The 134,712-nt window shown below is 39.4% G+C and overlaps 5 protein-coding genes across 6 annotated transcripts; 2 read left to right on the forward strand and 3 right to left on the reverse strand.

Moving 5' to 3' along the window:
* Positions 1 to 9,121: 9,121 nt before the first annotated feature.
* On the reverse strand, positions 9,122 to 51,556 carry npr3 (natriuretic peptide receptor 3). The gene is made up of 8 exons (XM_053326012.1): positions 50,893 to 51,556; positions 26,075 to 26,197; positions 24,986 to 25,161; positions 17,040 to 17,175; positions 12,602 to 12,696; positions 10,645 to 10,762; positions 10,439 to 10,523; positions 9,122 to 9,233 (listed from the first exon to the last, which is right to left on the reverse strand). Exons 1-8 carry the CDS (start codon positions 51,554 to 51,556, stop codon positions 9,122 to 9,124), a joined length of 1,509 nt encoding a protein of 502 aa, XP_053181987.1.
* Positions 51,557 to 64,300: 12,744 nt separating this feature from the next.
* On the forward strand, positions 64,301 to 67,760 carry sub1b (SUB1 regulator of transcription b). Its single transcript, XM_053326019.1, has 5 exons — positions 64,301 to 64,339; positions 65,892 to 65,961; positions 66,066 to 66,185; positions 66,816 to 66,924; positions 67,609 to 67,760. The coding sequence occupies exons 2-5, from the start codon at positions 65,893 to 65,895 to the stop codon at positions 67,686 to 67,688; spliced, it is 378 nt and encodes a 125-aa protein (XP_053181994.1). The 5' UTR covers positions 64,301 to 64,339; position 65,892; the 3' UTR covers positions 67,689 to 67,760.
* Positions 67,761 to 72,042: 4,282 nt separating this feature from the next.
* On the reverse strand, positions 72,043 to 79,743 carry ube2l3b (ubiquitin-conjugating enzyme E2L 3b). Its single transcript, XM_053326017.1, has 4 exons — positions 79,705 to 79,743; positions 75,110 to 75,205; positions 74,841 to 75,027; positions 72,043 to 73,618 (listed from the first exon to the last, which is right to left on the reverse strand). The coding sequence occupies exons 1-4, from the start codon at positions 79,729 to 79,731 to the stop codon at positions 73,464 to 73,466; spliced, it is 465 nt and encodes a 154-aa protein (XP_053181992.1). The 5' UTR covers positions 79,732 to 79,743; the 3' UTR covers positions 72,043 to 73,463.
* A 12,317-nt stretch (positions 79,744 to 92,060) lies between these two features.
* LOC128365326 (ubiquinol-cytochrome-c reductase complex assembly factor 3) lies at positions 92,061 to 93,377 on the reverse strand. Of its 2 annotated transcripts, XM_053326021.1 has the most exons (3): positions 93,202 to 93,377; positions 92,450 to 92,628; positions 92,061 to 92,234 (listed from the first exon to the last, which is right to left on the reverse strand). In XM_053326021.1, the coding sequence occupies exons 1-2, from the start codon at positions 93,316 to 93,318 to the stop codon at positions 92,497 to 92,499; spliced, it is 249 nt and encodes an 82-aa protein (XP_053181996.1). In that variant the 5' UTR covers positions 93,319 to 93,377; the 3' UTR covers positions 92,061 to 92,234; positions 92,450 to 92,496. The 2 variants fall into 2 exon arrangements, with proteins under 2 accessions (XP_053181996.1, XP_053181995.1); XM_053326020.1 differs by having other exon boundaries at positions 92,061 to 92,628.
* Positions 93,378 to 97,737: 4,360 nt separating this feature from the next.
* On the forward strand, positions 97,738 to 115,305 carry pias2 (protein inhibitor of activated STAT, 2). Its single transcript, XM_053326011.1, has 15 exons — positions 97,738 to 97,778; positions 100,363 to 100,457; positions 104,114 to 104,528; positions 104,986 to 105,073; positions 105,171 to 105,221; positions 105,524 to 105,614; positions 106,143 to 106,277; positions 106,372 to 106,477; positions 107,618 to 107,691; positions 108,060 to 108,220; positions 108,336 to 108,469; positions 108,838 to 109,027; positions 113,595 to 113,734; positions 113,820 to 113,857; positions 114,619 to 115,305. Exons 3-15 carry the CDS (start codon positions 104,417 to 104,419, stop codon positions 114,835 to 114,837), a joined length of 1,539 nt encoding a protein of 512 aa, XP_053181986.1. The 5' UTR covers positions 97,738 to 97,778; positions 100,363 to 100,457; positions 104,114 to 104,416; the 3' UTR covers positions 114,838 to 115,305.
* Positions 115,306 to 134,712: the final 19,407 nt, after the last annotated feature.

The raw sequence follows: 134,712 nt of genomic DNA on the forward strand, positions 1-134,712 counted from the left end.
CTCACTGTATTATTTCTTTAACAATATGATGCTCTGACTCAGATGTCCACACACTGTGATACTGTGTGTTTTTCCAGACCAAGGACAAACTACCACCTGCAGTTACAATTACAGTATTGTTGCTGGGTATTTTTGGAGGTTTGTCAGATAATGAAAAACATAGAGATGTGAGATGTTTTTTGTTTTGTTTTTTAAGTTTGTGTCCATCTGTGTCATTGTGTGAGCCTTTCCAAGAATGGCTCTTTTTGATCATTTTGGGATGGATGTGATGAGAAAAAGCTACTAATCCCCAACGGAAGAAGAAAGGTGGCTTCTTTGGAGAAGTTTGCAGAGTACACATTTTTTACAGTAGAATCAGTGAAAAACCGCAGTGAATCCGCCAGCTCATTACCACACCTGCTACAAAAAGGTGCCAGCGGTGTACCTCCACAAGATATAACATGGCCTGACAAATTTGGGGTTCCATGGGACAAAATTCCCCATTACAAATGTTTGGAGACTGTCTTCCAAATAGGGTGCCAGATGATCCAAGTGCTGATGGATGAAATTAGAAAAACACAACACCAACCCCACTCACTCCCAGTGCTGCACAGTTTGTCAGAGCATTGTTAGGCAGTACCCAAAGAGTTTCACTGATATGACCAAAAAAGGAATCCTCATTTCTGGAGGCTTTACCTCATACCTTCAAAAGGTAAGAATGTGTATTGAGAATATCAACGGGGGGCTGTATTGGTAGCACTTGATGGGATCCCACAGGGGAACCGGGCCGCAGCGTCAATGGACTGATGCCAATGGCTGTACACAATTCTGCTCTTGTACAGTCCCATCTGACCATCCAGGCAACTACCTTTTTTCTGTTTTTGACAAATATTGTGGTCATCAATAATAATAGTCAAGATTGACAATACTTCTGCAACTGGAGACCACCTAATTTCAAACTCTGTATTTAATAGAAATAAATCCTTGAGTTCAAATGGATCCAGCTAGTGGATGATCAGCATTGAGGGGCAAAGCCAACCTGGGTCAGGTCTTGCTGTACTGTTTGTGGTGTTCTACATCTTCAACCTACAGTTGTACAAAAAACAAATATCGTCTTTAATAACAATGTCCTCATATGGGGGACAATGGGTTTATTTTACTGTGTAACACAATTCATTAACCAGTGTATAAAACCATGCTTCCTTACATCTAAATCTTCCCTTTGCATGAAGGATAATAAAGCCCCAATGTCCTCAAACGAGTCTTAAACGAGTAGCAGCATTGTAGCTTGTTGCTAAAATTAGTAAAATGTTTGTAGAATATCAAACTGGTCCGGCCCTGCTGAGGATTAGCATTCTGGATAGGTGACGGTTGTGGTGAGGGGATGTGGTCCAACTCTGGAGGTTGCTCCTCCAGTTGCCACACTGTTAAAGAAATGTATGGACTTTGAGTGGGACTTCCTTTTGGTACGTCAAAAATGTTTTTGCGGAGCGCCCTGGTGGTCGAGTGGTTAGAGAGCATGCAGTGTAATTGCAGCGTCCCCAGTTCAAATCTGGCCAAGGACCTATGCTGCAGGTCATTCCCCTCTCTCTGATTCCTGTCAGCCTCTCTGCCAGTTACTATATAAATAAAAAGGCAAAAACACTCGTCTTTGCTTGTAAAACTAGCAGCCAGCAACACTGTAGCAACCAACCTGATAGTAGTATTTGAAGTTTTTATTCAAATAATTGAAGGTGCTGAAAGCAATTGAAGTAAAAGCTATACTAGTAGTTACAGTGTGTAACATAGTTGAAGTAGTAGTCGAAATATTTTATCTGATTTTACAGCCACTATTACTACTGCTGATAATTTTACTTTAAATACATACTTACATTTTTTTCAATTTATTTAAAATTATTACAGATTCAGCTACTGCCTCATCTAGTACCACTTCAAATACTATACAAATTGTCTTCTGAAAATTCAGTCTTTTGTAGTTTCTGCTTGGCTCCATTCCTCCCTCTAGCCCTATGTAACTTTCCAAAATACCCCTCATGCTACCAACCTACTTAGCCCACTCATGAGGTAACCTCCCTAAAACTGTAATAATAAACTAATCACCCTCTCTCCTTTCGGTCTGTCGCCTCTCTGATCTACCTTCTTTGTACTTTTTTACGGCTTAGCTGACCACATTTTAGGTGGGTCTTGTTAACCTGTGAGGAGTTGGTAAAAGAACAGCAGTTATGAATTTCTGTTACCAGTAGGTAGCACTATGATTATGACTTAGTATTGACCCATACATGTCTGCAGACTGAAACTCTTGTCAAGCATGTGAAATCTGAAGGTAATGATCTGACAATGTGGAGACAAGTTACACTTTGTTTTTTCATGGTGAAACATTAAAATTTGCAGCATTGCCACGGGAAAGTGTTCAATGAGAACCATGTTCACAATATTACATCATTAAAGTCTCTTCTGACCACATTTAAGGTGGATGTGTTCATCATGAAAGTGCAGCACATATAACTTCCTGTTGCCAGTAGGTGGCGCTATGACTATGACTGAATATTGACACAGATGTGTTTAGGATGGGACCCTTATCAAACACGAGACATTTGGGGCTGATTGGATAATATATGTAAAAGCTACAACAACTTCATGTTTCTTGGCAAAACAGTGAAGTTTGTCACACCTTCTCAGCAACAGCATTCAATGAAAAGATTATGATGACAACTTTAGGAAGAGTTTGTTAAAATACAATGTCTGCAAATGGCAAAATCTGCAAAAAATATCACATTAAATTAAAAATAGCTGACTATTGGACTTAGGGTATGGCTCAAGGAGGTTTTTTGTAAATCAGTGATGATTGGGCCCTTGCACATTTGTGCATATCGGGCTCCAGACCTGGACTGGGACAAAAATTTGGGTCTTATTGGTCCAGACCGGCCCACTACAATCCGTGCGCAGAGATTGTGCCAACTCACCCTGTTGATGTACATATAAACACACAAGCCCTAATAATTTAGGTAGAAATGATCAAAAATTGAAAATAGCAGTTCTACATGCTCAAACCACATCACATTGCAACATGTGAGTTGTAAGCTTGCAGATTTGCAATTATGTGGCATCCTTTCATGAAAATAGTGGTTAATAAAAGCAACTAATCAATTCATCAGGATAGTATATGAATATGATTGTTTTCCAATACTTTAGATAACTAGATTTAGGCCTAGTTGTAACACACCACACTATGCAGAGTTTGCTATTTATTCAGTTCATAGACTGAACATTTGGTTCAATGGTGTTTATCCACACCATGCTGGCAGGCTCACACTTGCTTAAGACTGAATCACCATTTCCACATGGTGGAGAGTCTTCCTCAACCTGCTCCTGCACCACCATGGCAGCGGGAGCCTCACTCTGACACACCTGCTGCTGAGAGGAACCACTGCTGCTAGCTCTGGCCACGCTGGCCCCCGCAGCATTTCTGATTTTTTTTTTGCTCTTAGCAGCGTCGGTCGCGAGAGTTTTTCAGCTCCGCCTTTTCATTTTTTACCCATTCTCCATTTTGTAATTCTTTGTTTTTCGTGTGCTGGTGTATTGTTGTTTCTCTCACTCTCTCTCTCATCATGACTGCTTGGTTGTCGTTAAAGGTGATTGGACGAGGGGGGTCTAGAACATGCGTGGGTGGGACTCCTGGGCCTCTGTAGCCTATCATAGGGCCATTGGGCCAGGTATTCTTTAGACAGACAAGCCAATGGGCCTCTGCTGTGTCTGCAGGCTGCAGCGGAGCTCTGTGGGCTGGTGCATGTCTCTGCTCCTGGGCCGGAAGAGTTACCATGGCAAAGCACAGCAAAAAATAAATAAACAAATAAAAAATTATTGATCGGCCCACCGGGGAAAATCCCAGTACTCCCAATGGCCAATCCACCCCTGTCGGGCTCTGGCGCAGTCAAAGAGCTTTTAGTGCAGGCATTTTCAGACTCTGGCTCTTATTGGACATTGCAAGGAGTAATACATCACTTCTTGTGTCCATTATATGCAGTAGCGGTCCCTGATATGAGCGAATTGGGCAAGCGCCCAGGGCGGCATTTTGTCATGACCCATGGGGGGTGGTATTCTGGCTAACGCTAGACCAGTGACGTGTGGTCAGGGGAGGCAGGTGAGGCCGTGCCTCACCTGTTATCATGGAAAAAGACTTAAAAATGAAAAAAATAATAAATGGTTATATTTGTTATTTTCTATCTAACAGTTTCGGATTATTTTTAATTCAAAATCGCTGAATTTTCACATGTACTGATCAAACACTGAAAAAAGACACGCAGTGAGGCAGCAGCGAGACGAGCCTCACCATGGATTGCGCAATGACTCGGTTTACTGCGCTGGCATGCTATGCAGTGAGACAGTACAGCTGTACAGCTGTCTCTCTGTATGTCGCTATTAACATGTTCAAACACTTTTACTATATGAACAAAATTTCCATAGTTTAGCTGATGATATAATGTACAGTGTTTGTAGCGTGTTTCGTGTGCTGAGCAGCATAAAACGGCTGCAAAAAGTCACTAAGTGAGGCACGCAGTTGATCTGATCCCAGTGTGATTCTTATTACGACTCATTAGCTGCAGAATAAGTGACAGTAAGCTACAACTACAATGAGCAACTTCTACAAACAAGTTATCGATGCTTTTGTTCAGAAGGAGCGCCGCATGGACTTAGGTAAGACCATAATAACGTTTTTTAAATTAAATGTGTTTTTTTGTGTGCTACAGTTTGTATGTTTAAAGAAAGCTGATATGAGATTTTAAACATAACCTGTTAACTGCTGCCAATCAAATGGTGAATAAGCTACTCTGTAGGGTTCATATGTTTGTAAATCTGATTGTGATGAAGTCAGTGCCTCACCAGACATGAACCTCACCGCACGTCACTGCGCTAGACCCTACCACAAGTGAGGTAGGGTCTGATGAGGAGTAGTTAATTTTCTCGTATTTGAGGCGGAATCAACGAACGTCGATCAAATGCTTCTGTACACAAACTTACAGCCAATCAAATCAACGATACATGATGATGTATTCAGAGCCTGTAGTGAGCAGCATGAACACTTCCTGTTTATGAAGGAAATGATGTAGCGCAAGTGTTTGTTCTTTTTTCAAAGTGAACTTGCCTTCCAGTTGTTCTACAGTCATCATCGTCTTGAGCCTGCCTCCCCGTTCTGTGATTGGTTCCCTTTCTCAGGCGAAAATGTTGTCTTGGTGGCCATGCTAACTTTCTAAGCGCAGTGGAATGTCGCTTGAATGAGAGCATGGGTTTACCCAGGCTAGGGGGGGTGGCACAGCTCCGCGAAGCGGTTTCCTATTATTTGCACGTCAAGTCAATCTATCACTCTGTTGTGCACACGCCCCCTGCTTGCTGAGATGGTGCTGCACACACAGAATCTGTGAGAGAGGGGGAGGGGGGACAGTTCACCTCTGGGTCTCCCTACTGGAACGGGTAGGAGGGAACGGGGATTCACTTGAAAGAGCAATACTCTAATGGAATTAGTGGGCTAAAGTCAGTCACATCTTGACTTTCTTCCAAATAACGCACATTTCATTCATTTATAAATACAGGCCTATATAGTTCATGTACATTTTTATTTTTCTGGGTTGTGTGAAATGGCTAAAAAATAGGTAAAAAACGAATCTGTGCGCCTCCAAAGTGAATTGTTTTAGTCTTAGTATCAATCACATAATAGGGGAGCAGATTTCATATGATGACATCATTGACGATTTTGCATCAAGGAAGGCCAGAAGGGTCAGGTTTCAGTTGATTTTGTGCCATTTAACAGTGTGTTTGCTGTTCTAAGTGCAATAGTGTAATAATTAGATTCTATTCATTCACATTTTTCACCACTTCTGATGTACGTACACAGTAGTTGTTTGGAAAAAGAAGAAGTACACGAAGAGAAAAGAGAAAAAGTCCTCCAGATACAATAGGGCCTTCACTCCACCAGGTGCTCGGGCCCCAATAATAGTCATTCCTTGAAATTCAGTAGGGACTTGCATTGCATTGCTCATGTGTTTGGATCACAAGTTACTTGGCCCCTAATAATAATAATTGCCTCATATCCAACAGGGCCTTTGCACTACTAGGTGCTCGGGACATAATAAAAATTCCTTTAGTTATAATAGGGCACTCACACCACTATGTGCTCACCCTCACACTGTTCAGTGCTTGGAGCGTAATAAAAATCCTTCAGATGCAATAGAGTCTTAACATTGTTCAGTGCTCGGGCTTTAATAATAATAATAATTTCTTCGGATACAATAATGACAAAAATCATCTCTACAAAAACAATACGTTCCATGCACTTTCTGTGCCAGAGACATTGGGCCCTGGCACTTTCATGCTTTGGTCTTAATAATAAGTCCTCAAAATACAATAGAGCCTGAGCCCCAAATGGGGCAAAGGCGCTAATTGAAGCCGCAAGCAACAATGAACCCTTGCACCCTGAATTTTCAGGATCATCAGATTCACATTGGAAATACATTTGATGAAGTACTGATTTCAGGCTTCACTTCTTGTTGCATAGGCAATATTACATAAGTGAAATATTAATGCATTAATACATTTACCAGAGGGCAACTGACTTAGATTTTCATGAATCTTGGACATTGCATGTAGTAGTTAACTATAACTTCTTGTGGTCACTATGTGGTGATATAATACACCAATTAGTTGCTGTGTATCATGTGTAGACCACGCCATGTACATTTCATGTAAATTGGATGTTGTTTTTCACATATGGCTGACTTCTGTCATCAGTGGGTGGTGCTATGACTATGACTCCATTTTGACATGTACATCTGTTCAGTCACTCCCATGTCTGTCCATTTTTTTCAGATTAAATTTCTCCCATTGGTTCTTATTAAAGCTTTTATTACACTTAACATATCGTAATGTACTTCACTTGGTTCACTATCTCTCCTCTGCTACAATATGTGCAGCCATACAGAGGATCAGCCCTGCCCTGGCTGAACCACAGAGAGCAGAGGAGAGTAGTGCGACTATAAATGACAGCAATTATTTATGTAATTTACCTCATTTATATGCACTTGTTCATTTTCAGGTCAGTGTGAGAATCTCTTCTGTGTTTTCCTGTCATTTATGGTCATACTCAGGGCAGAGCTAGACTCTCAGCACAGAGGGGATGATTCCCAAGGGACGCTTCTGACAGTCATTTCAAAATTCACAGCTGTAAATAGCTGGTATCTCCTATCCTATCCTGTCTATGAACACCATTTTTACTTACTAAGTCAAACAAACCTATGTCTAATAAAGCATACAATGAACACAGTCAGCTTATTCTAAGGAACAAAAAAACAACAGCAAAAAAACTGGTTACTAGTCACGTTCAAATGTTTCAGCAGGAAAGCATGCAGTGCTTTATGCACCATATCTTACTTTCATGGGAATAATAAACATAAAATGGACAACCGTCTACAACACTACAAAGCCTATTCAAATACAATGTAGACAGCCTACAACACCAGACAGACACAGGTGCTGAGATGCAGAAAGCATGATGTTAAACAGATTAATCTAACATTCTGATTTATTTCTCCATTACCAAATAAATACCAATTATGGATATGTCACTCACCAGTTGTCCCTGTTTAGGCAGCTGTAGTCTATTTATGTATTTCACCATCCTCCATAGAACAAATAATCTGCACAGGTTAGCAAACTTTGAACATATCACAGTTCATTTTTAAAACTTCAGTCTCCTCCCCTTCATGGTGGCAGACTTTGTCTTTGTCAGTGTCCCACTCAACACAGCAGAGTGAAGTTGGATAGTCTGGTCTCATCCACACATGAATGCAAGCATGGCTTAATGAGCCTCAGACAGTCTTGCACATTTCATTCACCACAAACATAAATGGACATTAATCAATCTAATGTTTTGGCTAACGTTTTCAGACATATACTCTGAAATGCCTCTTCAGTCTTCACTACTCGCTGAGTCAACGAGCAGAAATACAAACACAGACACTCTGACATTGCAACCCACATTGTGGTTGGATGGGGAATGACTAATCTGTAGTGATAAAAACTACTATTGAGAATGAATAGAAAAAGAGTTAAGCTCTACTATTCCTGCTGTGCCTAGTTGGATTGTGCAATACATCCCAAGCAGGGCCCCTACTCAGCGTGGACCCTGGGGTTTTCCCCCCATCTGACCCTGTAGTTGCTCCAATATGGTCACAACACTCTCCTCTGCTGTCTGTGGCTCAGAGCACACCACAGCAGAGAGAACAACTACTCTTACAAGTACAATTACTGTACATACAGTACTATAAAGCAGACAAGAAGAGTCATGTGTTAATGTAATCTGTGCAAAAAGATGGACAGACTCCAAATGATGAAAAATAGCATGATTTGTGACACAAGAAAATAAATGATAAACCATAATATGAAATGATAGAAAACACCTATGGTCACATGATATATCTTGTCACCATCGCACAACATTATCACCAGGTTGTAAAAATTTTAAAAAAGTCATCAGTTCTACTGGTTATGAAACGACTTTAAGTGATTGCTAGTAAGTGCAAGTAAACATGGCAGTTTTGCTAAAACTAATTCTAAAACTGTTGTTCTTATTTTTGGCTAACTACTGATGTACAAAGCATTAGTGGATAAGTCATTAACCATTAGTAAAGCATTGTTTGTAAGGTATGCCTTTATTAGTAGTACCACAATTTCTTATGCAGGCAATTTGATTTGTATGAAGACTGCTGGATCTTAGCATGATTATGTTGAAGTGAAAACCCAATATCAGTAGCTTAATATCAGTAGGTTATAGCCTATATATATACAATTAGCTCCAGCTTCATTCCTTGAGGTTTTGCTCTGCCAATATTGTTTATCACCCCTAAACACAAGACCTCTATTTGTCTTGGCAATATATAAATCCATAAAATCCTTTAATTTTGTATGGATGGACATCCAAGTAAGTAGTGCTTTATGAATGTTACAATTGTCCTGAGTTATAATAAGTGAAAACATTTAAGGATACAAACATAAAAAGTCTCATTTTTAACACATGGCTCCACTGGCAACAATTGCAAAGTCTTTGGTCACATTCAGATGTGTGATCCTGTGAAAGGACTGCTGCCACTGATTATGCTGCTGAGAAGTTCGATCTGATGGAGTCCTCTCGTAACTGGCGGTGCTTCCCAGTGTCGCACTCTTCACTGTGTGTGCGTCGCTCAATGGTAATCCTGTAGTTTTTTCTGCAGAGGAATGAATCTCATTAAAGGAGAAATTTGATTTCCTTTCCTTTCCTTTATCCCAAAACATTACTCATCAAAATAACAAGGAATAAGAATGCAGCAGCTAGAAAAGAGTTTATTATTTGTTAGGAAACACTCGAAAACGATAATCTAATCTGTGTTGTAAATGTATTGTTAAATCTTCGAAGGTGACCTGCATGTGCTGTACATCCAGAACATGAAGTAAGCAAACAGTTTTTCTTTTATACTCGTACAATTATATGTAACAGACATTTTAAATGACAACAGTCAACAGTCACTATGAGGGACCTAAATGGTAAAACATAATTTTTCTGTTTCTGCAGCCAAAACTCATGTTTAAATAAATGAAATAAAACATGAGGCTGAGCCAGTAAGCTAGTTTCTGTTAGTCTTGGTGCTGAACTATAAGAAACACCCCACTTAGCATACAATTGGTCCGATGATGTTTGTTGGTAGGTTTTCAGGGGTTTCAATGTGTTGCAGCTGAGTAGTTTAGCTTTCTATTTTGAAAACTGTTCCTAGCAGAGCCCCTTTCCCTGGTGGATGCATGTTTGCAGCTTGTTTAACAAGCAGACTTTCCAGTATTCATTAATAAAGCCATATTAATGGAAAACATAACATAGTAGAGTTCTTTAACACCCTATAAAATTTGTAAACATAAATCTGTGTAAAGTAAGAATAAATATGTGTTCTGAGTTTGACATACCACAGAAACCACCCTGCCAAATTTGAATGATTAAAAAAATCGCCAAATAGGCCTATATGAAATTAAGCTTCAAACCCGTCGAGTCTGCTGAAACCCCGCCCCCTACGAAGTGTCACCTGTCAATCAAAGTCACCACTTCTACCAGAAACATGGACGCTATGTCTGAGAGCTTTCTGCTGCTAACTCAGCTGCTAGCTCGGCGGCTAATTCAGCTAACTGTAGACCGTAGTAGTAGTGTGTGCTGAATGTATTTAAACCTCTACAGCAGCAGGGGAGGGTTTATACTAATCAGACCCGCCCACTAAATCCTGAACACAGAAATCTTGAAACACAGTTTGTGAAGCCTAGCTCCACAATACAAATCTAAATGCTTTTTACACCTTTTTTATAAATATACTTATGATCTATTTAATGTGTTTAAAAGAAAATGTCTGAATTCACTTTACACAGTCTTTAAACATCACAACACTATTGTTACCTAAAAAAGTAGAATGCTATAAGCATGACAGTTCCCAGAACAGCTCCCACTATGACTCCAGTCAAAGCTGATGCTCCTAGTCCACCTGTTTGGAAGAGCAGTTATCAATAAAGACACATATTCCATCATATATCATACATACTGAATTAACAAAAAAAATCTGAGTCAAATTCCACAAGTTTCAGGTAGCGGTATTGTTTGTTTACATGATTTGTCTGGTATCTTTGTGGGCACTCTTCCTCTCAGTGAGGAAGTGAAATGGCCAGTGTTGAAGGCAGGCAGCAGCTGAAAAGTTCCATTTACACCAAAGTAGTTGGCCACCACCTGAAAGTTAGTATATAATCCAGTTTATTATAATCCAGTTGAATTTCCACATGCATATTTACCATCTTAAGTCTGTCAGGGCAGATGGGGCTTACACATGACGATGTTTGTATTTTGCTTCGTAAAATAAAAGGAAAGGCTGTTTTGCACACTGAAATTTGCAAGCAGCCAAATATTGCAGCATATGTTGATATGAATATGAAGATGAATAACGTAAAACTAGAAAATTCCAGGGAAATTTTGAGTGCCACGGGGCTGCTGCCAGGACGAGTACATGATTTATTTCCAGTGTTCAAAAGTCATATTCTGGTTTTGAGAAATTTCTTGTTATGAAATATCAATATTAAATAATACTAATATTAAAAACATTATATAACGTTAATCATATTTAAGCATAATATGTATTTATACTAATTAAGTAAAGTCTACTTCATTTTTTTACAGACAGGATAATCACTTATGAAATTATTAAGTAAACCTTATCATTAAGAGAGTAGATTTTATTATACTTTTTTAATTTTAAATTACTTAGTTGTATGAAATTATATTACTCATTATAATTATGTATATCTTGTTCTATTGATAAATGTTGAATCTTCTTATACACCACAAATCATACAATACAATACAATATAATAAAACTAGGCTATTTGTTTTGTCCACAGTAAACATGAATTAATCACTCCATTCAAATGAATTAGCTCGGTTAACTGGCAAAACAGACAGACAGGAATTAGACAATCACAAAAAAGTAGCTCAGTGACAGGTTGGTAGAGGCAGCGAAGGCCCTGCGGTTGCTACGGCGATTTGAGAATCTGCTTGGAAAAAATTCTCAAAATTCTGAAGAATTTGGCTTCTGACAAGGTCCCGAACAATTGCAAACTATGAGAAAACCGTAACTCCTGTCCAAAAACCGAAAACACTGTGAGAGACACAGAAGTCGGCAGATTCTGACAGTGTTTATTTTATTCACATATTCCTTAAAGTGAGCAAGTAAGCTCAGTGTGAACACAGAGTGAGATTCTTTTGAAAAAAAAGACAATTACATTAGGGTCAATGGGGAGTGAGACAGGTACTGCCGCCGGTCACGGCCCCCCCGTTTAAATTTTGTGCCGACCCCGCCTGTCAACGTCACATTTTATGAATCCCAACACCTATGTCTACATTTTGACAAAAAATTAGTCTCCTTTTTACGGTTTGGCCGTGAGCTTGAGTTAAAAAAAAATTGAGGTTATTTTTTACTGCTTCTCTCACACAAGCTAACTGCCGCTTCCACTCTAACTTTGAAGAAAAGTGATTTCCACTCCTCGTTTGACTGCTCATAGTTTGAAAAGTTTACATGTTATGTAAAAACAGTTTGGTATTTTTCCAGAGAGCACAAGTTTTCCTCCGTTTTAAAGTTTGAATCACGTTTCTATGTGCACGTATGAGTGAGCTAGGTGAGTCAAGGTGAAATTCTTGGGGTTTTTCAAAAAAATCCCATTCATTTTCAATGGAGAAATCTCCCGGTTTTTTGGGAATAACTTTGGGAAAAATTGGAATTTCAACACCAAAAGTCATAGCACCTCTTTCCCGATCGAGCCGCCCGTTTTGATGTATATATTGTCAGGGTTTTCTCAAAGCTATGGGAGGAGTTACGCGCCGAAATTTGGCGGTAGAAGAATAACAAGTATGGAGAAGATTAATAGATGCCTTGGGGCATCTATTGGGAGCCTGCAAACTTCAGTGCGGACAGCCTCTCATTTTCTCTTTTTGCTTCTTTAAATCCTATTGCCCTGTAAGTGTCCCAACAAGGGTTAGATGTGCACATTATTCACCTTTTTATATTTTGCTTCTTACCTCATAATGTCCTGCCTCGACATTGGTCATGGCCATCACAGAGAAATCTCCCTCTCTGTCCCCATTGCCATCCATAGACACTTGACCAGCAATTCCTGCCCACCATCATGGAAACAATAAAAACATCCTTTAGCTTCACAGCTACACTCCCAAGAAGGTTGCAGTGCTTAAAACTCTGAATTTTGCCATCTTGCGCATGAGCAGGTTGAGTATTTATACCATCAAAGTCTCCTGTGACCCATGATCACCCCGGCTAATCTATATCTTCTGGTGACATCGGAGGATCTGTTCCTACAGAATCTTCTTGTGAAACCACAAGGATTCTGAGTGACTGAGATCTGAGATTCTGAGATCCAGGATTCATAGAACTGTTGTTACATACAAAACTTTTGTTCTATTTCATCCTTCCTGACTGCCAGAAGTGGTGCTTTAAGCACTGGTTGACCCATAACAACAAAGCCACAAGGACTCCAAGTACATGGAGAAGGTGATGCCCGTGATGCTACAGCCTCTAGGGATACGCCTTACAGCCCTAGTAGTAGTAGTAATCATTCAGACCTGGTGCTCCTCTTGTCAGCTGACCCTGAAAGGGGGGCGTAGTGACAGCAAACCTAAGGCGACCACAGTTGCAGCAGCCATTAGCTTGCCCAGGAAGCGCATAAACTGGACACAGGGTAACCACCTGCCCTCTTGGAAGAGGGGAAGGAGGCAGAGGATGTCTTCCACCCGGCCTTCATGGTGACCATGTACAGAGTGAAGGAACCAGGCAACTCTTTTTGAGATACACCTGAGACCCAGCCGGGCCACGTGTGAGAGAAGGAGCCACCTGAGACCGGAATGGTGCACAGATAAGCCAGTCGTCCAGGTACAGCAGGACCTTCATGCCCCGCAACTGCAGTGGTGAGAGGGCTGCTGCCATGCACCTGGTGAACACCAGTGGGGAGAGTGAGAGTCTGAACGGGAACACCCAGGAGAACTTGAAAATGACGGCGTTGAAATGCAGATCACAGGAATTGCCTGTGGTGTAGCACAATGGGCACATGAAAGTAGGCATCCTTCATGTCAGGTTAATGTAAACCACTCCCCTCTGGCAACAGTACACACAACCTCTGCAGTACTGAGCATGTGGAACTTCAAGGCCATCAGGAACCTGTTGAGTCCCCTTAAGTCGAGGATACGGTGGAATCCACCATCTTTCTTTTCTACAAGAAAGTATGTCACAAGCAAAGTTGTCACAAGGAAACACATACTGATACTTTCAGCTTTAGCTAGAGCTCAGTGACATGCAGTCTACAGGCCAAAGTAAAAAGATGAACAGGAACAGATCCTCTGATGTCACCAGAAGATATAGGTTAGCAGGGGTCATCAGGGGTCACAGTTGACTTTGTTGGTATAGATACTCCACCTGTGCATGTGTGAGATGGAGACATTCAGTGCTTAAAGCACTGCCTCTGGTGGACAGGAAGGATGAAGGAGAACTATCCATAATCCAGTATGAAAAAAATCACAAACAAGTAATGTAATACATTCATTCATAAATACATATTACTAAGTTTAAAATCATTACAAATATGCCATAATTTATATAACATTATAGAGAGTGTGTATGGTATTTATTTAATTAAAATGAGACTTGTTCAAATTTTTTTACTTGTATTTATACAACTACATTTGGTGTCATTAGAATTTCACAACAAAATATAATTCATACTTATTGCCAACAATAATGTGTCATTCAATATTCTAAGACTTTCATTGGATAGAGGAGCTTCTAGTGCAGCTCTGTAGCTGATAAATGGTCAAGAACATGTACCTCATCACAAGGTGATCTAAATAATGAATCAAGACAATGGATGTAACCACTATGTACATTGTAACATCATATCTCCAGATAAATTGGAAAGGAAGCAGATATTAATGAGCACTGATTAGTCAGTGCCTGCTACATAAACTGTCCAAATGCTGAATTCCAACTGACTGGTTTGATGGATGTAGGAGGGTGTGTGGTTATAATGTATAGCAGTTTGTATGAGTTTTAATTAAGGTAAACATTGCACTGCTCTACAGCACAGCATGTTTACAGTATGGGCTGGCTGTACAGTTGACACACATATTTCCTGCTCTCTTCAGATAACAGCACAAAATTGGCAAACAGGTAGGAAAAGTAAATTACTAGAAAATGTGTACACATTTTCAGCACTCCTTTCTACTCAACCCAGGAGAACAGGACATAAATCCAGGACATGAAGCTATAGTAAATGCACACGCATGTATCACAACACAAAGGGGATGAAAGAGAATGATTTGGTCACCGTTTACACTGGCTGTGATTTTGTCTTTTGGAGGAGGCACTTCAAAAACAGAAATGCTCAGAGCAGCTTCCATTTGTTCCCCATATGTGAATATATAGCACCTCAGACATTCTGAACTAATGTTAATTCAAATTATTTATTTTAGCAAGTACATCATTTCAGTAGTGTACATTATGAGAAACATTAAACTGCATGAAATCCATGCTTATGCATAATAATGCAAATTAATAATATATTTTTTTCAAGTCTGTCTTAATACAATACTGATGTGTCAACGTGTACATGGAAATGTACACATTGATTTTTGTAGTTGGCATAATTCCTACTCTCTATTTTGCCTTTGAAGCTATTATATCAGAATGTGACTTGCTATCAGAAATGGGGACAAAATCCACAGTCCTGTTTCCTGTCTGGTTCCCATACCCAACTGCTCACCTGTTGTTACTACCCAATAGTCTTCACATATTGCTCATTACTGTATCTGTCCCAGCACTATATACACACAGAGTATTCCTCTGTTATCCATTGCTTGCCAGTTTGTCTATGTTTGTCAACCGTCTGGCTGTTTGTGATGACTTCTTTGCCTGTTTTGGACTGCCTTAACATTTCCGACCTGTGAGGCTGTATTTCGGATTTTGAATATGAAAGCCCCCTCTCATTTAACCTGTTTGCATTTGGGTCCTCCTCCCATATGCCCTGTACACACACTAACACATTATGTTGGTGCCATGTAAGCTGCCATGTTATCCAGCTTATTCTACTCAAGACTCCCTCTTTTTTGTTGCAGATTTAATAGCTGGAGTTTTGCAGTCTGTTTTTTGGACACTAACATTAAGTAACAACCTGCTCCAACTCTTTGACAACAGCTGACAAGGGGGTAAGTAAAACATATCAAGTACATGATTCACTCAGCAATATGTAAGTAAAACACAGTTGGCAAAGAATGTTCCAAAACAAAAGAGGGAATTAAGCAAGTATACGTTTATGTAATAACCTTCAAGAATATGGTATTTACAGTAAAAGGCAGTCTACAAATAACCACCATTTATTAAATTGGTGATCTTTACTAATGCCCTTGATTTTTTCCTTGGCTCTCAGAGCCATGGCCAGATATTTAATTGCAAGACTCAACAGAAAAAGGAGACGTGCAGAAATATTGGCATGTGTTGCTGTGCAATGGGAAACACTCAAAGTTAACATTTCAACACATTAAGGTGGTTCTGACTGAACTTCATCAAACTTTTTTTTCTAAAGTGAGTATCACCTTTGCTTGTCAGGAAGAGTGGGAAGAATAGAGCGCATCCAACAAGATACCATACTTTATGCCTACTAGAAATAAAACCTGGGTGATCTGATGTAATACAACTGAAAACTGTGAGTCTTAGTAAGGTATTAGTGGATCATAGGTGCTACAATCCGGTAGGACCCTATATATTTTTTAAGTAGAGCTGTTATGATTGCCTGGGTCATACTCCTGCTGGTAACTCCTGTCTATATTTTCCTTAAACAGAGAACTCAAAATAAACAATAATTTACCAGTAATTGTAATTGTAAAACTCTATTTGGAACCCATCTGGACCGGTACATTGTTTATGTATTTATTGCACTCATACCTTTCTTAATTTTGCAATGTATTTTATTATACAATTATTGTTATTATTATCATTATCATTATTATTATTATTATTAGTGGTAGTAGTGGTAGTAGCAGTAGTAGTAGTATATAACATTTGAGGCATTTTACATTTCCATGTTACTACACAACACTATTAACAATGATTATAGTAGTTCGGCAGTCATCATTGATTTATGCGAGCTTTAGTGTTGATTTACAATGTGCTTCTCTCTCCTGTCCTTCCTCTCTCTCCTCTCTACCCAAACCGGTGGAGGCAGATGTTCTCCCACTTTGAGTCTGGTTCTGTCTGAGGTTTCTTCCTGTTAAAAGGGAGTTTTTTTCTTGCCACTGTTGCCAAGTGCTGCTCATGTGGGAATGTTGGGTCTCTTTAAAATTAAACCTGACGAGTACAGTTTAGACCTGATCTATGTGTTAAGTGTCTTGAGATGACTTTTGTTGTGATTATGCGCTATATAAATAAAGATTAATTGATTGATTGAGTGTGCTTTACCTTCAAAAGTTCTGTTCCTCATGTGTGAGGTGATCACTGTTCCATTCTTCTTACTATATCCATTTTTCATGGCTTCATGCAAGGCAATGGCATACAGCAGCATGGCATCATGGAATCCCTCCACAAACATGTTGACCTGAAAGAGAACATTGAGTCAAAAAGCAGAAAACATCTTCTGACTGAATTTACACAGCATGATGAACAATAGCATAATATAAATTTCCATTTCTGAATTCTTTCTTCAACTTGTTACTACAGATTCCATGCCCAGTGAAAGGATATCCATGGTTCTTGAGTCACCTATGATCAGAAGACATAGACCTCCAAACAGCAATGCTTTCATGTTTTCCGCCCTTAATCCAGAAAGCAGCATGTTTTTTGTACAGAGTAGGTTTGGAAGAGGCATTGTTAGGAAATTGTGTATTCCATGTATTGTACATAGTGTGTATTTGTAAGAATACTAATTGCATATACATTCATGCAAATGTAAAAAAGAGGCATTTCTTGTAAATCAAACCAAATCATTATCAGCTGCTGGTCAGCAAGCAGCAGGGAAAACAAACACATAATGACAAAGAACTTCCTCCATCTGCTGTTAAGCGGCTAAGCTAGTGAACCCAGGTGCAGAACAGCAAGGTAGCAGATGTGAGGGGATTTGTAAGATAGCTTTATTGCTTGAAGGTAGTTAGAAGACTGTGGCATTAAGCTAGTTTAATTTAAAAAGTAAACTGGCTGCTGCCTGGAGACTATCTACTGGCATTGACTTGTGGACAACAAAAAGGACTGACAGCTTCATTCCTTGCTCTAAGTTTATGCAACTTTTGTGTTGAACAAAATAAAACTAAACACATATTGTTGGCACTCGACCAAGTAGCTCACCCGCACACTGCACAGTCAATCAAGGCATGTGTGAGCAAAGGTACTCAAGAGTGCAACATACAAATGGGGAAGGTCCTTACAGTAATAACAAACAATGGGAGAAATATGGTGGCAGCATTTCAACACAGCACAGCAGAGAGGAGAAAAATCAAGCTCAGAGGAAGGTGAGGTCATGTTGGGACTGTCTGCTCTGTATTTGTAATCTCATGTAAAAGTATTTCCATCAGTAAGGTGTGAAACATAGAAAAATAGAAACATTTTATATAGTTTGTTTACTTGGCTGTGTTCCTCTTGTCAGGTACCATTATGTCAACATGGACATGGACTGGACACCGTTTGTGGTGCTTAATTTGTGGTCCACATGGTGCAGAACGGGGCAGGTGTCAAGAGGGTCCTTGATAAAGCAAGGACAGTGGTGAAGTTCTTTCACAAGTCCTCTTGGTGCAATACAGAGGATATTGGACCAGTGTGGCCTTATTGTTTCAATGACTGGTCAAGCACATTCAATATGGTTGCACAACTCCTTAAAGTGAAAGACTCCGTCTGCCAAATTACAAATGAGAAGGGGGTGGCTGTGGCTCACGAGGTAGAGCAGCCTTCCACCAATTGGAAAGTCCGTGTTTCCGGGCTGTTTTTTTTTCCAGACGCCTTTATTTAACAGTAGACGGACAGGAAACAGGAGAGAGAGGAGGGTGTGACATGCAGCAAAGGACGTCCGGCCGAGATTAAAACTGGGGTCGGCTGCGTATGTGGCATGCGATCTAACCACTCGACCACCTGCGTGCCCACCTTGCTGACTTTGAACAGAACACTAGCTACTGAGAGCTTGCCATTCTTGTGCAGAAAATGAAAGGAAGGATGAAGGGCGTTTTGCTTGGCTGTTGGCCGACCGATGAAAAGTTCCCACCGCTTGCAGCAGCTGCCTGCTTTGCCAGCCCTACTGCCTTTGAAACACTTGTTAATGTGGCTGATGACAATATTCAGGAACTGCTGAAACAGGCAGAGGACTATGTGATCAAGTCCACTTTACCACACACACAATACGAGGATCAGTCTGAAGATGATGCAGAATAGATTTGAGGAACCAAAAGCAGCATCATCCTCATCAAAGCAGCCAGTCCTTACGTTTCTTTCAAAATGCTGCACAAGACCTACATATGTATCCCACTGGAGAATATACTTGTTTTGTGTCTGCTGCAGAAGTTGCCAAGGTTTATATAATTGAAATACACATAAGAGCATGTTTTAGCATTTAGCGAGCATGTTAGGCTGTGTATTACTGCAGCAACTTCTTACATTTTGGGTTTTAATTTGTGTTCATGCTTAGTTCTCAATACATGCTGCTTACAGACTAGCTGGCTGTTTTTTTTTATTTTATTTATTTTTTTAAACTTATTTAGAATGGGTTAGTACTATGATTTTGACTAATTGTCTTACCTGAGTATATAACTAACTGTGGATACTAAGGTTAAAGCTTAAATTTAAGCTACGTTTCTTTATTGTTCAATGGAGTTACTCTGTTAATTTGACAGAAAACGACGTTGTGTTAGGGTTTTGGGCTGGAGGAAGACATGAGGACCACCACCACTGATGGAGCACAGGCTTCGGAGCCACCAGGAAGGGCCCCCCGAGTGGAAAAAGCAGCAGCAGCTTCATGAAATAATTTGACAAAATTCGGGGGGGAGCATGAGGAAGGTGGTGCAGCAAGCACCCCTAGCACTGCTGTACAATTGTATGGATATTTTACAGAGGAAACAACTCCTGCCACAGATGACCCATACAATTAGTGGGGCCTTCAAATATGTTGAAAGTGAAAGTGAAAGGCTTTTCAGCACAGTCTCCACCATCCTGGACGAGAAGCGAAACAGACTCACAGCTGAGAGAGCAGAAATGCTTGCTTTCCTAAGCAAGAATCTGCCAGTGATGCTTAAGCCTGAGCTTGAGAAGCTTGAGAAATCTGCTTGAGCAGGTCACTGACACTGAGTGCTATGTGTCTGGCTTAAGCCTCAACACAGCAAAATCTTGAAATGTTCTCTTTCTCTCTGAATCTTACTGGATTGGCATTCATCCTTCTGCCCCCTCTAGTGGTGAAAAAACTTGACAAGTTGGGACAACCTCTGATTTTTTTTTTTAGTTTTACCAAGCTAGTGAAGCTATTGATATATTCTGATGCTTTTGTAATGGATGTTTAATTCCTATTTGCACTAAACCATTGTAAAGAGCATTTCAGCTCCTTTATTATTTATTTAATATTTATTTAATTTTATTTTCCATTGGATTTTATATTATTATATTATTTTATATTTATTTATATATAGACTGAACCAGTTACACTTGTTATATTCTTTTTACATGTTGTTTGACCAAGCTAGAGAAGCTATTGGTTTAAGATTGTTGTACTGGTGGACAGTTATTAAATAAATAAGTAACTTATAAGTCCTGAAATACAACGCATGTATAATGAATCATTTTTGAATGGCTGGTTGCCAGATACATTATATCAGGCTTCTATTTCTTTGTTGTTCAAGAGAGAAAAGGACCCACTTCTTTGCAGTAGCTGGAGACCAATCTCGCGTCTTAATGTGGATCAAAAGATCCTGGCCAAAGTCCTTTATAATCGTCTCCGACAAGTGGTTCCATACCTAGATATCGCCTGACCAAACCTTTATTCAGGGGAGACATTATTTTTTCAACACAAGGTGACTGCTTGACATCATCCATGCACTAGGTTCTGATTCCCCTGAAATCGTCATTTCATTGAACGCGGAAAAAGCCTTTGACAGGGTAAAGTGGACATATCTTTTTTTGTTTTGGGAAAAATGGGGTTTAGTGAAGATTTTTATTTTGTGGATTAAACTTTTATATTTGGCCCCGGTAGCTTCAGTTATCACTAACGACCTACATTCTGCTTTCTTTCCTCTCAAACGCGGCATGAAACAAGGTTGCCCTCTATCCCCACTGCTATTTGCAATCGCGATTGAACCTTTAGCTATTTGGCTTTGCAGTGAGGAGAGGTTTGAGGGTATAGTGAGAGGTAGGATCACTCACAAAGTGTCCTTGTATGCAGATGACTTGCTTCTGTATATTTCCAATCCATCCTCTTCTATTCCTATTATTATGTCTATCCTAGAGCAGTTTGGCAGATTTTCAAGGTACAAACTGAACTTTGTTAAAGACCGTGTAAAGTGAATTCAGACATTTTCTTCTAAACACATTAAATAGGTCATATGTATTTCTAAAAAAGGTGTAAAACGCATTTCAACCATTTAGATTTGAATTGTGGAGCTAGGCTTCACAAACTGTGTTTCAAGATTTCTGTGTTCAGGATTTAGTGGGAGGGTCTGAAAATAAACCTGCCCCTGCTGCTGTAGAGGTACAGTATAAATACATTCAGAGCATACTACTACTACTACTACAGTCTACAGTTAGCCAGTTAGCTGAGTTAGCCGCCGAGCTAGCAGCTGAGTTAGCCGCTGAGTTAGCCGCCGAGTTAGCGGAAGAGTTAGCAGCAGAAAGCTCTCAGACGTAGCGTCCATGTAGAGGGCGGGGTTTCAGCGAACTCGGTGGGCACTCCCACAGTGTTTGGGAGCAGAGAAAGAGACTGCTTTTTACACAACTTTGAAGCTCAACTTTCATTTCATTTGGCATTTCTTTAATCATTCAAATTTGGCAGGGTGGTTAACAACACACTTTTCTGTGGTATGTCAAACTCAAAACACATTTATTCTTACTTTACACAGACTTTAAAAGTGAATTTTTCCTATAACCCCAATTGCCACAAGATTGCCTCACTCAATCTTTCCCTTTAAATGGATGAATAGTGGGTTTAAACACCTGGGCATCTTTATTGCCAAGTCATTTTGTCACATGTTTAAAGAAAATCTTCTCCCATTATTGGAACGTTGCTCTCTCCCGTTGGTCTCAGCCTCTCTCACTGGTCAGCCATTTTAACCTTATCAAAATGGTTGTTTTACCCAAATTCTTATATCTCTTTCAACATATACCAGTATTTGTGCCAGATATAGCCTTATACAGTGCAAGATTTTACATTGCGTCCATTATACAAATGCTAGATTGGCAAGGATATTTCCTGGTACAAGCGACGCATGTAATCGCTGTAGACAATCACCCGACCTGTCCTTGCTTATTTTAATTTTGGAGGGACATTTTTAAATCCTTTAGGGACATATCCGAGGTGGACATCCCTCCCGATCCAATTACGGGAGGTGTTGATTTACATGTTTGATCTGTTTGTGTCATGATGAGAAAACTGAAAAATTCAATAAACAGATTTAAAAATATATATATATTTAAGCCCAACCCAAGAGTATTTTCATATGCTGTTTCAACAACATGTCTCATTGTAAGTTACTTTTTTAGTTAAATGTGAGACAAATTTATTTTAATGTTGAGAATGTTGAATAAGAATGGTTTCATTCCCTGCTGTTGACAGGGACACATATGTTTTCAATGTTTGAAGACAGGGTGTTTATGTTTTCTTGATTTAGGTTTCAATCAGTGATGGCCTACAGGCTAATGCACTTTTTCTTTGAATGTATTTGAGAATTAAAACTCTTGTTCTTCTTCTGTTGATTGTTCTTCATATAGAAATAAGCATGACCCAAGAGTGTTTTGGTATGCTGTTGATTTTTTATGCACTAATGGCATTGCTGCCTTTCATCAGTCTGAGAAGTAGAACTGTTACATTCATTGTTCCATTGCCTGTGCTGATTGATTTTAAGATAAATAAATGAGACATAATAATAATTAAAAAAACATGTATCATATTACAACAGTTAAATCTCTGAGACAGATTAATAGATGTTTTCTCCAGGGGTATATGAGTTTGAAAATTCTAATGAAATGCTTAAATAATGCATTTCACTTGGACTAAACCCATTAGATTTTAGTCAACTAAAACTGGATTAAAACTAAAACAATTCAGACGACAAAATATGACAAACTAAATGGCATTTTATTCAAAAGACTATGACTTAATTAACACTGTCTTCTAAATGTTATTTGTGGAGCCTGCACAGTGGGGAATGGAATGCAGGAGAGGTTACAGTAGCAGGAATGTTCCCTGTATTACAGCCTTGTTGTGAAACTTGAAACACATCTGTTGGCAGGCCTCACCAACAGAAGAGTTATGACAGAAACATGCTTCTCTGGAATGCATATAAACAAACATGCATGGGGGGCTTCAAGAGATGTTTGCATGGCTGTTTTTTCTGACTTCAATGGATTTTGAATGCTGTTTATTTCTTACCATTTCAAATGTTGTATCCCATGGGAAGTTGAATCGGCCCATCAGTTTACTTGATGCTCAAATTGTTGATAAGAGATGAGCTCCTGAGCCCCTCTGCATAGACATGTAGACATGTTTACATGTATCCTCAGAGGCATCCATTTCCTAAAGTGCTCACCGCCACCAGTTCCTTTTCACACTCTCTTAATGGCCCTAACATCCTTAACATCGCTTAAGTGTGCTGTATTTTACAAAGTCTCTCATTTTCTTTCACAGAACAACCTACTTGATTCTAACCAGTCTGACTTCAAGAGTGGTTACTTTACTGAGACTGATGATTCCATGATGTCAGCAAGAGCAGAGGATTAGGGATGCTCGATATTGACTTTTCTGCTGATATCCGATATTCCAATATTGTCCAACTCTTAATTTCCGATACCGATATCACCCGATACCGATATATGCAGGCTTTTTACACCAAGACTGTAAAAACATAACATATCTCCTACTGTGGAATTAACACATTATGCCTAATTGTATTGTGATGAACTTGTTAGCCACGTTAGCAATGGTTAGTGACCCACGAGTCTAGCGTGTTATTGTTATACGTCATCAAGCGTGTGCTAGTAAACGTCCCATGCTGCATTCATGCAGGCTCAGAAATGCAGAAGCCTATAGAACAAACATTTGTTATAAAAACCTGATACCAATACTTCTCGATATTACATTTTTAAATAAATATCGGCCGAGGAGGGCCAATAATATCAGACATCCTTACAGAGGATAGATTATCTGGTTGAAGTCCCACCTCCGTAAGAGGTTCTACAGGGTGTTGTGAAGAAGAGATGTGTCAAAGAACATCAGGTATACACTGTTATCTATTGCCGGAAGAGACTAGTAGTAGTGAAGAAGGAGCAAGAAGCAGAGAACAGCAGAAGACATCAACGTGAGTAGAAGGACAGGACAACATGCCATACAGTTGTATATATACTGTATACATACATATATATATATATATATATATATATATATATATATATATATATATATATATATATATCTCACAGTATCTCACAAAAGTGAGTACACCCCTCACTTTTTTGCAAATATTTTATTTTATCTTTTCATGGGACAACACTATAGAAATGAAACTTTGATATAAGTGTACAGCTTGTATAGCTTATAGATTTACTGTTCAATTGTATCAAAGTTTCATTTCTATAGTGTTGTCCCATGAAAAGATATAATAAAATATTTGCAAAAATGTGAGGGGTGTACTCACTTTTGTGAGATACTGTATATACAGTAGATGTGCTCTGTGCAGGATCTCGTGCGACCACACGGTATTTCAGTGGTCGCGCAAGATTTCAACAGTGTTTACAGCTTTAGCAGTAGCAGCAGAGTAAAAGCCATCAGGTAAGTGTTATTTTAATAAATTCCTGGTGTACTTATAAACTTTTCAAGGCATGGATTTATGAGTAAAGACCCTATTTGTACTACTGTAGAAGTTTGATAACAATCCAGGCATTATTAGTGGGGTCATTTACCAGATACACTTTCGGTTTCATTAGCACCTGTACTAAGCAATTCGGCTGATGGCTCTAAATCCACCAGTTTGCAACCAAATTTTAAAAAAGGGCTGAGGTGGTGTTTAGATAGACGTAATGGTGCATATGACGCTAGGACAAAATTACGCCGAACCATCGCTTTAAGGATCTGTGTTTGGCCCTCTTCTGTTTGTAGTGTATGCTATATAAAAAAAATAGTTGAAGGCTGTGATGATGCTTTGTTTTGGTGTGAAATAGACAGACATACATACATTTCCACAGTCTTTACAGTCGTGAAGCCCCTCTTTTTCACTGGACTTTTTCATTTCCATGGAGAAGTTCTCAAACTCGGGCTTGACTGTCCTCAGCAAGGTCACAGTGTTCAGAGAAGCATAGGCTTGCCTCGCTTCATTGTCATATTTGTCTCCTCTCTTCCATGAGCCATTGCCTGGAATTTCATGCAAGAGAGACAGAACAAATTACATTTTTCATACATTATTCTTAAACATAAATGTGTAATCAAAATGTAATTTTACAAACATTAAAGATAAACTACAGGTTTGATCAGCAATAAAAAATAATTTTCATTAAAATCTATAGAAACTATAAATAAGAATTTCCTTCCAGGATGTTTGGTTATCATTGAGTTCAGAATTACTGGGGTTGCTGGGGCTGCTTTTGCTAACAACTCACGTTTACACAAAACTAAGGTACCATGAACTAGCGTCTCTCTTACTGTCAGTACAGGGTTGAACTGTGCTGTTATCTATGGTTGTGAAAACTAGAATTCACCTGAAGTTTTATTTTTTATTTATTTTAAATGTATTTCTTTTATTTTTTTTATTGAGCGTCACAAAAGTATTTTCTTATCTCCCAACCTTCCACCAGCCACCCCCGGCCCTATGGTGCAGCAACACCCAATACAAGAAATGTTTTTAACATGCACTCACTGAGATGCAGGGCAGCTAAAGGACAAGTTCTATGTTTCACAGGGCTTGTTGCACGCTATGGCTCTTTCTCACAGGCTATTTTACTCAGAATGAAATGCATGGCAGTAACAATCAGGAACAAGCTCTCCATGTGTCACAAGGGTGATGGCACTCTGTGTTTTAATTAAAAGGGAAGCACTTGAATAAACAGCCAATTCTGAAAGCTTCGCTTGATTGCATTGAGTACTGGATATTCTAATGCTGAACTGAAATTCTTACATTTCCCACAGAGTAGGTTAAAAGTGTATGGCTAGCAACACTATGAGGGCTAGCTTCTACTCATTTTACTCATTTTTGCATTTGAAATAAAACATCCCAGTTTACAGCACCAAAACAACAGAAAATGAGATAGTAAAATGATGTAAACTTTACCATAAGAAGAGACATTGAAGAGTTCAACATTAAAGAATATATAATTGCCGTTGGTCAACCGTCGTTTGTGTGCATCCAGCATGATTTCACGTATTTTGTCAGCTCCCATGCACATGATCACCACTGCAGGAAAATGACAGACACAAATTCAGTTAGCCATGAGTCAGAATAAGCAGTTTGCACTAATACCTTACAATTTTACAAACTACAATGATCATTGAGGGTAATTTTTCAGTTCATTGATGACTGCTACAGTGTAACCACACACACACTTCTACACACAATCACACACAACACACACTTCTGGTTGGTTATAACTCAATATTCAGCCTTTTCGGCTCCAGATTTAGGATTTGTGTTCTTGTCATGATGCGCTGAACTGTCCACACATTTCCTGGAGAAAAGCTGTTGCTGAGCTGTTATCACATTTAACTGTGATTGGCACAACAACTTTTTCAGAGCTAGTGACATGGCAGAGTATTTAATAATCACCACATCTGCTGATCTATATTCACATTCATCCAGCCTTTTTGCATGTTGTGCTGCTGCACACATGATTGAAATAGCAGGTGTGCGTCGTAGGAGTTGCACAGACTAGTCGACTTGTTGACTTTACTTCTCTATGATGATATTATCTCTGATGACTGATCTGGGTCATCCCTATGTTCCCCCCAAGAAATTTTCCTCCCATCAAAATTAGGCCTTCCCTCAGAGCTACATTCCCACAGCACAGGTATGGCCATTTCTTAATGCATACAATGTGTTATTAGGGCTGTGGGAACATAAGGCAGTGGAAATATAGACATGCTCCCCATTGATCACGTTATTATGATATTAACATCATGGAAGAGAAAAGGTAAGGAGCCTGATGATGGGTAATTACAGCAAGAAGTAGTGGTATATCAAGTGTATGTGTAATACTTCACTTAAGATGAAACCTGTACTACTGTCTGTTCTGAAATACAACAGAAGTACAAGTACCATGCATTCTCATCTGAAAAGCCTATGACCTATGACCTAGATTTTTTACTTCTTAGTGAAACATGGCTGACTGAATGTAGCTGTGGTGCTATTCTCAATGAGGCAGCACCAACAAATTTTAGCTTTATGAACAAGTGTCGAACTGGTAAGGAAGGCGGGGGAGTTGCTGCCATCTTTAAATCTGTATTTCAGTGCAAGGAAATTACATTAGGTGATTTTACCTCTTATGAACATCTCTGTTTTTTATTAAAAGGTGATCCAAAAGTTATCTTTTTAATCATATATAGACCTCCAAGATACTCAAGAAAATTCATTGATGAGTTTGCTGAACTGCTGTCAGTTATCTGCACTGACTATAACTTTTTTATCATAACAGGGGATTTTAACATTCATGTAGACAATAACATGGACAGTAATGCCAAAGAACTCTCTACTTGACACTTTTGGCCTCTTGCAACATGTGAAAGGGCCCACACACACACTCGAGGCCACACTCTGGATCTGGTTATCTCTAAAGGTGTTGATATTTCTTCTGTTGATGTTAAGGACTTGGCTCTTTATGATCATTTCTGTGTGTTGAAGGTACATAAATGAGAATACCAGTGCAACATTTATGGAGGCTATAGCTATGTCACCAACTGTGACTGCAGAGTCAGTTGATGAACTCCTGGATAAATTTAACTGGAAAATCTCAAATGTCATGGATGCTGTTGCACCTATTAAAACTAAGACGACCTTGAGCAGAAAGAAAACACCATGGAGGAACACTATGATGGTAAAGGCTTTAAAAACATAATGCAGGAAAGCAGAGCGTAAGTGGAGAAAAACTAAACTTCAAATTCACCTTGACCTCTACAAACAAAGTCTTTGTAATTTTAAATATGAGTTACTCAAAGCTAGACAGCAACACTTTTCTGAAATTATTAATAAGAACATCAACAACACTCATACTCTGTTTGCTACGGTTGATAAGCTTACAAACCCCCCTAAACAGATAGCTCCAGAACTCCTTTCTACAGAAAAATGCAATGAATTTGCTTTTTCAGTGAAAAAATCCAGTCCAAAAAATATCAACACAAATCAACAAAACAATAAAATGATGCAATCCCTAAGACCTCCCAGGAATAACTCAACTGCAATGTCAGAATTTAAAACAGTTGACCAAAAAACCATAGAGGAAACAGTTCAGCATCTAAAACCATCAACATGCTGTCTTGACACAATGCAATCAGACTTGTTTAAAACTATTGTGAACTCTGTCCAAACAGATTTGCAACAAGTAATAAATAGCTGACTTCAATCAGGCACGTTTCCTAAACTCCTAAAAGTGGCTGCCATTAAGCCACTCTTAAAAAAGAGAACGCTGGACACTTCCATGTTAACCAACTACAGACCAATCTCAAATCTTCCTTTTATAGCCAAGATCGTTGAGAAAGTGGTTTTTAATCAACTCAGAAATTTCTTGAACTCCAGTGGCCTTTTTGACAAATTTCAATCAGGCTTCCGACCTCACCACAGTACAGAAACAGCTCTTATTAGAGTGTTAAATGACATAAGGTTGAACACTGACTCAGGCAAGGTGTCAGTTCTGGTCCTGTTGGATCTCAGTGCTGCATTTGACACTGTGGATCACAGTATACTGTTGAACAGGTTGGAAACTTGGGCAGGACTCAGCGGAACAGTCCTAGACTGGTTCAGGTCCTACTTGGAAGAGCTGAGTTATTTTGTGACCATTGGGAGTTATGAATCCGATGAAGTGGCTATGACATGTGGAGTTCCTCAGGGGTCAGTTCTTGGACCCCTTCTGTTCAGTCTATATATGTTGCCTTTCTGCAGAACTCTAATGTAGACTATCACAGTTATGCAGATGACACACAGATATACCTAGCACTGTCCCCAGATGACTACAGTCCAATACAGTCATTGTGTCACTGTTTAGAGCAAGTCACTAATTGGATGAACCAAAATTTCCTTCAATTAAATCAGGACAAAACTGAGGTCATTGTTTTTGGCAATAAAGAGAAGAGGATTGCTGTCAGTAAACATCTTGAGTCACTCTCTCTAAAAACTAGGGACCAAGTCTGAAACCTTGGCGTGCTGATAGACTCAGATCTGATCTTCAGCAGTCACATCAAATCAATCACCAAAACAGCCTTCTATCAGCTTAAGATCATATCCAGAGTGAAGGGTTTTATGTCTCAAACAGACCAGGAGAAGTTGATTCATGCTTTCATCTCAAGTAGACTCGACTACTGTAACGGTCTTCTGACTGGACTCCCACAAAAAAGCATTAAACAGCTGCAGCTCATTCAGAACGCTGCAGCTCGAGTTTTAACCAGAACAAAGAGATCAGAGCACATTACTCCAGTTCTAAAGTCTTTACACTGGCTCCCAGTCAGCTATAGAATAGATTTTAAAGTTCTGCTACTGGTCTACAAATCACTGAATGGTTTAGGTCCAGAATACATGAATGACATGTTAGTAGAATATAAACCCAGTAGAGCTCTGAGATCTACTGACTCAGGTCAGATAGTTGAGCCCAGAGTTCAAACTAAACATGGTGAAGCAGCTTTTAGCTGTTATGCTGCACACAACTGGAACAAACTACCAGCAGAACTGAAATCAGCCCCAACAGTGAACACTTTTAAATCCAGGTTAAAAACATTTCTCTTCTCCTGTGCTTATGATTGAGCTCTTTTAAAGCACTTTACTTTTTAATTTTTCATTTGCACTCTATGTCCTTTTAATGATTTTAAAGCAAATCATTATTTTATGCTGCAATCTTATATTTAATGCTCTATTCTAGCATTTTATTTCTCTCTTTCTATTTTTCTGTACTTTGTTTTTATTATTAGTGTGGGGTGTGGGGGGTTAATTGTATATTTTAATGTTTCTCAAATTACATGTTTTTCTGTTTTATGTAAAGCACATTGAGTTGACATTGTGTATGAAATGCGCTATAAATAAAACTGCCTTGCCTTGGTGACTTGCACTTGACAAATCTTCTCAAAAGCACTCTTCACCAAACAGCCTGCTGTAACAGAGAAAAGATGGCTACAAATCAGCAATTTGCTAGTAAATTTCATTGTCAAAGATATTTACCTTTAGCAGTAGTGCATAGAGAAGGCTTCAGAGACTGGTTGCACATGCTGTGAAATACTATGAAGCACCACTGCTTGAGAATATTAAGAAAGGAATATTAGGGAAATGAAAGGCCAGTGTGTTGCTAACAACTGACCTGAGGACATTCTCCACCATGGAGCCATACATTACAATAACTGCTCACTACATGACTGACACATGGAATTATCAGGGAAGGGGGTCATAGTGGTGTTTTGCACAGTTCATGATAATGCCAGTAACATGAACTTAGCCACGGAGCTGTGTGAAATGTTTCCTTAAAGTCCGTGTAAAGTAAGAATAAATATGTGTTCTGAGTTTGACATACCACAGAAAAGTGTTTTGTTAACCACCCTGCCAAATTTGAATGATTAAAAAAATCGCCAAATATATGAAATTAGGCTTCAAAGTTGTGTAAAAATCAGCCTCTTTCTCTGCTCCCAAACGCTGTGGGAGTGCCCGCTGAGTTCGCTGAAACCCCGCCTCCTACCAAGTGTCACCTGTCAATCAAAGTCACCACCTCTACCCAAAACATGGACGCTACGTTTGAGAGCTTTCTACTGCTAACTCGGCGGCTAACTCTGCTAACTGGCTAACTGTAGACTGTAGTAGTAGTAGTAGTGTGTGCTGAATGTATTTATACCTCTACAGCAGCAGGGGCGGGTTTATGCTAATTACCCCCACGTTCAGACCCGCCCACTAAATCCTGAACACAGAAATCTTGAAACACAGTTTGTGAAGCCTAGCTCCACAATTCAAATCTAAATGGTTGAAATGCTTTTTACACCTTTTTTAGAAATACATTTATGACCTATTTAATGTGTTTAGAAGAAAATGTCTATTCACTTTACACAGTCTTTAAGAACTGGGTTGCAGCAGGCACACGCTACAGCTGAACATAAAGACTGGTTTGGTTGAGAATGCGGATGAGACAGTTGCCAAAGCAAGTGTCTAGAAGTCACTCATTATGAGAGTATCACAGCAGAAGCTAATGGAACAGCTGATTCAGCTGCAAACTTTGCCTATGGCTACCAAAATAATGTGAGATTACACCTAGGGTTGTTTTTAATCCATCCTGTCATTTTCAACATGATCAGCACCACTCTGTGTGTAAAGCATCTGACCTGCTATAAGGGAGGGAGTCACAGTAACAGGTGTCTCCATTGAACAAAACTAGTTAGCCAGCTTGATCAATTTAAAATGATCTTCTTTTGCTTTAATAATAATAATAAATAAACTTTTTTTTAGGTGAGAGCACTTTTCCAAATCCACCTTGCAACATTCTGCACACAAGCAAACAACAACTTTATGTAGGTGTTTACAGCTATATGGTAAACTATTAATTTTCATCCAAGGTGAAACTTGGAAGAAAGTCAGGTTTAAACAAGATTTTGAGCTACTTATTTGGCTACTCCCAAGGTGGGAGGAAAGTTAGACATTACCCCACTCTAGTCACTCCTTGATCATTTCACAACACTGCATGTTCCCACCACGGGAGCCTGCTTTGGTGGTGGGCCAAAACAGATTTTCCCATTTGGTCAAACTATGCAAAAGTCTGCTGTCCCAGCCATTAGCACCCCAAGTGCCAGAATTTTTTCTCTGGCTAGGAATGCCATCATGGCAGCAGGCAAGCCTTCATCAAGCCCATGTTGGTGCTAGATTGTCACTTGCAAAGCAGTACCTTCTCCATGACGTCATCAGCGATTAGTCTAGGTCAACTCGACTTTCGTCACATAACTGTCTACTTTAAAAAATTTAAAGTTGTACAGCCGCTAGCACATAGAAACTCCAACACACTCCATGTACCTGAAGAGGATACGTTTAGAATAGATAATACATCAATGAAGAAGCCACCACTGTCTGATTTCACTTATGGATTTCATTTATCTCTGTTACAGACATGTGACCTAGACTACACTATTAAGTGGACAGGTTAGGCTATAATATCGCTATTATTATTGATATAATTATAATTGTTATTATATCCAAAGTGTTGTGAATCCCCCTGGCATTATGTTCAAAATAATGTACCAGTGGGTGTATTGTAAGTATCAATTAAACACAACATCTCCAGGTACTTGGATAAGGTACATGATTCAGGTACAAGAGTTTTCCAATTTGAATCTGCAAATAAGAATGACAAAACTGTATTGTCTTTGCTTTGTGCTTACTAGGCATGGACTACCATGTACAGGTGCATCAGTGAGCAATTAGGGTGAATGGGTGATTAGGAAGGAATGCAAAAGACAATGTCAGATCAGATCATAGTTGTTTAATGTGGTGTTCTACAATGGCTCTGCCCATACACAAGTAGGCTATGAAGTGTGTCAAGTAACAAATGTCTTTACCATTTTGTTGGTTCATTTGAACTGTGTTGGTTTAACCTCCTTCCTTCAATTTCCCTATACACCTCCTTTTCTTTTCTTCCTATGTATTACACTAATTGTTTTACCCCATGCCCCAACCTCTTTAGTTTTTATGTTTACTTTTGTTGTAGAACTGTAGCCTATGGATTGAAAAACAAAGGAGCATAGGCAGTGAAATGCTTAGTGATAAATTGATGTCTCTCTTTTTTGTAACAACAGCAATATTAATACATTGAATATTTTTTGGATTATCACAGTATGGGATATGTCAAAAACATTTTTTTGTCAGTTTTAAAAAACATCACACTTATTACCAAAAGACCCCTTCCTTCCCTCCTTCAAAATATCCATAAAGACGTCATTTTAATGTTTCAGCATGTAAACAAAAACACCTATTGTCCTTACAGGGCCCTGCATAATAAAGTAGGCAATCTTTTGTCGAGGGTTGGCTAGACTGATTCTCCACTTATCTACCCACATGAAGGTTGTTTAAAAACACAACAATTTTAAATAAAACCCTTTTTTTATTGTTCGATCACAACCTGTAAAAAAAGACATCCACGAAAAACCCATTTCACCCCCCGTTCTTTTTAAGAGCACCACTCCTCCATCCTTTCCCACCTCACATGATCCATTTGACATACACAGCCACATATTACAGGACATGCACATCACATGTGTCCTGTAATATATGCACAAGCACACACAAGTGATAAAGGTGCATTTTGTGCACTTTGTGTGAAGAAATACTATTGTCATTGTTAATACAGTATACATTAGAAGTAAAAATAATATTTCATTGTTATTGTTGCTCAGAAATAAATATTTCTAGTTTAATATAGTCCATGTTCCATCAATTACACAAGTATACGAGCCAAGTATTGACATCACAACAGATCTCATTCTGCTTTCATTTAATGTGCATGTATACACTTGATGACGTGAAATACAAAATGTGTAAAACACAAAACTATTGTTGTGTATCAATATATAGTTTCAGTCCAATTTTGTTCATATATGATGACAATGGAAGTTCTTTGCTGAATGTATATTTCTTTTTCCCTTTTATTGTAGATATTCTTAATGTCATACATCAAGTATTATCAATAAAAGTCATTAAAAAATGCATTTTTCCTTTTTTTTTTAAGGCGGAGGCAACACCAACGGTCCTTTTTAACTATACAGTTCTAGCACTACTCAGCTCGACTCAATAATATACATTGACATGACTTATAATTTGTTTTCTGGGCGTTAGAGAACCCCTACACCCTCCTTGCAATGTCCAATAAGAGCCTAGAACTAAAGACATCAACATTCCCCAATAAAAGCCCTTCAACTATGCCACACCCCAACATACAGAAAGGTGAAAGCATCCGTTCATCACTGTTTGGAGCTTTAATTAGGCCTTATTCTATCTAAAGGAATTATTAGGGCCCAAGCACCTAACGTGTGAAGACCCTGTTATTATTTTCTGTCTGAAAGAATTGCATTTTTGAGAACCTAAACATGCTCGAAAACCTGCAAAACTTTGCACATACAGTACCAGTCAAATGCTTGCACATTTTTGACAGGTACTGTACATTAGATACATAATGAACAAAAAATGAGGTATAATTACTGGGTGTTCTCTAGCACCAACATAGTGGACACATGAATTGACATTTAACTTCTTGAAATGTACTATAAGACCCTGAGTCTGAGGACATCTATATGCAATAAAAGTCCTTCGAATGCTCCACACCCCAACATGCAAAAAGGTGTGAGGGCCTGATCAACACTGCTTGTAGCTTTAATTCATTTTATTTTTTATACCTGTGCTTTTCAACTGTGCACTGTGCCTCTTCTCCCACTGGGGAGCATAGCGAGTAACCAAAATGCCAAAGGTAGCACATGTGATGATACACCTGAGACAGACATTTTTGACAGAACAGACACTTCAGCACCAGTGCTGCCACCGTGGGTTCCCTCAGCAGAGAGCACAGCGAGGAGAGTTCAGTTCACCCTTTTATTTGGTGGGCTGTACAAAATAACTCAAAAAGACACACAGCTCCGTGTACTGCTGCTGCCCAACACTCAGGCACTCACTCTTTATACGACCAATATACAACTCAAATAATGCAGCCTTTTCCTCTGACTCAGATGCTCCTTGACCCTCTTCTGTCCAGCTCTCACTCAGTCCAGTCACTACTGCAGAGCCAGCTCTGCCCAGTCTTTCTCTCCTACAGCTGACTGCCCAAACCACGCCCACCTCCACAGACACCCTTTAAACTTAATCATTACAGCCATCTACAAAGGTACGGTAAGGTACAAAGGCAAATGGCTCCTATTTCACTCCGTAACCTGTTTGCATCTTTTAAATTAAGAACTGAAGCTGCTACTGTTACGTCCTGCTTTCACTGCACAGCCTGTGTAGACACAAATCCCAGTTTGTCAGCATGGAGGTGTTTTGCAAAGATATTTCAATACAATTTTTGCATAACATTGCCAGAACAAACTAGAGGTGTAATATTCACATGTCGTCACCTTCTTAAAATAATGGCCTAACTCATTTTTTGACGGAAATTAGTTTTTTGCCTAAATCAGCTCTTCATGATGCTGACCACCTCTGGTAAAATGTGAAACCACCCCCAAAAAATATGACTTGGGCCATTATTTTAAGAGGAAGACGATGTGCAACAATGAATATCATGATACAAAAGGGATGATCCTGAAGTCTTACGTACACACTGAGGCAACAGAGGCTGAATGGCTACTCAGTTAGTATGTCAATATGTGCAGGTGCTTATGATGGGATGTTGTTTAAGTTAGCCTTTCTACCATTCAGACACTACTCTGCTGTTCAGTAATGGTTAAATAGCACATTGTCAGAAAGGTAATTTTTGCACAGTACAAAAAACAAGACTAGAGGTTTAAAATACCTACAGCAGACAAGAACACTGAAATAAGTCAGTAACAAGGAGGGGGAAGGAGATATAGCACTAATGTCTTCCATAGTTAGAATTCTTCCTTTAATCAGTCACATCCACTTCCAAAAAGGTCTGAGACAGAGTGACTAGTACACTGCCAATTGTATTACCATTGATGTTAATCCAGAGAACCTATTCTCATTTGAAGTTCTACAGTATGTGTTATTCACTAAACATGCACTCATTTAATATATATATAAGCAAAGTGTTTGCCACAAAATATCAAATGTAAAAATCTCTTTCACTGGGTAAACCTTTCATTTGGTGTGCCAGTGATTAAAAATAAATAAACCAACAAATAAGTAGCCACACAAACAAGGGGTGCAATTGAAAACACACTAACCCTAGCATTAATAAGGAAGATTTAGAGTCTTGCTGGAACATTCCTCACAACTCTGTCACTTAAACACACCTCCTGAAATACCTCTTGAGTCAGTGGGACAACTTCACCTCAGTCCTGCCAGCACTATAGCACCCTTTAATTACGCTGGGCTTTACACACACTACTGCCCCTGTGTATGCTCTGCAAGCCATTCCATGAGGCAGCTCTAGCAGCCAGCAATATTTCAAAACTTCTGGATTTTCCTTTTTGCTAGGGCTCTGACGCTAGTTAGATAGATACATAGTAGGGCTGGGCGATATGACCAACATCTTATATCCCAATATAGGTTATTCATATCCCGATAATGATACATTTTTCCCAATATAGTACATCTTAATACAATGAATAAATAATTGGTCCTTCTGCAAGCCATCAAAACAACACGTTACTTTGCGTTGATGGCTTGTAGATCAGTTGTTAAGACGAGCAGCAGTGAATGTATGGACACTCAAAGCTGTTTTTGATTGTTATTGGCAAGTGAGGGACATACTCAATAACGTTAAAACAATAATTAAGATATTATCGTTGACCACACATCCCTAATAGATATATAGATCCCTAAATTAACTAAGAAATGGAGCAGTATATTGTCCACTGTCCATCTGTCAGAAAAAACTGCAGCAATCCAGGAGTTCAGACAACAATCCTTGTTCCACAGGAGTAAAGGCAGATGTGTACAATGATTGAATACTGTATCCAGAATGAATAACCAGCCAATTATCAATTTGTGAACTTATGGTTTATCTGATGGAACAAAAGCAACAATGGGGTATATTATTAATTCATGAAGTATTTTTGAAGAATCAAGGAAATAACTACAATAGCAACTTCTGCTCGAAACAGTCCACTTCACAGTAATATAAACAACACTTTAAACATTCACAAGAGGTCTCTCTTGACCGTAAATAAGAATAAACAGCAAATACTGTAGCCACCTATAGGGGCACGGAAATATGACATTTACACTATTCACATTAGATCATTTGTAACAAATTTACTCAATATTACATTTAGAACACAGAATATACATGCCAAATTATACTGAAAATAATGTATTAATTAACCATAAATATTTGTAGACTAAAGGTACACATACAGTTGTACAGTGAGATGCAGTCTCTACATTTAACCCATCCTAAGCATTAGGAGCAGTGGGCAGCCACTGACAGAAGAATAAACCTAAAATACATGTTTTTCACAATGGGAGGAAGCAGAGCACCTGGAGGAAACCCATGCAAGCATGAGCAGAACATGCAAACTCCACACAGAAAGGCTCCGGCTGGTATAAAACCCAAAACCTTCTTGATGTGAGGCAACAGTGCTAACCACTGAACCACCATACCGCCAACTATTTTGAACGAGCTTGTAATAACGTTATGAACAACCTGTATTGTAGTGAGTTACACAACTTAGAGGACATCACTGACCACCTGTTTAGCACTCACTCAGTCACCCTTTCTTTCGTACAGTGGCCATGCTTGTGAGGTGTGCATATTAAGTGACTTAACAGTCCTTTGGACATATTTGATTATCATGCCGAGATTTTCCTTGCAGTGAGACATAAAAGGGAAATGTAGGCATCCATTCCCAAATTCACTAAGTGAAAATTCATTAAGTGAATTTGTAACAATACAAATGTCCCTGCTGCACAGTGGGAGTAGCTCCAAAATGCTTGAACCAGGATCTTGGATCATGTTGTAAAACATATATGTGGATATAATCAAGCATGTCATATTTGCTCTAGTCACTTACCTCAAGGTGGGTTCAGTTGATGAAATGACATGATTCTTGTATCCCTGTGTGTCTTGGAGCGCCACAAAAGTCCAAGTGTGGACTCTTGCAGGTCTGTCATCTTAGCTGTGAGTAATAATTCACATCCTACAGACTTGGTTGCTGTTGATATGTGGAAGACAACTTCAGGCACGATGCTGGCCCACTCTCTTATTTCAAAGCCCCCACTGGCGAGGGGTGCTCTCATCTTGTCAATGAGATGTTTGGCCTGATCCAGAGACAGGAGGCAGTTATCCACGGAAAATCCTCTATCCTCTCCAACTTTTGGATTTTCTCACTGCACCTGTTCCGAGGAGTGCCATTACAGCAGTTGTGGAATTGGTGCATTCTGTTTATGCAGGATTGAAATGGCATGGCAGGACACACCATCAACTGTGACACAAACAGTCTTTTGCTCCAGTTGTTCTATGGCTGCTTTACCCTCAAGAGAGTGGATCAACTCTTTGTTGCTTCTGAAGGGTAGTGTATCCAGCTGAAAATGTCTCTTGATGTGTTGATACATCTCTTCTGTGGGGGAGAGTAATGATACATGAAGACAGTTGCTCTCACCTGGTGAATGATGAAGAACTCCCTGTATGGTCCATCCCAGTGCATAAAGCTACAGGGTCACCGACAGGACTGGTCCACAGCAGGTGTATAGTTATTGGCAGGTGAGTGTTATCTGATCCAATGAGTAGAATGAGATTGACATTGTTAAAGGACTGCAGTGGGATGTCCCTCAGGTGTTTGTTTCTTTTCTTCAGGTATTCAGCTGTTTGGCTGCTCTGCCAGCCCTTGCATTGTTAGTGAGCACAAACACTGAAATAATGCTTGTGATTGTCAAAATACGGACCGAAGGGCTTAAAATGATCACGCTTCTTGGTTTTTGATGGATTCGACTGTTGGGCTTCCTGCTGGCTACTAAATAAAATAGTGGCAGTTTTGAGTCTTGCTATTTCACATTTTTGCACTCCTTGATGTCAGCATGTGCAGGTTTTGGTGGGCATGTCCCATGGGCATGTTTTCCTCTCAAGCCACTCTGCTACATTTGGAAGAGTAGATAATTACCCTGTTAAAGCAGTGTTCAGTAAATGCATCTCTGAAGTTAAGTTAATTTGGTGAGTAATGTGTAAAACATGGCACCCACAAAGTCCTCAAATCCTTGATAATCCACAGCTCTAACTCCAAGGCAGTTCAAAATAGTTTCCCCTGCACCAGCTGTCTGGGCTAACCATATCTTTGTGTGAGAACTTGCATTGCAGTGGTGTATGTAGTCAGACTGTTGATGTGCTGCTTAGATACTTGCGATGCATAGGGGAATCTGAGATGGCCAAGAAGGACTTGATACTTGTAGCCCTAAATATTTGTAAAGGCTGCCCAGACCCCTTTTAAGCATAAGAAAGTCACTTTTTCTTCCTGAGCTGAATACAGGTAATTTAGGCTTGAGGGTGCCAAATGATGCAGCAACTGCCATCTTCACAATACTAGGCAGATTGGAGTTATCTGGAGTTATCTAGAGGCCAGGTCGGTGCAGAAAGCTGTGCAGGGTAGGTGTGCATGCATATAAATGTTCTGATGAGGCGGACACATGCTACATTAGTAGAGCAGGAGATGCAGGAGGCATAGGCTGTACTATCAAAGCAGGAGGTCCAGGAATGCATCAGTGAAGCAAGAGGCACAGGAGGCACAGGCTGTGTTTGAAGGGGAGACACTGGATCTGGTAGTTGGAGCTGAGCTTGAAGATGAGCGGCACCAGGGTCCCTTGCTCCCATGCTGGGGGTTGGACACTGGTCAGGGCAAACCAGTTCCAAATGAGAGAGGCCACTGTAATGTTGCATTTGGTATGAGTGATATGAGGTTTGAGCAAGGGCTCATTATGGATAGGAAGTTAATTTTACCAATGCCATCTATCATCTGGACTCTCAGTTAGCTGATACTCTCAGCAGTTAAATTATAGCTAGGGAGTCTCCCCAGGCTGGGTGACACTACATACAGAGCCAGTCAAAAGTTTGGACACACTTGCTCATTCAAGTGAATGGGTAAATGCATCCAAACTATGTTGGTCTTGGTGCTGAAAGTGGCCTCATTGTGGACGAATAAAGATGTTGGCACTGGTAGCTGAGTTCAGTCCTACCGATGTCAGGGAACGTGTCTTAAACTTTCTGGATGTAGCCATAGCACAACTTGTGAAATATAAATGTAGATTGAATGCTGGTGTACACAAGTCTGGTCTAAGTAATCTTTCAGGAAAAACTGCAGCAATCCAGGAGTTCAGTCTCTAATCTAATCTCTAATAATGTCCCACAGGAGTAAAGGCAGATGTGTTGAATACTGTGTCCAGTATGAATAACCAGCCAATTATCTAATTGTGAGATTGTGTTTATTTGAAGGAGCAAAATCAAAATCAATAATCGAGGAAATAACTACAATAGCAGCAACTTCTGCTGGGAACAGTCAGTTTCACAGTAATATAAATAATACTCCAAACGTCCACAAGAGGTCTCTCTCAACTGCAACTAGGGATCAACAGCACATAATGTATATAGCTGCCAATAGCAGTATGAAAATATGTTCAAACAAGCAACATTTACACCACTGGCTATTCACATTACATCATGTGCAACAAATCTACTCGATATTACATTCAGAACAGAGAGTGTAAGTACTGCTAATGAACTAGAGCACAACAGTGACTGAAAATGATTTGAAAATGACTAATTTATTAATGAACGGTATATTATTGTAGGCTATTTTTAACCAGTGTGTGTTAACGTTATTATGAACAACTTGTAGTGATGAATTAGTTAACACTTACAGTCTCATTTATGCACAACTTAGAATAAATCACTGTCCACCTGTTTATCATTCACTCACTCACTCACTCACTCAACCCTTGTTAGGAACACTGGCCAAGCTTGCACGTTGTATGTATTAAGTGACATAATAGTCTTTTTGGGTCCATTTGATTATCATGGCTAGAAAATTGAACACCCACAGTATATTGCAACAGCCCTGCTTTGGCTGTAAACCTGTAAAGCTAGTAAAGCCACATGTAAATATAGAACTGCTGTGTCAATTTGTAATGTCAGTACTCCTTAATACTAAACTGGCAGAATGACTGCTGGATAAACTGACTAATCATTTTCCTGTTTGTTGTTATTTACAGTATTATATTACTGTCTTTGTCCTTCCATGCTAAAATCTAAGACGTTTGTGGTTGTACAGTGAAAGCAAGTCATTGCCTTACAACTATGCAGGAGCCCAAGGGGAATTCTCTCCAAACACAAACACTTCATACAGACTCGGGATGGGTGCATGAGTGCATGTCTAAGGAGATTAACATCAGAAATGCAGCAATCACAGGAAAGGTGCTCCATTTTCCCTCCTAAATGTTTATTACATGCTACAATATTGTACAGTTAATGGTACAAAAATATGTAGCAGAATAATGAGGGGATTTTTACAAGCAAACATATGTTTATATATACATATATATATATATATATATATATATATATATATATATATATACATATACACACACATATATATATTAAATTAAAACAGCATTGCACTGTGCGCCCTGTCCCACCATTGTCACAGACGCACTTGTAATGCACTTGTAATGCATTTTAATATATGCATGTGTGTTTATATATATATATATATATATATAATATATATATACATATACATATACATATATATATATATATACACATATACATATATATATATATACACATATATATATATATATATATTAAATTAAAACAGCATTTTTTTCAAAAACCACTGTCCCACCATTGTCCAGTTAAACTGTAAATGCTGCAGTCAGGATTCTGGTCTATCATATTATGCTATTCATCTAAGCCACAGATGCACTTGTAATGCAATTACAAATGCACAGCCACAGGCACAGTTTCCAAACCTGTTGGACAGAGGTTGATGACGAATGAACAGCCAGCCTCAGTGACCTGTGTTTTCAGTGGAGAGGAACCAGCAGCACTGAGGATACTGTAAACAAAACTGATGAGTAGAGAGCTCATCAAACGTAAAAAAAATATTTGGCTTTATTACAACTTTGATCTTATTTTTGCATTCCTAGAGTTTATGATAACTTTTTCTCCAAGTTAATAATGGCATCTAAAAACATGCCAACATCAGACACACACAAAAAAGGTCTGATGGGTCAAAAAACACCAGCAGAGATACCATGAGGTCTAGCTGGAAATTTAGCAGGAATGTGGTCATGTGCCTCTCAAGTCTTTATCTCTCTCCATCTATTTGTGTTTATGTCCCTCTCTCATTTTTCTCTCATCATTTTCACTCACTTCTTCTCTTGCACTCATTTCCTGATCTCTTTATGTGACGTTCTCATCCTCTTTCTGTCCTTGCAGTCTCGCACTCTCTTTCTCTGTCTGTCTTCCTCTTGCCCAGACTTTAATACTTTTTGCTGGAGCTGGAGATAAAGGCTCTTCATGCCTTATTTTTCATTGTTTATTGGAAAGCTGCTATCAGCTGCACTGACCTACAGTAGTCAATATGTGAAAGGATTTTTTGTGTGGCTAAAATCTGTTTTTTTGTGGTTAATACTGTATGCTACAATCAAACAATCAGTATTGGCCAAAGTAATATTAGGATCATGATTTGAGTTATCCTAGTCTGGCAGTCATTAAGCCTGTTTGTGTGAAGACAGATGAATATTCAATCTCCTGGCACTGACACTGTGGCTTAAAGACTATAGTCCTGGCAGACCTTTACAAAAACTAATTCTCTGAGAATTCACTGTCAAACTCTACATTCCCTAAATGTTAGTGATTCAAATATAATGCAACACTTTTTATGTCTTCAACAGCTCACCTGCATCTCACAGTTAGCTTCCAATTTACATAATATAATAAAACATGACCTCCTCCTCTGTTGAGGGATGGTTTCTCTACTTTGACATAGACTCCTTCCTCTTTCAAACCATCTGTCCTCTCTATCCAACATATGTATGTTGTCCTTGAATAAGTGCCCCTTATCTTTCAGGTGTAGGTAAACTGTGTCTTGACCTGAGGAGTTGGCCCTCCTATGTTGACATAAAATGATGTGATGAATTCATCAGCTCTAGTGTAGCAAGCAACTTAAAGCAAACATTATAATGTTTAACATATATATATATATTTAATCTATCCTGTCATTTGGGAGTTACACTCATTACGGACTTATTATCACATCAGGATTAAGGATCAGGATCAAGATCATAGATGACCTCTGCAGTTATTACAAATTACTAGTCCTCTGCAAATGTGGCTTTTGTTTATTTGCAGATATACAGGGAGCAGCTTTCCCCCCTTGCCCCTTGTACATCTGCCCATGCTTTTTTATTAGTAATGTGTAAAAGACTCAGGTAAGCAGTCTTTCATTTTAGTCAGTGCTGAACGTTGCTTTTACCAGTTTAAATAACAGACAGCAACTGTGATTATATCAGCTGCAGATAATTAACGTTAATGCCCTAAGTTACTGGCTAATGTGCTCTCTACAACCCAGCATCTGTACTCAAAGATCATATGTGAGATTGAGGAAGCACCACCCTCCAAAATTACTGTACAACCAAAAAAGGACAGATAGTTTTTGTAGTTCAACAAGTACAACAAAGTGGTGAATTGTCTCTGCTGAAGTGATCTAGATTTGTCACATCAATTTTAGGAGTTGAAATCTCCCAGCTAAAGCACAAATTCCACATTTTGGGAAATGTCTGTGAATACTCTCAGTCATGCAGATTACTGTTATGCAAGGAGGGTTAAATTGAGGGCAACTGGACTTGGTTGTAGATACTTGCTGACATTTTGCCTCTCATTCAAGGGGATTCTTCAGATCTAACTTTATTTAACCTCTGATGCATCATTATTAAGATAATTGATACTACTTGATTCATTAGTGCTCCTGGCTGTTGTAACTACAGTTGATAACAGTTGTTAGGGTCACCTGAGGCCAAATGTGAACAACAATCATTGGACAATGTGAATGGTTAAAGTCCATGTAAAGTAAAAATAAATATGTGTTCTGAGTTTGACATACCACAGGAAAGTGTGTTGTTAACCACCCTGCCAAATTTGAATGATTAAAAAAATTGCCATAAATTAGGCTTCAAAGTTGTGTAAAAATCAGCCTCTTTCTCTGCTCCCAAACGATGTGTGGGAGTGCCCGTCGAGTTCGCTGAAACCCCGCCTCCTACTAAGTATCACCTGTCAATCAAAGTCACCACCTCGACCAGAAACATGGACGCTAGGTCTGAGAGCTTTCTGCTGCTAACTCAGCAGCTAACTCAGCTAACTGTAGACTGTAGTAGTAGTAGTGTGCGCTGAATGTATTTATACCTCTACAGCAGCAGGGGCGGGTTTATGCTAATCACACAGAAATCTTGAAACACAGTTTGTGAAGCCTAGCTCCACAATTCAAATCTAAATGGTCGAAATGCTTTTTACACCTTTTTTAGAAATATGTTTATGACCTATTTAATGTGTTCAGAAGAAAATGTCTGAATTCACTTTACACAGTCTTTAAGTGGTGTTGTAGACCTCCTCCTCTGTTGAGGGATGGTTTCTCTACTTTGACATAGACTCCTTCCTCTTTCAAACACCTGTCCTCTCTATTCAACATATGTATGTTGTCCTTGAATAAGTGCCCCTTATCTTTCAGGTGTAGGTAAACTGTGTCTTCACCTGAGGAGTTGGCCCTCCTATGTTGAGCCATGTGAGAAACAGACACATCTATATTAAAGTAGAGAAACCATTCCTCAATAGAGGAGGAGGTCACCCCACCTACAATGCTGTATTTCAGCAGTCATTCACATTTGGCTTCATGTGACAACTCCAACGAATGTCATTTACACTTGACCTCAGTTAACTCAACAACTCTTAACGTCCGTCATTAAAACAGCCAGGAGCATGAACAAATCAAGTGATATCACTCTTTTTTAATATAATGACCCTCTACACAGGTTGCATGTATTCAGCACCTAATTATCTAAAACAACAGTCAATTCCTGGACTGATCCTGGGCTCTGAGCTCATAGGCGCAGTTCAGCAGTAGACCACAAAAGACAAACATGGGTCATTTTTTGTGAGTCATGAGTTACTCGCAGGGCACAAAACAACGTTGTCTACTGAGCCCAATCAGTGCTTCAAATAGTGAGTGAACTAAATGGCCATCTTCCAAAGTCATACCAAATCCAAATGTGTATAAATGTGTGACTGTTCTCTTTGTAGCAACTACATCAGATACATATATCATCATCATCATCATCATCATCATCATCATCATCATCATCATCATCATCATCATCATTATCTGGATAACTTGGTTATCCATATACAAAGAAAAGGGCCCAATACAGTGCTAACTCCATAGGGACCAGCAGAGGCAGTGTTGTGGGACTCTCTTACATGGATGGACTGTCAGACCATCTTCAGTCTTCAGTTGACAAGGACAACACTTACTGCCATTGAACATAACAACATAAGATCTCTGCTGCTACACACTAAAGACCTGAAGAAAAAGACTGCGGTAGTGTATGACATCATTATGGAATCACATCAGTAGAACAATGAAACCAGCATCAGCTGTCTATGTACCCCCAGTCTCAAAAGGGTGAAAAGTCACTCTTACAACTGCATACAAGTATACACTCACTGAGCACTTTGAGAATGACCTGTGCAACCTAATGTAATCCAATACAACAACTCTACGATTAATTCTACTATTATGAAGCTTATACATGTTCAGTTTTCGTTTACACTGTCAGAAAGGTGCAAATTCTGCCTAATATTTATCAGTAAGGTTGTAGTGGGGGAGGTGGTGGTGCACTGGAGTGCTTTATATTGAGTGCTTCTATTATTTTGTCCAACACAATAACATACATGAGGGCAGCAAATTATATTATTATTGCTTAGGGATCTAACCCCCCCATTGTCCCCTACTTAATAAAGTATTGGCAGGGAGTTCATCAAGAAAAACCCAAAACAATACAGTCATGTTGAACTCTTTTCATCTGAGACAACATCCTATCCAACCTCATATGAACATGTGGCGGGACACTAATAGTAATATTCTGCACTACAATGCACCTTAACTATGTGAAGCAACAGCATGTAGCAATTTCCTTTGAATGACAAGAAAAGCCCTTCTCATCTGAGATGTATTGATTATGCTTAGAGCAACATACGGCAAGATACCGATTGTCAGAGGCAGAGTTAGACTCTAAGCACAGAGGGGGCAGAGCATTGTTGAGGGGGGGCCTTCTGATCAAATTCATATGAAATTCTGATTTAAAATTCACAACTGTAAAATAGCTTATATATCTTGTCCCAGTTGTTCTTAATCTTTTTTGTAAGCCATACTCCCACAGCCCAGTTGGATGAAGTCAGACAACCCTTCATCATCACCACCATCTTATGGTCCAAATCTGCCCATTTGAATACATTTTCAAATTGGACGTTATTTAACTATTAATCATGGTGGACATTACAATATTTTCATACAATTGAGCTGTCAATGTTTAGTTTAGTTTGGTCAAGTTTGCATTTGTACAGCAACCACATGAAGTGGCAAAAGCTAGACATTCCAACCATTTATCTATTACTTTTAGTGATCTATTTCAACAGGTTATTCATTACTTTTAGCTAAGTGAGGGGGAGCACTGAGCTGAGGAGCTGCAGCAATGAACACTCAGTCTATGGTCCATTGTCTGAGGAGCACAAGATAAATACTGTACATGAGCTTATTAAAAATCCCAGCACAAAATAACTCCAAGTGCCCAGGAAAATGTGCCTGAACCCAATTCTGTTCTTACAGTATTCATCAATGTTGCACTTGTACATTAGCAAGAATGCAAGCACATGCCAGACAGCACCACAAGAACTGCTGTGATTTGATTTAAAATGTGTACAAGTTAATTCCCATGGCCATGAATATGCATACATTACATATTATTGCAAATTAATACACAGTTTCAGCAGCATGACAGCGATCTGAACGGTCAGAAGCACAATATCACCAGCAAGCATGTGGAAGTCATAAACACCAATGATTCATACTCAACACATATTAAATCTGAACAGCAGGAGTACAGCAGCAAAGCTTAACACAGAACATGCCAATAACAATGCAGCCTCATAGTTTAGTGGCATTGCCACACAACACAGCCAATGCTGAACCAAAAACTACAATGTCACAAGCACTGAATGAAACACAAACAGCACAGCAGCAGATACTCAGCTAAGATCCCACCATAATGGGTCGAAATCTGGTAAACCGGTCCCTGATGGAGCGCTCATGCTCCGACAGCAAACACAATGTCTGAACAGCAGCAGCAGCAAACTGTTTTTGCAAGAGCTCAATCAGCAGATTGAACTGTGACAGTGCCCACAGGGTACACCTGCATGAATGTAATTGGATGATACCAGCTTCAGAGCTGTGGATGAGTCAGTGATTGTGAAACATACAGCTGAGGTCAATGTAATAAAACAAGTGATTTCAGTACTTTGCCTGAACTAACGCTGCGTTCCATTGGTTATCAGTTTCATTTTATTTTAAGTGTACATGCGCTGAATCTTCAAATCCTCACACTGCAAGTAGCATAACTAGTTGTGATTTCACAAAGCCTGCAAAGTGTCAAACTCGCACTTATATCACTATGTACAGTGAAGGCCAAACATTACAGTAAAACAATAAGCAAACCATGTGCTCAAGGTTAGAAACTTGTGATGTGTACAACTTTCGTGAGTTTTCAAACATCTCTAGTCCCTCAAAACCAGCTTTGTGCTTCATGGCAACTAATGTGTCACCATGGCAACAGCTTTTGATGACAACTGAAAAGTTTGAATATTTAGCATCATCAAGGTCTTACTACTTAGCTGACTGTATTTTAGGTGGATGTGATTAGCCTACAAGGAGTAGCTAGTAACAAAACGGTGCTTATGACTTTCTGCCACCAGTAGGTGGTGTTTTAACTATGATTCAATATGGGCTTATACATTTCTTCAGATCAGAGCTCTTATCAAGCATGTTAAGCAATTTGGAAAAGATCTGATGATGTGGAGTCCAGTTAACAATTGTTTATTCATAGTGAAACATCAAAAGTTGCCAAATCGCCAACAGGACAAATGAGACTCTGCGACTCAGACAACAGAAGAGTGAAATGTGATTAATAGCATTGTGGAAAAATGATTATCCCTCATGCATCACATATGAGGAGCTCATTTGCAATATTTGAAAACGTCCATTTTTAAATTGATTAAATAAACACCTTTTAAAATAATATTCCCTATGGTGCACAGTAAAATAACATGATTTAGGAAAGTAGATCAACTTTATTTTTGCAAAAGAACCCCCCAAATATGTTCTGTCATTAGTATTTGTTGTGCAAAACAATGAGATAATGGCCCTTTCGCTGTCATTTATAGTAAACCCCCCCCCCCCCCCCCCCCCATTACACTCATGTGGCTATAAGACTGAATTGCTCTCATTAATAGAAAGCATTTTCATTCCCTTAATGTCCAAATACAGTTTGATGCTGTTTTACTATGATGCATGTTACTATCATGTGTAAAGGCTCGCCGGTGTGGGTCAACCCATGACTTGTTCATTATGAGACATAGCAGTGTTGAGGCTGGAGCTGTACATGATGGCAGGCTTCTAGTTACAGACAATTATCATATTAAACTCCTAAATTCCAATTTTCCTCTATTGCAGTACCTAACCCACTCACTGACTTTACAGGTGACAGTGGATATCCTCTCAAGCAGTGCCTGCTGCTCCCCTTTCCCAACCCACAAATTACAGAGGAGAGGAACTACAATGTGTGACACAAATATTTATTTATGGGAATGTTTTTCAGAGTATAGCTTATATCACATTTTATTTCATTGGCAACCTCATTCATGGAGTCCATTGTGTCCCCCTGCAGGATTACATATGTGAGGACACAACTGCTGCTGGTTTGTTGAGATGCTGGATACCTTAGCTGCAGCAGCACTGTTCCAACTGGAACATGCAGTGACTAAAAGAAATAGAAAATGTCTTGATTATTATGAATAGAGTCCATTGTTGTTGTATGTCTAAACAAAAATGTGTTTAAGTTTAATTTCAAACAAAGGAATATAAATGATATAACCTGGGTGATCCGGCGCATGCCCATCTGTGTCCCCTTCACCTCTGTCACTATTCCACTCAGGAGGGATTCCCCCATGATTCCTGCCAGTTTCTCATCAAGGGGGTGAACCCGGGTGTTTCCTTTCCCCTGTCTGTGGCACCAACACTCTGCCTGTATAAGGCCACGCGCATTTTGGCTTCCACTTTTATTTCTTTTCCTTCTTTTTTCTTCCGGAGAGGGTCACACAAGCAGCATTTACAGCCTTTTCATTTGTAATGCCCACTGTGTCCACCAAACAGCACATTTTTCCTGCCTAAACCTCCCCAACAAGACCCTCAATTTCACAGAGTGAAATTTCTTTTTGCCTTTTTGTCAGTGTTTTCCATGTTTGTTGTCATGCAGACGATATGATTGACTATTCATTTGTAGTGTCTTCCTTAATATGTATATCCTACTATAGGTGTTAGAAGGGTACGACAAGACGCTAACCAAAATTCAAGCTTATTGGCATTCATATTGTGATAGTGTATTGAAGATGCAACAATGTCTGATGTGTACCATGATTACTGAGGGCAAAGCTGAGAAATGTAACTCATTTAAGCTTCCCAAATGTGGCAATTAAAACATGTTAAAAGGAAATCTGTGGAAATGTTATATTTAGTTATAATATTAATAATATATACATAGCCAAATTATGCTCCATTATAACCAACCAACAATGTCTTGTCTCTCCTCTCTAACACTGCTCAGTTGTGCTGAGAAGCTGTACAACCTTTGCTGAAACCCTTCAAATCTCTCAGTAGGTAGTAGAAGTAGCTGACATGCCTGGAATACTAATCTCTCACCATCAGGTGCACTTAGTAGCTCTGCAGCATTTACTATGTATAATATATGCAAATTTATACAACAGCCACTTCTGTGATATGAGGTGATGTAATCGGGAACTGTTATGACCAGAGAATTGCAGCTTAAAACTGCCTATCAGTGCTAAAGAACCAGCCTTGTAACATTGTGATAAACATTAATACTCAATTGGTTTGTACTGCATGCTTCATATAGAAAAAGATAACACTTACAAGCTGCTTGTTCATGTTACTTGATGTAAGGTTTTATTCAAACCTAGTTTTATGTTCATGGTACAGGTAAATGTATTAGGCTGGGTCTCCATTTTTCACCAAAAATTGATATACCAGTTGACTCTGAAAATATGTCAGGTAAAACGTAGTTGGAAAGCTGTCTTATTTTCTATCCAAGAACAATTTATTAAAATGATCACACTTAAATTACTAATAACTTAATTATCCCACAAGCACATCATCAAGTGCAGGTAATGCGTGACTGTGAAACTCTCACAGTTTTAGGTCACACACGGAGAGACAGCAACCTATTTTCTCACTCTGTCTGCCAATTGCAAAGTCATCTAAACAATTTCAAGCAACCAACCCATGTGGCTCATCTTTGCAGTCCTGATGACTTTCCATGCCAACCACACGCACAACGTTATGTAAGTCAGTCTGAGTGATTAGGGGTGGGGAGGAATAAAAACACAGATGCCCATCACCAGTTTTCTCTTCAGTGTCAGCTCATTTTACATAAGGGCTGAATGAAATTACTTTCCTTTTTTCCCTTCTTTTTTTTTTTTTTTTTTTTTTTTTTTTTACAGAACATGTTTTTTGACTCTAAATTAATGGCAAATGTTATTTGCATTTCCCAATGCCTTCATCGTCAGTAAACAGTCCAACAACTGAAAAGGGGCGCCCCATTGAGAGACTATTTGAGTCATTTTAAAGAAAAAATGCAAAACATGTCTTGGTCCCTCTAATCATCCCATTACTTTTTCATTGTAGCGAAGTGATGGGGACTAATTCACACACACTGTTTTGGGTAACAACACATTTTAAAGTTGTTAAAATTAGGTTATTCAACAGTCTGTTTATTACGAAATGATGGAGACTCATTGAGAATGAAAACGCCTTTTAAATGTTTCAGTGACACTGATACCAAGTTCAATGTAAAAATGTGTATCTTTTATTATGGGACTTCTGAAGTGACTTATTACTGAAGTAGTTGATATAAACAAAGTAATGGATTACCTTCAGTGTCATACATGTTCTGGATGATGTCATCAGTGTCCAGACGGTCTTCTGGGGCAACAGCATATGTTTTAATATTAACATCTGCCATCCGATGATAGACTCCCTCCAAAGTAAAGTAACAGTTCCGCTCCTCCTTGTCGTCTTCATAAACCAGCAGTGCTGTCTTCCAGTTGAAGTGCTCGAACATTGCAGCAAAGGTCTCTGCCATTTTCATGTATGATGGAGCGATGCGGGTCAAGTGGGAGAATTCAGTGTTCTTGTTGCTGAAGGCAGCAGCCAGGGCACCTGCTGAGATCACCGGGATGTTCCAGTGGGACGCGAGCCTCACCACTGCCGCCGCCTCATACTCACACACTGGACCCAAAATCAGATCCGGCTTCTCCCCGCACGCCCTGTCCACTATCAATTTATAAGCTGCATCATTCACACAGTCGGAGTTCTCAAAGTGGATGTTGAAGTGGAACCCGGAGTACTGCCCTCCATTTGTCTCCAGTCTCCGCTGTGCGTAAAGGATCGCTGGTGCAACTCTTGCATATGAAAAAAGGTAGGAGTCATTTTTTGGCAAAAATACCAAGACCTCTATGTCTTCGGTGATGGTGTTTGTCATGACTGGGTTAAAGACCATCAAAAAGTACACACACACTGGGATGAAATATGGCATGATGCGACTTTCAAAGTCCCACCTCAGGAAGCCTCTATAACTAATAAACTGTGGTGAGATGTTCTTCAATTGTTTGCTTCCTCAAGTTGGCTCCACTTGGCAGTGCACATGTAGCTGCAAACTCAAAGCCCTCCGCCGTGAGTAAATGGCTTAATGGTAATTAACTGTATTTGTTTTTTAAAGAACCGATTCTGCCAAAAGTGTGTGTTTTATTCTGCATTGAGAGTGGCTTCGACAGCTCCTGAACCTGCTCACTATATGATCTCAACTGTTGGTCCTGCCGAGCTCGGGGATTCTTCCAGCTCAGCCAGCTGCCAGCACACACGCTCCCTCCAGCCTGGAGTTTTGAAGCATCTTTTCAGGGTTATCCCTGCGTCATCAGAGCAGTGCCCACCTCCCTCTTAAAGCTACACGGCGGCAGCAGGCTGCTAGATCCCTGAGCCTCTTCAACACAGCATGAGTTCATGCAATTAATGAGAATTATGCGTTAGTAAACTGGAACAACAAATGACATACACACATTTCTGTGTGTTTCATAGATGCATTTTCTCATGGTCCTTATAAAAACATCTATCAGGGCCAGGGTTAAAATCATCTAGCCCCCCCCTCAGACGCCATAAAGAAAGTACATAAAGAAAACTATGTACAAAATACACTCACTGAGCATTTTATTGGGAACACCTGTGCAATCTAACTCATCCAATACAACAGCTTTGCTATAAATTCTACTTTTATGAAGCTTCTTCAATTTCAGAATGACATTGTCAGAAAAGTGATTATTCTACTTGATGTTTATTATTGAGCTGTTGTGCCACAGTGCATTATATTGACAAGTGTTCCTAATATTTTGTGCATGTCATGGCAGATATTTGTGTGGTTTGTATTTAAAGCAGAATAATCAAACCCAGCTCTGAGTTTCGGATTTATATTCATTCAGTTTTTACATGTATATCTAGCATAGTTGAAAATATTGGTATTGCAATTTTGATTAGACAAACTATAGTTTTACTTCATTTGCCCACTAGCCCCTAAACATGTTACACATAATCTGCTTAAGTTGAACATATTATGTATTGAACTGATTTTGTGAGTTTCAAAACATCAACAGTGAGCTGTAAATACAATTTTAGAAACTTTAATAAGTGATACTCTACTCTCAATCTATGAGCATACATCCCACCCCAGCTTCACATTTCATTCAGTGGTGAAACACTCCAGATGGTTCAGTTTTTATTTAGTGGGCAGCGGGCCCCCCTGTGGTCACAAGACACTACGCAGCTCACTTTTTCTATGGCAACACACAATGTTATTATTCAAAAAAGAGCATGGACTAAGGAGAAGTACAAGCAAAAGAACAATAAAAAAGCAATTCAATCTATCAATAAATAAAAGACAGGAATCTGTGCACACCTGAGTAGTGGTAGTTGTGTTGTAGGAAGGTGCAATCAAACATGCAAAAAGGCTCCTGCACAATGTCTCTCTTCACTCACTGATGTGTGTTTTATTAAGTTACTGCAACGTTTCTCTCTCAGACCTTCATCACAGGCAGCATTTCCACATTTTAATATGGCAATCAATCAATCAATCAATCTTTATTTATATAGCACCAAATCACAACAAAGTCATCTCAAGGCACTTTACACATTACACACAATTTACACAGTAGGTCTAGACCGTACTCTTTAAGTTTAATTTAAAGAGACCCAACATTCCTACATGAGCAAGCACTTGGCGACAGTGGCAAAAAAAACTCCCTTTTAACAGGAAGAAACCTCAGACAGAACCAGACTCAAGGCATACAAGAGCTGCCTCAATCATCCAATGAGAGGACTTGAAAGATCAATCTGACTCATTGAAGAGGTCCTGGGTTAATACAAAAAGTGTGTCACCAGTCAGACAATAGAATAAGAGAATGTCTTTAACTATACTGTTTATCTATTGTATTTTACAATTTTATAACTTCTTATTCTTTCTAATTCTCATACTCTATTTTGAATCTATGTAAATAGATGTAAAAAACAACAACTTGCTGCACACATAAAAATCATGTCTGCACCAATTTCAAACTCATTCTTTGGATTAAATTGTATGTAAAAATGTGTATGTGTTTGATCTACACATGTATTTAATATATTTTAAAAATCTCTACATGTAAATTTGTATTTATCATGATGTGTTAGATGTTTGACTGTGTGAGTTTAGTTTAGTTAAGTTTGCACAATTTAAAAACTACACAAAAAACAAAATATACAGTGCGTGGAGAGGCTTCTTGGAAGCCTCCACCTAATTAGTAATGATTAATTCAATAATCTCAATAATTAGTTTCACCATGGAATAATATATACGGAGCCTGTGATGACATCATTTGGATCTTCCTGAGGTTTGTTTCAGGAAGCAGGTTTAACAAACTCTGAGTTAAAACCTGAACTCTAGGTTGTCAAACTCAGAGTTTTGGGTTTCAGAACAGCTGATAACAGTTAGTTCAATCAACTCTGAGTCAAAGTAACTCTGAGTGAAGCTCATGCATGAGGAGATACCAAGCCCTCATCAATGGAACACAGATTAAATAAGTCACCATGACAACAGGAGAAACAAAGGGCTCAGTCCTCCTACTTCTCCCCAAAGGAGTTAGAAATATTAATGAGTGCATCCAGATGATGAATATATATATTTAAGAAAAAAAGCAATACAGTAATACTTTTAGCAGCAGTAAAAGAACATGACACTCTGACTGACAGTCAATGTGTGAGTATTAATGAAAAAGTGTGTGTGTGTGTGTGTGTGTGTGTGTGTGTGTGTGTGTGTGTGTGTGTGTGTGTGTGTGTGTGTGTGTGTGTGTGTGTGTGTGTGTAGTGCATTTAATATTCATGCAGACCCCAACAGGTACTAAATGTAGGCTTACTTGGCAGCAACTGAAGATGAAATATAAAATCTAGCTCAAACAAGTCAGGTATAATTTCATTACAAGCAAGTGTGATGATGTTTAGCTGCATTCAACATGTGATATATTTCAGTAGTTTGTGAAATAGTCTAATGTTTTTATTTTTTTTATTTCAGCTATCCCAACACTGCCAGTATTTGAAAGCAACACCAATGCCTTTATACATACAACACTACAAAAGTGTAGATGTTTCAGTCCAAGAGTCTTCTTGAGAGAGATTTCTTTTTTTTAAAGATTTATGTTGTTATGTTATGCTGGTATAGAGGACCACAGGAAACAAAGAGAGAGAGAGAGAGAGAGGGAGACAGGGGGCGGGCGCTGGGATTGAACACTGTCACTATGAAGCATGCACAGTAACCACTTGGCTATCAATACCCTTCAAATATTGCATTTCTGACAGCCTAACAGACGGTTGCCTTGGAAACATCCTCAGCATCACAGATGTTACATATAAAACTGGCAAAAAACCCAAATGTACAGCACAAAGAACTTGTTCTGAACTGAGAGCGTGTCCACTATGTGTCATACAGACGATACGAGGGCTGAGAGTATTGTTCAGATAAATGATCGATTGTACAGAAAAATGGCAACACTCAAACAGAACATCATCAGAGATAAAACATCCCAAAGGGGCCTGAACACTATCTGACGGAGATTTCTGCTTCGTATTTGTGCTTCAATATTAGAAAAGGACACACCATGTCTGACAGCTTCTTCAGTCTGCAGGCTTCAACTAAAAAGAAAACTCAGGGTTAGATGAAGAAAACCTGCCAGCCAACAGGTTAGGTTCACAGAGTATGACTGAACTGGCCTTGTGAAACCAAAAAAACAGAGTTTCCTTCAACTCTTATACAACTAACTCAGAGTTTTCACTAAACCTGCTTTCTGAAACAGGCCCGAAGACATAAACATTGCTCCTCCTTCCATTTGAATAAACTACCTATAGAACTATATATTTGTTTTATTTTGGTCCAGAGCATCAGTACTTTATTTAAAGTACACTTAGTTCATTGATAAGTGGTTAGTGTCCAGTCACAGGCATCATCACATAGTATAAACAGACAGGATTAAACAGTTAAAGGTGCCAGTGGCTGAAAGTAGAATAAAGTGATTACTCTGTGGCATCTTTATTGTGTAAAGTAGGAAAAGATTTTAGAACTGAAGTGAATATTTGCTGTAATGACCAATACAGTACATGGTTTTCCCACACACTGTGGCCAGCAGTAGCACTCTGGTCATTTATTATGGCGTTTCTGTTGGCTTGCATGAACTTCTTCCTTTCTATATGCATCAATTTCTGTCATTTTTAGTGATAATATTTTGTGTTGTTGTTGGCATGTCAATAACAATTTGGGACACCTAGTGCGTACAAGCATGATAACAAGTGTCACAACATTTTGTATGAAGACAAACTGACACAAATGAAGAAGAACAAAACAAAGCAAAAACAATATAGGAAAACCTTCCACTACCCTCAAACAGCATCTGGACTAACTGAAATAATAGAAATAGAAATAAAAAGTCTTTATTGTCATTGTACAAAGCACAACGAAATTGAGATGCCATCTTTAAAGTGCAGAAACAAAAATAAATAAACAATTACCATTATTTAATGCAGTTAAGTGCATTTATGGCTTTAGCATAAAAGCTGCTGTGTAATCTATTTGTGCTCTCAATGTCCCGTAACGTTTGCCTGACGGCAGCAGCTCAAAGAGTGAGTGTCCTGGGTGAGATGGGTCCCTGAGGATATGGTGAGCTTTCCTGAAATTTTTCCAATTTAGACAGGAAGGGATAACACATGTCAGTTCAATTCAATTTTATTTATATAGCACCAAATCACAACACAGGCTACCTCAAGGCACTTTTCACAGTGAGCAGGACTCTTTAATCTAATTTCAGCAAACACCTCCCATTTGTCTTTCAAAGCATTTCTGATATTTTCCAATATATAGCCACTGCTTCACTGTAGTTACCCTGGCTTGTTTCCACTGTCGGATACATTTATTTTGTCAAGCTGTGATTAGTGCATTCAATATTTTGTCTCCATTAGATGTGGGCGTGGCTACCTACTCTGCCTCTCACGTGCTCTGTGGTGACAGTACTATGGCCCTAAACCTTGTTGTTGGAGTAACATTCTTCGTGTTGTTTGTAGTATTGTTCATTCACCTGCCGGTCCGCTCCTGCTAATTCCCCACGCCCACTCAGCAACCTCCACCGGATTATAGTCACAGACCTGCCTTTTCCTGTCTGCCCACTCCACCGCTCCAGGCAGCCAGCTACACCACCACCACCCTCCTGTGTTGAACTCCAATCAGCTCTTCCATTGTGAAGAGCTGACTGTGAAGTAACTACTGCCCACTGGGGTCAATTGAACTAAATCTAATAAAACTTCCTTAAGCAGCCTAGTTGAGTTGGGGTCTAAGAGACAAGTTGGTGGTTTTGATGAAGAAATCATTAAAGTTAGTTCAGGAAGATTGACTTTAGAAACACACTATACATTTATATCAGGTTCTACAGCTTTTTCTACCGTTCCTGTCTTTGAGAATAAATCAATGTTGAGAGCAGGAGGTGGTTAATTTTCTCTAATAATTAGAATTTTAACAAAGCTAACATAGGCATATTGTTTCTAAGGTTCCCAGGAAGAAGGAGTTATCCACTTCGCCCCTACATTATAATTGTATTTGTTAGGAGAACTACAGTGTATTGAATGGCGTTTTGTGGTAGTTCAGGATGCATTTATAGTCACATGTGTCCTTTCCATCCAACTATTCAGTCTACCTCCCACTCCATGTCCTCTGTGTAATGTTGATGGGTTTATTCATCCTGCTTGCTCTAATCCACACACTGCTCCTCGTTCCCACATTGCCTGCTACCTGCAGTCTTCTCAGATTGCATTCCTGCCTTGCATTCATCTACAGTACATTTCAACAAAATTACATGTATGTATTGAGATCTAGTGTTTGGGTATTACTTTCTGCCTTGTCCAGATCATGTATGGACTCCATTCTGCCTTCAGAGGAGGAGGATTGTATCTCAACACCACACTTCATATTAAAATGACTAATTATAACTTTAGATTATATGGTCCTAGTATATTACAGTTTATAAAAGTTCCAACAAATACTGCTTTTCATAAAACAGCATTGATTATAATTGTTGTGTTGTGGCCCTGCTATGTTGTACGTCAGCTCTTCTCATAACCCGTCTGTGCATTTGATCTGAACACATGCTCCTACACACAAACTAGTGCAGCAAACTGAGCATCAGTAGTGAGGCCCTGAAACATGAGGATGCCCTCTCTTTAAGTAAAGTTCACATCATGTTGATGCCTGCAGTGAAGAAAAGCATGCTGGTAACTGTTTGAACAGAATTTACTGTTTAATGGTGACCTGTCAAGTAGGGACATTGGAGGGGAGTATTTGTTGACATTTCCCAGGCACTTGCTGCTTTGTGGACATATATCTCCAACAAGCAGTGACACATAACAAAACCAGGCTGAAAAATGTGCTCTTCAAACGTTCCTTCTCCTTGCCACTGTTGACCCATGCATACCTGCACTGTTCTGTCTCTGCTCATTTGGCACAAATTATTCAAGGGTGGTGAAGAAGTGCTTAAGACTACAGATCAGCAATCAAAAACAATGACACACTTTATTTTAGCTTTGGAGAATTGAATTGAATTTAAAGCTATTATTTGAATTTTAGAGCAGTTTTTAGTCCAGAAAGATCTGATGAATCGCTTTTATTGATAGCTTCAATTTATGAGTAGGAGTAAAAGAGAAGGATTTTTCATCTTTCACTTCAGTCCAAACTGTAACTTTTAGCAGTTTGATGAAGAACCTTACGTACATTCACATAGACTTGTAGAGCCTCCTATCAAGTAGTATGGATTGTGGCCCAGTGTGTAACTTACACATGTGTGATGTAGAACGTTGAAGCATCTATTGCATATACATTGCACATGCAGGTCCTACCAGTTTGCTAGTTAGCCACAGCATTCAGTGATATTTCAGTGGGATATTGAGAGGCAACAACACCCAGAGACTGTAATCCCCAATCTCCATAACTGGAAAAACAAAACTCTAAACAAAGAGATATGACTTGATGTGTAGACCTAAGAGATGAAAGTTGTTTTTGGGCGAACTGGCCCTTTAAATGGACAAGTTGGAAAAAGGTCTGGGTGTATTTGAACAAGGAACTTCACCTCTGTGGGTAACGCTCATCAAGTCCCAAAACACAATAAAAGCACTGAAATTCCTGTCTGTGTGTAAGGATAGACCTATCTGTCCAATCAGGTAACAAGTACAGTGCAATAAAAAGTTATTTCTTTCACTATTTGAGGATTTGTTAAAGATGCAGTGTGTAGGATCTAGCAATAAGGTTGAAAATTGCATCCAATTGAATACGCCTCTCCTCACCCTTCATTTCCAAGTGTGTAGAGAACCTATGGTGTCCCCGAAAACATGAAAGGTGAAAGGCCCTCACTAGAGGACTACTGTAGAAACATGGCAGTGCAGTATGGTGGGTTCTGTGGAAGGGGTTCTGCTCACTATGTAAAAATAAAGGACTCATTGTAAGGTGAAAACACAATGATTATTTTCAGGTGATTATACACTAATTAATACATATGAATTTTATATTTCATTTCTGCCAAGTCTGTTCTGCTAGATGCCACTACACACACTCTACACACTGCACCTTTAAGCATATAGAAACTCTCTTCTCACTGCAGAAAATATTGTGAGACATTGCATTTAAGCAGCTAAACTGAACTAAGATAACAAACAGAACAGAACAGAGGAAACAGAGTTTGGACTTTTAGCTACTTGAAAATGAAAATGGCCCAACAGTCCTGATGGAGTTCAGGATTAATCCAGAGAAGGGCTTGTATAACAGCTGACTTGAAAAAAAAACTTGAACTGAAAGAGAAAACATTGGCATTAAAACAAGCTGTACTGGCATTCAAACATACATTGACACTGAACAAAGTGTAACTAAAAATTCACAATAAATAATAATAATAACACAGGCATTCAAAAATTACAATCTGATTAAATTATTTTATTTTGATATTTTGCATCATGAGTTTTTCAATATCAATATTCAAACTTTACAGTGACAGTGTTTTAGGGTTTTTTTTGTTATTTTTTCAGTTTCAGCTTTGGTGTACAGAGGAAGGTCCTTGCTGTGCCTACATTACCCAGTATGCCTTGCAGTCCAATGACGTTCCCATGATGGTGGAGATTTTGACCTTGTTGTAATTGTCACTCTTGGATTGTTAATGTTAATGTTTATTGATGAATTCATATTTTTTCAGGTGAGTAAATAATCATTTAGATTCCAATATGTTTATCAGTTAAACGCCTGTTTTCAGAGATGTGAGGAGTTGATGGCCAGGTGAGACCAGCCAATCATCTGGCAGCAACAGCCCAAGGCCTGCATAGTCATCATGAGGAGAACATGATGGAATGAGCTGATTTAACGCTAACCCTCACTCTTATGCATTAACCGTGGGACTCAAACAATTGATATTTTTCACAAACTGTCATACCACAAATTCATTTTCTCACTCAGCAAAACAATGTTAAACATTTTTATAACTGTTCATCATAAAGGTCTTAAGATGACCAAATGTGGCATCCAGTATGTTGGAAAAACAAGGAGACAACTTCAATGTAGAATCACTGAACATAAAAATCCTATCTGCCAAGCTGATCCTAAATCAGCTGTTGCAAGCCACTTTGAGAATGGTAATCATTCTATTTCAGATTTGGCATCCTGTGGTACTGATGATGAAATGATGATTCCTAATCACTATATTGAAAATTTGTATCAAATTGTACTCAAATGTGAATGCAGATCTGTCTTAAAACACTACACCCTAGTGGCGTAAGTGAAGAATTAAATATGACCTGTTTGCTGTTACTCTATCTTACTGACTTTCTGTATCAATGGGTCCTGTGTATATATATGTATGTGTATAAGAATGTGTTGATGCTATGGAATTATATTATTGCCTGTTATTCAAACTGCAATAAACTTTTATTTAATGTTTCTACAAACAAAATATTATGCTGAAATTCCATGTTACAGGTTACAGCCATGAGTAAAACAATTTAAATTACTGAAATTTAAAAACAAAAAGTATGCAAATAAGCTCTAGAATGTGTTAGAGACCAGATTATTTAAAACAGAAAAAGAAACAAATATATTTACATGGTTTGATGACATGTTTCTTGTTCTGCCCATCAGCATCTGCCTGAATCGAACCCGGTGAGAATGGAAGAGTCGAGGAAGAGGAGCGCGCTGTTGATGCAGGCACTCAAGGACGCTGCTGAAACCGACGACAATATTGCAAGAGGATTTGGTGGAAGTGCAAGATAGACAGACCCAGCTCTGTGAGCTGTTTGCAGAGCTTGTGCTCAAAAAAGGTGGACATTGTATTACTTACAGGAAGGCTGTTTCAGCTGTAATATCATTATATGTGCAAACAAATTCTCCTAACACAACCACATCTTTTCAGTCTTATTAAAAGCTGAGGGGATTACCAAAACTGGTTTTCATCAGGTTCAACCAATCAACACATTGATTCCAGTAACAAATCTGTCAGTCCAAAGTCTAATATGTCCATTGTTGAACTATTCAAACACATGAAGATGGGTGACACTGGGGGCAGCTGTGGCTCAGGAGGTGGAGCATCCCTGGAGAACAACAGTCAACTCCAAACTGCTCCTTGTGTGATATTTCTGTGTGAATGGTTGAATAAGATGTCAATTGTGTTATATGAATGAATAAATCCAGGTACCACTTACCATGTCAATCAATCAATCAATCAATCTTTATTTGTATAGCGCCAAATCACAACAAAGTTATCTCAAGGCACTTTACACATAGAGCAAGTTCTAAACCGAACTCTTCAGGTTTTAACTTTAAAGAGACCCAACATTCCCACAGGAGCAACAGTGGCGAGAAAAAACTCCCTTTTAACAGGAAGAAACCTCAGGCAGAACCAGACTCAGAGTAGGCGGCCATCTGCCTCGACCGGTTGGGGTTGAGAGGAGAGAAGCACAATGAAAATCAACAATGAAGCTAGGAGGTCCAGGACTGGAATCCGTCATCCGGACGTCTACAGGCCCAGATTACCTGTGAGACGAGAAAGCACAGACAACTCCGGGGAAGAAGTTTAGGTTATTGAATGCATTAATAGAACGTGAATGTTAATGGATATAGATGGATGGATAGAGAGAGAGAGGGAGAAGGAGAGAGGAGCTCAGTGCATCATGGGGGTCCCCCGGCAATCTAAGCCTATGGCAGCATAAATTAAGAGCTCAAAGAGCCCAAACTATAAGCTTTATCAAAAAGGAAAGTTTTAAGCCTACTCTTAAATGTAGGGAGGGTGTCTGCCCCCCGGACCAAATCTGGAAGATGGTTCCACAGGAGAGGAGCCTGATAACTGAAGTACTATAAGCTCTTTAAGATGTGATGGAGCCTGACCATTGAGAGCTTTGAAGGTGAGGAGGAGGATTTTGAATTCTATTCTGAATTTTACGGGAAGCCAAGATTGGAGTAATATGATCTCTCTTTCTAGTTTTTGTCAGAACACGAGCAGCTGCATTCTTGACCAGCTGGAGAGTCTTTAGAGACTTGTTCCTTCATTCTGACTTTTCTTTTCTTAATTTTTTTAGTTGGAGAAACATTTGTAAATAATCTTAAAGAGAGTTTATTAATTATTGGATCCAGGTCATGATTCAAATAAAGAGTGGAGTGTAAATGATGTGATTATATTTCACATCAAACTGTGGTGATGTGAGATATAGTTGGTGACTGGAAAAGAGAATAAACAATGTGTTTCTTGTTGAAAGGCAGTTAAGTCTTCTCCTCTGACTTACTGTAATATCATCCGTGATAAATGTTAATAGGGAAATAACAGATCATTCAAAGAAAATCTGTCCTAATGAATGAAAATGACTGAGAAAAGTAAAACATAACATTTGGGAGTTCTATACTTCAGCTGTTATTTGTCTCTCCACTGTATGAGAAAAGTGCCCTGAAATAACCTCTGTAGTGATTTGTGCTATGTAGATAAAATGGACTTGGCTTGACACTCCAGTGTAACATTGTGGTAATGTTGTGATGTATCAGGACAGTCTGATCAGTTGCTACATCCAATCACTAACAGATTACCAATAAAGGGTTAAAGTTAGTTGACCCTGTAAAAGAGTTGTGTGAAGGCTGCTTTCATGGATCCTCATCAGACCTCCTCAGGGATCTCTCCTCACTCCTCAGGAAAACTTTTAAGATATAGACCAGAACTATTTCTGGGCCCAGCAACAGAACTGAACTCCTCCATGTCCATGTGTTCACTTTACATTTGATTCATAAAGTAACTCAATATCCATAATCCATTTGAACTTGGGTAATATAAAGCCTAAAGTCAGGGAGAGGAGCTCAGTCTGTTGTCAGCAGTAAAGCATTTTACTGTGTTAGAAAGAAAATATATTTTAACATACAAGCACAATTATACCAACAAATTGTATAGATCATTAAATAGTCCATTTACCAATTGAATAATAATAAATGTTCACTCAAAATATGAATTATATATAAAACAACAGTGAGTCATTGATTGTCTGAGCAGGACCTTTACAAACTGGTTTGACAGATGTGTTCTCAATGTAATGCTGCTATTTGTCCAATATTTGTTTATTTTAAGAGAAACAAGCAGACATTTCAAATTCTCTGTTATAATGTGGGACATCACTGTGTGCTGTTGCTATTTGGACAGTACATCACATTATATGTGCAAATACAAACTCCAAAGCTTTAAAAGAGGCTAAAGAGCTGTCAACACCTGCAGACTGGCATCTGAGTGGGCTGCACACCTGTCATCACAAACTAATGCTGCTGTAGATTAAGTTCTCCAAGTTAATCTCATTTCACTAACCCAACCCAAAACTTAATTTAAAGCAGAAAAAAAAAAAAAAACAGTTAAAAAAAATTAACTTTGTCCTTTTAGAGTCCTTCCTTTAAAATATTGAAACCCCCTCAGTTACTCTCCCCTTTCCTCTTTTCCTGCAGTGCTCTCCCCCTCGAGTCTTAATCCCTCCCACGTGAAACGGAAGACACAATTGATGGAAACAAGGAGACTAAAACTTTTAAGACTAATGAGAAGCATATGACTGCAGGAGTCAGTACAAAGATCATTGTTTGAATGTTAAAACCAAATCAACCAGCATGGTCATTCATCTCTGGAGATCACACCCTTCCTGAACACCAGGTCAGTCACACACCGAGTCAATCCTATTATTTCTATGTTTGTGGAATTTCTCAGTTAGTAAAATCAACTGTATGAAAAAAAAGACCAGATCTCTTCTCTTTCAGAATAGATATTCTGGCATCCTGTGGCACCACCTTCATTTTTGTAGGATGTATACTTTTTTATTTTTTATTCATTTTATATAATTACATTTTATCTATCTATCTATCTATCTATCTATCTATCTATCTATCTATCAACACACAGGTGTTTTTCTAATCCACATAAATGACCATTTATTATTAATCTCCATGTATTCCTGCATATGTCCAGTTAAAACCTCTTTTTAAATGCTTAATACTAGTTTGATTGCCACAATTACCTTTGTTTTAAGAATAGCATACTACTAAATATATGTACTGAAGCTACTTTTAAAATCAGTAAATATTGTAGTTCAGTCTTTGCTGCGTATCACAAAATTAATACATTGGTTTTTTTTTTCAATATTTTGAGCGTATTTTTCCGACCGGAAATTCAGTCAGTTTTCCGTTTCCTGTCCAGAGATCCGCTCTACTACATCGCATCATGTAAGCATTACGAGCTTGATAAGAACGCGCTGTTTGCTTTAATATGAGAACAGTTAGATATACAGACTGTACACATGTTATATTAGAGGACTGGATAAAACATGTTAATGTTTGCAGTGGGCCGTCATGTCTGCTAGCTACTGTGGCTAAGCTACACAGATAGCTTTTAGCCTGCTAGCTAACGCCCATGCTTGTATGAACGTTACAAGCACATCTTATTACAGTGCAACCAGTTGATCACACATATGTTCTCACTGTGTCTGCATCAGCTTGTATGAAACGTTAGTAAAGTGGGTGAGATGCTATTGTTAGCTTTAAATGTTAGCATTCAAACGTAGAAACGTCCGTGTTAAGTATTAAACGTTAAAACAAACTGGTACTAATTAATCTAAAGAGGAATGGTGATAAATGCAAATGTTTGATGTAACTTTGTTGCCCCATCCTACACATGAATAAGCTGTGCAGTCTATCACGCACAGGAACCAGGACTTAGACAGGAAACTAGCCTCAGTTAGTGCATCATTAGACAGGAGTATAGGGCCCACTCTCTGTTTCTTACCATGTTTGTACTTATATACACTGCACAGCCTGACACAGTGACCATCAATGCAGAGTTATTTATGGTTGGATTAACATGCATGTTTAGGTACTACAGGATCAGGTATCTGCATTTGAATTTATAGAAGGAAAGTCTCACTTCCTCTTTTGTATAATTGAATCAGTTTCCATTGTTGCTGGTAATGATGTGACTGTTTCCTCTCCTTGTAACCAGTCACTTACCATGTTTGTATGTATGAGGTAATACGTCACTCAGCGCTGTGACAGTGTTCATTTATTCTGGTTACATATCCTCACCATTCATGTCCACTGTGTTATTATATATCACACTTCACATATCCACTCAGCCATGCTTTAAGCATCACATGACCGTGGTAGTTACAGTAATGCAGTAACCCCATCACCCATCACCCCTTCAGTCCATTACTGTGACTGCACAATAGGCAGCCACACTAGTGTTTTCTGTTGAACTTCCACAGACTGAAGAATGTCATTATCACGAGGATCTCTTTTAAAAGAGAGATATCATGCCAAAGACTGTCAATTAAAGCCACCCGCTACATGTTCTTGTATATGTTCTTTTGAATTGAGACTGAGATTGAGGTTTTACTCTAAATATATGATATTAGGGCTGGGCGATATGGACAAAATCAAGTATCACAATATATTTGACCAAATACCTCGATATCGATATTGCAACGATAATGTAGAGATGACTCTTGATGCTTTCACTAAATATTTCCATGATGAAATGTTTGATAAATAATCATCGGTAATGTGGTTATAATGACAAAGTGGGTAAAAAGTAAATAACAGAACAGCTAGAAGAGTCTGGTAAGTTCAGAAAAGTACACGTTTTTACAGTAATGCAACATTTAAAAACAGGAAGAGACAACTCTGATGACATATCACGATATCGATATAATATCAATATATTGCCCAGCCCTATATGATATATATGATTATATCTGATATTTAATCCCTGTCCCAGCAGAATGCCAAAATCAAAGGAAGTGCTGTCCTCCACATCTGGAAGTGACTCCGACAGTGAAGTAGAGACCAAGGTTTGCGTTGAAATACTAGAAGTCAACTATGTGTTGTTGTATTTATCATCTATGGTAAGGATGTAGTGAGGAGCAAGAAGTTGAAACTGAGTTTTTTTTTTTAGGCAAAGAGAAAGAAGTCCAGTGTACCAGAGAAACCAGCCAAGAAACCAAAGAGCGGAGAGAGTTCCAAGCCCAGCGGCTCATCTAAAGGCAGCAGTAACAGTGATGATAACATGTTCCAGGTGGGTCACATCATAGCTCTACTGTACGTTCCAATGTGTTGATGATGTTTAAATTTAGATGTTTAGATGTCATTTAGGCTGCGTTCACACTGTAACCCAAAATCCGATTTTTAGCCAATCTAGATTGGAAACAGATGGCTCTTATGAAGTCTGAACAGTCATAAATCACGTGAAATCCGTTTTTTGCTAACCAGATCAAAACCGCCTTTGGGAGGAAGTTTCAAATCTCATTTGGACAGATGTGTCTGAGTCTGAACAGCTCCAAACACTCAAATTGGATTTGACTGTCCATGACGTCTCTCTACGTTTCTACAGTCTGAACAGAGCCAAATCCGATTTGGACACTTGCTAAAAACAGTGTGGACAGTCAGGCCTAAAAATTTGATTTGAGAAGGAATCAGATTTGAATCAGATTTGCCTGCAGTGTGAACGCAGCCTTAGACTGACGTTTAATAACTTAAATAGACTAGAAGATCAATTCTGGTTTGTGTTAGGTGTAAATGTACTGTTATACAAACCACTTGCACAGCAAATTTAGGCTATTGTATACTATCATGTTCTAAACAGGCTGGTTCAGATGATAAAATGTATTTATCACCTCCAGTTGAAAGTTGAATGTGATTTTTGCAGATTGGAAAGATGAGATATGTCAGCGTCAGAGACTTCAAAGGTAAAGTTCTGATTGACATCAGAGAGTACTGGATGAACCAAGATGGAGAGATGAAGCCAGGGAAGAAAGGTAATTACATGTAATGTGTATGTGTAATAGAAGCTCCTTTCAGACATGCAGCCCTTTCCAATCTGGTGGCAATTTAACATGTTTGTCTCATGTTTGGCCTGTTGGTAAATAAGAATTGGCCGATGTCATTGTAGGGTCAGACTCAGACAGTAGTAGCAACAGTAGCAGTGTCTGTACTGTACAACTTCTTATGAAGTAGGTCATTGTATAGCAGGCTGAAGGTGTTTTTACAAAAAGAAGAAAAAAAATCTTGTGAAAGATTTTTTATGAATTTATGCTCATTCAAAAATATGTAATGATGGGCTGAATTACTTTACATTTTTTATTATAATCATTTCTTTGTTTCCCTGTGGAATGAATAAATAAAACATAATTAACATCATAAAAAATAAAACGAGTATGGGTTGTGATCAGACCATCCATCCTCTCTACACTCTCTACTTTCATTTCCTGCCAGTTGCTCTCTCTCTCTCTCTCTCTCTCTCTCTCTCTCTCCCTCTATTAACATAAATCTGTCTGTCTGATATAAAGCCATCACTTTAAATGTTAACAGTTAGGTGAAGACAGTATATTGTTGCATATTTCACGTTTAAAAAGGGTATATATAGGGTAGATATATAATATATGTATATATAAGTTACATGTTGTGTATGACAAAGTTTGAAACTCTTAACTTTCTTGTAGGGATCTCCCTGAATCCTGAACAATGGAACCAACTGAAGGACCAGATCTCAGAAATTGACGACGCCATTAAGAGAATATAAGCATTCCTTTTCCATGTTAACTGTTGGCTAATCAGTTTTGTAAAAACTGGGATTGTTTTCTAACGAAATTTGTTTCATTTGTAGTTGTATGGAACTAGTGCCATCTGCATAGTGTGGCTTTCTGTGTGAAACTTGTTTTTTGAGCTGTTGTAGTAAAGGTGTGAGTGGATAAGTACGTGGTTGTTCTTTACAGTGGGTGGGGGGGGGGGGGGGATTATTACAGTGATGAATAAAAACGAGGTACTAGCCTAACCTGTTTTTTTCCACTACATGTGTAAGTTTTCTTGTTCACAGTTTGACTGTCTACTTCTAGATAGAGATCATAAGACTTTGTTTCATCTGACCTTTGAAATATGCAGCACTCAATGTCAGTGCTCTTAATTTGTGAAAGCCGAGCCCAGACTGTCATGTTGTACCAGCTGATCACATCCATGGTCAACATGGCTGATGTTTTGAAAATAAATGATATTATCCAATAAACTGGCATATTCACTTGTTAAAGACATTGTTTATAACTACAGCAAACTTAGATAAGTAATACAATGCTTTCATGTATTTATATGATATTATAGTTATATTATTTGTATTTTTTTTTTTACAAAGTTCCCTGGGTCAATAATGTGATGCTTCCTAGTGTCAACTGGTGTAAGCAGTACGTTTTCATAAAAATCTGATTATATACAGGAAAATAAATGTGGAATAAATATAATCCACTTTTGCAATGCAACACTTTGTTTTTTTAAAAAACAATCTTCACATAATTAAAACTTATTTAGAAAACATGGTTGTTTTTAGGATATGTCTATGATATGTATATTTGACAAAATGCTTTAAAATGTAAATGTAGAAATACTCCAAAAATGTTTCATTTCATTTGATGTTTTTAAATGAAGTCATTATTTGTATAAGTTCACTTAAATACATCGTAGGTGATCAAATATTTAATATTTATCATTCTTTTGTGGTTACACCGTTTGACATTTTCAGGAGCATTCAGTCTTACTTTTGGATAAAAAAAATGGTGCAAATGTCATTTAAATGATATAAAAGCAACACAAATACTAAATGTACATTTTAACAAACCTGATGCTGCTTTTAAAACTACTTCTTCAGATATTTATGAATTGCTTGTCAACACGTATTAGTCACTGACCCATATGTATTATCATAAGTCGATGAAGGCTATGATGAAGATGGAAACGTACGATGCCAAAAATGTCAGCAAATAATCATTTATTATAATGGAACAATGAACTTAAGTTAACTATAATATGAGGTGTGTTAGCCAGCAGCATCAGTGCTGGAAATTCCCCCCCCCCCACCCCAGGGAAGATGAGATATTATCTTCTGTTGTTTTAAGACGTACACATATGAAGTATTAACCCTCTATGTCACTTTGTTGATTATTATACCATCCCTTTAAATGTTTTGTTTTTTTAAAATATAATGTCACCAGACATGTCCTCATCCTCATCCAATAAAATTAGGGGTAAAATGGGTTTGACCTTTGACCTTTCAGGAGCCAAAGCTGTATGACATGCAGTGACAGTAAATGGTAAGATATCATTTATTTTTACATGTTTAAATTAAAAGGAACTTAAAGAATAAAAATAAAATGTGCATGAATATGTAAACAAGTATATTTGGTTGTTTTCATTTACCTCATTCATTTCCTCAGAGCAACATTATGCAGTAAGGACAGTCATGCTGAAGCAGGGGCACTCAACTCTTCTGCCTGCATGTTGTGATGATGATCAGAAATGATCCGTTTGTTAGCAGTTAATGATCAGTTGATCACATGGATCAGTAGTGGTGGAGCAGGATTGAGAAACACAGTGGAGTGCATCATTCTTCCAAAGATGATTTTGTTTTCTTTGTCCATTCATAGTTGTTTTTGTAAGAATTATGAAATGGAATAATTAACTGAAAGGGGGAGACAAAAACTTACTGCCTGTTTTTAATTTCTTTTTTTTTTTTTAAACCCAACATAAATGAGATTTCTTTATCCAATTTACATTTCTTTCATTCATTTCATTAAACTTACACTTTTTTTTTTAACTTCAATCCTTTTTTCCTGTTTTTTTTTTTACTTTTAATTTATATAGATGCCAGAACTTTTTATGGAAGGAGTTTGATGATGTGAATGTGTTGGGAGGATAAAGGTATGACATTTTTAAAGTGTAAACTCTGTAATGTCTTTTTACAGGAGATGGCCTATCCATTGACACTGAGCCTGTGCTGAAGATGAAGATGAAGATGCTGCAGACATGTCAGAAGATGATGTTCCACACTTGCCCTGTTGGAGGCGTGAATTTCAGTTTCACTATTGCTGAAGAATACACGGAGAAGTAGAAAAGAGGATCCATGCACCCATTCCAATCCCTTATATGCGCCTGGATGCCACAGCCCACTGCATGATGATATCTGACTAGAAGCCTAGATGTGCAACGGTACCCCAAAAGTCAAACACCAAAAATGTGATATCCACCTCTGCTTCACATCAATCAGCAAAGCTTCCTGAGATTCCACACAGAATGCTCATCAGTATGTTTGACTATGCTAAGAGATGCTGTGATTGAAACCATGCTCAACAAACTCACATTCATATACACAGGATCACTCATAATGCGCGCGCGCACACGCATACGCACACGCGCGCACACACACACACACACACACACAGTTTTTGTATTAAATGCTTGGGTGAAAGTTAACTTAATGTTTGTTCTAATAAAATGAGTATTTCTCCTAGTTCCTCTACATGTGCATATACAGAAAACCATGTTTTAGTCACATCGCCTTGGGCAAATTGTATGATTGATATAACAACCTTTTGGGACTCCCAAAGTCCCAAAAACTGGGGTATATCATTTTTTTCTCCAAAAAAATTCATACCATAGAGCAGGGGTCAGCAGTTAGGTTCAATGATGGGCCACTTAAAAAAGAAAAAAAAAGAAAAAGATTTTTCATTGGGGGAGAGTTGTTAAGTGTTGATCGGGGTTAGGGTTAGGTGAAAACACAGGTTTATATGTTTATTTCTTCTAACTCATTTAAGAATAAATCAGATTTACAACACAGTTAAAGATTGTATCTAAAAGGGAAAATGACATCAACACAGCATTTCTCTTCCACTGCCAAAAGTTGTAGAATGAATGTATTAAACTTTCATTTCTGGAAGGTTTATTAGACTTCAGATAGTATGACAGTTGTAATGTCTCTGCTGGTGTGAGGGCAGGATTAGATGTAACAAGTATATATGACAATAACTGGGATTTACAGGAGCCGTTTATTTTATTTGTAAAATCTGTTAAAGTTAGAATTTTCATCATAGGGCCAAATATTGTTACTGCAGGGCTGAATTTGGCCCTCAGGCTGCTATCTGCCCACCTCTGCCACAGAGGGTTAACAGAGTGTTTTGTGTCATATCAATGTGAACATGAAAGTAACAGTATTGGTCCCCACTGCCTCTGTACAACTAGGCTAATCACTTTGTAACACATTGATGAATATGGATTAACACAAATACCTGAAGCTTTTCAACCACAATAATCCCACAATACACCAGATGAGCAAAGTATGACTACTACTATATACTCAATGGTGGAAATGACTTACTTTAAGTTTTGAGGTACTTGAACTTGACACATATTCACTGAATACTTTTTACTTTTACTTTCATTTACTGAAAAAACTTTTACAATTACAGGAAACTATTTAAGTTTTAGACCCCTATATTTACTTTGGTTACTTTGCAGGGTGAGATATTTACCATAGCAGATGGTCATGTTCAGTGTACTGAAAGCATGTCTCTGTACTTCAACTCAAATTACATTTGAACAGACTATAAACCATTTCATACCTTTGTTCCCTGTGTTGGCATTGCATAGTAAATCCTTTTAATATCAGCCCATGTTCCAGATTTAATGTGGTCTTTGTGCTTTTGGGGTGCTCTAAAAATGATCACCATGTATGATGTGAAATACTAATTATGTCTAATACATTAAACACACCACTGAAGCTACAGAGGAACGGTTCAGTAGTTCAGTCTTCACCTTGTAGGAAGTTCCAGTTGTAGTTTGATCCCAACACAAGGTTCACTGACTAGCTGTTTCAGCTGATGTATCATACTGAATACAGGACAGTTTCATTCTTGGTTTTGACTTAAAAAAGGAGAGTGGTCATATATTTGGCATCACTCTTCCATTGTGTGCTGCTGTTGAAAGCACTGGAAAGGTCTATTAAATGGACCATGATTTATAGTATATCAGATTATATGGAGCAAGTGATTTGGATTCATTTCTGACCTGAGACATAAAAGGCTAAACACATGCAACATCCACTTGACTACCAGGCAGACAGTGAGGCTAAATGATTAGCCATCTTTATTATGAAACAAATATTGGGGACCAGATCAAACAGCTGTTACATGGTGGTTTTTTGGCCACTCCAGTCCCTTTCTATGTCCTGACACATCCCCAGACAGCCAGCCCTCTCCCAGCTGCCTTCAAGGTGCTTGTTTCTCGGACTGCCTCCAGGAGCTGAGCTTCATTCCAGGTGAGTGCATCCTTCTCCAGCTTCTCCTTCCCCCCTCCCGACAATTTAGGTCCCTTTCAGCTGGGCAGCCGACAGTAGGTCTGCTGTTGGAATATGTCTGTCTAATATGATCGATAGTTACACTGTGGTGCCCAATTGTGGTAGAGGAGATGTGTGTAGAAGATTGAAATTAACCAAACGTGTTCTTCCCACTTTGCCAATTTTTGTGCCAATAAAAATGCTTAAAAGTGGCAAAAGAAAACAATTGTCAATAATTAAAAGAACATCACAATAGTCACTTGTCATGCAGAAAACAGTTTTAACACTGTGGACTGAAACTGGGCACAACTGATCCGTGTTGAAAACTCCAGTACATCTGAGAAACTATGAGCATAGTGCTTGTTTCAATGGTCTAAAAAGGGTACATGTTCTTTTTACTATCACGGGAGAACCTTCAGTAGCATTTTCAACAATAACAATTCAATTCATGTATGGCCTGCCATTGTTGCTCAGTGGGTTTACAAACTGTAGGGGAAGATGATGTGTGAGAGACTGTTCCACAGAGTACAAGAGTGCAAGTCTAGAAGCTGTGGAGGTCAGTAAGGGGAACGTTTGAGTCTGCACACACCTCCATGTCCTTCTCTGCCTTTTCTCAAGTTGCTTTGTTTAGCTTAAAAGAGTACTGATGGGGCAAAAGAAGAACAGTTACTCACCAGTTTTCCTGCTCTGCAAAAAAATAAAATACTTCAGAAAAACCATGTCTAAGTGATATCTATTTAACACAATTATTTATATAGAGGAAAAGCCAACAGAAAATTAACACATTACTCTGAGTATTTCATCCAACTCTTCATCTGAACATCATGTTTCCTTAACTTTACTTTTTTTTTTTTCCATTTTTTACTTTAAGAGTAGAAAGCTAGTAATGGTCTGGCGATTTATGGTGAGGGAGGAGGAGGAGGAAGAGGAGGGGGGAGGAAGCTGTCTGATCCACAGAGAGTCCCAGATTGGGAGGGAGGCTGAAGCTGCCGATGCCTGGCTTCAGCTGGGCGGCTCCTGGGCTGCAAGGAGGACCGGTGTGGGGGGGGGGGGGGGGGGGTGAAAGAGGGAGGAGAGTGAGCAAGGAAGGCGGTGAGGTAAAAGGGGAAGAGCAGGGGAGGAAGATCAGTATTTGGTCGGGCAGGTGAGATAGGAGAGAGGGGGAGAAAGAGACAGAGAGAGGGCTACACGCTCGTCAGGTCATCAGTCCATTGGCCGCTTTTCACCGTGTTTCTTTGTAAACTCTTCTGCGTTCTTCAAGAATTTTTTACGGTCCTTTGAGTATTCTTCAGCTAGGTCTGCCCTCAGGGGATGCTCCGGCTGGGGGTCGTTCACCAGCGCAATGAGGGACTGAATTACTGCAAAACACACACACACACATACGCAAACACACACACAGCCAGCGAAATACAGTTAGGTAAGAATTTCTCCTGACATAAGTGCACGGTGTGTGTCATGAGACAGAGAGGTGGTTCAATTAAATATGAGCTGTGTTGTTTGTACCTCTATCAGACATCTCTGCTACTGATATCATCAACTCATCACAGCTTAACCGGTTCAACACACTGATACTGAGCAGCAGCAGCTCACACACATCAGAACACAAACACTGGCTCTATCAGCTAAGAATGTGTTAGATTATGTCCATCTAATGAATGCTCAGCTTCCTCCGGGGGGTACTACAGAGGTTCCTAATTCCCACACCTTAGAAAGGTAATGGAAAATTAGCTACCAAGTGTTTTGGGGAAAAAAAGAAAAGAAAAGTTGAACGATCATGTAACTGTATAGGCTGTTACAGTAATGACTACTCCTGCTTATATCAAGGTAGGTCATCAGTAGGTGTTGACTGCTACAAAGTGCACTGCCTCATTTTCTCACATGTTGTGTTTGGACTTTAAAGACAGCATGACTGACCTGAAATGGCAAACTGTCACCTCTTTAGAAACTGGTCAGTCTTTACTTTGACTGGTATAATTAGTATTGGCACTAAAACTTGTTACTTGAACTGCTGAACAATTTTAACCAACTAACAGTTATTTTCATTATTGATTCATCTGTGGATTATTTTCATGATTCAGAAATTAGTGGTTTGGTCCATAAAATGTTAGAAAAAGGTGAATAATTCAGTTCCAACTGTGAAATATATATTTATATATTCTCACTTTAAACCTGTGCAATACCAATCTCAACTCAGGTTCTTTTTTACTTCTATTGTTTTTTATTGCTTGTGTACTTATTGTTCTTTATTCTTTTATTGATGCTTTTTTACTGCCCACTTTGCTGCTGCAATGTTGTAAATTTCCCCATGGTGGAACATCTTATCTCTTAAAATGTCCATCGGTGTTTCCCAAAGCGCAACATAACATCCTCAAATGTGTTGTTTGGTCGACAGCTCAAAGATATTCAGTTTACTGTCAGAGGACTAAAGAACCTGAAAACATTCACATTTGAGAAAAAAAAAAAAAAGACAGCACAATTAATGCACTTTGAAAATAGTTAGTGATTACTTTAATAGTGGGCAGCTCTGTTATGCATCATTAGTTCAACCACAGAGGCCCTCTGTCACACTCACACACTCACCTTGGTCAGTTTTGGTGGCAGGCTTCCAGTTCTCTGCACTGATCACAGGCAAGCACACTTGGCCCTTCTCATCAATGTTGGGGTGATAGATCTTTGTCTTGAATGTGATCTTGGGAGGCTTGAATGGGTACTCAGTGGGGAAAATGATTTCGATCCTGAACGCACCTTTGTCATAAGGAGGGTTGTCCTGGAAGTGAGTGAATGAGGTTAGTAAAAGAAAGTGTTGGCCTTCATACGTCACTTTAGTCAAATGAGGAACAGAAACTTACAGGAACAATGAGTCCTTGCCATGACAATAGGTTTGATTCCTCAACTTGAATGTTTCTGAAGTTTTTCATTCCAGACCTGCGAATCTCTTCAAGTTCCTGAGAACAAGACAGAAGTATGGATTACAGAAATGAAAAAAAAAAAAAAAAAAAAAAAAAACACAAAAAAACAAGGAGACTGTCCTGGCCTGCTCACATACACAAGTGAAACACCCACCAGAAAACAACATTTACACAACAATTACACATTAGTATAATTAGGTACTGCTATTTTACAGGCTTATTAACATTTTGGAGTCTACTTTCCACTCCACTTGGTTGAGCACTCAGTGAGAATCAGCTGTGAATTGGAAGCAGTTCAAAGTGTCTGCCTGTGCCGGCCTTTCACTAGTGGGGCCTCACAGAGCTGCGAGTCAGAGAGTTCCCATCATTTCTGCAGCACTACTGACTCTCACTGGTTGGTCGGGGCACATGCACAATGAGAAATAGGAGGGTGATAGGGTCATGGAAGTTGAACACATCAGTCTACACCCTCCCCCTGGTCAACAGTAGAGGCTGTGTTCAGAAATTGCTCATTCAAATTAGGGAGAAAATGAGGGCAAAATATGCAAGAATAAATGTGGCTGAACTTTCACGGAATATGTCGTCTCTCACAGCGCACAGCTGTTTACAGCTGCCCACTTATGCTACATAGAATGCTGCTTTTTGGTCAATTATGTCCCCATAAATCACAGTCACTAACTACTGAGATACATACACACAATTATTCTATCATTTATATATTGAGTATGAGTTAGTTCCTTTCTATAGTATATATGTACTGTAGTTCTATATACACACAGAACACAGGCTCATAGCATTGAAATGTAAATATAACAATAGAATTAGACATCATGTTATTGAAGTACGATGGAGAACTATATATTTGTCGATATGCTGATGTAGTAGTGTGAACAGTCTAAACAGCATTAAGTCAGTCTGACATCCTGCTGCTGTCTCATCTTTGAGTGATGGTCTGAACACTTTGTCAACCAAAGACAGCACTGTACTCCAGCATCAGTTTGGTTTTAACTAACATGTCCTCATTTTGTTCCTGTCAAACTGTTCAAACTACATATAGGGGACAAATGAAAGGAAAAACCAGTACAGGTGTGAATGCTTGACCTCTACAGTGAGGGGATCCAGGTGATCACCTTTGTCCTATAATTAAATATTTATATTGTGATGGGAGTGGTCTCTTCCATAGGACGTGAGGGGTCACTAAATGGTTTGATTGATATCTCAACCTAACTGAACACCTTTGTTAGACAGTGCTCTCCACCACCATGATCAAAACACCAAATTAGGGAATATGTTACCAATAACAAGGAGCACTGAAGCTGTTCCGACATGTGTTGGCCCCACACCTTACTAACACGCTTTCTGTTGGTTTGTCCTTTCATTTGTCCCTGTCTGTATGTTCACTACCACATCTCACTGACTCATCTGGAAAACAGCACAATAACAGACACCTAACACACGTGAGTTATACAAACATTCTTATGGTGTGAAGTCTCATAAGTGTACACTGATGTCACATGTTGCCACATTTTCTTGCCAAAATAAAATTCCAGAGAAATACTGCTACTTGTGGCATTTGAAAATCCTCTCCTGTACATTTTTCTATCATGGAATTTTGCTAATTGAAAAGAGCTTGTCAATAAATAACTTTATGGTCCAACTGAACTGACTTTTCATGACAACTTTTACTCTCACATAAAAGTTGAGTCTTTCAATGACTGTCAGCTTGTAAAATGTTGTATCCAACACTGCAAAATACATAGTGTACTTGTACATGCTACTGCTTCAGATTTTATACTGTTATAAAATGTTACAGTGTGCAGTCAGTTCATCTCTAGCATGGCAGTACAAGCCTACTCCACTTTCTTCATATGCTCAGTTTCACTTTTGGTCTCGTTACCACAAACACAACAGCTGAACTGCTCTAACCTTACAGATTGTTACATCAGCTAACACAGTGCTGTGTATCATTCAATGCTTTGATTCTATCTGGAAAATGAAGAAATGCATCACAACTAGATTTTTCCATTGTTTGTAAAATGAAAGTAAAACAAAGTATAATGATTGTGTTCCTGTTTTATCGAAATGAAACTGAAATAAACAAGAATATCTCATTACTAACATTCAAACAAGTCATTGTGCTGTTCTCTTTCATTACTTTTTTGCATTTCAGCAGAGTGGAGGCAGAAAGAAAAACTTTGAGTGGAGGAAGTATTACTGTCACTATCAGGTTCACCTGATAATAGACTGCCTTCAGCTGATGTTATGATGAGGCATTATAGACTTATCAGATATAAAGGGCACAGTGGCACTGTAATTATATTGAATCAACAACAGATAATCTAAGGTGGTATGAACTCTGCTGTTGAAAAAGTCCCACATGTACATGATCCTGTTTTTTTGGGGGTTTTTTTTGGGGGGGGGGCAGCATGCATTGCATCATGTCTGCACCTTGCATGGAAGTTGCAGGGCTGCCTCTTAAAATTGATCTTGCTTGGATTTTTACCACCAAACCTTTTTACTACTTACAGTAATGGAATGAATGTAGCTGTTAACTCCAATTCTTCACCTGGTTCACTGTGTGTGTGTGTGTGTGTGTGTGTGTGTGTGTGTGTGTGTGTGTGTGTGGCACACACACTCAGAAACACAAACACACACTCGACTCAGCTCCGCCCACAGTGAACCAGAGAGCAGAGGTGAGCAGTAATATAAAGTATAATCAATCAACCTTTATTATATTGTGCCAAATCACAATGAAAGTTATCTCAGCTAACTAGAACTGAAAGCAAAACACAGCAGAGCCTCACACTGAGCTCAAATTACATAAGTGCACATACATGTGGAAAATAACAGAAACAAAGTCTGTGCTGCTGTACAGTAACATAAACTCATTATGTTGTGTGACACATGAATTGTTTATTAATATAATCTGTGCCAAAGATGAACACACTCCAAATGAGTAAAAATACTGTCAGTATGATTTGTGTCACAACAACATGAAGGATATGAAACCAGAGATGTTGTTCTATATGATCATATAGGAAGGCTGTATTGACTGTTTATGTCTCATGGTAAGACATTCAGAGTGGGTCACTGAGCTCTTTCACATTAACTCATCAATTAATGCTTCCAGGTGTTAAATGACTGCTGAAGCTGCTTAGATGACGGTGGCCACTAGGTGTCACTGTAGAGCAACAGCAAGTCAAATCTAACAAACCGCGCACTCTCTCATGATAAATAAATATGTTCATTAAACTACAATATCCACAAATTGCCACTGTCACATATACAGGACAACTGTATACAGTCCTCTCCTTAGAGACATAGAAAGCATTCACCTCTGAGGTCTACTCTGCTCACATCAACACTGACGCTTTTTGTAAGCAGAAATATTCTTTCCGTTGAGTCTAATAATACAGTTAGATAACTCAGGCATATGCAGTCTGTCATTACTGGTGAACCTCACAACAAAGGGCCTGTCTTGATAATTACATTACAGACTTACTGATGATATCGTAATGATCAACCATGACTTATCGTACCATATATGGACATGACCCTGCTCACTTTTGCTAACCTGGATATCACCTGTTGTGTTTACATGGGTCTTTCTAAACAACATATTGTTTCACAAAAGTATCTACCATGACAGGCTTTATTAACAGATTTTATGCCATCAAAAATGATACTCCACGCAGTACAAAACATAACCCGGAAATAAGACTTCTTTTTTAGTTACGTTTTCTGTTTGTCTCCGTCTAAACCAGGAAACACGCAGTCATTTTTCATTTCTGTTGGTCACGAAAAATGCAAATGTTAAAGTGGTCATGTTTCCAGATGAATAACAACATGATTGATCCATAGATGTGAGTGAGCTGTGGGCTGGTTTGGAGCAGGCGGTTGGACAGAAGCTAACGTTAATCACATGCAAACAGACGCTGAGTCCGAGTGGTAGATGCTATTAACACTTCGCAACACGACACTTGACTGACAATAAGACATTAACATGCTGCCGCGTTCATGAAACAGCCGTGTAAAAATGTTAGATGAGAAATTACACTGAGCCCATCCCCACCCTTCCCCTAATGGCGAACTCAAAACCTAACTGAATTTAGCCGACGCTAACTCGCTAACGTTAGCTAGAAGAAGCTAAGCTGTGAGGTTAGCATGCTAGCTGCTTAGCAGACGCCGTATGCTCTGGAAACTCACTGACGGGCTCTTGTTGGACACATTTCACTCACTTCGTCGGTCATACAACCACAGCTGCCTGAAACCAGCGTGGGCTTGTAAACGACTGATCAGTTTGCTGGCGGTACTCGGCAGCGGACTGCGGGCTCTCCGGCCTAGTTTACCGGCTGTGTGCTTTTCTGCTCGGCCAACAGTGACCTCTCCGCTTTATTACGTTTCAAGCTTAACACGGATACTTCGTGTGTCTTCGTCTTCACACAACAACAATATTTTACAAGAGTTTAGGGGAAGAGAGAACGCGTCTCTACACGTTACAGGTGAAATTAAAATGACGGAATCGGGAGATTTACCTTGGCCAGCCTCCTGCTCGCCGCCATCTTGAAAGTACTGTGTGTGTTCCCAGAATCCACAGCGCGTGGAATAAGGGGCTGGGGGCTGGACCCGCCAGACCAGCAGGAGAATCACACCAAGTTTCCCTCCAATCCACCTTGTTTGTCATAACATGGGCCAAAATAAGGCAGGTCCAAAAGAAATGTGGACGTTAAAACTACGCCTTTTTCTTTTTTTGTTTCATTGTTGTCTATATTGGATGGTGGGCGCACAGAATAGACAGACAGGAAGCAGAGGCAGATTCATTGTGAATGTGGATCAGTCTAATAACCATGCTAATAACTGCTTCTCTTCTGTTTTGTGAACGTCTGCGTTTATTCAGCGCACACCCAGACAGACTGGTGTGACATGCGGAAGTACTCGGAGCGGGTAAAGGCCATACAGTCTATGGTAAAGGCGCGATAAAAACCTGGAGACATTTCATCTCTGTCCGATAAAACCAACACACACAGTTACCACCGCCAGCACTGCGTGATGGCCTAACATGACAAAAGAACATCTGTATTATACTGAGAACACATGTGTCAAATCTCATTGTGATTATTACAGTTCTTCTTCTTCTTCTTCTTCTTCTTCTTCTTCCATTATTATTATTATTATTATTATTATTATTATTATCATCATCATCATTGTTATTACATTAAGAGATCATTATACATAATGAGAGGGAACATATTTCCACAAGCATTACACCCCTACTAATTGCATTTGATAATACAATTGAGTCATTTGATCAGTTCAGTCTGATCAGAGACAGTTGAATACTGTATTGAACTCAGAGTGTATAACTCTGGCCCCTGTGTAGCACACTGTTACATTCATGTGACTCTTTATCAGTTAAACCTATTAAAGGAAAAAGTCATGCAGAGCTGCTAAGCTTCACCATTTGTGCTTATTTGGAAGCGTATTTGATGATGTGTCTGTGATTTATTTATGTAATTTAGCTACATATTTGAGGTGTTTTTGCCTCAGACTGTAGTTTTTTGGTGAATGTAATAATTCAATGATTTGCATGTGTACTCATTTCTTGTGTTTTTTTCTTACATTGTTGTCATAGTGATGTTGATTTTGCAGCAGTTCCCTTCAGCCAAGACTAATTTCTCCTGAGTGAGACACTAAAAGACAAACCTGGCCATGACAGACAGTTTGTATAATGTAGTTTTATCTTGCAGAGACAGAGGTAACACAAACCATAACATTTACTTTGTAGCTGTTGACCATCTAACGATAGCTTTAGCATTTTGAATTGCAGAAAAAAACTGTGAAAACAGAAAAATGGAGCTGGTCTCTTCACCAATCTGCCACTTCTACATCATAACTAATGCAGAACAGAAGCTGATGTTGAGACTGAGAGTTAAGTCATTAGTGGAGTAAAGAAAGATGGCAACTCTGAGTCAGCTGTTGCTTAACTTATTTTTTGTGCTTTGTTAATATTGTGTTATTAATGTTGATTAATGTAATTAATATATATTAATTGCCTAATGATTTATAGATGGCTTACAATGTATCTGTGATAAATTACCATAGCATTAATTAATCATTTACAAAGGTGTATTAATGTTTTGTTCAAGTTCATCATCAACTTTCTAAATTACTGACTAATAATTAATTATTACCCCAAATGGACAGCCCTGGTTGTACATATTTAGGATGACTTCTCTATTGTAAGCAAACTTTTGAGGTGATGAGCATAAATAAAACCAAACTGTGTTCCAGGTTCACACTGAGATATAATATTGTTGAATTTGCACTCATTTGTATCTCTTTTGTAAATAGATGGTTTATTACAGTAAAGTTATAATATCATATTATATGTCATTTATAGGTAATTAGGCAATAGTTTTACTGGTCTGGCTTATCTGGCCTTTGTTTTTCCCTATAGTGCCAGTCTTTCTAACCTACTACTTCTAACCTGCTACCAGCTTCAGGAGTTGCTGCTGTAAACTAAGATGTACACTGCATGGCCAAAAAAAGAGGTCACACGCTGTAATATTTCGTTGGACCGCCTTTAGCTTTGATTACGACACGCATTCACTGTGGCATTGTTTCGATAAGCTTCTGCAATGTCACAAGATTTATGTCCGTCCAAGTGTTGCATTCATTTTTCACGAGATCTTGTATTGATGATGGGAGAGTCTGACCACTGCGCAAAACCTTCTCCAGCACATCCCAAAGATTCTCAATGGAGTTAAGGTCTGGACTCTGTGGTGGACAATCCATGTGTGAAAATAATATCTCATGCTGCCTGAACCACTCTCACTATTTGAGCCCCATGAATCATGGCATTAAACATGGACATGTTATGGCACAAGGTAAAAAAGAAAAAAAAGTTACAAAGTTAGAGTTACAATAAATAAGCTACATAAAAACATTCAAGTAAAACCTATAAAAATCCTTAAAAAATCCTAGAACATGAGTTATAATACATGATAATAAATAGTAGATAAAAGTGATCTACTATTACATTTAGCAGGTCTAGACTGTACTCCAAGAGAAAGAAGTTTGTGATGTGTACTCTCAGAATACTAGAGCTGTGGTCTGCATTCAGCTGATCAGGAGAGCTGATCATCTTTTGAGTTGCCTCAGTGTCAGACAGCTTCCTCTGTAGCTTTCTGCTGTCGTTCACTTGCCCAAGTCTGTCTCATTTCAGGTCCATGAGTTCTGCAATTGTCTTCAGCTTCTCCTACATCTCCTTCATTTCATCCTCCATGTCTCTCCTCATGTCCTCCATCCCTTTGTGATAGTCCTGTACAACATGAACAGAGACATACATGAAGACATTTATCTGACTGAATCTGACAAATTATTTATATGAACTTGTATTAACTTGTAAATCTGTGTTTTTCTAAACAAACTTATAGAAGTGTATTTCTAGAAGCTTCAGACAGAATATGAAGCCATTAAAACATGCAGAGTCTTGTGTAGAAGTGCAACAGAGAATACAATCTGTCAAGTGTCTCCTGGTTACATCTTACCCTGCTGGCTCTGCTCTCTCTTTTTGCCATGGCGCCTGATGCTTTTAAGTTGATGGAAGACGTAAGATAGAGCAAAGATTGTACACAAGTCAAAAAGGCAGTTCATCAAAGGAATCTGTCCATTAAGACATATTTGTTTGAATGATGTCACAGAAATAGTGACATCATTATATCAGTAAAAACAGAAGTAATGAGCTGAGAGGAAGCACAGAGGATTATGATCCTCAAGCTTCACTCACAGAAAGTCAACAGAATTTTGTGCTGCAGTTTGTAGACATGGTGTCATACACACGACACTACACTGATCATTACTACTAATAATATTATGATAATCACATCCAGAGTCATATGTTGGGTAGGGGGATGTTCTGAGCGAGACAAGAACAGACTCAACAGACTGATTAAAAGAGCGAGCTCATTCTGTGGCTGCCCTCTGGACCCTATAGAGGTGGTGGGAGAGAGGAGGGTTTTGGCCAAACTGTCCTCCATCATGGACAGCACCTCTCACCCTCTACATCTGACTGTGAAAGCCTTAAGCAGCTCCTTCAGCGACAGGCTACTACACCCCAAGTGTAAGAAGGAGCGCTTCCGCAGGTCCTTCATTCCAACTGCAGTCAGACTATACAATGCTGCACTATTAGGGTCCTTTTTTTGTTTTTTAAATTTTATTGGTGTATATGTATGTGTATGTGTGTATATGTTTATATATATATATATGTGTGTGTGTGTGTGTGTGTGTGTGTGTGTGTGTGTGTGTATGTGTATATGTGTAAATATATATGTATATATGTATATGTGTACTGTATATATATATATATATATATATATATATGTGTGTGTATGTCTATGTATATATATATATATGTATACATATGTTATAATTGCATTTTAGGGTCGTTTTTATTTAGTTTTTGATTTTATTGTTGTATACATTTGTTTTTGTTTTTTTTCTATATCACTATTTTTTGAGCTTCTGTAGCAATTCATTTTCCCCACTGTTGGATCACTAAATTTATCCTTATCCTGATATAAAGTTTCTTATCACAATGATGATTTCAGTTTAACATGAATTATTCTAAGATTACACACACCTTGTAGTCTGCATTAGTGAATCCAAATGATACTTTATGAGTTGCTTCAGGATTCAGTATGAACACTCAACTGAGGCTGTGGGTCTTGGTGGTTGAAATCATTTTGATGGAGGGTATTGTGAGGGTCAATATGAAGGAGAAGGCAGGTGTGCCCGGCTTCCCAGGGTGCGTGGAGCACTCAGCAGTGATATGGGAGCAGATCCAGAGGGCGAAGAGAGAGAGATGTGACTTGCATGTCGTGTGGCTGGACCTTGCCAACGCGTATGGGTCCGTCCCCCACCAACTTATTGAGTTTGCCTTGGACTTCTTCCACGTCCCGGTCTGCATCAGAGCCCTGTAGCCAAGTACTTCAAAGACCTCCAGATGTGCTGCACCCATCAGGACTTCACCACAGGATGGCAACAGCTGGAAGTGGATATTGCCATGGGATGCTCAATCTCTCCCATCCTGTTCGTTGCAGCCTTCGAGATCATCCTCATTGGGGCAAGGGAGATGGTCGGAGGAATGAAACTGCCATCAGGTCAAAGGCTACCACCAGTGAGAGGCTACATGGACGACATCACCACCATTCTCAAGACAGCAGCATGCACATCAAGACTACTGAGGAGGATTGACGAGCTTGTGGGTTGGGCAAGGATGAAGATCAAACCCTCCAAATCGCGTAGTCTGTCCCTCAGGAAAGGGATCAGAAGCGGCCACACCATCTTTGTCGCAGGCGGTGAGGAGATCCTGCTGTTGGCGAGTCAACCCATCCGTAGCCTGGGTCAGACCTACACAGCAGAGCTCTCTGACAGGCAGGTGGGGGAGATGGTGAGGAAGCAGATCGCAGATGGCCTGGCTAAGATCAACCAGAGCCAGCTCCCCGGCAAGTATAAAGTATGGAGTTACCAGTTCGTACTGTACCCAAGGGTGATGTGGCCTCTGAAGATGAGCGACCTCCCCTCCTCAGTGGCAAGCAAGATGGACGGGCTGGCAAACTTGTTCATCAGGAAGTGGCTGGGGCTGCCGAGATGCCTCTCAGATGTACAGTAGGCCTTTTCGGCAGGACCATGCTGCAATTGCCACTTCAATCCATCAGCATGGGATACAAGCAGGAGAAGGCTCGGATGGTGCTGGAGCTGAGGGAATCCTCTGACCAGCTGGTGAGAGCAGCGGGCACCCTGGTAAGAACGGGAAGGAAGTGGAAAGCCCAGTAAGAGCTCGACAGGGCAATCGGCAGGCTGAAGCACCTTGAGGTAGTCGGCAGAGTCCAGGAGGGTCGAGCAGGCCTTGGGAGGGGCGAGACCCCCTTGTTCTGGTCGCAGTGAGTGGACCATGAGGGTCGACCTGGGGAAACAGCTCCAGTTCCCCAGGGAGATTGTTGAAACATCGCTCCGGCTGGACCTAGTGATGTGGTCAGAGGCTCGCAGGACGGTCCTGCTGGTGGAGCTCACTGTCCTGTGGGAGGAGGGTATAGAGGCTGCCAACGAGCGGAAGCGGTCCAAGTATGCTGACCTAGCGGCAGAGTGCAGGGAGGCGGGCTGGGAGGCAATCACGTGTCCTGTCGAAGTGGGGTGTCGGGGGTTTGTCGGCTCCTCAACTGCTCGCCTACTCCGTGACATGGGATGTATAGGAGAGGAACATCGGAAAGCCGTCAAAGAACTGGCTGAGGAGGCAGAGAGAGGTAGCTTCTGGCTGTGGCTAAGGAGGAAGCATAGGAGTTGGGGGCCGAACAACACTATTTGTTTCACCCGTATCTTGCCTCCCTATGTATATAACCCCCACCATGTCTTCCTTGCCAGATTGTCTTTGTTACACTGTGTACTTGCTTTCTCGCGTTAATCCTGTTTGTTTCTTTGTGTAAGACCGGTTTGTTTTTTTACCTCAGATTTTCTGCCTGCTCCTTGCCTGTTTTGTTTGCCTGATTCCAGATAGCTTTTTCGTGTATGACCACCTGCTTCCTCTTGGATTAAAGCCTTACTGGACTTTGTACCTATGCCTCGCTTCCCCTCCTTGCAACTGGGTCCACACTCACCAGCCTTTACAGTACAATCTGGCCATGACTGACCCAGCAGAGAGGAATGCAATCTGCCAAGCCCTAGGCACTCAGGAGAATCGCCTTATGGTGCTGGAACAGTCTCTTTCCAGTCTGGGACCTGGTGTTCAGTCACTCTCCGAGCATCTCCAAGCCTTGGCTGCTCAGACTAACCAGGTTGTGGTTCGCCTTGACTCCATGACACCACCTCATCAGCCATATGACTGCTCCATTGAGCTCCTCCCTAGAGCAGTTCTACCTAAAGGTCGCCTCTACTCCCTTTCTGGCCCAGAAAGGAAGGCTATGGAGGAATACATTCAAGGATCGCTGTCTTCAGGGATCATTCGCCCATCCTTCTCTCCTGTTGGTGCAGGCTTCTTCTTCACTGAGAAGAATGATAAGACTTTGCGGCCCCTTATCGACTACCATGGTTTGAATAACATTACAGTGAAGAACCGCTAACCGCTAGGAGAGGAGTGGCAGGACTCCTCTCCTCTGCCTTCGAGCTTCTTCAAGGGGCTAAGATTTTCACGAAGCTGGACCTTCGTAATACCTACCACCTGGTCTGAATCCGTGAAGGAGATAAGTGGAAGACTGCATTCAATACCCCCAGTGGCCATTATGAGTACCTTGTCATGCCATTTGGACTCACTAATGCCCCAGCTGTCTTCCAATCCCTGGTCAACGACATCCTCCGTGACATGTTGAACAGGTTTGTCTTCGTGTACCTGGATGACATCCTGATTTTCTCACAGTCTGAGGAGGAACATGTGGGTCATGTCCGCTAGGTCGGCTGCTTAAGCACCAGCTGTTTAAAGCAGATAAATATGAATTTCACAAGTCCACTATGTCATTCCTGGGGAACATTATTTCACCAGGGCTGATCAAGATGGACTCAGAGAAGGCCAATGCGGTCTTGAACTGGCCTGTGCCCACCGACCGGAAGCAGCTCCGGCGCTTTCTTGGCTTTGCCAACTTCTACCGTAGGTTTATCAGAAATTACAGTCAGGTCGCTGCCCCTCTACACTCACTAACCTCTGCCACTTCCAGGTTCTCTTGGTCCCCTGAGGCTGAGACTGCCTTCCGTGCCCTCTTGTCCAGGTTCTCTTCCTTGCCTATCCTGCAGATCCCTGACCCCAAGCTCCAGTTCATCATCGAGGTGGACACCTCAGACGTTGGTGTCGGGGCTGTCTTGTTCCAGCACTCCTCTGAGGATAACAAAGCCCATCCTTGTGCCTTTTTCTCCTGGAAACTATCACCTGCTGAGCGCAACTATGATGTGGGGAATCTGGAACTATTGGCTGTGAAGTTATCATTAGAGGAGTGGAGACATTGGTTGGAAGGTGCAGAGCAGACATTTCTGGTCTGGACCGACCATAAGAATTTAGAATATATCCATGGGGCCAAGAGACTGAATTCAAGACAAGCCAGGTGGGCTCTATTCCTCACCCACGTTAATTTTACCCTGTCCTATCGCCCAGGTTCCCGTAATGTAAAGCCTGATGCCCTCTCCCGGCAATTCGAGGAAGGAGACCACCCCCGGGATGCAGCAAACATCTTGCCCCCTAACTGTGTGGTCGGGGCAGTGACCTTGGACATTGAGAGGGAGGTCCAGAGCGTGTTCCCAAGTACCCAGATTCGAGATGGCTGTCCTCCTGGTCGGCTCTTCATCCCAGGCCCGCTCCGTTCCCGAGTCCTACGGTGGGGGCACTCTTCTCTGCTGAGCTGTCATCCCGGGGTGAGTAGAACTCTGAGTTTGATCACACAACGGTTCTGGTGGCCGTCCCTCCGGGAGGATGCCCGAGCATTTCTCTCTGCTTGTCCTGTCTGTGCCCGCAGTAAGGTCAACCGTAGCCCTCCAGCCGGACTTCTGAGTCCCCTCCATGTTCCACATTGTCCTTGGTCCCATATATCCATGGATTTTGTCACAGGGTTGCCTCTCTCGGAGGGTAAGACGGTTGTTCTCACAGTCGTTGACCGTTTTTCTAAGATGGCTCATTTTATTGGCTCCATGGTCTTCCTCAGGATATGGTGTCGGACCGGGGTACGACACCATATCCTCACGTTTCTGGAGGGAGCTCTGCAGGCTACTTGGTGCGACAATGAGCCTCTCTTCTGGCTTCCACCATCAGACCAACAGCCAGACAGACTGTACAATCTGTACAATCAGGAGATGGAGACAGCCCTCCGGTGCATCACCTCCCAGAATCCTTCCTGTTGGTCTCGGCAGCTCCTCTGGGTGGAGTATGCCCACAACTCTCTCCTGGTGGCATCGACTGGCATGTCACCTTTCCAGTGCATTTATGGCTACCAACCTCCACTGTTTCCTGATCCTGAGGGGGAGGTCTCCGTTCCATCAGTGCAAGCCCTGGTCTGCCGTTGTCACCTCACCTGGAAGAGAGCCCGGGTGACTCTCTTGCGTGCCAATGCTGGATACCAGAGGGCTGCCAACCGTCATCGTACCCCAGCTCCTTGCTATCGGGTGGGCCAAAAAGTCTAGCTCTTAACCCGTGAGTTGCCAGTTCGAGGGGAGTGCCGTAAGCTGGGTTCCAGGTTTGTGGGCCCATTCCCGATCTCCAGGATCATCAACCCAGCTGCTGTTCGTCTCCGCCTCCCTCGCACTATGAGGGTCCATTCTACTTTTCATGTTTCCTGGATTAAACCTGTCAGGACCAGCCCTTTGGTCCCTCCCTCCAACCCACCTCCTCCACTCTGGTTCATTGATGGTGGTCCTGTCTACACAGTAAAACTGTTGGCCGTCCGCTGAAGAGGCTGGGGCCACCAGTATCTTGTTGACTGGGAGGGATAGGGTCCTGAGGAGAGGTCCTGGGTTCCTGCAAGTGACATTATAGACAAGACTCTCATTTCGGACTTTCATCGCCTTCATCCTGACATTCCAGGGACATCTAGTGACGTCCATTGAGGGGGGTGGGGTACTGCCAGACTCTGTATTTTATGTTGTGTTGTACACTTCCTGTTTTATTTTGAAAGTCTAGTCTTCCCTTGTGCTGTCAGTTTTACTTCCCCTCTTTGCTCTTTTTCCCGCCTTAGTTGATTACCTATTTGTTTCACCTGTGTCTTGCCTCCCTGTGTATATAACCCCGGCCCACCATGTCTTCCTTGCCAGATTGTCTTTGTTACACTGTGTACTTGCTTTCTCGCGTTATTCCTGTTTCTTTGTGTAAGACCGGTTTGTTTTTTTACCTCAGATTTTCTGCCTGCTCCTTGCCTGTTTTGTTTGCCTGATTCCAGCTAGCCTTTTCGTGTATGACCACCTGCCTCCTCTTGGATTAAAGAACTTGCCTTACTTGACTTTGTACCTCTGCCTCGCTTCCCCTTCTTGCAACTGGCTCCACACTCACCAGCCGTTACAAAATAAGTGATTGCATAAATATTCACCCCCTTTAAAATGACTGACCTAATTCCATAGAGGTCTAGCTAACTGGCGCTAGTAGTCTCACAAATAATGAAATGGAGAGTGCAGTGAATGTGTCTCAAGTCATTATAGTATGAAGACACCTGACCTGTGTCTGGAAGGTCCCGTCACTGGTTTATCAGTATTCCTGCTATAATTACACCATGAAGACAAAAGAACATTCCAAGAAACTCAGAGAAAATGTTATTGAAAAGTAGAAGTGAGGGGATGGATACAAAGAAATCAAAGTTTAATTTTACTGAACATCCCCTTGAGTTCCACTTCCACTTTCTCCTTAGAAAAAAAGTCAGAAGTGGTAAGTGGTGACTGGATTTATTTATTCATATAAAACAATTGATTCACACAAGGATCAGTTTGGGGTTGACTGTTGCTCTCCAGGGCTGCTCCACCTCCTGAGCCACAGCTGCCCCTAGTGTCACCCATCTTCATGTGTTTGAAATCAATCAAATGCTTCTCATTAGTTTTAAAAGTAGTCTAGTCTTAGTCTCCTTGTTTCCATCAATTGTGTCTTCCGAGGGATTAAGACTCGAGGCGGAGAGCACTGCAGGAAAAGAGGAAAGGGGAGTGTAACTGAGGGGTTCTCAATATTTTAAAGGAAGGACTCTAAAAGAACAAAGTTAATTTTTTTTAACTGTTTTGGGTTTTTTTTTCTGCTTTAAATTAAGTTTTGGGTTGGGTTAGTGAAATGAGATTAACTTGGAGAACTTAATCTACAGCAGCATTAGTTTGTGATGACAGGTGTGCAGCCCACTCAGATGCCAGTCTGCAGGTGTTGACAGCTCTTTAGCCTCTTTTAAAGCTTTGGAGTTTGTATTTGCACATATAATGTGATGTACTGTCCAAATAGCAACAGCACACAGTGATGTCCCACATTATAACAGAGAATTTGAAATGTCTGCTTGTTTCTCTTAAAATAAACAAATATTGGACAAATAGCAGCATTACATTGAGAACACATCTGTCAAACCAGTTTGTAAAGGTCCTGCTCAGACAATCAATGACTCACTGTTGTTTTATATATAATTCATATTTTGAGTGAACATTTATTATTATTCAATTGGTAAATGGACTATTTAATGATCTATACAATTTGTTGGTATAATTGTGCTTGTATGTTAAAATATATTTTCTTTCTAACACAGTAAAATGCTTTACTGCTGACAACAGACTGAGCTCCTCTCCCTGACTTTAGGCTTTATATTACCCAAGTTCAAATGGATTATGGATATTGAGTTACTTTATGAATCAAATGTAAAGTGAACACATGGACATGGAGGAGTTCAGTTCTGTTGCTGGGCCCAGAAATAGTTCTGGTCTATATCTTAAAAGTTTTCCTGAGGAGTGAGGAGAGATCCCTGAGGAGGTCTGATGAGGATCCATGAAAGCAGCCTTCACACAACTCTTTTACAGGGTCAACTAACTTTAACCCTTTATTGGTAATCTGTTAGTGATTGGATGTAGCAACTGATCAGACTGTCCTGATACATCACAACATTACCACAATGTTACACTGGAGTGTCAAGCCAAGTCCATTTTATCTACATAGCACAAATCACTACAGAGGTTATTTCAGGGCACTTTTCTCATACAGTGGAGAGACAAATAACAGCTGAAGTATAGAACTCCCAAATGTTATGTTTTACTTTTCTCAGTCATTTTCATTCATTAGGACAGATTTTCTTTGAATGATCTGTTATTTCCCTATTAACATTTATCACGGATGATATTACAGTAAGTCAGAGGAGAAGACTTAACTGCCTTTCAACAAGAAACACATTGTTTATTCTCTTTTCCAGTCACCAACTATATCTCACATCACCACAGTTTGATGTGAAATATAATCACATCATTTACACTCCACTCTTTATTTGAATCATGACCTGGATCCAATAATTAATAAACTCTCTTTAAGATTATTTACAAATGTTTCTCCAACTAAAAAAATTAAGAAAAGAAAAGTCAGAATGAAGGAACAAGTCTCTAAAGACTCTCCAGCTGGTCAAGAATGCAGCTGCTCGTGTTCTGACAAAAACTAGAAAGAGAGATCATATTACTCCAATCTTGGCTTCCCGTAAAATTCAGAATAGAATTCAAAATCCTCCTCCTCACCTTCAAAGCTCTCAATGGTCAGGCTCCATCACATCTTAAAGAGCTTATAGTACTTCAGTTATCAGGCTCCTCTCCTGTGGAACCATCTTCCAGATTTGGTCCGGGGGGCAGACACCCTCCCTACATTTAAGAGTAGGCTTAAAACTTTCCTTTTTGATAAAGCTTATAGTTTGGGCTCTTTGAGCTCTTAATTTATGCTGCCATAGGCTTAGATTGCCGGGGGACCCCCATGATGCACTGAGCTCCTCTCTCCTTCTCCCTCTCTCTCTCTATCCATCCATCTATATCCATTAACATTCACGTTCTATTAATGCATTCAATAACCTAAACTTCTTCCCCGGAGTTGTCTGTGCTTTCTCGTCTCACAGGTAATCTGGGCCTGTAGACGTCCGGATGACAGATTCCAGTCCTGGACCTCCTAGCTTCATTGTTGATTTTCATTGTGCTTCTCTCCTCTCAACCCCAACCGGTCGAGGCAGATGGCCGCCTACTCTGAGTCTGGTTCTGCCTGAGGTTTCTTCCTGTTAAAAGGGAGTTTTTTCTCGCCACTGTTGCTCCTGTGGGAATGTTGGGTCTCTTTAAAGTTAAAACCTGAAGAGTTCGGTTTAGAACTTGCTCTATGTGTAAAGTGCCTTGAGATAACTTTGTTGTGATTTGGCGCTATACAAATAAAGATTGATTGATTGATTGATTGACATGGTAAGTGGTACCTGGATTTATTCATTCATATAACACAATTGACATCTTATTCAACCATTCACACAGAAATATCACACAAGGAGCAGTTTGGAGTTGACTGTTGTTCTCCAGGGATGCTCCACCTCCTGAGCCACAGCTGCCCCCAGTGTCACCCATCTTCATGTGTTTGAATAGTTCAACAATGGACATATTAGACTTTGGACTGACAGATTTGTTACTGGAATCAATGTGTTGATTGGTTGAACCTGATGAAAACCAGTTTTGGTAATCCCCTCAGCTTTTAATAAGACTGAAAAGATGTGGTTGTGTTAGGAGAATTTGTTTGCACATATAATGATATTACAGCTGAAACAGCCTTCCTGTAAGTAATACAATGTCCACCTTTTTTGAGCACAAGCTCTGCAAACAGCTCACAGAGCTGGGTCTGTCTATCTTGCACTTCCACCAAATCCTCTTGCAATATTGTCGTCGGTTTCAGCAGCGTCCTTGAGTGCCTGCATCAACAGCGCGCTCCTCTTCCTCGACTCTTCCATTCTCACCGGGTTCGATTCAGGCAGATGCTGATGGGCAGAACAAGAAACATGTCATCAAACCATGTAAATATATTTGTTTCTTTTTCTGTGAGCTCTGAATAGCTTGTTTGTGACAGAAGTCGTTGTGTTGCAAGGTGCATGAATGTGTGACCATACAGCCTGTGTACTATACTACTGTTTTACTGAAGACTTGATTGAAGCAGGTTCATTCACTGACTATTAGCTCTGGTATGAATCCGGTATCCATTCATTCATTCAATGTGCCGGTATGTTTTGCTTCCTGCTGGTGACACTCAAATAGCTGGCTGAGACGAAAAATAAAGAACGAAAGAAAAGTGGGAATAGGCCATGTGTAGAAAATGTATGAAATCAGGACAAAAAAAGCATTCCCAACTTCGTCTTCCTACATCAGCCACCACACACATTCAGCCCATGTCCATCTGATCTGGAACACAGGTAGCTTTGGTCCATCACTATCGCTTCATAAGAAAGGATATTTTTCAATCGGATACGATATTTTAAATATAAAAAAACATTTTCACTTAAACACCGCAGCAGAGTGTCTACACATTAAATGTCAGGCGTCCTGTAAAAAATCACCTGAATGATCCGTTGCCGTTTCTCTTCAGTAGGAGCCAGAGCCATCCACATTCCCAAGCCGACCCCCATAATTGCGACCATCGCGACAGAGCCCACGATGTTCCGCAGGCCGCCCATGCTACAGAGGCTTAAGGCCACACAGTATCAACAAGCCCGCTATCTGTTTATTCACCGTTATAAGACTCAACCGATCTTTGAGCATTGAGTGTGTTTGTGTTTTGGTTTGGTAACACCGGTCACAGCAGCAGAGGACGCTGGGATTTCTTCTTCTTTTGAATATTAGAGTAAACCAGTTTAAAGGGTGCATTACCGCCACCTAGCGGACTAAATTGTGGAACTCATAAAAAGGAAGACTTATAAACAGTATGTAAGGTTTTTAACCCTTACATAATGGAATTTACTGCCCTCATATTTTGTGAATTTACACCCACAACAATTTAGAGCCTTGAAATCACTTTTATTATCACACTGGCATTGCCCTTTTGGACTACCTGTCTAGTCTGAATCCCAGTGAATGTTTTTTCATATTCATATAGTGGCTAAGTGACTGCAATGTTTCTTTTTTACTGTTTGTGTTTGACTGTCAGGAAAATGAAAACTAAACTGGACCCACAATGCAGATTAGTGCTTCTTGTGCTTTACCTGTAAAGACACACTAACATTAAAGTTATTTCCTCATCAGGCCGAGATCTTAAATCAGCAACGCGTTCAAACAGAAGCTTTGACATCATTTTCATTAAACTTTGGCAACAACCCTATATTACTGGCAACGTCTACATGCGAACCAGTGGTTTCCCCATTTAAAGCAGATGCAGAAATTTTACCTTCCTTAAATGTCAATTTCTGTAGTTCCAAATCCAATTTAATTTGTTCCTTTTTGTATTTCATTTTTTCCAATTCTCTCTCATGATCCAATTTCAAAAGCAGCAATTCTTTCTGCTGTTCAAATGTTAAGCCAGTCCTACAAATACTTAACACCAGTCTCACCTCCCCAATCCAACATCACACCACATTCTTGCAAGTTAACCTTGATGATACTCTTCAGGTTTTCCTTTGTGCGTTTGAGCTCCACTTCAACAGAGTAATGCTGAGAAATCTGAATCAACTGGCCCTTGGTGTACTGCGCCAGAAACTCAGAGGGATATTGAACAAACTCCTCTACAATGTCAGCCATAACCAACCAGATCTAGAAACCTAGATAATCAAAATTAGGTAAATTCAACTAAACAGGTTATGCAACAAATGGCAAAAAAAGACTGGAGTCTCCCCATACTAAACTGACTAGTAAAAGTAACTAGCCAACTAAAACTCATCCGTAGTCTTCGGACAGGTACCGGTGGCAGGCATTTATTCACTAACCCAGTGACATTGGGAAGCAACTGCATAAAACAGTGACCCTCCAACAAACCCTGGACGTGATCCTGAGCCAACCGCTCTAACCACCTTCCCCGCGACACTACAAAGACACCATGCGACAGACCCTCTAGTAGAGCCTGCTGCTATGCCTGACCGAGGAGGTCAGAACACCTGTCAGAATACTGCCATACTAAACATTTTCTCACTACTTATTTTTTTACATCAAAATGATGAGCCCAAAAAGAAAAAATTAGATTAGAATAAAGCTCCCCCAAACTAACAAAACACTCATGTGCAATACTCCATCCAAAAGTAACACAATTGCCCCCATTTTGTCACAACCTGGCTCAGAGGTAGGACAAAAGATGGAGACCACACATGACTGAGTATGTATGTCAGTTCAGTAATGTATGGGTGTGTGAATGGAAGATGAAACAAAAACATAAACAACCAAAGCTCAAACAGGAGAGAGAGATACAGTGAATGCTCCAAGCTGTATTTATAAAGGAACATTCACACCATTGCAGGTGTTGACCATCTCTCCTGATGAGCCACTTCCCAGATCCCTTACAACCAATAAGAAATTAGGTCAGAGACCAGGAGGCCGTCACAAATTTGATGAGGAGTCCTTCCTTCCACAACATATCATATGCTTTTTGACATCTTAAAAGATGGCTACTACTATTTCCTTATTTGTTTGGGCTGTCATAGTCTCTCATTGTAAGGATGAGACAGGATCCATTGTATTTATGAAACCTGTTTTGAAAAGGAGAAAACAAGTCTCTACTTTCTGTAGAATCAGTTAATCTCACAGTTTCCATAGTTGTCCCCAATTGTGATGTAAGCACTATTAGTCTGTAGTTAGAGGGGTCTGAAGGTCTTTACTGGGTTCCAAAATTGACACAGTGATGCAAATTTGATTAAACAACCTTTTATTAAAACAAATGTGTTGATTGAATTTTCAGTATAAAGAGCAAAATAATTGCCCTTGTAAGTTATAAGATAACATTGGGTATAACGATACGACAAAGGATGAGACAAGAATGTAACAAAACTAAAGAGAGAAAAAACTAAAGGAAACGACAACAACAACAAAAAATGTATATAATTTGATAAAATTGTTTCCATCCAAGTCAAACAGTGCAGACATCCTAGGTGCTGTGTATACACACTTTAGGCCTTTAAACCACCAGAATATGCTGTGTCCTCATATCTATTCACCGAGGGTAGATATAAGAAAATGTAAATAAAAATAGTCACCTTGGAATTGAAGGGAAATCTAGTCACCTAAAATATGAATTACAATTTACATATACCCCCTTATTTTTTCCAACTTGATGCTATTTAAGATATCTTTATAACAAAGGACAGTAGTGCAGGAGATTTCCATCTGAACAAGATTAGTCATTTCAACAGAGTGATTAAACAACCTAGCACTGTAAGGAGTGCACTGTCTTCCATATGATCTAACACACTGTAATGAACGCCAGCTTTCCCTGTTGATTGTCACATTTTAAATGGACCTCTTTGACTCCAACAAACTAGGTACCTAAGGTAAGTCTTAACTTTCTCTTAATGTATCTTTCCTCATGTTTACTGCTGGATTCTGTACGGACTGGTACATTTTAGATCATATTCCTGAATTCTTATATTTTATGGAGGCTATAGTTTGTAAGCTTCCTTAAACTATGTGCCAAAGTACTCAATAAGAATCTGTTAGTCCTTGATAATATAAAGCTAATGACTCTCATTTATAAATGACTGTTAGTCAGGTTTTATGCAAGGAAGTCACATCAGCAACAATATTCGATTGACCTTTGATTGACTATAAGGATTACATAACAGACAACAGTAACAGTTTATTAAGAGACATATTACAAAGTTTTTGACACTTTAAAACACAATGTGGTTCTTGACTTTTTTGACTTTGGTCAATAAAGGAGGAATAATAATAATAATAATTGTGATTGCACTTCAGTTAAACCCCTCCCTGAGCTACTACCTTACCGTGGTGGAGGGGTTTGCGTGTCCCAAAAGGTAGCTCAGAAAACCCCAATGATGAGCAACATAATTGGTATTTCGAGTCCCTTGCCCGGACGCGCGTCACCGGGAGCCTGGGGGTGGGGCTCGCAGACGAGCGCCTGGTGGCCGGGCCTTCACCCATGGGGCCCGGCCGGGCATAGCCCGAAGAAGGGACATGGGACCCCACTCCCACAGACCCACCACCAGTGAGAGGGGCCAAAGGGGTCGGGTGCAGTGCGAGCTGGGCGGCAGCCGAAGGCGGGGACCTTGGCGGTCCGATCCTCGGCTGCAGAAGCTAGCTCTAGGGACGTGGAACGTCACCTCTCTGGTGGGGAAGGAGCCTGAGCTCACCTCGACGCACGGCAAGGGCTCTGGAACCAGTCTCCTCGAGAGGGGTTGGACTCTCGTCCACTCAGGAGTTGCCACTGGTGAGAGGTGCCGGGCAGGGGTGGCAATACTTATTGCCCCCCGGCTTGGTGCCTGTATGTTGGAGTTTTCCCCGGTAGACGAGAGGGTAGCCTCCCTCCACCTTCGGGTGTTATTAATGTTATTTAAAACACGCACACACACACACACAGGGCACTTTTTAATACGAGGCAAAAAGGGCAGGGGCTCAAGCACCCCTAGGGCTCTATGTGTGCGCGTGCCTGCTAGCAGTCATGTCTTCATCGCGACAAACTCTCTTGCTCTTTCTGAACACGACATACTGGTCCATTTTCCTCTTCGAAGTCTCCGTCATTAGCCTACACTTCATTAATTGTCTCACTCCTGGACATGCGCTCTTGCCAAGCTTCCGGTGCGAGAATATGAATAAATGGTTGTTTTTGGTCCGTTTTTTCGTTCCTGTTGACTAGTGAATTTATTTTTGTTATATGAAAATGAAAATGAAAATGAAAGAAAAATGCAGTGTAATTCAATTTTTGTTTTTGTATTTCAAAACGAAAATCAAATAAACCAGTCGTTTTTTGTTTTTTAATTCCCATTCATGAAGGGAAAATCCAAATACCAGAACATACGAGTAACTAAAACTAAACTGGCATTTAAAAAAGCAAACTGAAAAACGAAATGTCAAAACTATAATAACCCTGTTCTGTACGGTATGGATGTGTCCCCCCGCTGTGGCGTCACCTGGAAGTAGTCACGCAGCCGCTGGGCGGGACGACCGGAACAACAAGATGGCGTAGCGTGAGGAGTTTCTGGTAAGCGAAAAGAAAAACACTGATTGTGACTCACTACTGTCAGCGTTACAACGTGTAACGAGAACTTGTAACGGCTACAGTAGTCGTTGCACAACGTTAATAGATGATAAGGCTAATAAATGCGTTCACTAGCAGACAGGAATGTGCATGTCTGAACAAACCGTTTGCAGAGTCGATAGTTAGCTTTAATGCTAACAGTTTATCATTAGCAAGTCGCTTATAAGTCTTTGATTAGCTCTCTGCAAGTAACTTGATAGCTGAAATCATACTGGTATATGTTTTTGTCATAACTGCCTTAGTTATGCTGTCATTGTCTGTTCATTGAAGTATTTAAAGCGGTTATTTACATTGTGTTGTTGTGTACTTGAGGAATAATGGTTGGTAGGACTGCTATGAGCAGAAGTCCTGGTTGCTGTCTGTTCTTCCAGCTGCTTGTCTCATACATGCTTTTCATCCATCAGTCTTTGTTTAAACACCTGAAACAAACTCCTGGGGATTTCTATCCACAGTGTAAACTGAATGGATAATATGCTGCTGATCAGCAGGTGGTGATTATTGTGTTGATGTCTGTTTGGCTTTGAGTTACAGACAGAAACCTCCAGGAACACGATTCAGCTTCTCTAAAACAGCAACAGAAGACTCTTTTAATGAAACAAACCTCACAGTTAGCCTTTTTTCAGACCTATAATAACACGGAAAACTCAAACAGCTGTTTGTTGCATGTACTGGTGAGAGGATGAGCTTCACCCAGGAAATCACTAACACAGCAGTAACAGTAGCTACACTTAAATGGAGCTTCATGTTGTCATTATAATCAGTTTTAAAGTCCAAACGGAGTCAAAATGATTTATATAAACAGGCCCAAACTGACCGAAATTTCAATAGGTTGCAGAGGGGAAGTTTAAAAGAAATATTACATAATGTAAATAATTGAACCTGATTATTTTCTGGCTGCGTTCTTTCTGTGAGAAGTCTCCATCTTGGAGTAAATGTGTGGGGACTCCAAACTAAAACCAGTTTCTGTGGAGAGTTGTCTTTGATACACATTCTTAAAGAACATATATGGACACCCAGACGGTAGGAAAAGAAGAAATAATGCATAAAATGCCTCCACATCTAAATAATTTGATTTGTACACAAATGCATTTTGAAAATCTTCAAATTATTAATATTTATTAATTAAAGAATGCATAGTTTGCAGTGGGGTCACTGACTTCCTCCTAGCTGCGGTTGGAGAAATTGTTCTCTTTCCAACAACAGTTGTAGTAAATGTACACTACCCTCCCTCCACCTTTAGCTGAGGTACACATAAAATGATTCCTGTTTTGGGAGTTCTGGGAATTTATGTAGCCTTTAGTTCCATTATCATTAAGGAAGTTTTGGGTAAAATTTAAGAAGCGGGAACTTTACAGGAACGTCCTCTCAGCTGTTGTGTCTCCATTGCAGAGTAGGACCTTGATAGGACCCACCAGACTCTGGAGGTGATGTAATCATTCTGCAGCAGTTTATAGCAGAAGTGCTTATTTTGGCACTTTCTGTTGACATCACATCCCACTTTGAGTAAGCCCAATCAGAACAGAATCAACCTCAAGCCCCACCTAGGAATTTTTTTCGGGGCGGAATGGAGTACATACCCCAAGACAGTTCCATGAGATTGTCCTTCAAGGAAGGTTCCTGCTATTGAGACATGGCAACAGTCACGAATCTGTAAAAAGTTCCTCCAGTGGAAACAGTCATAGTATCAGTCAGTCCGGGTGGAGCGTTGCAGGTTAATAACAATAATGATTTTACATCTTCTCTCTCGATGATCTTGCCGCTAACTCACACCCTCACACTAATAACGGGGAACAAGAGTAATGAGGTAAATAGTTGTCTGGTTTTGGGTGTATGTAAAGACACAGTGTTTATCACCTTTAGTGAAAATATGCACAAATCAGATACTGAGAAATGTGTCAATAGATATTATAACAATGTGAGGAATGTCACTGCCAACAGTAACCTTCATATCAGATGATATCAGTCTTATCTCTGGCAGCAGGTGAGTCCTTAAGAGGAATCTCCTGAAATTAGGAACATCTTTATGTCAAACGCACTCAAATAAAAAACCCAACAACAATATTCAGGCTTTTGCACTTTCTGTTGCATTTTATTTAACAAGGTAAATTGGACTTTTGTGATTGCTGAATTGAGACAAGATATTTTACACAGTCTGTACAAAACAATTATGACACGACCTGTATTATATGTGTAATGATAGCAGTCTTTTATTGTTATTGCTCAAATGTTGGAAAAAATGGAGATGTTATTTTTAAAAAAAAGCTTGGTATTTATAAGCTCTGTTCTGTCAAAATCATGTATTTGTTTTACAGCTAACATGTTGTGTGTTGCTCAACAGCATTCACAGTTAATCCTGACTCTCATTAGATCAACACTGCATTTCTCTCAACGTTATATTATTGCATACAGTTCCTCAGTTATTAAAGTATTACCTGAGCTCAGCGTGTTTATTTCAGACACGTTCACCATCATGTGCTTTGTCATGTTCTCCATGTTTTTATCTAATAATTCTTGAAATTGTCCTCAGTATTTTTAGATGCATAAAGCCCACGCATGTTGAGGAAGTGTCAGGAAGAAGGATATGTGCATGAGAGAAGTCCAGCATGGAGCACATATTAAAAGGTCAGTGATTTTTCTGTGGACAGATGTTAATGAAGACATTTCTTTTCTTTTCTGCAAATGTTTGTAAGTCAGATGTATGTATGTGTTTTTGCTAGATAAGATATCCTGAAGAATATAATGTGTGTGTGTAACATAACATACAGTGTAATTAAATGTGTGTGTGTGTGTGTGTTTTTCTTGATCAGTGTTTTAATGTTAGAGTTTCACAGAAACTGTTGAATATTGTTGGGTATTTCTTGTTTGTTTGTACAATATTGCTTAAAATGATTATTGTTTATACTATAAATAACTATATGATTATAAACAGCTTCCACAATGACAGAAACCATCAGAGATTAATACTTGGACAGTTTTTGATCATGTTTTGTGGTTTATAGTTTCTAATACATAACTTGTAAATTACAAAAATAAGAATAACAACAAATCTCCAACTGACTTCAAACAACAATAACTGCTGTGACACAGTGATGCTGTTGTCTCACAGCAACAAGGTCCTGGGTTTCTAACCAGTTTCTCTATAAACATGCATATTAGCTGAAGTAGTGACTCTAAATTGCTGAAAAATAAACAAAAGCAGAAACAGTCTCACAGCTGATCATGCAGAGATGATTCTGTTCATCAAAAAGATCCTTCCTCTCACTTAACCAAAAAATGTTTCAGAGACCACGCCATTGTATGGAGACTTAAAATAGTTTGATTGAAACGTTGAGACTCTGCAGTACTTTCATTCATTATTTGTTTATTTGAAAGCTGGAGAATGTGGCAAATAGTTCCATTTATATTTTGTTTGATTCAAATTTGGAGACTGAGAGTGCAATAGTTTGAGATATTAAGTTGACTGTGTTAACTGTGTAATATGTTTAATTGTTTCATTTGTCAAATTTCATTGATATTTTGTCAAGTTTCATTTTGTAAAATGTGAAGACAGTGCCAATGTGGAGGCTTTGTGTTGACACCAGAAGTTATGGTTATTTACATTTACATTTATTAGGGCCCAAGCACTCAACAGTGCGACGGCCCTATTGTAATCGTACCGATTATTATTATTATTATTATTATAGTTCCTATAAAGTAAACGCCTTTTTGCCCCCCTGAACGTGCCCCAAAAGTCACCAAAATGTGCAATCATGTTCGACCCGGCGAAAAATTTGATATTTTATGGTTTGCATAAATGGGCGTGGCAAAATGGCTCTGTAGCGCCCCCTAGAAAATTAAAAAAAGCGAGCCCCACCACTGAGATTGTCCTAGACAAACGAAATTCAGTACACATATGTATCGTGTAAAGACGCACAAAAAAGTCTCTTGTACCCATGCCCTAACTCCTACAGGAAGTTGGCCATTTTGTATCGAATATGCGTTTTTGGCGATTTCCACGCATCTCATTTGAGCTAACTCCTCCTAGAGATTTAATCCGACCGACTTCAAATTCACTCAGAAACATCTTGAGACATTGGAGATGAAAAGTTATCAAAAACTTTCTGATTAGGGATCCGGTTTGGCCGTGGCGGCGCCCACAATTTCCTCCACCATTCGATCCTTCGCCATGAAATTTCAAACCCTGATAACTTGACTCCACATGGTCTGAGCTTTTCCAAATTTCAGATGCTTGTTCAGTGTCCCGGTCTGAACACATGTACAGTCTCATATTTAGTGACAGTCATAGCGCCACCTACTGGCAACAGGAAGTCACTTACTTCAGTCTTTCACTGATTACTCCCATAATCTTAAGTATTTATACCTGAAATTAACTCAGCTGAGACATAAGACCTTGGTGATGCTACATTCTGCAACTCATGACCCATCATCAAATACTGTTGGCATGACAACGCATTCAACGCCATGATAATACGATTACAGTTTTTAGGGGCAAAGGATGCCTCCACGGTAACGAAACTCAACACACACGTCTGGAGTGGGGTCATTTAACATCCTATATACTTCAATGGGATGGGCGTGACTAAACGGCTCGATAGCGCCCCCTTGAATATTTCAAAATTGAACCTCAGCCTTCCCGATTGACATAGAAGAATGAAATTCGGTAGGTTTATGTATCATCTCCAGACGCACAAAAACGCCATTTGGACCCATACCCTAAGTCCAACAGGAAGTCGGCCATCTTGGGAAAAATGCTATATTTTGGTGAGTTTTTTGGTCATTTCCAGGCCTCATATTTGAACAAACTAGTCCTAGAGATTCCATCCCATCCACTTCAAATTCACACACAATCATCTTGAGACATTGGAGATGACAAGTTATCAAACGCTTTTTTATGACTTCTTCCTGTTGGGCGTGGCTGTGCAAACAATTTCGATGCTTCGCCATGAAGCAGGAAATCCTTATAACTCCTACAGACATTGTCCTGTCTACACCAAATTGATCACACATGTAGAGGGTCCCGCCCTGAACACATCTATGCATCAATACTGCTTCATATACACAGCGCCACCTACTGGACACAGGAAGTCAGCCTCATATGACAAACATTATCCGATTAACATGAAATTTACAGGATGTGTTCTCTACATCACACACTGCTACATGACGTGTTATTGGTGGGTGATCTCTAGCGCCACCTAGTGGACACATGCAATGTGACTTAGCCCCATCACACAATGTCCATTACGAGCCCGGGTGCCAAGACGTCTACATGCCCGCTGTGTCTGCCGTGTGCCTGCAGCACGCACCGACATGCGTGTACGGGGCGGTGCGTGGGGGGGGCTTGGGCCCGATCATCGCTGCTTGCAGCTTTAATTTAATTTATTATCATTTGTTGTAATAAGCAGAGAAGAAAATATATCCTGTCTTCCAATTCAGTGCATCTTTAACCTAATAGTTGTTTTTGTGGTAGAAATATCGGTATCGGCAAGTACACAAATGAAACTACTCGTTTGAAAAAAAAATGGTATCGGTGCATCCCTAACACAAACAATAAAACAAACAATAGTAGTAAAAAATATGGTAAATAATAATAAGTTTTAAAAAATAAAATGTGTAATACAGTGGAAACAGTTTATAATGATCATAGTTACAGTGATCATCCTCTTATATGGATCAGAGAGTTGGGACAGAATCATTTGTATATAAATGCTGTTTAAATCATTCATTTCTAGTAATCCAGTAGTCTGCTTACAGGGTTCATATATGGTAAAAATGAAAAACTACAGTAATTCTATGTTTTACTTTACTCCCATATTACATATGATATGTGTGTATGTATGTGATACTTAGTGGCCTCATGGTAACCTGTCTGTTTGTGGCTGGTTACACAGGCTGATGCTGCCTGCTCACTGAAACCATGGTGGGAAAAACATCATCATTTTCTATCAATTAAAAAAAACTATCCTTAAACTGACAACAAAAAAGTGTTTGAAACGGCTCTACTGTAGTTTCAAATAGTCAATACAATTCAGTTTCATTACTTTCTATCCATGTAATAAATATACAAATGTCAGTCAGATGGTAATAAACTATAAATAATGAAAGAGAACACATGGTGATAATAATCATGTGCTTATAGTGATCAGTTTGACCAGGACAGATGTGATTATTGTAGAAAAAACACCTGCAGTCCTCATTGAAATACAGTGCACTTTTTTTTATAGAGTGTTAAGTATGCTTCATGTCTCAGTGTATCTATTTCTTCCTCTGTATTCCAGAGCACGGTGTCAACTTTGAGACTGTCAGAGCTTCAAGTGTTTGTGGGCTTTTCTGGGCACAGCACAAGTGCTCATCAATGAGCTTCTCCTGAGAGTTGCTGAAGACGGGCTGCAATCACCAGCATTACTCCAGGATCACACACACCTGTCCCTCATTCAGACACTGTAGAGTCACTGTCGCTCTATGCTGAGAGAGAGAGAGGGTGCTGTACACCCACCTCTCTTTTAGCAGGAGTCAGTCCTGTAAAAACACACTTTGATTCTGTTAACTGGTGAAGCAGACGAGTGACAACCAGAATCAGCATGAATCTCCAGCAACCCACTCCCCTCATCCCCCCCGTCCACCCTGATGTGCAGATGAAGCCTCTGCCCTTCTATGACGTGCTGGACGTCCTGATCAAGCCTTCAAGCCTCGGTCGGTGCAGCTTTTCTTTTTCCTGGTTTAAATCTGAGTTTTAATACTGCTGCAACAATACAATACTCTTACAATACCTGATGAAAAGTGACCAAGCATCCAGTGGCAGCTCTCACTAGTTGATAACTTACTTCTTCTTCTAGTCATTCATTGTGCAGAATAGTTTGTGTTTCCTTTTTCATAAGTGAAACAACTGAACAAGAGTTGACTTCAGTTAGTATTTTAGTGTAAATCATAAATCACAGTTAACACAAGCAAAGATCAGGGAGAGGAGGAAACTGAATGTGTCTAAAAGAAACCTGTTAAGTATGTATGGTGTAAAAAGTAGAATTGTATTAACTGTTACTAAAAAGAGAAAAGGGGAATCTATGAAGTTGGCTGTGTGTTGCCTTATACTGAGAGTAGTTATTCTACCTTCATATGCTTTATAACTGATTGTCATTCTTTGTGTTTTCAGGAGCAAGCACTGCACAGAGATACCACCAAGAAAAATATTTTATCTTTGCCTTGACCCCACAGCAAGTTAGAGAAGTGTGTATATCCAGGTAGGACAATTCATAGCTCACATACTCTATGTGCACTGAAAATAGCATGCCTGTGTGATGTTAAAGATAAAGTGTGATTCATTCTGTCTGATTACAGGGACTTTCTACCAGGTGGCAGAAGAGACTACATGGTTCAAATTCAACTGCGGTGAGAATTGTTCATTTTCTGGCTTTAACTGATGGATTATTAGCAGCTGAGAATCTGAATGAAACCAAATTTGAACAAACACAAAGTTAATAATCAAATCTTCTGAAATCATTCATTCATCCCTCATAAATGTGGAAACATACTGTAAGTTGCCATCACAGGTGTATTAAAACAGTTGAGATGCATCATCACTGTTTTGGTGAACTTGTGTAGCTACTGACTAATTTACACTTATGCTTTTTATGTCAGTGAAAAAAATCCATGTCATTGTCTGGCTCTTAAATGTGTCTTTGTGTTGTTAGGTTTTGCTTGTCAGAGACAAGTTGTCCTCAAGAAGACAATTACCCAAACAGTCTGTGTATAAAGGTCAACGGGAAACTTTTTCCTTTACCAGTAAGTGTTTGTTTTTATTCATTGTTCTTTCAGTGTATAAAACAACTGAGCACAAAACACATACATACAGTATACATACATAGATACATGTAGCAGCTCAGACAGTATAGTACACACAAATAAACATACTCATATTCACATGTATGCACACCATACCCACTCTTACTTATACAGCATGCTTATTTGTACACTACATCTTTGCTTTTACATGGGTACATATGTCTAAACCAAAACACAGAAAGATTCTGCACTTGGAAAAAGGGAAAATCTTTTTAAATTGGAGGGCCTTACTATTGATATACTAATAATACAAAATCAAGTCTTATAGTTGACACAGGTGAGCCATAATGACCAATGTTCTTCAAAAAGATCATCTTGGTTCCATAGTTTGAATGTAATCCCCTCCATCATGCATATATTATAAACTCTATCAATCCACTTGTTTATTGTTGGTTTGTCTTTTTACTCCACAAAAGTTCTGATTTAAAAAATGCAACTACTGCAAAAGCATTTTTTTTCTTTGTGCAGGGTTATGCACCACCCCCTAAAAATGGCGTGGAACAGAAGAGACCAGGAAGACCTCTAAATATTACCTCACTGGTCCGCCTCTCCTCTGCAGTGCCCAATCAAATTTCAGTGACATGGGCTCCTGAAATTGGAAAAGTAAGCAATGGAATATCCTTGTTGTTCCTTGTTTGTCCTCTCTAGTGTGTTTGATGTGGAACAATAACAGTGAATTGATGGTGATGTTTTTCAGACTTATTCCATGTCTGTGTACCTGGTGAGGCAGCTAACGTCACCGCTGCTCCTACAGAGGCTGAGGATGAAGGGCATCAGAAACCCAGACCATTCCAGAGCTTTAAGTAACAGCACACTTCTTACTGCCAGTCACACAGCAGCAAGCTTTAGAGGGCTTCACTTATCCAAAAAGATTTACCTGACCTGAAAAGCGTCGCATGCACACAAGTAACCAGCTTATTCATAAAAATCTGCTCACTTAGGTAATCACACACATTATATGGACTGTAGTAATGTGGTTACTGACTGCTTTTAACTGGAGTGATGTACTGTAGTGTGTGAAACCCTGCAGCCACATGACCCTTTATGGAATAGTGTGGACATCCCTGCTCTAAAGGTTAGCTTAAATGATTTAGACTTCATAGACATTTAGATCAATCAAGTGAGATGATTGATTTTACTTACATATTCATAACAGATATTCTACAATAGATTTATTTGTAATTAATACCACACTGAGACATAAGTAGAGACCGACCCATACTGGATGTTTGGGTCCGATGCCAATACCAATATTAGGGAGTAAAAATATTCCGATATCGATAATCTTATATATACAGAATATATACATAAACACACAGTTATTGCAATGGTCCCTCAAATTTGGAGACAAAACAGTTTCGACAAAGATGTGTAATGGAGGCTGTGATATTGTACAGTTTGACAACTGAACTGAAACAGTAAACTTCACTTGGAATTTAATAATATTTATTTATTTCCTCTTTGTTTTATGCTCCCTTTATGTAAAGCACTTGGTGTATGTTTTGTGTAATTGTAAAGCACTTTGAACTGCATTTATTGTATGAAAGGTGCTATACAAATAAAGTTATTATTATTATTGTTGTTATTACAGACCAGTACACCTTAAAATGACACTGAATGAATGAATGAGTCATTATTTATATAGCGCCAGTTATCTGAAGGCATTTTCACATCAGGTCTAGATCACGCCTCAGAGGAGGAGATTCAGAGCTTATCTACTGAACTACTCTGAATTTAATCCATTTATACACAAATAAATAACAATGCTAGAGAACAAAATGTTTCATTCTGGGTATGATGTGATGAAAGCAGTGAAAGCCTGGCTGCTGCTGTCTGCACCCTGTTGGTTGGGGTTGGAGCTTGAACAGTAACATCTCTGTTTCCATTCAGTTTTGGTGTGATGACTTTTATGGAATGGATTTGTTCTGTCCTGTGTGTTCCAGTTAAAGAGAAGCTGACAGCAGATCCAGACAGTGAGATCGCTACAACGAGTCTTCGAGTGTCACTCATGTGTCCGGTAAATGAAACACCTGTGTAGAATGATTGTTTGTAGACGAATTAGATAGCTTATAATCTTCTGTGTCATATGTATGGATCTGGTGCAGTAGTTATGTCAAAAAAGAGTCTGCGGCAGACTGTAATGAACCCTGAACCCCCGCTTGCCACAGTCTCTTTTTTGACATAACTACTGAAGGTCATCAAAGTCTGCACATTTCAAATGCATGTACCTTCATATTTAAGAGGCCTAAACACTGGAGAGTACTGACCATACCTCAAACATCATTACTCTGTCACTTCCATCACTGAAATACAACCACACAGTTTTCTTATTGTGCTCATGCAAGAAACCAAATATTGTCTTTCTTCATTGATGTTGCCCTCCAGCTGGGTAAGATGCGACTGACGGTTCCGTGCCGAGCCGTGACCTGCTCTCACCTGCAGTGTTTCGACGCCGCCCTCTACCTGCAGATGAATGAGAAGAAACCTACCTGGATCTGTCCTGTTTGTGACAAGAAGGCTGCGTATGAGAGTCTCATCATTGACGGGTCAGTTCACTTCATGAGGCTACGTCACCAAAAAATAACTGGTATATGAGTGCTGCAGTCATTAACAGGATATTTAGTTTACAATGAATCTCATGAGTTTTTTTTGCTTGTTCAGTTTATTTTTGGAGATCCTGAATGACTGCTCAGATGTGGATGAAATCAAGTTCCAGGAGGATGGAACTTGGTGTCCAATGAGACCAAAGAAAGAGTCCGTCAAGGTCCCCTCTCAGTCAATCCCAAAAGTAGAGAGTGAGTATATCTTCTTGACAGCTGGGCATGGTTTGAATGAAAGTAGGAAAGTCTGAAACACGAAAATAAAACTATGAAACACTGTAGTTTTTGACTCAGTAGAACTCACTATATCAGTGGTTCTCAAAGTAGGATCTGGCAACCCTCAGGGGTCCTTACGGGGGCTACAGGGGGTCCCCAGCAAAAAGGGGAATAAGCATTTTTTAAAAAGATTTCCATCTTCAAAAGGAACCAGTGAGCATGGGGTCCCAGACACAACGTACTGTGAGACAGACAGTGTGTGAAGTAGTTTGGATCTCTTCATTGGATTTGATGACTAATAAAAACATTACTATAATACCAAACTTGTACTTGAACCTTGTTTTCAGCCCCAGCTCCTTTGCGTCAGTCTTCCGTGGTTCCACATTCTACTGAGCCCAGCTCCACTAAGAAGGCTGATGTCATTGATTTGACCCTGGAAAGCTCATCCTCTGATGACGAGGAAGAGGAGGACTCAGACCCTCCACTGAAGAAGCGCTGTGCTTACATTTCCAAGAGTGAGGAGATGCATGCAAAGGGGTGAGTGTAAAACCATAGACAGACTCTCTGAGAGGAGCAACTAACATTAGCCTCTGCTATAGTTTGCTGTCATCACGCTGTTCTCCTCTCCTCTCAGAGAGTCTGATCACAGCAGGAATGCTACTACTTTATTCTTTATTCCTCCTCACTGTTCAGGTCCGGATACTGAATTAGAACAGAGTTGCTCCGTCAGTAAGCGGCTACAGGACGCTGTTGTGTTAGCTGTGGTCGAGCGAGCTAGAGAGTGAATGAAGAGAGGGAGCGCTGGCAGTAAGAAAGCTGGTGAATCATATCAATAAAACGTTATTAGGGCCCGAGCGCTGACCAGCGCGAAGCCCTATTGTATCTGTCCGGATTCTCCTTCTTTTTTTTCTTATTTTGCCCCAAAATATCACCAAAGTTTGCATGCAAGCCAGACCCGGCGAAAAATTTGATATGTTATGGTTTGTATAAATGAGCGTGGCAAAATGGCTCTATAGTGCCCCCTTGACAAATGAATAAAATCGAGCCCCTCGCCACAGATTGACATAGACAAACGAAACTCGGTACACATGTTCATCATGTCAAGACGCACCAAAAAGTCTCTTGGACACATACCCTAACACCAACAGGAAGTCGGCCATTTTGAATCAAATTATTGATTTTAATGCTGATTTTGCCATCATATTTGAACGAACTAGTCCTAGAGATTTCGTCCCATCCACTTCAAATTCACACAGAATCATCTTGAGACATTGGAGATGAAAAGTTATCAAAAGCTTTTTCCCCCGTCATTCCTGGTTGCCGTGGTGACGCTGCGAATTTCGATGTCTCGCCATGAAATTTCAAACCCTCATAACTTGACTCCACATGGTCTGAGCTTTACCAAATTTCATGTTTGTTCAGTGTCCCGGTCTGAACACATGTACAGTCTCATATTTAGTGACAGTCATAGCACCACCTGTTGGCAACAGGAAGTCACTTGCGTCATTCTTTCACTAATTACTCCCATAATCTTAAAGGTAGAATATGTAGAATGAGCAGAACAACGCCATCTAATGTCTCGAGATCGTAGTCGCAACAACCAAAAAGTAATTCCAGCAGTCGGGTTGCCAGGTCTGGTGCCGGATTTTATTTTAGCTCTAACTCTGTAAATATACCACTTTATCCACATGTCTAACCTTTTTAGGCGAGAAAGTAGCCCTTTAGATCCACAATGTGACGCTAATTTGTCCAAATAACATCTGCTTAATGTTTTGTTCCTGCGAATTCGGAGCCACTCAAGTTAGCCGTAGCGAGTAACGCACTTCCGGTCATTTTCACAAAATAAAACACCCGTTGCCTTTTATTATTAAGAAAACCATAACGATAGAGTTGGTGCTTTTATTTTGAAAACAGGAAGTGAACATACCCTCGCTGTAACTGACTTGAAACCACCGAGGTACATTACATTGTAACGCCAGTGGGAGTAGCAGTTAAACCTGGGGAGCGTACCTATGTTCCCCGGGTCCTATGTTCCCCGATCGCGGCTAACTCGGTTGCTAGCTCGGCGGCCAACTCGGCTGCTAACTCGGTTGCTAGCTTGGCAGCTAACTCATCTGCTAACTCGGCGAATAACTCAGCTAACTGGTTAACTGTAGACGGGATCATCCCTATGTTCCCCGGTCACATTCAAAGCAGGGAACATAGGACCCGGGGAACATAGGGATGATCCCCTAATTATGTAGCAATACAGTCATACTGCACATCAAATTAAATAGGAGAAACTCCGCTACAAGCACGTCATTTTTACACACACCAAACACAACTCAAACACCAAGCATATTAATGATCAAATATCAAAATCCGAATAGCGTCAGAAAGTCAACCCACTCTCCACATTTCCATTGCTACCGTTTTGATACTTCATGGTACACAAACAAATAGCATCTCATATGAAAGCTAAGACCCTGCCGAGTTCAACAGTGCCACTATTATTGCGCTAAAAACTCAGTGAACCAGCAGCCAAAGAATACAAAGGTAAACAACCACTTATTTACAGCGACTAACAGATATTCTGTCTTACCTTCGAAGTTTTGTGATGAAAAGTTGTACTTGAGAGCAAAAAACGCTGGTTTTAGTAAGTCCAACACGGCTCTGCTTGTTTACAACTCCATTTCACCCAGTGCCAGCCTACTGTAACTGCGCCGGAACAACAGACAACCGTGGCAACCCACAATTCCGGCCGCTAAATGTCTGGTACAATGTACACAGAACGTGTCAGAACGTCATTGTCGAACCCGTCAAAAAATTTTAAAATGATTAATTCAGACTAAATTTTTTTTTAATGGAAAAGCAATACTTTCATTCTGTACCCCTCAAAACGCCCGTGGCTGTATTATTTTAAAAAAATATATAGCTTTTAATAAATATTCTACATATTCAACCTTTAAGTATTTACACCTGAAATTAACTCAGTTGAGACATAAGACCTTAGTGATGCTATATTCTCCGACTGAGCCACAGCCCGACATGGTTGGGGGGGAGAGGGCCTGTTCATTGCTGCTTGCAGCTTTAATTTACTGATTGTTTCACAGCACAAATAAACTTCCCCACACACCTCCACTCAACCCAGCCTCAAACCTCTGAATGTGAAGCTGGTGTGCTGTTTAAACGTTATTATTACAGAGCTGTCAACTGTCACACAATCTGAGTGAGAGTCACGCACTCACACGCCACGCTGCTATTTCTCACGCTGTCAAAAAATAATACTGGACTATCTTTTTAAAATGATTAGTTTGAACCCCCCCCCCACACTTTTACTATGTCAAAAATCAGTACATCAGCTGTGTCAGTGCTTCATTATTGAATTCCTCTTGTTTATTGAGAGAAAACCCAATTCAATGAAACTCCACTCCATGTTTCACTGCTACCGGCAGCTTCCCACATATCACACACACACACACACACACACACACACACACGCACACACAGTGCTGCTGACGCTCTGTTGATGCAGAGACACCGGGAAGCTTAAGGTGAACACAACTAAATATTAGGGACATTATTAACTTACCGAAACGAAATGTTGCTATTTTGTCGCCTTTTATGTTTTTGTGTGTCTCTACACGGACTGTTTAGTTAGCTAACTGTTAAGAAGCGTTAATGCTATGTCAGCAAAAAGTGAGGAAGGTGGTTAGTTTTCATTTGGTTGTTACTGTAGAGAGGACTAGTCTGTTTTTGGCTGACAGTCTCTTGGTTTGATGTTTACTTCTCCAGACAACATGGACATAAAGAAGAGGAAAGTAAGTCATCACTGGTAGTAATCGCTATCATTTATAAACTGGCTCATAAAACTGACAATTGACAAGGAGTAATCTTTGATCTGCTGCTGAGGACTTTCGGTACATTTCCAGTTTCACAGACTGGTACTTTACAGTCAGTTGTATTTGCATTCAGTATTTATATTCAGTATCATTTGTTCTGATTATAAATGTGAAGGAATAGATACTGCTCACTAAATAATGATCACTCCACCTCCTCTCCTGACATCTAGGTGTATGACAGTGAGTCAGAGACAGGAGCAGGATGCAGGGACAGAGCAGAGATCTATGCTGTGGTGAGTGATGAAAGGGATTTAACAGTTTAGAATCATTTGTCAAGGTGTCCTGTATGACCAGTAAAGTCAGGAGAGCATCACATACACTGCCTAGCACATCCCAAAGATTCTCAATGGGGTTAAGGTCTGGACTCTGTGATGGACAAGCCATGTGTGAAAATCAAGTCTCATGCTCCCTGAACCACTCTTTCATTATTTGAGCCTTATGAATCGTGGCATTGTCATCTTGGAATATGCCCATGCATGCCTGTATTAAACATAGCCCTGAGTTCTACTGGTGTTTTTCTACAATTTGATTTCACCAGACTTATCACCCAACTTAAACGTTTGCGGCGTTTACTCTGGAGTGACAATGATGAAAAAACAACAAGCATGGGCTGCAATAACTGAGGTGGTGAATACTGTGTCTCCTGAGGTAAAAAAAAAGTAAAAGACTAAAGTTAATGCCAAATCACAAATCACAGACCAGAAAAAAATAAGGAACCAGAAGGAGGGCAAGGAACACCAGATCTGATAGGATGAGAGACAGTTTGCATTAAGAGGAATTAGTGCAAGGAATGAGAGAGAAAGTGATGAGTGTGATGAGTGTGATGAGTGTGATGAGTGTGATGAGTGTGATGTGTGTGATGTGTGTGATATGTGTGTGTGTGTGTGTGTGTGTGTGTGTGTGATTTTCTTCAGAGGTAAGGTAAACCCATAAGGAACTTGCATGATTAAAGAAGCTGCATTAAGGAAAAGAACACTGCAGCCCTGCCATCATGTGTGCGTACACATGGTCTGAGTTTTTAATTTGTTCACAGAGTACGAACGAATACAGATAAGCAAATATTGATGAATCCCAGATTTATGCATAAAAAACGTTGATACTCACAGTTTAACACAGATTTGTGAATGAGGCCACTAGTTGATGAATGTAAAATAGGATACCTGTCAGTGCTGTGTGTGTCTGTGTCCACTGACATGTGTGAAATGTTTTCTGTGTTCTGTCAGAGTGCTGACCTACCAACCCTCCACTGTGCGCATGTCAAACGTCCAGGGCCTGGATCCATCATATCTGACCTCTACACTTGCTGACTATGCAGTCCCCTTCCACCCATCCACCCTGGCTACCATCCCCACAGACATGCAGAGTGAGTCAGCTGCACACACTGGCTCTTAGCATTATCACAGTGCTGTGGGATGTAAAATAATCACATTTCTATCTCTTACTTTCAGGTCTGGAATTGTTTTCCTTAATTCAAGCAGATCCTCAGGTATGTTTGTTACAGCTCTCTTCAATGTAAAGCAGCTGTGCTGTGTGTGCATTTGTCCTCCATTTGATATCCAAAGCATCACAAAGCTGCTGTGTTTCTCTGTGTCAAACACTGAATTTTCACTTTCACACACACTAGAAGTTCAGTTTGGTAATCCTGTTCATAACTGGAACACTGAGCTGGATGTCAGCTCCTTTCAGACATGCAACCCTCAACATGTTTATCGCATGAGTCACTTTTAAGTAAAAGTCATGAGCTTAAAGCATACAACATATCTGCATCACTTTCAACTGAATGGTATCAGATTAATTTATTATTATTTATGATTTAATAAACTATGAAATCTTTGAAAAAGAAATGAAAGTAGTTGAGAATCTTTTCATATCAGCCTGTACACACTACATTTCACTCTCAGTGCGGCCAAGACAAGAGGTTAAAACCTTCATACAACCACTATAATCTATGTATGAGCAGCACTCTCCCTGTACTTACATTCATTTGTACATTTGAATTCATGCCAGCTGCATGCATGGATAAATGAATATCCAGCAGAACGTTTTAGAGCATGTGATTACAGGACTTTAACCACAGTTGTGTCAGACTTCACAAAACAGGCAGCAGAATTCATTCACTGTGAAGAGTGTTAGACAGCAATGGTCATTATTTTAAAATGCATTAGTGATGCAGCCGGACAACAGAAAGTTCCATACAGTTCCATACATATGAAAGGCTTCTGACTCCTCCTTGTTCTTCCTGCTCAGCATTACCGGCCTCAGATGTTTCTGGACAACCTGACGAACAGCATGCAGAGTGCAGCGTCTGCCAGCACCAGTTCAGCCCTGGTCTCCTCCAGCAGCCACTACGACGCCAGCGGCCACGCCACTAGCTCCATCCACGAGACCCGGGTAATCACAGGGGGAGGAGGGGGCGCTGGAGGAGGAACTGACAGCAGCATATCAGATATTATTTCACTAGACTGAGCAACATCTCACTGGAACTTTTCAGGCCTTCCTGTGGCCTTTCTGTCTGAACTACATGTACACCACCTATTGAGATTTACTCAAAAGCACCTAAATTGGTATACATGTGTACTTCGGTGGCCTGAACATTTTGCACATGTTCAGATCCGTATCATTTGACCATGTATGCATTTCTCTTTTTGCACTTTTAGCAAACGGGTTTTCTCTCCTGTCTGCTGTGACAGGATGATAAATGATTTGTTGGCCAAGGATAACATGACCTGAGGACAATTTTCTTTAAGGAACACTTCAACATTTTGGGGACATGTTGTCATTTGCTCTTATATCATACTTCACAAAGATCAAAACAAAAAGAGTGATTTCAAACAGATAGAATCTTTGTACCAGACAAAAGGAAATGGATTTATCATTTGGTCTGATTCGTTGATGAAATGTCAAACAAGCACAATTTCCAAAATGTTGAAGTGTTCCTTTTAATTTTTTTTAAATAACGAGAGCACAAAGACTCCCAAATAAACTCAATTAAATGTGTTTCAATAAGATTTGATGCTAATTAGTTATCAAACTCATCTGAGCCCTCATTCTGATGCTTTAGATTTGGTTAAGTCCAATATTTGCTCCATGTGGCTCCAATGTGGGAAATATTTAGGACATGAAGTCATTATACAGTGTATTCATAAAGAATTCAGACACTGTTTTCACTTTCTTTCACACTGATGTGTTGCAGCATCGTGTTAACATCGTTTCAATTCATTTTTCCCTGATCAGTCTACACTCAGTGTCCCAAAATGAGAAAAACTGGATTATAGATAAAACCGGAATATCACACTGACAAATATTCAGAGCCTTTACTTAGTACTAAGTTTAAACACCTTGAGTCTTATTGGATAGCTTCCAGTGCATTCTTTCATATATGAGACCCCTGGTTGTTCCAAATGTCTTCTATTTAAGAATAATGGAGGCTGCTCTGCTCTCAGAAACCTTCAATGCAGCTGTAACACAGTCCTGTCTCTGCAGGTACTTCCTTCAGTCTCATGGCAGCTGTGAGACCTTATGTATGTATGTTCCTCTCCAAATCATGTCCCATCAGTCCAATTTACCACAGCTGATCTCCATTCAAGCTGTAGAAACATCTCTTTGTCATCATGGGGGAATTGAGTGGAGATGGATGAGGAGGAAAATGAATTGAAATGATTTCAGCATGAGACTGCAACAACAACAACATGTGAAAAATGTGAAGGAGTCTGACTACTTCCTGAAAGCACTGTATATACCAATTTGGGCCCTTTTTTTGGCCTGTTGTACCTGAGTGTGTGCCTCATCAGCAGATAACAGATCAAGGTCAATGGAAGTAGTGCTTGGCTTCACTGCTCTCACAGCAAGACCTTGTTTCACAGAACAGCTGCGCTAATGAATGAACGGTTGGAAGTTGAACTATATTGGACTGATAACTTCCTCACACACACTGTAAACAGGGACGTTTGTGTGTGTTTTTACTGTCTGTGCTGGGTTAGGGTTAAATCCTGTCTTTTCCTCTCATTCACACTAATGAATGAAACATGGAAGGCAGGTCAGTAATTCAGATGTTTTCATCGGTTATAACAGCTGTCAGTTAATACCATGATGGGGTTTGTTACAGGGCAGCTTTCTTATCATACAAATATAAAAAGTTCTTTTGTAATTAGTCAGAGCAATAATAATTTAAATCCTGTTAGGTATAACATAGTTGTAAATGTAGTTCAGATATTCAGTGAATGATTCCAGCTGGTCCTCGCCACTCTGCCTCCCTAATGACATTTCTTTTCTTTGTGTATGTTCAGTTTATTGCCTGATGTCAATTGCAAACATGCATGTTGTTTTTTTGTTTTTTTGTTTGTTTTTTTAGATGAATTCAATTGCAGTAGTTCAACATCTGAAGAAACACACTCCTTAGCTTTCTTTCTGAGAATGAGATGAGAAGATCAGTGTTAACTATGAATTGTGTATATAGTGTGGAGCTGGGTTGAGAACGTTGTTACACTAGCTCAGCATGAAGATGTAAAGCAGGAGAAACAGCTTGACTCACTTCCAAGCGCACTAACATTATGAGCCCAACCTACAAGAAGATGTGTGTGGTTTTTACAGTCACTAAAACAATAGTGTCTAATTCACAAAGCAAACTGCACTGTCATGGTGCACCTGTATCATTTGCATACATGTAATAATGTGGACAACAAACAGAATATCAGTACTGATGTTTCTGTGGTGTATGTGTCTTGTCTCTTTGCACCATGCAAAAAGAAAACATAGAAAAACAGATAGTGATGATCTAGGTTTAGTACATCCTGACTCCAGCTCCATACTCAGAACACATTCTCATCTCTCTCACTGAAAGGAAGAATATAAGTGTATTTCCCAAAATGGTCAACTATACCTTTTATAGGGGGACATATTACGCACACTTCCAGGTCTATATTTATATTCTGAGGCTTTACTGGAATATGTTGAACTCATACTGGTCCTTTTAAGTCCCTCAGTTCAGCCCTATGTCTGAAAAACACTGTTATAGCTCCTGTCTCTCCCTGTGATCCACATGATGAAAACTTCCCCTCAGCTCCAGCAGCCACATCAACAAACCATTATGAGCAGGATTTTACTGCTTTCCTCATTCTGCACTCAAAATTGTCAGCTTCTCAAATCCATCCATACATGTTTACAAGTTACAGTTTACAGCTTCATTTAGCAGATATACATCTGAGAGCTGATACAACACAAGCAGGGAACTATTGAACAGAGAACAACATGAGTAAGTGCCATAAAGCTGAGTTTGAGTCTGACAGGACCTAGGTGTTTTTCCTTCAGTCCAACAAGTGCAGAGGTGTTTGTGAAAGAGCTGGTCTTTAGTCTTCTCCTAAACTCTGTGGGCATGAGTTGGGTTGATTGGATCTGGATAGTGATCTCTGGCTGGGATGACGAGGTGCTCAGTGAGCTGCTGGAGCCAAAATCCTAATCTGAAATAGTAGACACTGAATAACACATGAAAACACCTTAGCAACAACATCAGTAACAGACAGCTGTTAATGAGCGTGCATCAGCTCAATGACAAACCATCAGAAATGAAGTGTTCAAAGAGCATTTCTATATACACCATCTTTGATCATGTTCAACATCTGACATCAGAACAGTGTATAAATAAGAGAAAATCACTAACAGCATGATATGTCCCCTTTCTTTCTTTTTTTAACTGTATGCATCAGCCTTTACAAATGTGTAACACTTCATTGGGTTTGGAGATCATCAGAGATTATGTGTTGGTGTAAAATTTCAGACAAGTTAAAGCTGCCAAAAGTCTGATATTCATTCGTTTATTTGGTTTTTCAAAGTTGAGTTGGTCAATCTTCATTAGTGTGACCTCTCTGCTTATTCTTGTATTTTACTGTATGTCAATGATGTTTTGAAAAGGATGGAAGTGGAATGAACATGTGTGCTCAGTGTCAATACTAGAAAATGTTTGCCCACTTCGACATACTTAACAGCAAGCAACAACACAAAAACCGACAAACAGGGCAGCTACTGTATCATTAGTACATTATGGGGATTGCTTGCTGTGTATATGTGGACTCCCGGCCAATCAGGAGCTCAATCTCAGGGATCTACACTCCACTCTCTGTGCTTCAAACACAGACACACTCCATTGACAGCATTTACAAGTGAAATGCAGATGGTAGTGTATAAGATAGGTTCATGTATAAGCTTATTAAGTCAGTGTATCTGCTTTTTTTCAACCATTATGCCAATGAATGTTAACAGTTACAAGTTCACATTGTAAGGCTGTGCTTACTTAAAGGATCAATTCACACTCCCGAAAATACCCAAAATATTCTTCCTTGTAATTGTTGGGGAGGTAGAGAGGTCGGAGCTGACTGGACTTTTATAGGCTGTATCTGTTCACTTGCAGGCAGATGTTGGTGATGTGGATCCATGAACTCTCATGTTTTTGGGGATTTTATACTCTGCATCGTCTTTATGGACTTAATTCATATTACTTCATTACACCGCGTTAAAAGACTCAGAGAAAAGTAGGTTGTTTGGGGGGGGCGGGGGTTGCTCCAAATTCATTTTATTACAAAACTGTCTTTGTTTTCCTGAACCTGTAAAGCATTTTTGAGTTGTGGTACCATCTGTGGGTGTTTTTTTTATTAAAGTCAGTTTTTTTAACAATTCAGTTAAAAGATGTTGCTCTTAAAGATATTCAAATAGTTTCATTATTTCCAGGAAATGATTGCGTGTCAGTTTTTCCTGAGTGTGAGCCAGTGGACAGACAAATCTTGGCCCATATTTATCAAACTTATTACAGTTCAGAATATTCAAAAGAGCCAACTATGTGTGAAAATCTATAAGTTTGTCCAAGTATCTATAAGTTATCATTAACAGGACTGACTATCTGATTAATTACATATACTACAGTATATAGCCAGAAAAGGATTTATCATTCATCTGCCCCCATTGTTCACTCTTATAAAGACATCTTATCATCCTTAACAAAGCATATGATGATTTGATTTAATATTATGTGTGAAATCTTTAATATCTTCAGTGAAATTAACAATGTTGAAATAACAAATTCACTGCAGTGGAAAAATGAAAAAAACCAAACTGGTGCAGGAAGGAAATCTGCTTCTGAAAGATCTGAAACCTACACCTACTTACCTATAATACAGATAATTCACACCGTACATCAACAGTGCAGGTTTATTTATGTTTACACTTAAAAAAAAGCTTCTTCCTTTCTCCTGTTCATGGTTGTTACTTGATAAGTTTACCTGCCATGTTTGCAGAATCTAGCTAACGTATTTTAGCTAACGCATTTTAGCTCAAATGTGCACCGCTTAGTGAGCGTGAAAGGCAACACCCCATGTTCCTTATTAGATTAGAGAAACTTTATTCATCTCCTAGAGGGTAAACTCATTTGCCACCAAACAACTCATACATACAACAATACAATCAAATAAAAAAATAAAACACATTGTTAATGTGATCTACAGCATTGGAGCAGAGCAACAACTAAGAGTTCAGTGAAAAATCTGACTGCTGCTGGTACAAAAAACCTAAAACGTTCAGTAGAACACAGATGACACAAGTCTCTCACTGAAAGCTTTTTTGGCTGTTAAAGACACTGTAAAGGATGGCTTTCAAACAGTAAAGTTGGTCCTCATTCTCTTTTCTAGAATGACTTCCTCAACAAGAGTCTTGACTGAACCTTCTTGAAAACCACCTCAGTGTTATTTTTCCTGTTTCATTCAGAGGGACAACCAAGGCCGGTTGACCCTTCATAATGACTTGTTTGGAAGGTCCTGGTTTCCAACCATATATTATAATAGTTATATTTAATATTCATCATTTAAAAAAAAATATTGACTATTATTTTACATGATTATTAATACATGAATAAAAATAGGACTCATGGAAGGACGGATGGACGGATGGACCAGTCAGACACTATCTTAAAAACAAAGCTTCCTCTCCCATGGTCCATAGATTTATATTTGTAATATAACAATAATATAACTGACTTATGGGGAATTTATTTGCTAAAAGTTGAAGCCAAATCAAGACAACAGTTTGACTCTGACTCTGATCTGAAGCAGTCAGATGAATGATGAATCAGCATTTTGTGTCAATCACTGAAGCTATGGAAGTGTTAGTGCTATATTTCCAACAACCTGTTAAACATGTTAATAGACTTGTGTTGTGTTAGTGCCTGTTGTCCTTTCATAGCGGGGTTTAATCCTGAGCTTTGAATTGTTTTTTAGGATGTCGTTTAGTTTACATTTGGATAGCAGATCGTGCCTTTAAAATATTCACAGAGCAGTAATTCATCTACATACAAGTGTTAGTCAGAATTTAGCTCTTTGTTCTGTCTTCTGCCTTCAATAAGTTAATGTCTCTACATAACCTGACACCTGGGCTCCTTCTGTCTCTCTTTCCTCCTTAAACTTTTTCTTTAAATCTTTAATCAATTACACCTTCCTTCTTTAATCACTTTACTTTCAACATCATTGTGGTTACATCCTGTGATTGTTTCATCTCTGTCTCCTCCTGAATCCTTTACTCAGTATGAAAATATGTAAACCTTCCTTTTAAATATCTGCGTGAGCATGAAGCAGAATTTAATTACAGGTATTGTGGACAAACAACACATTGGGAATGTATTAGCAGTCAAACTATCAAGCCACATGGACATTGAAAAACTGGTAGGTTAAAACACTGTGTCATGAAAGTAGCTGCAGTCTACCTGTTGGAGCCAAAGAACGAAGAGTTCACCACATATTTAGCAAAAGTAACAGCTGTCTTTTTGGGGATATAGTGCTCAAACAGACAACGATCACTCCTAGAAGCTACAACAAAACTGCAGAGCAGGCAGACCCAAATGCAGAGAGACAATGGAAAGCAGGGCTGCCGAAAAAGGTCTTTACTCCTGGAACATGCATATAAAAACTAAAAGTAGGCTGAAAAGTCTTGACTAAAGGATTCAACAAAGACTTAACTGAAAACCAAGACTTAAATACTAAATGAAATAATCAGTCATTTGAAATAAGGTGACTAGACAAGGAAACACTGGGAGGTGATTGGATGGGAGGACGTACTGATACAGGCCAGCTTTGAAGACTGGGGGGAAAGGCACTGAGGACAGGGTTGATATAACAGACGCAGGGCAGGTTTGCAGGACACAGGAACACAGACAGGAAACAGCAAACTGAAAATTAGAACCCAGAAAACACTCTTACACAACTCAAATGAGCAAAACCAAATGAACAAAAGAACTGAACAGAAGAAGTACAACACTGGAAACCAAGAGAACAAACACAAAGAGTTTAACCTCCTGAGACCCACATTTTTTGTTTGGTATGCATTTTTAATCTCTCCTAAATGTTTGGGATTAGTAGGACCTGATACTGTAAGTACAAAAATTAAGAATGTCTTGAACAGGATGAACTTTTTACACTGATTAATGTGTAAAGTGCTTTTGCTGCCACTAGGTGGCACAAACAGTGTGTATGAAAGAGGACAACAGGTTAAAGTTAAGCAGAATTAAATCCAACAAACCCAAAAATGTAGCGTCCTGATGACACAGCTGGGTTGCAGAAGGTTAAAACCCATGAGGACATGACAATGTGGTAGGAAGTGAGTCTGAGGTAAGAGTAAGGGTAAACTGTATTGATCCCACTAGGGGGAAATTCAAAATTGACACAACAGCATTGTTGTAATAAAAAATAGAATACAATAAAATACTATGTACAATAAACAATCTCAACTGTTTAGTAATCCCACTATCCTGCTAGTATAAGTTAAATTTGTTTTATTTGTTTCTTTCAAGAGGGGTGAGGGGTCAGGCAATGGCAGGAGAAACACTGCACATATTTAGAAGACACATGGACAAGCCTGAATGTCAAGCTCTGACTTAATTAAGAGCTAAGGCTCTGGTCCATCACTGGGAAAATATTTAACCAACTATTGTTTTAGATGAAAATACTGGATTTATAAAGGGGCACCAGTTCTACCCTCTTAAATATTCTTTATTATGCTAATTTACCCCAAACAAAACATTCTATACCAACAGTTCTATCCATTCCTTAGAGGTTCAGCTCATTCTGAGGATATTAACTAAATATTTCCAAGAGAGAATGCAATCAACTTTAAAAGTCTAACATCACTTTTAATTTGAGCTCCTCAAGCACCAGAGATCAATGAAACCACAACAATAACATCCCTTTATATTGCCAGTGGCCCCCCTTTAGTCTCTCTCTCTCTCTCTCTCACTCTCCTTCTTTCTCTCTCAACCCAACCGGTTAAGGCGGATGGTTCTGTCTGAGGTTTCTTCCCGTTAAAGAAGAGTATTTTTCCTTGCTGCTGTCACCAAGTGATGCTCATGTGGGAATTTTTGGGTCTCTTTAAATTAAATTAAAGAGTACGGTTTAGAGCTGCTCTATGTGAAATGTTCCTTGAAATAACTTCTATGATGATTTGGCGCTGTATAAATAAAAATTCACTTGACTTGACCCTCTCATCTCTTTTCAAATCTATTTTCAAATATAACACTGTGTTCTGACCCTCTTCAAAAGTCTCATTTCAAAGGTTTGTAATAAATGTTTGTCCTATGACATGCTTCATCCTGCAGTCTAACACATATGTTCCATTCTTGTCCATTATTATTTTGTTTTTGGTAACTACTTCAAGTCTATGTCTGAAATACTCCGGATAAATGTCTCTCCACATATTGGTCTATTTGTGTTAGAAGACTTTTCTAAAAGACTACAACAGATACACATCCTTCCTGGCAAGATGCCATCTTCCTCTTCACTGGAGTTCTACTTAAGTTCCTCCCAGCAGTCAGCAGCTCAGGGATATGACGTCCTTTCTAAACAGTGAGAGGTAATTCTGATTCTTATAATATGTAGCAATCTTTTAAAATATTCTTTAACACCTCTTCGTTGATTGATGGACACCTCTGCCCCCTTCCTGTTTCATTCACTTTCCCATTGTTGTTTGTTTTGTTGTTGTTTTCATTTATTTATTTCCATTCATTAGACTCCTCTCCTCTTCCACAAGAGGGCAGTACAACCTCAATCAGGACACAGACCACAACTAACCAACACCTGTACAACAAGTGCAATGTGTGTTTTGCTGGATGATACTGGGAATGTATTTGATTTTGCATCCTTTTTGAATAAATATGGTTTAAATTGTCATGCAGAATTTATGAAGGTTTGTAAAGCCATTCCCCTGCCACTTATTCATTTGATTAAAAGTGCTCTAATGTATGGAGATATTGAGACAGCACTTTCTGTGTTAGTTATTGAGGATTATGGGTTATTGGATAAGAAATGTAATAACAAGTTTATAAGTGCTGTCTTTAAGTCGAGATCATTTAATGACTATCACAGAGGGTTATATTCTGACACTTCACAGTCTTTAAGTTTGTCTACACTAGAAAAAGCCCACTCAAATTATATCAAATGGCCCATCCCCCCCAAAGTCAAGGAAACTCATTTTAAATTGATCAATAAAATTTATCCAACCGCTGAATTTTTGAGACAAAGATTTAAATTTGAAGTTGACCCCTGTGCTTTTTGTAATGAATCTGAAGAATCACTTGATCATATGTTTTTATTGTGTCCTGTCTCACAAACCTTTTGGCGTGAAATTAGAGACTGGCTATCTCTAAAAATGAACGACATCCCAAAATTAGAAATCTCAAATATTATTTTTTACATAGATACAATTGACAAATCAGTGTCTCTCGTGGTAAATGTCATTCTTTTACTGGCTAAATATCATATACACTGTTGTAAGTGGAGAAAAATGAAGCCCTCTTTCCAATGTTTTTTAAATGATTTCAAACTTTTTTTTGTCTCTATAAAAAAAATTAAGTCAAATAACTCTGCAAAAAAATTATTAGCTGATATATCAAAGTATCTTTTATTTTAATCTCTTTCTGAAATGTCGATGCTCTTTGCCTTTTAATGCCTTAATGCCTTACTGTTTTTATTTTTATTTACGATTACCTTATTGTTTGTGTGTATGTCTTTTTTCATGTTACCCCCCCCCCCCCCAAAGTATGTTTTATTTTCTTACTTGGATTGTATTTTCCTCTATGAGTATTTTGTATAAATGTGTATTTTGTGTATAACTTGTGTTCAATAAAAAAAAAAAAAAAAAAAAAAAAAAAAAAAGTGCAATGTGTGTTGTGGCTGTTAGCCAGACATGCCATGTTATATCAAATGTCAAACAGTAATATTTTTGAATGTGTTTTTCTTTCCAGTTAACCAGTGGTTTGCATTCATTTCAGTATTTAGTGAAAATGTTCTCTCAGTGTGACAGAGCCATGGATGGAGTTGTAACTGACTTTAATGTAAGCTGTACAACAGATGATTAAAACATGAATGAATACAGTTATTACTCCGCTGATATTTGCTGGCAGTTGTTGCTTCAGATTTCCACTCTAGAAAAACAGAACGGCTGTGCTGTACACAGTGTAAATTAGTGTATACATAGAAAGTGTACACAGAGAGTGTGTGTGTTTGTAATGCAGCCCTGACAGTAATCACATGTGCATGTATGTTATTTTTATAATCTGGATCTCATCAAACAAACTGAGCTTTCAACCACATCTAACAGTCTTCATTCAGTAGAATTATACATACTGTTTTTGACCCACTTGGACAAAATATTTGGAACACCTTTCAATGTACTCCAGTACACCTCCATCCACTACTGTCTTAATAATAAACATAACACTGAATTATCACCTTTTTGACTATGTCAACAATAAATAAAAATGTATAAACATATTAGAATTAATGGTGTCAGACTGCTTAGTGTTCCTAATGCTCGATATTTTCTTTGTTCATTTTTTGGACAAGATTCGTGAACTGGGAGTTGGGCAGGGCCATATTATCAGCCAGGCAAAGCTCCAGCCATACCTGGTATTAGTTTAAGTGTTTTGGAGTATGTATAATTTAAGCACAGTATCAAATATGTATACTCTCTCATATATGTATACGTATATATCTCCTCTCTCCTCCTCCCTCTCTCTCTCTATCCATCCATCTATATCCATTAACACTATTAATGCATTCAATAACCTAAACTTCTTCCCCGGAGTTGTCTGTGCTTTCTCGTCTCACAGCTAATCTGGGCCTGTAGACGTCCGGATGACGGATTCCAGTCCCGGACCTCCTAGCTTCATTGTTGATTTTCATTGTGCTTCTCTCCTCTCAACCCCAACCGGTCGAGGCAGATGGCCGCCCACTCTGAGTCTGGTTCTGCCTGAGGTTTCTTCCTGTTAAAAGGGAGTTTTTTCTCGCCACTGTTGCTCCTGTGGGAATGTTGGGTCTCTTTAAAGTTAAAACCTGAAGAGTTCGGTTTAGAACCTGCTCTATGTGTAAAGTGCCTTGAGAGGACTTTGTTGTGATTTGGCGCTATACAAATAAAGATTGATTGATTGATTGTATCTGACTGATTCCAATATGTGTCACTTACAGCTCATTGCAGAAATTACATACTGTTATTTGATACATTTTTCATGACATTTTACATTTTCAGATCAACTTTATTTGAAGAAAGTAATCAGTATCTTGCAAAAATGATTCTCAGCTTTAAAGCTGGCTTTACTTAAATTAAGCAAGGCCTCAACACTATAATATCTCCACAATGACCTGCTGTCAACTGTTGAGGAAGGTTGTTTTTAATCTTTGTGAAATGGTCAGGGGCCATGAGGCCCAATTAATCATTGTACACTCAACTTGTCATGTCAGATGCCAACCAGAGAGCAGAGGCAGGGGGAAAATATGGTGAAAGCATAAGTGAAATGGGTGAAAAGTCAACTTGGGAAATCACATTGGACGATCAGACATGAACTCAGTGAAGGTTGAGGTTAAGTTAAGGTCAGTGCCATCCCCAGGTGATTATTTGCTGGATGTCAAACAAGCAGCACTACAAAAACAGGGCCCAGCTCATAAAAAAAAGAGAAAAGTTTTTGTATTTTGTTTTGTTTCCATGAAGCACACGTTCATATATATCCCACCAGACCAACCAGTACTCTGTACAGGACACAGATTTAGACTGTGCTTACTGACTTTGTTGATGTCCTGACTTTTCTTATTGTATTACCATGATGTTGACATTTGTGCATTTGAATGAAATGTCTTAAAAGAGCACTCCACCAATTTAGCACTGCACTAAAAAAAGTAGGCTGGTTAAGATGTAGATAATGGCCTATATTCAGACCAAACAATTTGACTATAACAAAAATATGTTGTGACACTTAGGTTTTGTTCTACATACCAGCGTTGGTCTTCATACTTCATCATCTGCTATAGATCATCCAGTCATGTGACACTCAGCGAACATCCAATCACAATTGACGTTTAGGGTAGATGAACTGAAGGCACAGATAACAGGGACAACCTAAGAAACCAATATGATGGACCAACTTTAATTTAGGATCCACATTATTTCATTTTTAAATGCAGCTCTTATTTTAGGCTACTTGATATGAGAAAAGAACATGTATTTACTATTGGAGTACTTACTATTTATATCATTAGTGATATAATACAATGTTCTTTCATGTTGGTGTATGTACTCATATACACCTCACATCACCTTTATTCTTTTTTCTATGCCAAGCAATCAGGCAGTTCTAAACAGCAACATTTTGAACAGGCACTGCACTATTGGCTTTAATTAGAAAAAAAGCCTCTCCACAACTAAAAAAATAAGACAAAGACAGAAGAAGCACACAGACACACACAGTCACACACACCCACACACACACACACACACACACACACACACACACAGGAACAGGCAGCCTTTACTAAGTGTGGCGTAGTTCTGACTGGCAGTGGATGGCAGACCAAGGCAAGATCCCAATTATTGGTCAAATAAAGCAGCAGCTATTGCTCTCAGTGAAGTGGCTGGGAGGCTTGTTAGGTGTTCAGCTGCAAGAGGAGCCAATCCTCTGGGAGTGTTGCTCTCACATGTGTCTTGTTACCCCATCAGCCTGTCCTCAACACACTCCTGCTAAATGAACGATTATGGAAAGAACCAGTATCGTATATTTCTGTCTTTAACTGTGTAGGGTTTTTAGTGTAGTTGTACATTTTGTACATGTTTTTAATGTTGCTTTTACTGTGGGTGTTTTTGTTTACTGTGTATTGCTCTGAGCTGTAATTGCATTACTTACACAGTTTGTATCCCAGTGTCTATTACAAGAATCAAGTCAGACTCCGATTCTGACTGTGAGAATCCAACAGAGGAAATCATACCTGACTATTTGAAACTTATGTTTGCAGCTCACAAACAAGCGTTCATAGAGAAACTGTTTAAACGTAATAAAGGAAAACTAAAAAACCCTAAATTATATTGTAAAAGTAACAATCATAAGCCAAAATAAGGTTACAATGTGTTTTTAAATGATTAAAGTTTATCACAGTATCTTTACCTCATGCTGCTGTTTGATCCTCAGCTGAGAGTGAATGTCTCACCTGCTGCGCTCCATTTATTTAACATTCACAACAAGCATGCTGCTCTTATAACCATAACTATCAGTGATGTCAGCATGTACTGACACATCATTGGACTGAGCAAAGTTGGAGCTCCACAGTTGACATATTAGTCAAGTTTTCAATAAATTCTCAAATCATGTATGCCCAGGACATTGCTCTTTTGTTCTTGTCTATATAAGCATTTGGTGCTCATTCAGTTTTGCCCATGTTGCTACACTTCAACCCTCCCAGCCTCCACCTGCATTAGCATTCAGTTGTTTGCAAATGTTTTATGTTTCTTTAGAAGGTAACAACAAATTGCTACCTTCCTCATTCCCAATGTATTTAAAAAATGCATGGAGCATAACGACTATAGGGGGTGTGTTACCAGATTGATTGGTTTCCACTAGTTGGAGGGGTTTTTAATTATATCACAAATGACAATATATTCAAAAATATAGCCTATGTTCACAAAATGTATTCAACTAAATAATTTTTTTCCACATCCAATCAATGAGCTTCTGTGTGTGTTTTGGGACACACACGCATCACCTCATAGCGCCTCTGCTGGACATGGTGAGATGTGTTGGTCTGATTTTGGTGGCAGTAAGTTACCTAGTAAGCCAGTTGTGTGTTTTGTGTATGTTTCGTGTTAACTTTTGCAAGAGACCAACACAGGAAAAAAACAAAACAAAAAAAAAAAAAACATATGCATGGATAATGCCAGCTACAGTCAAGGTGCATTGCAAATTTTGCCCCATTACAAAGACTTGAAAAGTATTGTTGTTTGCCTAGTGCCAAGACTTTTGCTGTATTCATTTATGTATTTATTCATATTAACAATTCTTAAAACTGCTGTGGAGACCAAGCCAGAGAGGAGAGTAAAGGTGGACACATGCACACCTCCTCACCATATCAACTGTAAAAGATGACAATGTCATTGTTGTGTGTACCATTTGTTGCACTGACCCCAAGTGGCAAAAGAAACAATGAATGTAAAGTCTGTGTAAAGTAAGAATAAATATGTGTTCTGAGTTTGACATACCACAGAAAAGTGTGTTGTTAACAACCCTGCCAAATTTGAATGATTAAAAAAATTGGCAAATATATGAAATTAGGCTTCAAAGTTGTGTAAAACTCAGCCTCTTTCTCTGCTCCCAAACACTGTGGGAGTGCCCTCAGAGTCCGCTGAAACCCCGCCCCCTACCAAGTGTCACCTGTCAATCAAAGTCACCACCTCTACCCGAAACATGGACGCTAGGTCTGAGAGCTTTCTGCTGCTAACTCAGCTGCTAGCTCAGCGGCTAACTCGGCTGCTAGCTCAGTGGCTAACTCATCTAACTGGCAAACTGTAGACTGTAGTAGTAGTAGTGTGCGCTGAATGTATTTATACCTCTACAGCAGCAGGGGCGGGGTTATGCTAATCAGAAATCAGTTTGTGAAGCCTAGCGCCACAATTCAAATTAAATGGTTGAAATGCTTTTTACAACTTTTTTAGAAATACATTTCTGACCTATTTAATGTGTTTAGAAGAAAATGTCTGAATTCCCTTTACACGGTCTTTAAAGAATAATCATATAATAGTGTTTGCTGACCTGCAGTGATGTAAACGTGTATTCAGGGTGTGTCCATACACACAATGGCCGCACTGTTGAGTGACCACACCCATCATGAGCAACAGACTTGAAAGTTTCAACCAGAGGAGGTTTAGGGTTGGGTTAGACACTGCTGTTACGCTTCATCACCAATCAGCAGTGTCAGACTGTGTCCATTCAAATGAATTCAGTCACCAGTGGTCCTATAGCCCAAATGAGAGGAGGAACTTCCTGTTGTGTCTTTTACATGGTGTTGGGTTTGAATGACGACAGTGAACCCCAGACACAACACAGAGAGAGACTGTTGGTGTGTTCTTATTGTGTCGCTTGTTGTGTTGTAGATTGGCAGCAACCATGACCAGGCTCCATCTCCATTTATTTGTCAGGCAAAGCAGACCCACAGCTGTGTTTGTTAGGCTGTCATCAGTTAAGCAGCAGACACATTCATCAATATCCGGCCCCTGTTGCCTCACTGTGTGCTTTTAGCATATTTGCATATTAAATGTTCCATGTCCTTCAGTCCAGTGGACACACTGGCAGGTGCACACAGGACTGAGTTCTTCATGCAGTTCTGCTTATTCCCAAACAGTCATCTAACATGTGAGAGCTCCTCTGGAGATTTGTAATGCAAAATAGAAAATAAAGAATATTGAATACAGTACTTCTTAGTGTACCTTTTATCCAGTTAACTCACTTCTACCATAAGTGGAAATCTCACACAGACTGAGATGAGCAAATATCCAAATGAGTTGCAGAATAGCTGAAAATAATGAAGGAGTAGCATTACTATGGAGCCCCAAATGGGCAAAAAATAAATAGGCTAAATAAATTGAGACCACATTTTACAACATCAAATGCATTTGCATGCACATGAGATACAATTCCTTATTAGGATAAACTGACCTTATATTGGGAATCTACATGCTTACTTTCTCACCTGAAAAATATTTAAATTTTAAAAGTGCAAAAGGTGCACTGTACTCCATGAGCCACTTTTTACATTTGCTGATTTCACTGCAAGATGAAAGAATATTTATTTGAAATATATAATAATACAATTGGTCCTATTGCACAACTTGCCCCATGATATGGGTAAAATGAGCATGGGATAAACAACATTGAATACTGCCACCATTAATAATATAAAAAAATCTAATCATTTTAATAGATGATTTTGAACTTTATTTATGCCATCATTTAACAAAGGCAAACTATATTTGTGTCCTATTGTTTAAAATGTTATTCCTACATTTTCAGTAAAGATTAAACCGTAATCTTTGTGTGTTAGCTAGTAAATGTGTTTTTTTGTAAATGTACAGCATGTTTGTGTGTGGCTTAAACTTCACATTAGTAGTTAACAATTATTCATATCAACATTGTAAAACAGTGATCAAACATTAGCATTAACATATGTGTGTGCATGTGTGCTTGTGTGTATGTGTGCAGTGAATGATGACTGACCATTTGTGAGACTCAGGACAGTACCTCTGTGCCGTACTCCATGTTCCACTCACCAGTGCATGTTTTAATTGTCTCACAACATTTTCATCCCAAAATCTACAATTGATTTCTTAAGCATTTTCTCAATTATTATTGCTTGCATTTAATCTTTGAACCATAATCTCCTCTCTGCTTCTTTCATAGCTCTAGATGAGAGCTTCTTGAATGTGGTCTATGCCCTCAGCAGTACCCAGCCCACTTCTTCAGGACAGGTGCTACTACTTCTGCATCTATTCAGGGAATTTCATCCTCCTCTCTCTAACAACTGGACTGCTGGTCATCTTCAGCATATTCCACATAAATGACAAGATTCCAACGTCGTCCTCTCCACTCAAATATCACTGAGGTCCTAGGATCCATGGTGGAAGTTGTTAATAAAGCCAGAGGTGGTTGTTAATTTACAACCTTTATTGTTATTGTTTTATTGTTTATTGTTATTTGCTCAAATAATCTAACATTCATCATGTGTCATCTCCTGTGGTCTTCATTACTTTAAAAGAGTTGTTTCTGTTCCTGGATTTATGGATCATGAAGTTGGAATTCCTTAGACTTCCTGTATACTCCTTGAAGTCAACAAAGATTAAAGCAGGGTTACTGACCCTGGGATTTGAATCAAGTTGGGTTCAAGATATTTGGGTTTTTGTAGTCCATGGGCAGACATGATCACTCTTCATCACAGTTAAATTTCTCCCTTTTTTCTTTTTTTGACATCATTTTCATATGCTGTCAGACAGAGATTCAATTTGGATGGCTGTGTTGTCTCTGCCAACAATTATCAGTTGTCATTGTTGGAGAGTGTATTTTATTCTCTTTTGACAAGTTAGGCCAGTAGTTTCATCCTGTCTCCAGTTTGTGCTAAACTAGTCTAACACATCTGCAGTCCTGCATCTGCAGGTGTGTGCAGTAGTTACTAATTGGTATCGACAGAGCAGCAACCAGTCGTTCAGATCACAGTGCAAATCCTTCCTTGACGGACGAGGTGATTTTTTTCAGCAAGGATTCCACTGCCCAGGTCAAAGGTCGCCATCAAAATCAATATCCATGGAGAGAGCTGATAGGAGAGGCAGCACCTCTGTGATTCTCATATTGATGGGTCATTACTCAAAAACAAGAAGCAGATGATGTCTAACAAATGCTCATGTCTAAATTAACTTCATGGTAGAATTAACAACAGCGTGATACAAAATACAACTTCATTTATCCTTCCAGCAGTTATACACTAAAACTTATCAATAAATACTTCAACTGCAACTTAGACAGGAAGATTTCATAAAAAAGTAAAATACAAATATATACACTAGATACTAAATACCAAAAATGTTGCATTTATTTATTTGGCAAAAATACATTCCTAAAACCAAATCAATAATTATAGTTTACAATACAGTCATCTAATGTAAGCATAGCTATACACACAATAAAGCATCAAAAAAGAAAAAGAAGCAGCAACCATACAGAAGGCAATACAAATCTAATTAGTAAGTTTATGGTTACACAAAAAGTTGCAACAAATAATTTCATATATTTCCTATTTAATCCATAATCCCTAATTATTCTGGAAGTTTTGAATAATTTGATTTTAATGGTGCAATTCAAATGAATTAAATCACTTTATAAGAAGGGTCAGAGCAGACCTGCTCAGAAGACTGAGGTCCTCAGGAGTACAGGGGGCGCTCCTGAGGACCTTCTTTGACACTGTGGTGGCATCAGCCATCTTTTATGGGGAGGTCTGTTGGGGCAGCAGCAGGAAGAGACTGGACAAACTGATAGAGAAGGCTAGCTCTGTCCTGGGATGCTCCTTCCACCTGGTGGAGATGATGGGAGAGAGGAGAATGATGGCCAAGCTGTTATCTCTGATGAACAACGACTCTCACCCCAGGGGCTCCTTCAGTGACAGACTGCTTCACCCAAAGTGTGTGAAGGAGTGACATCACAGCTTCTTCCTACCTGCAGCTGTCAGACTGTACAACCAGCACTGCTCCCAGTGAACCTCACATACCTGGATGATTTTTTACTACCACTGTTTTTTATATATTTTGTACTTATTTATTGTTCTTTATTCTTTTTTACTATCCACTTTGCTGCTGTAATAATGTCAATTTCCCTCACCAATAAAGGAATATCTTATCTTATCTTATCTTATCTTATCATCAGTCTAAAACTCATGCAGGACACAAAGTCATACGGCCCAGCTATAATCAGCTGACAGCCACTGATTGAATCAGCACACCATATCAGTCACCTTTAAATATGACTCCCATCTACACAGATCTTGCTTCTTCAACACTGCTGCTCACTATTGCTGCTGGCAAAGCTTGCCTCCACCGCCCCAGCCTCCACTTTTCTGGTTCAGGGTCCCTTGATGACTCAAAGGTCTTTTGCCCACTCTGCAGGAGGTTTTGCATTGTGTTGCTGTTTTAGCTCAGCATGCTGCTGGCTAATGGACATCTACAAGCTGTATCATTAACAAACAGTGACAGTGTAGGATATCGACACATTATTAATGCTATAAATTACACCTCAGCTTTATTTGCTATGACACGTCATTATGCCAGCTGTGAAATAAAAATATCATCCATCTTAAATGTCACTTTTAACAAAAGTGATGAAGTGTGTTAAGTTGTGGAAACATGTTGGTTATACTGCACAGTAGGAGATGTGTGCAGTTTCAGAGCAGGAAGTTATTTAAAAGGATGCAAAAAGCAGCACTTGAACATTCAGCTCTCTCTGCTCCCTTCATGCTGTGTCAGTTGTTCTGGATGTAACGTTCTGTGAACACACTGCATTCACTGTGAACTGAGCAGCTAGTAAATTTCTCTAAAAACACTGCTGACATTTTTCTCTCCATCTGCTCACAGCTCCATCCACCACCTTCACAGCAGATTGATGCTTCGCCTTATTTTATAGTAGTGCTATTGATTAGCACTGTGCTTGTCAGTGGTGCATAAAATTAACACTGTGTTATAGGGGCATGGATTTCTGTCAGCCCCTGACAAGATAACCCATTATTGGACGACTGCTCCTAATTTGTTTTTGTTTATTCAGAAGTATAAAGTAACATTCAGCCGACCCCAATAATAAGTCTATTACCTGCAAATCCTCGTCGCGCCATCGATGCCAACTAATCTTTGCTGCTCCTAATTACATCAGGTTTCTCAGCCTTAATTAACCAATCTTTACCCCATTTTACCTGCTTAATGCTGCACACAACTAAACTGCATTAGTTCAGCTGTTTGCATTTGAGTTTCCACTTCTCAAGTTGTTATTTTGAAAGATAGGTAATGTCTTTGCATTCTATGCAGCTTAGATTGAAAAAATGACTATCTATTCATTTTGTATGATCATATTTAATTGGCTTTGGGTGTGGAAAAAAACAAAACAACCCTCAGCCACCATGTACTGCTAGAACAGGCTCAGTGCGCATTGTCATTGTCAGTAAACTCTACTGGAGATGAACACCATTCTTCTAAACATGTTTCCTAATTTAGTGTTTTGACAATGGTATGAAGAGTGCTGTCTAATATGTCGGTCCCAATTCTCCCATAGATGTCCAGTTGGGTTGAGATGTGGTGACTGTGAAGACCATAGTATATGATTCACATCTCATGAAACCATTCAGTGACCCCTCGTGCTCTAAGGATGGGGGCATTTCATTACGGAAGAGACCACTCCCATAAGGATAGAAATGTTTCATCATAGGATTAAGGTGATCACTCTGTGTGTACATTTTCTACATGTTCAAACGAGGG

Source organism: Scomber japonicus, chromosome 9 (assembly GCF_027409825.1).
Source record: "Scomber japonicus isolate fScoJap1 chromosome 9, fScoJap1.pri, whole genome shotgun sequence".
NCBI classification, from domain to species: Eukaryota; Metazoa; Chordata; class Actinopteri; order Scombriformes; family Scombridae; genus Scomber; species Scomber japonicus.

Bases quoted from the DNA above. Each gene is read 5' to 3' on its own strand.
- npr3 (XM_053326012.1), bottom strand. From the start codon at position 51,556: ATGCCATATTTCATCCCAGTGTGTGTGTACTTTTTGATGGTCTTTAAC. The intron at 26,198-50,892 runs GTAATCCATTAC...ATTTTCCTGCAG, and splicing joins GAACATGTATGACACTGAAG to TGGTGATCATGTGCATGGGA. The intron at 10,524-10,644 runs GTAAACAAACAA...TCTTCCAAACAG, and splicing joins AAAGATACCAGACAAATCAT to GTGGACTAGGAGCATCAGCT.
- pias2 (XM_053326011.1), top strand. From the start codon at position 104,417: ATGAATCTCCAGCAACCCACTCCCCTCATCCCCCCCGTCCACCCTGAT. The intron at 104,529-104,985 runs GTCGGTGCAGCT...TTGTGTTTTCAG, and splicing joins GATCAAGCCTTCAAGCCTCG to GAGCAAGCACTGCACAGAGA. The intron at 107,692-108,059 runs GTAAATGAAACA...GTTGCCCTCCAG, and splicing joins GAGTGTCACTCATGTGTCCG to CTGGGTAAGATGCGACTGAC.
- ube2l3b (XM_053326017.1), bottom strand. From the start codon at position 79,731: ATGGCGGCGAGCAGGAGGCTGGCCAAG. The intron at 75,206-79,704 runs GTAAATCTCCCG...TCTTGTTCTCAG, and splicing joins CGAGCAGGAGGCTGGCCAAG to GAACTTGAAGAGATTCGCAG. The intron at 75,028-75,109 runs GTAAGTTTCTGT...ACTCACTTCCAG, and splicing joins GGCAAGGACTCATTGTTCCT to GACAACCCTCCTTATGACAA.
- sub1b (XM_053326019.1), top strand. From the start codon at position 65,893: ATGCCAAAATCAAAGGAAGTGCTGTCCTCCACATCTGGAAGTGACTCC. The intron at 65,962-66,065 runs GTTTGCGTTGAA...TTTTTTTTTTAG, and splicing joins ACAGTGAAGTAGAGACCAAG to GCAAAGAGAAAGAAGTCCAG. The intron at 66,925-67,608 runs GTAATTACATGT...ACTTTCTTGTAG, and splicing joins GATGAAGCCAGGGAAGAAAG to GGATCTCCCTGAATCCTGAA.
- LOC128365326 (XM_053326021.1), bottom strand. From the start codon at position 93,318: ATGGGCGGCCTGCGGAACATCGTGGGCTCTGTCGCGATGGTCGCAATT. The intron at 92,629-93,201 runs GTGATTTTTTAC...TCTGCCCATCAG, and splicing joins AACGGCAACGGATCATTCAG to CATCTGCCTGAATCGAACCC.